The following is a 144,179-nucleotide window of genomic DNA, read 5'->3' on the forward strand; positions in this document are numbered from 1 at the left end:
CCATGCTCGGCTGGTAGAAGAGGGGCTGGAAGACTGTGTATACCTCTGGGGTTATCAAGCAGACATTTTCAAAACATGTGTTCCAATGAATTACATAGCACCTCCAGAAGTCATCCAAGAATCATGCCCTCTACACCCACACCCCAGGGCTTTTCAACCCAACGCTCACCCTTGATTAAGAGAGCATTCACATCAAGTATGTTTAGAATTTTGTATTCAGGCTCTTTTATGTAGAAAGTCTCAATGTTCTTTCAAGAAAGCTGTGTGGTGCCATGTTTTGTATAGGGAGAGAAAATAGCTGATCAAACAACTGAGAAGGGTCTAGATTGCGAGGTTTTGTATGCATGAAGAAATGGATTGCTGTCCAAGTGGTACCAACACAGGATGAGCTCAATTATGACATAGAGTAGATCATCTGTCGTGCTAAGCGAGAGTTGAACTTTGTTTTGAATCCCAACAAGATAATTATGAGTCATTTGGTTCAGTTTTCCTGCTGTTTATAACTTGTAATTATGCAGGGTGATACATTCCAAAACCAAACCCAAAAATGTGACAAAGTGTTTCAGACCCACTAAGCTGACACAGTAAGCCATCCGTCTGAACAATACACTTATGGGGTGTCAGTCCCTTCTGGCCCAAAATGACTCACTCAACAGTTCACAACTGACACAGAGATGAGAAGCCGGTTGACAATGACCTCTGATGTGCCGCCAACTCGTTTCCACATGAGGCTCTCACTGGATCTACGTATATACTGCAGACTAATCAGTACCATTCAACCCTTTGAACAGTAAGCAAATTATCTCATCATTTCATCTTCATATGACACCATATCGACATGACGCAAATGGTTCTGGTTATGAAAACCAGAAATGTAACAATGTGATAAGACCACAAAATGTATATATTTTAAGCAATGCTTTTCCAACAGCCATCCCCATGGCTCTGAGGATGGCTGTGGGTCTAGCCTGGTCTTTAAAAAAGGACATACAACAAAAATTAATTGTCACTTAGATTTTGAGAGAAATGTATTTACTTCCGGATTATATTTGTTTTTTGATGTATCACAAATACGTTTCTAATCGCAGTCCACAGAAGTTCTCTTAAAGAGGCAGCTGGGGTGGATAAACTGTGCGACTCAATCTTCACTAATTTGAATTTACATCCGTAACTTAAATTACATAGCAAACATGCTTATTTTTAAGCCAAACCATAATGTTTAACTGGACCTTGACAAGTGGTTTTGTTGCCTAAACATACCCAAGTCATTTGTTGTGGTTTGGTTTTGTTATGTTAATCACGTATTTAAAAGTGCGTCGATAATCCGGGGCAAAATATGTTTCCCATGAAACGCAATTGAGAATGCGGTTAAGTTGTATTGGAAGGTAATTTTGTAGGAGACAGGGTTGGTTGGTCAATTGTATGGATTGTCAAGAAGCAATTCTGTACAAACATACATGGTCAGAGGATGAATCCTAGTGACTTTGGTGATCCTCTGACTTTTCCTCCAACACCACAATGAGATTAACGATGTTTTTGTTTTATGTTAAGACTAAGGTCAAAGTTTTCACATGTATAGTGAAATTTCTTGACATCTCCCAGATGGATTGGCGCAAGATTTTGTGTAATCATTCCATGATTTTAGTTTTTTTCCCTCTGGAGCCAACATGAGGTTGACGTTTCAGGTTGTCCAGTACGACCAAATAGCTGCAAAACTAAAGGCATTCCTGTCAGCCTCAGCTTCTACGGCGCCCGAAGACCCTTCATCATGTTTTTAAATCTCAATTTATCCTTTTAAACTTCAGCATCTTTTCATTTTCAGCTTCTCTCTGTTGTTCATGCAGTGTTATTCTGATCTCTCCATGAACCTTGAGCCCCTATCATGTGCACTCTCTACACAGACAAGCTGGAACTCCCTGAGGCTCAGCCGCCATCAGCGTGTCTAAAATATGCTACGCTGCATAAAAAAAAAAAAGTCAAGAAGAGAAACAAGACAAAAACCAAATCTTACAGCGAATGAAAAGCTCTCACACTCAGTACTTTTGCTTTGCCTGAGGATACTAATATCTTCAAAGATCTGACAAAGATGTAAAGAAAAAAAGTGCTACCCTACCTCCTTTTCTGCTGCTTTTATTTCCAAGGATGAGGGCAGAGCTGAACGTGGGACAAAGCTACCAGGTTTGGTCATGATTATAGAAGTGAACTTCCAGCACCATCATTACAGCAACTTGACTTTAAAAGATAAGAAAAAAAAGAAAAAAGTTTACCTGGGAAATCTGCATCTGTACCAACACAAAGGCATTTCCTTCACTATCCTGTCCTTCCAGCAGCCAGAATAATTAGGATGTTGAATACATATTATTACACAAATCCATCAAAGACCTGTGTGTATTTGCATTATGCGCTGTGCGTTGTGTTTTTTTAAATTACAGGCCGGAGAGTGAATTTTAATCCCAGTGAAATGAGTGATAAATGTACAAGGAGTCCATTTGCAGGAAGCCTATACTTTCCCATAATCACAACTTTATTGAATCCACTGTGGGCCATCAACACAGTTGCTTGCAGAGCCTTAAAAGCATTTAAATATGCAAACACAGCATATTCAGAAGAAAAAAAAAAGCTTTTGCATGCTATTAAATATTTAGATCCTTTGCATAGAATAGTTACAGGCTGTGTAAACAATGGAAACGCACACATATACATGTACATCATGCTATGAATATTTGTTAGACCAACGTCATTTTGATTCCCATTCCATTTTGTACCTTGGCTCCGCATCACCCTGCCTGCCATATCTAATCTGGAGCATCATCACCATTATTAATGCAGCGAGGTCACATGGGCATCTGAAAGACTTCAAACCAGCTTCCTATTAAAAATAAACAAAAAACTACACCACTGTCATCATTATCAGAATGTAATCTTACACTTTTATAAAAATCATATCTGATTGCTGGTGCTTGTCTTATACTGCAAACATGACTCTTTCATTCTTATTTTGCTTATGTCAGACTCATATTTGTAATTTAACTTTGTTTCCCTGATTGCAGCGATATCCATTCAAATAAGGCCCGGTGTATCCTGACCTACTGAATGCTTGGCAGCAACAATATGGAAACTGAAGAAAAATATTTTAGACACTGTAGGGAATGAATCTTCTGGAAAGCTCTTTAATTCATTGATTGTCAATTAGCTTGTAAGGATCCGTAGTCGGGAGAAAGCAGAGCAGACATAGTGCTAATGAGCAGAGATTACTTATTTAAAGATGGCTCTGAAATGCCCTTACAACTTGTTTTGTACCAAATTGTTACACTTAAATTCTACCCAACATTAGGCCTCTGCACATGTTTCACTTGTATATATTTTTCAGTTTCATCATGTGCTAAGTATTACTAAAAAACAAACATATGTTTTTCTTTAGTTCTATTTTACTCTGGTCGCTCTATTCCCGACATGTTTTTTTTTTAACATGCTTCTCCCCTCCTCCTTTGATTGACCTACTTTTCAGGATGCTAATAAGTCAGCAGGGAGACGTTCAGTGTAGCCCTGTCGGATTTGCTCACCGTGGGCCTTCATCACACTCCTGTCAGCCCTTTTCCTGTTGATGGAGTCTCTTTTTATTCCCTGGGTGGTGAGGCTAGATGGGGGGAGAGGAAGTTGTGTCACACCGAAGCCGCCATCTAGTCTTTCTTTTAGGAAGCCCGAAGAATGTAGGAACAGATTGTTAAATGGTAACTTCTGTATTTTTTAACCTTGACCCTTTTTTCTCATGTTTTTGTGTCTAAGTGACTAATAGGGACAACAGTTTTTGAAATTGGTCCCGTATGGAGGCAGAACGCTGCAGACAGCAGCCGCTAAACGGGCTGCAATGTAATCGCTCGAGGCAACTCCTCACCGTCAATGTATACGTCCACTAAAAGTGCTTGTTTTTGCCACTGACAGGCTCAGGCTCTTTATTATAAGTGTCTGACAACATCATGGAAAGAACCCCACAGAGAAATGAAACCTTTGTCTTTCCAAGTCGCTTTAAGGATTTATGTTTTTAAAAAAAAGCTTTTTTTCGTAACACTGCTTTTGTCAAGGTGGTGAGTTCAGGGACGTGTGCAACATAATTCCAGTCATGTAGCAGGCTCTCAATCAAGGTTGCAATTTCAACGTTGAAAAACGGGCAGCAGTGCTTCTCAGTTGCTTAAAAAAAGTGTGTCAAAAAACTCCCCCCGCCTATCAGCAGCATCGCAGGCATAGTGAGAGCCAGCCAGTCAACATTAGAGATGTGTGGTCATCTGATTGCCCAGCCGCCCGTTGTGAGGTTCAAGTTCACCCTAATCTGATTGAGGTCCTAAACCTGCTCTGAGGTTTGCTCTCCAACTGGCACCAGGCCAAGAGCAGGGTGAGGACCTCCAGCCGACAAGCCACATTTCACATTACAGTGCGATGAATCACACCCACACTGTAAGCTTGAATTGACGGTATGGTAATGTATTAATATATTCAAATGTGAAGTAATGCGTGCTTATTCTCAAGACTCTAAATATGTCACCGTTCGAGGAGATTATGTTCTGCATCTCTGATGAGCTTATTTGAAAAGCATGTCTGAATTATTATGGAAGTAGACGTAATCTGAAACACAAGTGCTGTGTGAAAACCACATGGCAAGCACAGGCGGTATATAATCAGAGCGGGCTTCACACAGTGGCAGGTGGTACATTGTCAGCTGTGAATGTGTGAACAAAAGCACAATTATAACTTTCCCCACATCACCTGCTCCAAATTAGCTCGGCTGAGCCTCAGATTCAGCCTCAGATCTGGACACGGTGAGGAGATGACAGCTTGGAAATACATTTTTCACACACAAAAGGGAATCCTTTAAGACCAGCTGTTTATTGTTTTTGACAATAACAACAATTCCCAGTAATCTGCATTTGTATAATACTTACTATTGAATATTTAGACTTCTAGAAAATACGAATATATTATAATTTGCTTTCTTGCCGAGAGTTAAATGAGAAGATTGATACCCCTCTCACGTCTGTACGATAAACATAAAGCTTCATCCAGCAGCCGCTTAGCTTAGCTTAGCATTAAGACTGGAAACGGGGGGAAACTCTGTCCAAAGGTGAGAAAAGACACCTATCAGCACCTCTTAAACCAACTTATTCCCATCTTACACCTCACAGGTTAAATTCAGACAGGGACATAAGAGTTTCACTTAGGGTTACGTGCAGTCTTTATGCTAAGCTAAGCTGGCTATAGCATCATAAAAGGTGTTGATCTTCTCATCCACTTCTCAGCAAGAACGTGAATAAGTGCATTTCCAAAAATGTCAAACTATTCTTTTGGATGTACAAAACACTTCAAACCTTATATCCAAGAAGCCAGATTCACAGAGTTCTATTTTGATGCCTCTTCAGCTCCGAGACAGCGCAGGCCTTAAACATACCTCATAAGCCACCACTTGACTCTCCTGTGTGATTTTTTTTGTTTTTTTTTCCCACAGTATAATGAGAGTATTTTGAACCACCCGTAGTGGGTCAACAAGCAGCGGAGTGGAAGGTCGCAGCTCTCCATCCTGTCTTCCAGAAAAATAATGTCTTTCATCACCATGCAAGGAACTGATGGGGTGGCCTCCTCTGTCACCATGGTGATTGAGTCACCTCACACCCCGTGGTGGTTCCTACTCACAGAGTTGTTCTCTCTGTTCTTAACAAGTAGCGGTGAGCAATCGCAATGAGTGACCCGGAGTGTTGGCTTTTCCTCTCGCAGAAAATCAGAGTAGGAAGCAAGCCAGGAGTCTCTCATAAAGTCACAACAGAGCTGAGTCGTTTGAGCGAGACACATTTTAGTGGCTGTACATTACATAAAATGGAAATAGGTGCTAACAGGCACCTACGGATTAAAGCACTTAATATTATTTTATCTCCTCTAATCTTATCTTAGCATGCCTTAATGTGAAGGGGGTCGCTCATATTGACCAACCCACGGAGAATTATTACCCAAATCCAAAGTTCCTACTAGCTCTATGGAGTGATGCATCTTTAAGCTCATTGTTTTTGTTTTTCCTGCCCGCTCTCATCAATGTTTTTTAGCCATAGCAGGCAGTGGATTTACTGCAAAGATAAAAAAAAAAAAAAACAGACAAAAACTAAGGCTCATCCCAGTGTACACTATACTTTCCCAGCACCAAACACATGACAGGCAATTAGTAAAATATCTGACTGTCTAAATGCTCTACATTCCCCTTCTCAGGGGTTGGTGGAGACCATAACAGAGGTTAAAGGTGACCCGAAACACAACTCCAAAGGCTTATGTACCATAGCTGCAGATTTTTTTTTCCTCCTGCTTATCACATCAACTTTACAAGGTGATATGTCTGCTGTTCCCAAGTGATAGAAATGATTAATGCAGCGTTAAGGTGAAACTCTGCATGACTTGAAAATGTTTCAACCCGAGCAACTGAGGTTGAGTGGCTCCACCTCGTACAAAGACAAGATGATAAAAGGAGAGAAACCAGAGAAGTATGACGGAAAGAATTGGAGTCTCTGGTGAGTTATTAAACACTCGTGAGACCAGCCTGTGTGTATGCCGTCACAAAAACACACAGCCACACACAGTTGGTGTGTACTTTGCCAGCTGGGGACAGCTAACATCTGTACAGTTACAGCACATTGGCTGTTTTTAAGCAAATAAAATTGACTTGAAGCGTACATTATTGGAGGAATTTGACCAGTGAAACACACCTTTCCATGACTTCATCCAATATTAAAAAAAATTAAAATGGCATCAAAAAACATTCCCATTTTACAAGAGTGTGAAATATATAGTGGAAATTTAACCTTTGTGACTGCGATCGACATGGAATGTAATGGAACATATCGTATTGGCCCAGTGTTCATCAAAAGCCTTCTCTGATTTCCAAACGTTTAAATAAACATGAAGTGCATGCCACACTTTGTCAAGACACAGAGCCAAAAGCAATAGAAACATTTCATTATTTTTACTCCCACATTAAAATCTCAGAACAAGTTGGAGGCAATGACGTTCTAACTTTTCAAAAGTATTCAAAGGGAAGTACAGGAAATAGTTATGATCTATTACTGAATATATCACCATCTCTGTCGTCGAGCTGAATAAGGATCTCCAGCATCTCTACATGTTTGAGTCAGCATTAAATTTTAAACACACACTTCTGCAAGGATTTCACTTGTAAACACTGCACATCAAGAAGCAATGGGGAAGCTCGAGTCCCTGCAGTAACACTTATAGATGCATCTCACGATTACACTCTTTTAGAGGAACCATTGTTGTTCAAATATCTGCATTCTGTAGTTCAGCAGCCGAGCCCCCGTTGGACATTTCTTCAAAGTTGGTCATTCTTTAGTCACTTCAAACATAAAGCACTGTTGTATTGACAGTTAAAGCTGGGGAAGGTGCTATTGTGCAAAAAAAATCCATAATAACCTTTCAGCATATTGTAATTCAAATGTGGTCTGAGAGAAAACTAGACTTCTGCGACTCCTCTTGACTCTATTTTTAGGTTTAAGAATATCTAGCCAATCACAGGTCATTTTAGAGAGAAGGCGTTCCTATTGGCTGTTCTATAAATGCATATCCTTTGAGAAAAGTTGCTAATTTAGCATTGGCAACTACTGCTTACACTGCCAAGCAACCCAAAAAAAAGCAAGACAGACTTCTCAAAAAGAGAGTCTGAAATAGAGTCTGACAATAAGCGCAATAAAACACATGACGGCAACAGAAGGCTATAAGCAACATTTCTCTCCATCTTTGTATATGTATAATATTGTAGCTCGCTACAGCCCTGAATCACAATATGTCATATCAAATGGATTTAGAGGCCTGCAAGTTTACAAAGAAATATGATGGTAGTTCTCATAAATTTGCTGCTATACAACGGCATCACAATCACGATTGGACTAGTACTCGTACAGGTTAGGACAGAGGACGTAATCCTGCAAAATGAGGACTGTATTTTCAAATTATGGCTTTATTATTTTGCCTATGCTTGGGTACAACTTGAATCACAATATGCTAAAAGGTTACTATGAAATTTTCACCCAATGTCGCCAAAAATACACTACCTACCCTGGCTTTAAGGGCCAATAAAAGGCCCCTAAGGGAAGAAAAATGTATCCACGTCTCAGTGCATGTGTTCGAAAGCTGCAACACACCCTTGGTAAGGATCGTCCACAAACAGAACGGGATCGCTCAGCCATCAAGACATCAAATCTGCTCTTAGCGGGTCTTGATAGAACAATATCAGTACAAGCTGATGCAACTCACCGGAGAATTATGAAAGCACGCCGCTCCGCTTCATCTGCTCAAAATTGCATCAGGCTTTTCCAGGCCAGGACGGGACAAGTCTGAGCAGCACCGGTGCAGCTCTCTGGTTGCACATTGTGTCGTGGAAGCAGATTACACAGCGATCAGTACTGACAAATGGGGGAAGACTGAAATTCGATGAAAAGAGTTTGTTGTATTAGAGCTACGGCGATTAAACCCATGTGAGGGTCAGTGTGATGTAATGATGAGAACAATCAAAGCTATGAAATGATTATGAAAGTCATAAAACACCTTTCAATAAATAATGACTTGCACTGCAGATTTAATGTTGGATTCTCCCATGAAATGTTAACGGTATTAATAAAGATGTGATTTTTCAAATATTGCCTTTATCCATCAAAACATCATTGAGTCAGTATGAAAAGTTGATATTGAGCTCCAGACCCCTTGACTCGAGGTATCTTGCCGGCTGTGGGCTGCAGGTTATCACTGCTGCACGGAGAACTGGCGCCTGATAAATTATCAAATACATCTGCACGCTTTAAAGCACAGCCAGCCACTTTTCCATCTCTTACACCGCAGTAGTCCTCAAAGTAGGGTCAGAAACCCTTGGGGTCCTAGATTTCCCATTTCCTAACATTTTTATACAGCACAGCATTATGTTTTATCAAGAAGGGCAGAATTTTAGTTTCCACTCCCCAAAGTGTTATCCTGTCACTTAAAAGGGCTCATTTGTGCTCAATTAAAGCTCAACTTCTTTTTTTTTAATAGGATTCGGATTCCCACATCAGCTTCGCTGGTGCTGACTGGGCTTCTTCAATGTCCCCATTTCTGAGCATTCATTTTTACATGCGGCTGCCATCTTTTGTGGTACAATCATCATACATTTTTAAGCAGCCAAATGTGACCTCTGTCTTTCCCCCACTCTCTGAAGGTAGACCAGGCTGCTGAAATATAAATGCGGCCTTCCCTTGCCCTCTATTTGGCTCTCATTTTAGCCGTCCGGCTACTACAGCTTGGATCCTGAGACGGTCTCCTGTAGGAAGCGGTGAGCGTGGTCAACGGGGATGTTAGACACACACACACTTCCATTGTGAATCTCTCTTTCTTTGTAACAGAGCTTTGTCTTTTGCAGACATTATGTCCCACCTGTGAGGTGATAAGTCTGTTTTTAGACTTACAGACTCAAGCAGATGCTAACGGAGTAAAAAAAACAAAAAGTGTGGGAGCATGCTTATGTTAATGAGTACAGGTTAAACATAAAGACAGACATCTTTAAAGGTGGAGTTTAACGTTTGGTGCAGGAAAAAAATCCTACATTTCTGAAACAAGCATAACGTGGAGATATCTGTAACGGGCAAAGAATACCTCCCAACTACTGTGTTATAACGCACTGTTCAACACATTTGTACAATAGCACACACGTTCCTGTGCACAACCTGTACACTAAATACAGACTGGTGAAACATCAAAGGAAAAACCTGAATAAATGAGTGGAGGAATGTAATGGTAATGAATGCAGATACTTCAAGGTCAAATCAATTCAAAGTTATTCTCAGTGACCACCCTCATCCTATGATGACGCATTTGTCGAGGGCTCACTGAACGATGTAAATCATGGGCTATTACCGTTACAGTCGCCCGGTCCCAACCAAGTTGTACAGAGCACTGTTCATTGCTGTTCATTGCTGCTAGAATGGAAACACTCAAAGCGGTAAGCCTGTCGTCAAACAGAGGGGCACGACCTGATTATCTTTTAATAATAGCTGTGCACACTTTCAGGGGTTCTCTCCTGGAAGGCATTTATATATCTTTTATATATATTATATATGTATTGAATACACACAACAAAGAAATGGGTGTGTAAAGAATGAAAAGAGAGAGAGAGAGTTCAAACTCTGCATACGTTGTCACTTCGGATGGATGGACGGATCTGATAAGGGCAGTGTTTGGGATAGATTGTTTCAAAGTCCAAAAACAATAGATCCTACATTTCTCACAATGCAAGTCAATTGCATCTTTTCATTAAAAAAAAACCCAAGCCCCACGGTGCATTACATTACAGTCATTTAGCAGATGCTTTTATCCAAAGCGACTTACAATTCAGTATCTATCTCCACACTGTAGACGATGGAGCTACGGGAGCAATTTTGGGGTTAAGTGTCTTGCTCAAGGACACATTGACATGAGACTAGCAGAGCAGGAGCCGGGGATCGAACCACCGACCCTCTGATTGAAAGGAGGCCCTGCTCTCCACTTAGCAACGGTCACCTGGTTCAGACCTGGTGCAGATTGTAATGGAGGCTCATGCCCAAGCTGAGTTAGCCCTGATGATGTCATCAGGGTTGTTCTCAACACGCTCTCAGTCCCAAATCAAACACAGCAGCTTGGTCAGGTTTGCACGTGTCAATTTCCGCATGTTGCGTGCATACGCTGTCTTTTCAAAATAAACTTCTATGCTCACAGGAAACAACTTGTTTAGGTTTATGCATTAAAAACTATTCAATTAGGTTGAGGAAAAGTTCGTGGTCCGGGTTTGTGACGTAGTTCAGTAGGCTACGGTACGTAGGCGACGAACTGGCCTAATGCTATGAGATGTTACATTATATGTTATGCAAATTTAAACAAGTCAATGTCATATTTTAGCTTCACATGGGACATGAACATCAGCCTCCTGGGTGAAAGTCCTGTGTCAGCATTACTTCATCACTCTTCAAACTACACAACATGACTTTCACCTTTACTCGACTTATAACTGGGGCCACATACATTGGGCCACTGACCAAGCCGCTGTATTTGACAGGAGTTGGGAGTCAGAACATTGTCTTGCCTTGTGACGAATAAACTGAACCTCGTGTGTAAAATCGCTTCATTGCCCCTTTCATTTTCGTATGGCTCCTATGCGTTTTTATTATAATGCTATACAAACTTATCACCTGGCCACATACGTACGCAGGCCGAACACTAATACACAAACACAATATACATGTAGCAAGTAGGGATTACTGTGTTAAAGTCGGATCTGCAGCTCTGCTCAGGCTGGGGATGCGCACCTTGTCCTGATCATCTGACGGCAGACGGCTCCTCCCCGCTCCCTCCCGTCTGCTACGCAAAGCAGCGGCTTGGGCACAACTCTCTCCGCGTTTCTCTATACACAGCACAGGCTCGTCTGCGCGAGCCGGAGACGGAGTCGAGCTGCCCGCTTTGAATAAACGAGGACTCCCCCCCCCCCCTCCCCCCCCGCCCCCCAACTCATTGTGTCTGCTCTCAAATGACTCAGTGATGAGAGTGGCCGCGAGGAGAGACGGACGCTTTTCCTCTATGTGGACCGGCAGTGCGCAAAAGTGCGCTCCGTGGTACGGCAGCATCAGCACCATCATCATCATCCTCCTCTTCCTCCGCTGCTCCTGAGATCAACCCGAACCCGAGAGGCGCACCGAGACCCTCCCCGAAACACCCGTGCGAGGTAACCACATTTTTCTTTTTTTCCACTTTGTGTGAAATACACCGCTCGAGAAGGACACAGCGGCTCACACACACACACACACACACACACACGCGCGCTTTCACGCAACACTTGAATCTCCATGCGTCTTGACAAAAGAGTGTTTTATGCTTTTGAATTCACGGGCGATTCATTTATCAATTATTGAGCTAGAATAAACACAGCATCGCCTCGCAGCGAGCGGAATGTCTGACATTTTGCAACATGCTCATTCGTTCGTGTGAAATGAGTTGCCTTGTCTTTTTCCCGGCAGATCACATTTAAATCCTCCGTAATAGAATATTGATTCAACTAATTCAAAATGCTACGTCCGCTGAATTGAAGCTTTGTAAGCTCCCAAGAGAGGCATCTTTACTAGATCCTCTGCCATGCAAAAATCAACTCCACGTGCATTAAAAGTTTGGGCTGAAATCTAACAAGTTAGTGCTTTTAAATTGAATTAAAATAACAAGCAAGCTCAAACACACATAAGTTCTACCTCTAGTGCTGGAGACTTATTGGAGATAAATACAGTGAGTCACAGGGCAAATGCATCTCATGGTAATTGCCACTTCCCTGCTCTTGTTGAAATGTAAAGCCTCGGTGATACGATGCGATGCCCCCCCTCAGCATCGCAGCTCCTGTATCTGCTGTCAGACCTATGTGGTGAGATTCCAGCAGCCGTGCACCAACGTCACAGCATGCAAATTGCCCCAGGCTGTGCAATTCACCTTTAATTATGAGCATGTGGGTGTTGGCTTGTGTGAGCTGCTGCTGCTTCTAGCTGCAGCGTTTCTCAAATGCATGAGAAATGTGTCCCTATAGCCCGATGTTTGTTATTGCCAGTCACCAAATGTTACCAAAAGCTAATGTCTGTCCCTCGATATTCAGTGTTAAACTGACTCCAAAACACACCGGATGGTCACTTTGATTCGTGGTTGGTTTACCCGTCAAACAGCAAGCTGGTTGAAGAGTTAATGCAAATACAGAAGTATAATGAAGTGTTTTTATGAAACCTGCTCAGCTGTGTGTCTGTTGTGTGCGCATTAGGATACACATATATTGGATTTTGATGTGTGTAGCTTAAGGGATCTACCTAACCCTCTAAACCCTCCGCCCACATCCGACTGAAGATGTATGCCCTCGGGTGTTTGACTGGGAGAAGTTCTCTGATGAAATTCAAATGAAACACGCCGTTTCTCAGCAGCAGCCTCATCCCATGTTTCAAAGTGGACTTTAATTGGCCGGTATTTAAAATAGCATCCATTCTTTTGCAGTCGTTAGTCATCTGGGCAGCACTCAGCGGCCCTTGAGAGTGAATATGGCCGTCGTCTTCTCATTTAACTGAGAGGCGCTATACAATATGTGTATGTTATACTGTGCTTTATTCATCAGCGGTCAGTAAGCATCAGGCCACATTCACTTTAAAAATAAAAATAAAATGTATATCAAATGTCTTGAAAATGAAAGGTCTGCACTAATCATATGAATACTGTTTAAGCACGGATCCTTAGGCAAATTGCGAATGGGTTAAAAGTGGCAAAAAAAGAATACATGCAACACAATGGAAGCAAACATAATCATAACTGAAAGGCAGCTGAGAAATGAAATTGGTCAGAAAAAGTGGGAAACAGATGGATAAACAAAGGGCAAAGGGTCAACATTGAAGAGGGGTCGCCCTCATTATTTTCATACCCGACTAGTCAACATCAATTGGACAACTGTTTATTGGTAGCTAAACTGGGACAGATACTTTGTTTGCTTTAGCTTGTCCTGGAACCAAACGTGTGAGCGACGGTTGAGACGGTTGAAGCAAGAGTGTTTATGAGTGCGACTGTAAAGACGATGGTGGTCCAGGGAGACGTTGTGATTTCTAAATCCACGAAGAGAACCCAAGGTGTCTCAGTGATTGATGACCGGACAAATAAACAGGGACAGTGGATGTTACAGCGTAATGTCAGGAGAGTTTAATGTGGGAAGGATGGAAAGAGGCAGAGGAGGAGGTGGGGGAGGGACAAACTTTTTTTCTTTTGTTCAATTTCCTGTTATTATGTTTTGTTTGATGGAGTTTATCCAGTTGGCTCCACTTGAGCAAAGAGGGGGTTGGAAGAGAAGAACAACAAGTGCATTTTCTCTTCTCCGAGTTTTTTTCCCCAATCATGAGCAATATAACGAATGGGAATGTTTGGTGAGGTTGTTTTTGAATTAAAGGATGGAAACTATTAGCTGAGGCGTGCAGGTCTATTTGTTAAAATGCAAACTATTGTAGTCAAATGTACTTCTTCCCTTGGTGGTGGGTTGGTTGATTGTCCCTTAGGAGATAAAAGAGCTGTCATGAAAGAACCAGGGCTTTCTGCTGTGAAAGGTGATCGATGCCATCTCAAGGCCTTCTTTTCTTTAGCAAAGTAAAACTAAAATTAAATTTCAGTTTTGTTAACAAGAGTAGATATCCTTGGTGTTTGTTTTGACTAAAATGCTTATTTGGTCCAAATTGCATTTACTGAATAAAAGAAATGGAAATTAGTTTCGTACAGTGAAAGCCTCCATTACATTTATGTTCTCCACGGGTCGTTGGTTTTTGTTCGGTGCTGTAATTTTATTGGTGCCATATCTGTGTGGGCGGGCACTAAAAATAGTTTGTAATATCGCTGTAATTCCACACAGGCACTTAACCAACTACAGATTACTATAGAGTGTTGAAAGTCTGCTCATTTGTCATCTTCAAAATTTAGTCCATGACAGAAAAAACCCGCTAATGCTGCTTTGCATAATGTGAGACGTACACGGCATTGAGTTTTTGGGGAGCTAACAATGACTCCGCAGGTGTTGAAATAATGTAAAAAAGTGTATCTTGCTAGCTTCCACTTTGAGAGTGGAATCCAAACTCAACAGCACAATGAGTTTTACAAAATGTTGAATGTTGTAAAAGGACGAACGTTTCAAATACTTGCACTCTTCCCACTCGGTTTGGCCGATATACTGAAATTTCTGGCCACCATCAACCCAACAACCGTCAATTGCCAATATAAAAGAAAAATAAACCTTTAATCCACAGATTTAGATGTGAAAAGTTGCTGGCTCTTTGCGTTGTTTCCCCCCCGCTGTCTCTCTCTGCCGTTGCTCCCCCGCTGAGCATTTCGTGAGCAGCCATTTGCCAAAAGCCAATAAATATTTGTCCACTCGCCCAACCCTGCTTCTCTCTTTGTGTTGCAACAGCTGCACAACAAGTTGTATCTTATCTTATCTCATACGGTATGTGTGCTTGTTAAAAAAGAGGACAAACTGGCTAGTTTGGCTTGTTTTTAGCGCACCACAAAACCGACAGCGTATCCCAGAGCTCTGAAGCTTAGACACCTCTAACACAACTATGTCCAAAAAATGGTTTGAAAGAAAAATGGTAAATTGTGCACAAAAGCAGCAATATCAGTACAGTTTATATTTTCAACTTTCAGTTCAACTTTAGCAAATATTCTCCTGTTAGAACCAAGCAGGACCGCTGACTGTGGGACAGTGTGACGGACTGGTTTGTTCTAGTTACCATAGCGACCAGGTTCACCAGGACCAGGTATCATAATTTCCTGGGCACCTCGTTAAATAGAAGCTGTCAGCTGTCATGTGCGTGATGACTGACTTTGATCCGAGCGGATGATCGCTCTGTCGGTCTCAGAGCGACGGGACGTGTTCATCACGCTCTCGGTCTGAGCAGAACATGTGCGTGAGTTCGAAGCCGAGCCGTTTGACCTCGGCAATTTTCTCACCTCTGCAATTTTCTCACCTCTGCTGGCTTCTTGATTTTGGATATTTACACCGCTGTGATTAGGTTACCCTGGGCACAATCACTCATCCGGCATTATGATGGTTATGTCATACACAGGCGGATTTCTGCACGCGCCTGTGGAGTTGGCTGGATCTCCTGTCAGCCTCTCCTGTGGACTGATTACTGATCAGACTAACATTTCATATCAGCCTTGTGGGGGGAAATTGGAGGATTAGCAACAACGTCATGCTTATTCCCCTACGTATCTCCCGGGCCTCTAAATCCTGTTGAAGCCATTGTTATTTTAAGTAGCTTGGCAATCGACCATGGAGGCAAGCTCTAATTCTCCCAGGTCTTTGGAGATGCTGACGTTTTGGAGCACTCTCCCCCTCCTCCCCTCCCCCCTCCTGCGATTCATGCTTTTTCATGATGTAAAAAATGGCTGAGAGAGGGGCCGTGAAGCTGCCGGCTGCCAGGACCTCTTCACTCCCATCCTTGGTTCATACATAATAGATAAGTCACTGTAACTTACAGTACAGGGCCATAACTAGGCTAATGCCCACATTTGCATATTTGTGCCGAATTCCATAATTCATGAGCGTGCGGCAGGCAGCGATCCACGGTGCAAAGAGCCACCGAGGTCCATATGCTGCGCGTCACATTTTAGTGGGCTGATACACACCTTGCGCACCAACAGCACCGTATTAAAAAGCAGCGTCGGAGCTGTCAATGCCAGGCACTTGGGAGCTGCGTCTTCATCATCAAACGAGTCTGAACTCAGCCTTTGGGAAAGCCTTATTAAAGGCAGGCAGAATCAGATGACAGAATCCCACAACAGGCTTTTCCCCTGCTTAATTTACCGCCGTTCTGAAATAATAGGGACGGGAGTGGGTGGAGTGGGTGCAAGAGGAGACAGCGGAGGGCGGGGAGACCTTCTAGTGAACACATTTTCACGGGCCCCTTTTTCATCAAGAGGTTCAAGAAAGCCTGACGCAGCCATCATCGCCGAGCGTTAGGAAGTAGATTCATCATTGGAACTCAACGACGGGCTAAGTTATTTATTCACTACCTTTGTTCTCCTCCTGGCTCACATGAGCAGGTGGCACGTCAGCCACATCCCTCATTACCGTGTGTCATACATCCATATGTTTTTTAGATCACACCCACGTCTTGTCATGTTTGTCAGATTAATGGTATCCGTCACTTCAGAGGGATCGCGACCCCGTCAATGTGGTGTGAGATTTGTTTTGATTTGGATGCCTCTGCTCCGCCATATGTATCAATTTATTTTGTGTGGGTGCGTGTGTGTGTGTTTTTTTTTGTGAGGCTGAGGAAGGGAAAGTAACAGATTTTCACTGGTTTCTGTTTGCGAAATATTAAAATGTGTTCCTCATCTGTGTGATGGCCCGAGAGCAGAATATTTAAGTAACATTTTAATGAAATTAGTTCACTGGAACAAGACCTTTTCCCATTCGCATGGAGGCTCTGAGATAATCACGGATAAGAAAGGGCCGCTTTATGAATGTTCTGCATATCGAAAGACGTCAGATCGACCGCTGGATCCTCATTAAAAAAGATCAAGTGTTTGTCAGTCTTCTGGAAAAGAACTACAGGTAGGGCAATGTTAATTCAGCTTTGCTCCATGGAGCCATATCTCCTTTGTCTGCTTTTCTTTTTCTATACACATCACTGCTAGTAATTTTAAAGGAGCAGATGAATACTCATGAGAACAAAATGTCAAGCATTGGCCGGTCCTCCTGGCTCGCTCTCTCGCTGCTACCGGAAGCAACATTTGACATTTGTTCTAAGGGCGAAGATCTGGGTTTGTCTAAATATGAAATTTGATCTTTAGAGACATGTATTCAGGTTTGTTGTAGGAAGGTCACACACCGAACAAAAGCAGCGCAGATCATCTGCACACTGATTTATGACCTCAGTGTCCTTCAGATGACAACCGTTAGCCCCCGTTAAGCACTCAACACAAATTAGCTTTTGTTCAAGGTCTTTTACAAATAGATATGCTGTTAACAGTAAGTAAGCATTTCACGAAAGACTCTCACACTCCCAGGGATAAGTGCCAGGCACAGAGTGGTCTCCAGAGATGGCTATCTGACCAGTGTTAATGATGTCTCAGTCATGCTTCTGTCGAAGGGTTTAGCAGCCATCTCTTGAGGCTGTGTGGGGAGCTGTCCATGGTGCTGAATGAGACTGTTCATCTTGGTTTCTGGGAGGGAGATCGCCCAGATGAGGGCCTCTCTTTTTTTCCCCATCTCAGGGGAATGCCGCTTATCTGAAACTAGAAATTGAACTTTGAAATATGCTATTCCTCTGTTTTAGATTTCCTCCTCTCTTTCTTTCAGAGCGTAAAGGCACAGAGCTGACACAAAGCATTGTTACTGAGCTATATCTACATTAAAAAGTTGTAATAGACAACATTAAAACAGCACTGAAAAGGAAGGATTTCATGCTATACAAGGATTGTGTTGAATAAAATAAAACCATAACTATCTTGAGATGGGTTCACGCCAGCCGCCTTGCCAGGAGGCGTAAAGTTTGGGGGCTAATGGCCCCTTCCCCACTTCCTACCAAGCGCATTCATTATTCTTCCTTAAACGTTATATAGATAACATTGTTAGTGACCACATTTCCCATAGTATCCCCATTATAAAGAGTATATCGTACCGTATCACCCCTTCCCCACACACAGGCGTCACCTTACTGAGAGAATAAAACATGGTGAATTGTTCCACCCTCTGTCAATTTCCTCGAACTCAGTGACCCCTTTTCCTGTTGTAATATACATTTTTCTTTTCATAAAGTGATTCAGCAGCTATCCAGAGTTACACAAGTGAACAGACATAATACAGTGTAATGCAGAACTAAAATGGTACCATAAAACATCAACCAACCTTTGTAAAAGTTGTGCTGAATGTATTTGGTAAAGTGAATATTTGTATATTTAGAACTGTTGGACGAACAAAACAAGCAATTTTTTAATTTTTAATTAAATTTTAATTTAATTTCCTAAAGCCAATTAAATCTTTGGCTTTAGGAAAGTGTGAGTTTTTTTAATTGCAGCCTGACAATGATAATATATTTTCATAAATTGTAATTGTATACTTAATACCATATTAAAACGTGGTACAGGGTCAGAGAGGTGTTCATTGTATTAGCCATTTTACAAGCAAACATTTTCTCTTTCCTGCTTCTCAAATGTGATGATTTGTGCTTTTCTTCGTCGTGATTGTAAAAAAACAAAAACGAGCACTTTGATGACTTGGCCTCTGAGAAATTGTGCATTTTGTCACTATTATTTGACATTACATAGACTAAACAATGAAATTATTATCTGGTGAAATGGTCAGTAGATTCATTGACCATTTAAAGATAATCGTTACCTGCAGCCCAAATAAAATGCAATTTACTATAGCCCAGCTACTAACGACAGCTTTAAGAGTGAACATAGAGTTGATTCAACACCCCTTTGACTGAGATTACAGCGCTGCCTTTTGGTAATGTATTACAGTGCACAGGAGCTTCTTTCGGTTTGTTTTTATTTGTGTACCATATTTGTCTGTAACTGAAGTATCTGTGGCAGTGTGTAGTATTATTATCTGGGGATATAAAAATATAATCAGCTCATATCTGTTAATGAAACCATAATTTAAAGCTCTCTCAGATATCAGAAACATTCAGATTGGCTACCTTTTGATTCCTCCTTGTTTTGTTTCAGATTTGTTTATTCCAGTTGATAGCATATTTGTTTGCTCACTCTTATCTTGTAATTATATAATTTTGTTGTTTCCACAAATCTACAGAATGTGTGTAGCATCTTTAGCATTCAGTCTGTATTGTTTGGCCAGTTGATAATTATGAGTAGTGATAATTTGGGTGTAAGAGGATAATGATGACTATTTTCTGATTTGCTTTTAGTTTTTTTAAATTTATTATTATCTTGGCAAACTTGCTAAAAAAAAGCATCATTATCTCCTAATTGGGATTTATGCAAATTGAGGTAAATAATACAGCCTAAAATTATTTGGAAATGAGTTATATTTAAAAAGCTAGAAGGTTTTTCTCTATCAGTGTGTTGAAGTAAACAAGGATGATTTACTTGCATTTTGTTCAAATCTGTGCTCCAGTGTTTATGTTTTACTGTAAATTAAACCACTTATTAATCTTCATTTGTGTGTCAGGTAAATAGTCATGCATGCATGCAAAACAATAGTTCAATGTTATGTGAATATGCATAAATTATGATCTCCGTGGGGAGATAATGAAATTGGTCGTGTATGTGCGTATGTGTGCATCTCGGTGTCTGTCCACGGCTAATCACGCATACTGCTGCACATAAACTGCATTTTTATTTTTTATTGTGTGTTTGATCTACTGCCATTGGCTGACTGCTGACTCCTCACTCACTACTCATAACCGGGCCCTGGTCGGTAGGGGACGCAAGTGATCATACAGCTGAGTACATCACCGCCGCTCAGCCGCTGTTCTCCGGTCAGAGACACGGTGGGTGAAAACAGTTCGCAATCAGGTGTGTTTTTGTGTGCAGCCTAGACGGGGCGTTAGCCAATTGTGGGTTGCAGTCATTCGATCAAACATCACCGCAGCGTACGTTGCAGACACACCTGGTGGAGATCTGCACTCTCCTGAGTGTACCTAGTTGGACAAACTTTTGCCACCGAGGCGTTGCTACATATTTGCTCATATGTTGAGTATCACAAAGGGAGACGTTTTTACATCCTATCTTTATATTTGATAAGATCTTTTTGTAAGGTCTAAGAGTGAGCGTGTGATAAAAAACTGTCCCAGTTAAACGGGATGACTCAGGGAGATCTCGATCCAATAAAACTCACTCACCTTCAGAATGATTTTTCATCATACTTCCTCATTACATCATATCCCTTTAATAAACTGCAGTAGGATTACAAGCTATGGGCCGTGATGTGCTCCAGAGGTCTGGAGCGCAGCGGGGATTAGAGGGTATGGCATTTGATGGCAGATTTCATGCTTTGAAGAATAAAGAATCATAAACCATCATCCTCATTTCACCAGTATATGCAAAAGTACAGCAGGTTAGCACTGAAAGTGAGTTCAGCTTTGATAGAAAGTCGACCAGTTAGAGCAAAAGGTAATATACAAAAGCTCATATTACAGTTAGAGCTGAAACAATTAGTTGATTAATTGATAGGTTGATAAGCATACAAATTATTCAGCAAACATTTTAATAGCAGTCTATTAGTCCTAAAGTAGCATTAGACTGTATGAGGTGTTTAAGTCATTTTCAAGCAAAAATGCCAAAAGTTCACTGGTTCCAGCCTCTGAAATGTGAATGTTTTCTGCCCTGCCGAGGCAAGTTTATTTGGAAAACACATTTCAGCAACAAGGAAATCCAAAGCGCTTTACATGAAACATTAAAAGACCGAATGCAAAAGAAGCACGCCATTAAGGGACATTTAAATTCAATTAATCACAGCCATGACAAATCCAAGAGAATAGAAAATACAGACAAGCTTAAACAAAATAAGGCAGGTACAAAATACAAGAATAAAAGCTACAGTGTAAGACATGATTTAATAAAAGGTCAGCGGAAAACAGTCTTCACCCTTGATTTAAAGTAAACGAGAGTTGCAACAGACCTGCAGTTTGTTCCAGATATATGGAGCATAGAAACTGAATTCTTCACCATGTTTAGTTTTGACTCTGTGGACAGAAAGCAGACCTGTTCCCAGACGGCCCGAGAGGGTCATAAAGTAGCAGAAGATGAGAAATACCTTCTATGGCAATAAATGTAATATTATTGAGCCTTAAGCAGTTGTGATGGCCATTTTGTGATGTGATGGCCACTATTTTCCCTCAGTTGACAGTTTGAATATTGCATAAATAATCATCCTATCAAGCAAATATAGATCTTTTATGACAAGAGTGGTATTTTGAACCATCATAAAAGTGTCCACTCATTTCAAATTGAAGTGTAATATTGTATACTGTACTATGAGATGTACTTAGTTTTCGCCACCATTTCCTCTGCTGTACACTGACACTTGTCAGTGTACAGCAGATGACAAGTTGGGGATGTGTTATTGTGTTTGTGTCAAATGCAATAAATCAGTTGTTATTCCTACTTTGCTCTCTAAACCGCTGGAATTCTTTAGAGTTTTTTAGATTTTTTTTCCATGGGTGAAGTCACCAGAGAGGCACTTTGAACTGATTCCTGCTCAGAGAAGTTTGTGCAGCCGTATGTGTGTGTCGGTGATTTTTACAGAGCAGCAGATGCAGTTGCATCGGCTTGTGATTTAATGCAAGGAGCACTCCACATGGGAAAACTCATTGCCCAGCAAATTAAACCATTAACTCCCCAGTTGGAGTTAAATACGGAGAAATTACTCGTTTAATGTCTGATTACTCTCTAATACAGCCATCTAAACAATGGCAACCGCTCATTCCCACAAGTCCATTCTGCCTCTTTGCAAGATAAGGGCGGCACTTGCTTGTCAGGGTCGCGCCAAAGTTTTATTAAAAGATGCGCGCTAAGAGCGCAAAAGAATTCATCTGTTCGGATTCATTATGAGATGGCTCTCTGGTCTGAAGATTCGTCTTCATTATTTGGCCAAGCACCAGGCAGATAACAGCGCCTCATTTGTTTTTTCCGAGCTTCAATTTTCCCCGAACGATAATGCGGCTCCTCTTTTGTGTCGCTGTGGTAAAGACAAGCAAGCCATTTTCAATATGCACGCAGGATTACAAAGGTTAATCATCAATTTAAAGCTAATCTTCGTTAAATACCAATAGAAGCGCGGCGTGTGCTCCAGACAGATATAATCAGGCAAACCTCAAAACAATCCTCCATCTAAATGAAGTGAGAGATGGTTAATCTAGGCTTTACAGCAGGGGTTGATTAGCGAGGAAGGGGAGGGTGGCATCGCACTTGTTGACTAAAGCTCCGTCGTTCTTCTCTTTGCTGAATTTAGTTGTTGAAACTTTTGGGCTGGCATCAGAACCTGTGCCTCTAGCTATGTTTTTAAGTAGAACACTGTTGATTGGGGGATCAACCACATTTTTTCGTCTGTTAAAGTGTGTTCAGTCCCAACTTGCTTCAGCTTTGAGGAGCCTGCTGGAGGAAACTCAGATGTATCTACCCTCGCTTCATTGTTGCTGTGGAGTTGAGATGATTATGGAGTTTCAAAATGATGCAATCAAGGACTATCTGGGAAAAGGTAGTTATCCATTTTTACATTTTTTTTCTCAGTTAAGGCGAGAGTCTACTGGCAAAAACACTTTGTTTTCATACACTGGTTGAGTTTTTCTGGGCTATTTTGCTTCCGAAAACACGTCTTCTTTCAGACTAGTGGAAAGAAAACATCCAAAATACACATTCAGGTGTCTGAATCTATGTTTAAATATGCAAAAGCCATGTTTGCATATTTAAACATAGATTTCATTATTACGACATTTATCTTTTCTGTTATAGATAATTGTCTTAACTTGATTAACTGGGGAAGTTCCATGGTGATATCCATTCACCTGTAGTATCTTCTAAATGCGAGTGGAATTTTACTATACATTTCTTTAAAGGATGTTTTCTCAGCCAGAAATCTCAACTTCAGTAGTACTTTCCATTTTCATTCTATATTTTGAAGGTTTTTACTTGTTCATATATCATTCATAGCCTGATTTCTACAAAATTTTATTCATCAAAACATGGCAAATCTCTTTTTTTTTATGGCTGTTGACGGTATTTTCTGATGTATGTGAGTAAACTTTTTACTCTAATATGTGAACAAAATGAAACAAGAATTCTGAACCTGGCTTTATCCAATATTCAGATTTCTGTTCTGGAAATGTATGCAAATATTTGATAGGATGAGATAATTCCTCATTTGTATATTAAAACATACATTTTCAGAAAACTACAAACAATGGTTGTCTTCATGTAAGTAATCAACTGGTGAAGTTCCATGGTGGTAACTATTAGTTACATTTTTTTTCCCTATTCCCCCTGCTGTGTCCACCCTGGGGACACAGGACACCTGTCATTATCTGGTCTGGTGAAACATTTGAACTAGCTCCCTTCCATCCCACCTCGTTCATATTTGTCATGATACCAGAAGAAATTGGTTCTATTGGTTATAAAAGTATTGGCAATAAAAGTAAAGACAAATTTGTTGACTATTAAAATGATCTCAGGACAAAACACTGTGTTTCCTATTATCTTAAGCCATTTAAGTCTCTTGGGCAGGATTTTACAATAATGGGAAATAGAATCAGCTCACCTTAATGGCTGAGGCAGTAATTCCACTGACAAGGTACACTCCTTTAATAAGCCCCTGAGAAAATCAATAACCTGAACTAATTTTCCGAAGGACTCCGGCTCGTCTAGACAAACACAGCATTCACACCTCACCAAACAAGCCTCGCAAGCCCATTTTTTAAAAGGCCTCTTTTCATTGATGTTGCTGCGAGAACAAACCAAGTCTGTTTTTGTGTCATCTTTGCCACAAGACGCGGCAAAAAAAATCGGGCCAACGAGCAATCCTGCAGATGCCCTTTTGATGATTCTTTTTATTCCCCCATTAGGCCTCTGATGCTGGGTCCACAAACTTCTCTAATTAAGAATTCGTCTTCAGCAAATCCACCCATAAAATGGCCCCTTGGTGCAGAACGTGGGGTGATAAAAGGAGTTATTGGGCCTGCGACCTCCTTTGCCTCTTATCTCCCATAAACACTTCGGTTGGTTTTACAGGGCCACGGAGGCGGCAGAACGAGCAATAAGCCAAAGGGGAATGGTGGGGGGGACTGATGACTTATTCATGAAGAACGGCGCAACATGAGGGCACAGATGAAATTGACAGTGAGAAGTCCTCATAATACAAGTTGTTATGTACTTCTGATAAGACTTGTCTTTCGCTTGAAGTTGATTTATCTTCAACATGCATGATTTTTTTTAAAGGATGAAATGCAGAGTGCTTGTGCTGTTTTTTTATTTAATTTTTGTTGGGGGGGGGGGGGTCTAGAATAATACTGCATTAGCCCCACCAGAGCGCTATCATTAGCTTCTTGGGTTCACACCAGCGGAGACGAAGCTCTGCTCTGCTATGAAAGTCACCCTGCTGAAGTGACGTGCTGCTTTATTCCCTCTATCTTCTTAACCTGATTCTGTCACGTCCTCAGAACTGCACATGCACAGATATTGTCATAAAGTCGCAGACAGGTCTATTTAAATGAGCCTGAATTCTTCGCATGCATCTCACCTAACCACTCTGTTTTCTTTTTTTTTCATGTGCATTAAATTCACAAGCCAGGAGGGGCTGATTTTTTTGTTGCTGTTTTTTTTTTTTACCCACATCTCAGATTGTGCATGCTCCAGTGATTTAAATCCCACCTCCGCTATGCTGGCTGAATACAAGAAGCGCACGGCAGGATTGCACTCAAACCGCTGCTAGTTTGCCAGAAAGAACAAGAGGAGGACGTATAAAGTAGCAGAGAGTGCCAATACTTGTGGTTAGCCTTCCTTGAAAAATGTGTAAACAGAGCCTCAACCGGTAGTGGAGACTGGGCTTAAATGCAGATTCAAAGCCCAGCTGGCACAGGAGCTTTCATTTCCTCTGAAGGCAGAGTGGAAATGTTGCGCCGAGGTAAGGCCGACTAGCTGCCCGGTGCTACGTAGGCAGTGGTGTGGAGCTGCGCAAAGGCAAATGCTGTAAACAATCTGAGGACAGAGAGCTGAGATTTGCACCCCCCCCCCCCCCCCCCCCCCCCCCCTCTCTCCTTGTCAGACCTCTGAAGCTCTCCCTGCCAGAGAGGTAGAGACAGAGACTAGGCACGAAGAAATGGAGCTGGAGATTGTTATTATAGATAAACACTTCCCTCACGATCTAGTTTACCCTGTAATAGTAAATAACAAGGATGTTGCTCAAAGTTGGGCACAGAAGAATTTTATTTGCCTCCGAGGTGCCAGTCACGAACTGTGCTCAGTGTCTAAACAAATGACCCTGAGCACGCTTTTTTGTCCCGTCAGTGGTCTTTTTTTTGAAAACATATGAAACATATAGTCGCTTAATTGGTCAGTCGATTGACAGAACACTTGTTGGAAACAATTTTTATGATCGGTTAATGATTTGTAGCTGCTTAATTAAGTAAAAAAAATGTTTTTTTAATTAAGTTAAATTGAAACTGTTAGTGAAGATTATCTGTTTCTGTGTGACTAATATTAATGACCGTGGGCCCTGAGAACACAATTTTTTACATAAAATAATTGTAAGAAAATAATTGTAAGTAGCAGCCATGCAGCAACATCAAGTTCCGAAAAGTGAAGCCAATACGAAAGTGCCTTAAACCTGCATTCTTTCTCATGGCCATCAGGGGGCAACTCCTCTGGTTTCAAAAAGAAGTCTGATTGTACAGAAGTCTATGAGACAATGACTCTACTTCTCTCTTGATTTATTACCTCAGTAAACATTGTAAACACGAGTTAATGGTTTCAAGTCTTCTTTAATACAGCATGATGTTCATTTATTAAATCATGGTCCCATTTACTTATTTCCGAGGACCACCTCCCCGAATAAATGAGAAAGAAAAATTAAAAGGAGAACAAATTAACTGGGCTGTAAATATGTGTTAGGTAGTGATGGGTGAATTTTACAGCTGACAGTAGCATACCGGTATAAATCCAAATTTAATGTATTCAGGGTCATAGTTCCTCACCACACGCTATGGAGCTTTTGCTGGTGCGGGTTTGTCTCCCACATCAATTTTTAGCTTCAAAAAACAATAATTTTTTTGTCACTGCATCTGAGGGAACGTTAGCAAAACGCGTCTGTCTTCTCCTGAAGATGTGTCGTGATTAGCGTGGTGATTTACAAACTGAACTGCTCATTGAAATTAAGCTGTGTGGATAATTTTTGATGATTTTTATTTAATCTAACCATTTTGTCTGTACCTCTGCGGCCCACTGGATGGCTTTCTGAGGCCAACCAGTAGGTTCACAATTATTCAAGTCAATTTCAACAGTCAGGTGCGCATATGAAACAGGTTTTACTTACTAAAATAATTGGACATTAAGATCCCTTCCTAATGCGCTTTTCCAGTGTAACTGTCTAGTGTCAGTTACAGTCTTTACTGTGTCTTCATGTCTTCTTCATGTGTTTCCCTTTCGAGTTGCAGTGGGAAATTAGCAGCAAAAACAATTGCACTAAAATGCTAACTTTGGTCGTAATGATTTCTGTTTCTGTGTATACATGTGGGCTCATTGTTTTCAGACAGACGTACTTAACACAGTTCATTAATAGAACTTTCAAACTTGCGGGCTGATAGATGACCTGCTCAGCCCGATCCCTCCAATCATGTTGCAATCGATGGCCGGCGCGTGACGCGACAACTTGAATTACTTATGCAGATGAGGTAGCTCGATACTGTGAAAGTCCCAGCTCAAGGTCATCTGCAGTGAGCTAAATGACCTTCCAGAGGAGTGTGTGTGCTTTTCAGTCGTTCCATTCCTGTTCTGCATTTCTCACCGTCACGCTTTGCCATTCGCACGCGGTGCAGAAACAAACGAAGCCAATCCGTTGATGAACAAGCCCTGAACACCGGGGGTCAGTTCACATCTGCTCCCCGACTTCCTCTGAGATCTCACTTCTCTGATTGTCGGTAAAAAAAAAAGCCTCTCCAATGCTTCGACCTCCTATTGCGAGCACACACAGCACACACGCTCCCCTGTGGGAGACGGCTTTAAGTTGAGTGCATTATTATCAGCTCGCGAGCCGCAGCCTGCTGTTGAATCGCTTCAGCGCTTGGCAGCCAACAGCACATCACAGAAGGTCCAGACACTAAAGCTCGAGTTCTGCCGTGCTGAATACATATTTGCGATGGCAGGAAAAACACTGGCAGATCTGTGGCGAGCGCCTTCCAATACAGCGAGCTGCTGTGCTCCAAGTTGTGTGAAACTGCACACACCAGCTGAAGTTTGGGGGAAATAAACATGAGATATCTTAGTTGACCTCCTTGAAGGAAAAAAAACACACCATACGCCGCTAGTGTACATACACCTTAGTTAATATGTGTTACACGCTTCGCCCCGGAGTACAGTTTAAACAGTGCATAATTCAAGACTCGGCTAAGGTGGGATTACACTCTATGTATTTACTTAATGCTGTTTATGAGCTTCAAGATTGATGCCGTTTAATAATCGACACTACAAGATCGTAAAACTCCCGAATCATCACGCATTTTCCTGCGCGTTGCTCATCGGAGCTGTGATGTGTTTGTCAGCACCCAGCAGGCCTTCCCATAGTTTTTTTCCCCCATTAAACTATTCATCAGATAGGCCTCATCAAAGATTAAGAGCATCCTCACAGTTCATTACAAGATGCCCTGCTTTTTATTTGATGAAGTAATTCATCCATAATGCATGTGCATATTGCAGTTTTCGCAAGATGCCTGCGAGACTGGAGAGCACCATCGGCTTTCCAAAGGCTTACACCCAAGAAGAGCGGATGAAGTTGGCGCGCTTGTTTTGATTAAGTCTGCGTTTCAGGGTGGGAGGGGGGGTGCTCCCTTTGCGATGAACCGCGGAGCAATTACATTACATGGAGGGGATCGGGCTCATCGTGAGAACTAGGGAGAGGCTCGATGGGGAGGGCATGATACGAATTACAGTAGCATTAAATTGGCGGGGCAGAAATTTGCTTTATCTCACCGACGGTGATGAGGAGCCTGCTGCAGCGGGGAGATCTGGACGCCGCGAAAAGCACAGGTGCTTTATCAGAAGTGGCGGGCTGAATGAGGATCACGCGGCGCCGCTCTCTGATTGAATTGCTTTCTCATAGACCGTTGTTGTTTCTGACCGACCACTTCCCCGAGTGAGTCAGCGGCCCAGGGATTGGCTGCCTCCGTTCATCCAAGGGTGATGAGCGAGTCAGACTATTTTATCTGAGAAAAGGCCTCCTGGGAATCCAGACAATGTCAGCTGATGCTTGAAATAAATCTCAGGGCATTGACAAATATCAAAGCTAGGCTGGAGGGAGACCGGACCAGGGCATGAGGCAGCAGTAGTGGGGGGGGGGGGGGGGGGAGATTGCCAAACCCATCCGGTGTCAGTGGAACAATTGTTTTGTTTTTGGGCTTGGTAACTGGAGGGCCAGCACCATTGGTGATATGATTCTGCCCACATCAGGAAAAAACAACAACAACGTCACCACTGCTGGTACAGGTCTTTATGCAGATTTTGACATTGTAAGCATAAACACATATTTGTCCGTGAGGCAGAGGCCTTCAACAAGTTGGGTGGCTCATGTTCTACTTGTGCACAGATGGCAGTGGGCAGAAGGATTGGTAATTGAAAGAGACTGTGTTGCACATTGAACCACTCTGCTGCAGGGGGTGGAAAAAAACTAGTTGAAAAGAGCGCTATGCTGTGAAAGTTTAACTCCACGTATAGAAGATCACAGATAAAACACTGTAATTAGTGCCGTGGGCTACATGCGTCTGGGTGCACTAGTAAATGATAGATTACGGAATCTGTAATGAATGCCTCTGTTGACAAGTGGGACTGGATTAGGTCATTGCGCTACTCATGCGCCCCCGAAATAGCCAACTATACTAGCTGCAGTGTAGTTTCTTCTCAAATCAAGGAAATGTTGCGTCTCCATCCGTGCCACATAGAAGAGTCTACAGCACTGTTAGATTGTAGTATTATAACATTGTATTATAACATTGAACCTAATATGAAAGGCTAGTGTATATTCTGTTTGATTTACTGTTTTCAATAACACATGCATTAAACAAAATTGTGCTCTATTAAACATACATATCTTTGAAATGGCTGGTTTACTTAATCCAGATAATATGAGGTGATGTGGAAATGGTAGTTAAAAAAGTCAGGAACACAGAAATTCACTCTTTTCACAAACAAATAAGGCCTTAGGGAATTGGGAATTGGGTCGCGATGGTTTTTTGTATTTTTAAAAAAGGTGGGTCCCCCCCAAAAAAGTTTGGAAAACACTGATCTACACCGCGCAACTGTTTAGGGAACTCAAATTCACTCAGCATTTCACCAAAATGTATCTTAATATAATAGCTCACAGAGGCCTAGGCTATACAACAAGCATCGAGAACTCGGGGAGTGAGACTTCCTGTCTTAAGAGAGAGAGGGGTGAGAGGAGGTTGCAGAGAGAACTGAGATCAACAAGAGAGAAAGGGGTTAATCGCACCCGTTTGATCCTGAATCGGAGAAAAAAATTTGAACCAAAAATTGCAGAGCTGGAGGTATTGTGGCTCAGGTGTTAGAGCGGGTCGTCCACTAATCGTGAGATTGGCGGTTCGATCCACAGCTCTTCCAGTCCACATGTCAAGTGTTCTTGGACAAGATACTGAACGGCTGTGCAATCGCTGTGTGTAAGTGTGAATGAGCAGTTTGGAGCTTCTGCCATCAGTCTATGAATGTGTGTGTGTGTGTGTGTGTGTGTGTGTGTGTGTGTGTGTGTGTGTGTGTGTGTGTGTGTGAATGCGTGAATGTTATTTAAATGCAGTCAGTTTACTTAGTAATCTTTTTACATCACGATGATACATTGATTGGAAATAGATGATGATGCTAACATTGATGCTGTGAATACAGGAAGTGCTAAAATGATATGAAAGTAGTTTGAGATACTTCTCCACCAGGTGGTCCCAGAGGAGAGTGTTAATGTGCCACAGAGATGTGCAGAGACTTAACCTCAGTTAATGCAGTCTTAGACAACAGTCTTGCAATGTATCTGTTCTTCATTAACCTTCATGAAGATTGTATTGTTCAGTTTTTATGCCTGGCATTATGTTTTTAGGTTGTTCGTCCGTCCCATTCTCGTGAACGCAATATCTCAGGAACGCCTGGAGGGAATTTCTTTAAATTTGGCACAAACGTCTACATGGACACAAGGATGGACTGATTAGATGTAGGCGGTCAAACGTCACTGGACCTCACGTCCATCCCATTGTCATGATATATCGGGAGTGCCTTGAGCCAATTTTCTTTAAAAAAAATGGCACAAGTGTGCACTTGGACTTACGGTTGAACTGATTAGTATTTAAAGTTCAGAGGTCACAACGTATCCTCATACAACGGTTCGTGTGATATCCTACGAAAAGTTATTTTTTGTGCTTTTTCCTACGAAAGCCTGCAACACGTGTCAATTTCCGCTCGTTCCATGCCACTGAAGTAGGCAAGTTACGTGACAAAAACCTCAACATTGACTTCTTGTTTCAGACGGGGAACACACTGCGGGCTCCTAGTTCAAGACTACGTAGATAACGTCCGAAAGAATTTCGTGGGATATCCACGAATTGCGCCGCATTATTTTTCGTAGGTATTGCAACGAATGCTGGATGAGATCAGTAATGTAACCAATTAATACGCTTATGATTACAATTTCACACCAATGTGATAAAATACTGAAGTGATGACAGTTTGGACAAACATGGACGTAAACCGTAACATGACTGGTTGGCTGCGGTATACAACCGTGAGACGGGAATTCTAGATGTTGAAATTGTTTTGGAGAAGTGTTGATTGAACTTTATGATTATTTTCTTGGATGTACTTGTGGTTTGGTACTAACATGGTCTTTAAAAAAAAGCCAGGAGTTGTAGTCGTCATGCTTGCAGCTTCCATAGATAGCCTTTTTCTATCCAGAGAAAGTTGACACATGATCTTGGGAGCCGCCGATCTTTTATCATGGTCCACCGAATGCTTGGCGGGGTTAAACAGGCAACCAAGGGCACCTCTGTTGCAGTTTTCTAGGGAGGGGAGAGTATTACTCACTCTCAAATGGCATTTTACTGACCAGCCTGGTGATTGAAAGTGGCAACTCTCTGTTCTATAGCTATTTACTAGTAATGTAAAAACATTGAGACAACTTGGTCATTATTTCTTCACATCATGGTCAAGCAAGCTTTGTGGGAGGATTTAAATGCTCAGCAGTGCTCAAGGTGTCCTTTTAAAACCCCTTGCATGCTGATTTCCTCAGTGTTTTGAATACTTAACACGGTTGGGAATTCAAGTTTTTGCTGGTTTGGTTGCGGAGCATGGCCCAGAAACGAAACATGTGATTAGAGTGTCCGTTTGCATGAAACGTATCATTGAATCTGAGGTAAAGGTTAAGAGGGGAAGAAAAGATCGCCTCCATCTTATCCGAGTAGCTGAAGTCTTTCGCTGCTGTAACAAAAATTAATAAACCAAGCCAGGAATCCCACTGTGAACCAAAATGCATCCATAATTTAAAACCCCTCCTGCATGTGGGAGTGCAGCTTCAGAGTAACAGTTGGATGTGTGTGGGTGGGTAATATATTGTACTGTATTTTTTTTTTTGAGAGCCTGTTGGAGAGAACAGCTGAGGAAGAGAAGAAGGAGCAAAGGGGAAAGTGCAGAAAAAAAAGAAAATAGAGTGATGGTGAGTGCGCTTCTGTGTCCCAAGTGATAATGTTTTTTTTGGGAGGGGGGGAGGTCGCTGTATCTTACAAGGGATCATCTAACAATACTGTGAGCTAGTGAAACAGAGATACGAGAGGCTGAGATGCGAAGAAGAAAGGGAAAAAGGAGGTTTGCTCTGCACTCAATTCTATTTCAAATGATGTATTTTGTCGTTGGCCGTGCTGAAAACCAACTTGCTGCATTTGTGTTTTAATGATATGAAAAATAACACTGATCAACACTTTTAACTTCTTCACTTGAAATCAACCCATTCGATTGCACAAAAAGCCAACCTTTGTAATCAAGCTTCATTTGCAGTAGTAATGATTTTGTATTAACGTCTCTAATGAGCGCCTCATTAGGAAAAACAAAGCTGCCCTGTGCAATACCTGCAGCCCGCCACAGTTAATGGCAGGGGGGCCCTGCTGAATATGAATGAGGGGTTCGTTCTGTAGACGGACAGGTTTGGGTCGATTGGTGAGAGCCTGGTGAAGCCCTCCTCTTGGCCCGGTGCGATGTAATGAACAGCGCGGAGCTGTCGGCCGTGCCGTCTGCTCAGGCGGCAGGCAGCGCTTTTTGCTCTGCTGAAGGACAAGTCGTGAAACCCAGATAATGGTCAGCAAGTGTGGCCCTCGTGTTTGGGGAGGCTCTGTGTCACGGGGTTGAAGCGGAAATGTGGCGTCGGTCTGATTTTGTGATGTAAGCGATGGCGCTTTTGTGTTCCATTTTCATACCCACTTACTCTTCATCATGCGTCAAGCAGCAGATCCCAGCGTGTAAGGCAGGGAGACATCTTGAGCGTAACACATGAAAACTCATTCAGCGAAAGCGCAATCTAAATTGAATTCACTAACCGTTGATTTAATTGACGACAAGGGCAATACCTCTTTGCTTCCTGTCTCAAATTGTCTCAAATTGATCCACTTCTAAACTTGAACTGCAAAATACTTAAACTTACCAAAGCCATTTTGAGAGAGAGGGTGGGAATCAACTGTAATTCAGGAGGTGTTAAATGATCATGTAAAGGGTAAAGTGATCCAACTATTGGCCTCAGGGTACCAGCTACAATACCGAGGTGGTCTGTGTTTGTTGCTAAAAAAATCATCCGACACTGCTGTCTTTTCCTGAAATGTAAAATCTGTACACATCACTGTGTAGGGATCATTTTTATTTGCGCTGACGTGAGGCCAGAGGTTGACTGAACGGATGCAAGTGATTGAAAAAATGCTTTACTGACACTGATACCTGATCTGCTTAATAAGCTCAGTAGCGGCACCGATCCAGATCCAGCGGATGAGGTAATAACAGACAAAGATTTTTTGATAAAACGGTGGAAAACTCATCAACTTAATCACAGGCCTGCCCGCATTTCAACACTGCTAGATTTCCCCTTGCCAACTCCGGTTGGCTGCACCTCCGTGCTCACACCTGTAGGGGATTAAGATTGTGCACCTCCAGAGTCCCTGAAGGAAATGCAGTGAAGCAAATGCAAAAAATTACCCGGCAACATTTGTACCCAGACTGTTTTGCTGTGAGGCAGCAGTGCTCACACTCTATCCTTCTCATGGGTCTCAGTGAGGCCATAGTTCCTGGAGTGTGTAACCTTCCACCTCACAGTGTTCAGAGGAAATAGTCCTGGTTAAGTGGTCCGCTAGGTAGTGTGGCTGCCGTGCGCCTGAGTGAAAAGCTGGAAAGATATGCATCAAGTGCTGTATAAAGCAATGAGGCCCAGTGGAATATGAAACAATGGCTCCTTCCAGGTGGCGGTGAGCTGTGGGAGGAGTTGGGTGGGGGGCGAATTGGATGAGACAGAAAGCTCGTCTGGCTGCCTGGCTGTTAGCATTGGACTTGGCAGCTCTCTGCCAGGGAAACGCTGACAGGCAGGCGCGCCTGTCACAGCGCATAAGTGCCTCCTTGCTCAACCCCGAGCCCTGTAAGGCAGGTCAGCTCTCCTGCGCTCGGCTCACACGCCCAGTCCCACACTCAAGCCACGGGATGGTAGTGTGCAGCGGGGGCGTGTGTCAAAGCCTTTATGTGGTTGAGAGACTCTGAAAGGTGAGACAAAAGCCAAAAGTGACATTGTAGAAATGAGTTAAACTTAATAATAAGAGGGACTTCTGTGATTAAATTGTACTTCTGCATGGAGAGACATAATTAACTCGAGTACAGTTATTTTTACACATGACACCCAAATCAATGATCCTCTTCAAATTTCCTGACAGTTTCTTAACAAAGATGTTTTTGTATCAGTTTCTAAAGAGTGGGACTCACAAACCAGCTCATTAAAAATGATGTCTTTCTTTTACAATGGTGGACCATTTTGGAAATGAACTGTTATTTTTGAACTGTTACCTTGGTATTTCACTGTACCACCTCTCTGCAGATTGACAAGAAGATATTTCCAAAACAGAACAGAACAGACTTTTTTTTCTGATCGGCAAATTTTTTTTACAGAAAAAGCTGCAAAGACAAAAAGTCAAGCCTCCTGCTGCAATAAAAGTCATGGAATGCCACATTTCCTTGACAATTTACCCTTTTCCGTTTTAAACACCATTAGCTACCATAAGTACAGCAAATGCCATCAACAGTAAGCGATGCAGGAATGCACAATCTCACTGGTTGGTAAGATCACTACTCTGCGGTGTTAAGATTCCATCACAGTGTGTTAAAGGGACTTCCATAGAAGAAGACCGGATTTGAAAATGCATTGAAATTATTCTGTAACTCATTTTTAGCCAACATTATAAGTGACGAGAGATATGTGCTGCCTTATTCATCCAGAATAGCACTCTATACTGTGTGTGTGTGTGTGTGTGTGTGTGTGTGTGTGTGTGTGTGTGTGTGTGTGTGTGTGTGTGTGTGTGTTTGTTCCCAGGCAGAGAACATCTTTGTATGTTGAGATTACCTTACTGTGGCCTTTGCTGTGGAAGCTGGATGTTTGCATAGCCCGGCCCTGTTGTTTTGACTAGCACAGTGTAAGCAACAGCTCTCCCAGCTTGTTATCCTCGTGAAGTTATCTAAAGACTTTTGTTGTTTTAATTAATTCTGTGACATTTATAAAAAATACAAAAAAGCTCTGCTATATTATTATATTCTGCCATCTCATGCTGCAGAGATGGAGAACATTTTTACATATGTTATTTCTTGGTTAAAATGAAGGCGAACCATTTGACAAGAACATATTGGAGGCAAGAAAACAGCAAGTATTACAATATTCAACACGCCTTGTGATAAAAGATGAAAAGTTAAGAAGCCGAGAGAGGTTTGAATTTTCCCATGGCTGTGAAGGGCTCTTCAGCAACATTATACGTCTAATTTAATGCTCTAAATCCTTCTCTCTGCGCTGGCTGCATTTCACTGCCCCTCGTATTGATCTTTCTTGGCATGTATCGGAAATCAAAGTCACCTAGCAGTGAGAACTCATCTGATTTCCTGCAATAAATTTGTCTTTATAAGTCTCCAAATGCCTTGATTTCGATGCTCCGGTGGATATCGATTTGAGTGTGGATTTTGACCCGATAAAGGAAGACAGAGCGCCGGCCTTGTCTCCTGGCCTACAGCCATGCTTGCATATCTCAGACACATTTTCTAACGAGCTGCCTGGCTAAATGTTTTTCAGCCGGAGAAATTACACTTCCAATTGAAAGTGACTTTATAGAGTTAGAGGAGAAAGCAGATGGGAAGAGGGAAGATGAAAAGAGATTCAAAAAAAGATGAATTGAGATTGATACACTTATAACAGACATGGATTGTATTTATGGCTGGATTGCTTTTTCAGGGAATGAGGAAAGTGTCATTTCAGTATAATACAGACATTCATTCTGAATTATATACCTGAAATCTGAAAGCCTTTTCTTCTTTCTTGTGTCTTTGTTCGTCCCTACAGATGTGCTGTGGAGTGCTGATGATTTCTCCTCCTCCTCCGGCTCAAATTCAATGGCAGACAAAGACTGCACTTCTCACTGCTCTTGTTATCACTGAGCTCAGGAAGAAGGATCTGGTCCACAGCTAAACCATTGTCTCCTTTACTTGCTTCTGTCTTCTGTCCACTCTTTGTACCATCACCATGGCTTGTTTCCTGGCATCCGCCTTTCTTCTGGTTCTCCAGACAAACGCTGCCCCGTCTGAGCTCGTCCAAGAAGGATTTGGCATAACACTGGACCCCATGGACCTTGATGCTGGACTACCAGTCAACATCTCTGGAGATGTACCCTCATCTCCTCCCCCGGGGACCAGTAAAAGAGCCCCACACAGCATCATTATTGGGGTGCGCAAAGGCGGCACAAGAGCGCTGTTGGAGATGCTGGACATTCATCCGGAGGTTGCCGCTGCTGCCACCGAGGTGCACTTCTTTGACTGGGATGAGAACTACGCCAAGGGCTTTGAGTGGTACCGTGACCTGATGCCGTACTCGTACCCACACCAGATCACAGTGGAGAAAACGCCAGGCTACTTCACGTCACCCCTCGCACCAGAACGCATCTGTGCCATGAACTCGTCCATAAAGCTGCTGCTGATTTTGCGAGACCCGGCCGAGCGTGTCATCTCCGACTACACCCAGGTGTACTTCAACCGGCTGGAGAACCACAAGCCGGTGCAAGCCATCGAGAACCTGCTGGTGCGCAATGGGGCCCTGAATATCCGGTACAAGGCAATTCAGAGGAGCCTGTACGACGTCCACATGCGCAACTGGCTGCGCCACTTCCCCCTGGAACAGGTACACATCGTAGATGGGGACGCTCTGATCCGAGACCCCTTGCCAGAGCTTCAGAAGGTGGAGCGGTTCCTTAACTTGCCACCAAGGATAGTATCCTCCAACTTCTACTTCAACCAGACCAAGGGGTTTTACTGTATCCGAAGTGATGGCAGAGAGCGATGTCTGCATGAGTCTAAGGGGCGTCCGCACCCGGCTGTCAACAGCACCGTCCTCCAGCAGCTCCGCTCCTTCCTACAGGAACACAACCGAACCTTCTTCAGGCTGGTGAAGCGCACCTTCGACTGGCAATAAGGAACCCAGATCGTACACAAGGGAGCCCCTTCCTTGTCTTGGATGAGGACAGACAGAGAGGGGGCATAAAGCACTTTACAGAACTGACATCTAAAAAGCCCTTTGAATAGCCTCTTAATAACTACTGCTGTGATCTCTGGTTTCAGCAGAGCAGTTATATATTTACACGATAAGGCAAAAAAAACAAACATGAAAAACTGTAACTAGAGGCGTAAGAATCTCTGAGCTTAATAAGTCATTCTGTCTGTGCTGGAAGCGTTTAAGTGATCAAAATTGAAGTGAAAACACATTCATGGAACTTTTTTCCCTCTCGCTCTCTCTTGTTTGATATTCTTGTTCTTGATAATAAATTGTTCTGCTTTCAAATGTACCAGAAAAGTGGCATCTCCATTTCATTCAGGCAATCAAAAGCCCCGGAGCCCTCTCACCTGTGTTATTTAGGGAGTATACTTATATAGGCAGTGGCATTAGAATAAGCCTTTGATTTGCTGTGGTGGAAGGTAGACATTAATGCAAGGAAATGGGTACCCTGGAGCGGCGCTTTAGTAGTACAGGAATCACTAATGGCTTTGGACATTGAAGGTAGCCTGTGCCTGCAGCTAAATCAGTCAAATCTCCATAGTCAGCAAGCTCAGATCCAGGGAGCTGCTGATGCATTTTTCTCTGTTCAACAATTTACTCAGGTGTTAAATGTAGTCATTAAATCATATGCCGTAAAACATTTACAAATCTTATAGCTTCTGTGCAAATGTGTTTTTTTACCCACGTATTATCTCTTTCCTGAATTGTACTTCGCATGCAGTTTTCCCAGAAACATCTTGTCATCCCATACACAACAGATAGACGCGGGTCATGTTTCTTTCATTGATTAGGCTTTAAACAGCAGCCAAAGCTACAGCTCCACTGGGATCTGATTTTCATGCGATCTCCCCACTCCGTCAGCTGGAATAAGCACTATAACTCTCCCGAGGCAAGTAGTCGCTGATGCTACGCTGGATCTATATCCAGAACAGAACATGGGAGGGGGCATATAGCTGAGAGCTATATGGAAATATGTTGAATATTTATATGAATAGTGTAGTACATTGGCAACTTGAGATTTAAAATTGTAATTAGACTGTAAAATTGCATGTGTGTACTCAAGTTCTTTGTGATGACAAAGGCAGTGCTAAATCCCCCATAACTCATCTCGCTCAGGGACTTTTCTCGCTTCTGCTCACCAGGGGGCACTTGGACTCCAGAGTTACTCTTGAGGGAACAGCGTGAAGAAACGTGTCTAGACGTGCTCTTTCTAGGATCCCCTCTTGTCGGTGCACACAGGTGAGGGGGCCTGCGACAGTTACCTCCCGACCCTGGCAGACGCCTGTCGGCTCCGGCATGTATCACCCAGCCATTCATCTGGAAGAGAGCGGCACAAGCGGCCTCGCTCCACCTGCCACAACACACACACACACACACACATATACGCACACAAGCGTTACCGATCATTCCCACGGTGTTACATTGGCGCGGCACAGTGTTTCCATTAAGCAAGTGGGCAGGAAGGACAGAAGGGCATGTTTTGCTTATAATATGAGAGTACACACTGAACAAATTCCCTTTACTCATTTGAGGCAAAGTTGACTGTTTGCTGTTTTGCAGAAACACTAGCAGCTGCATAGAGCATCTGTGGCTGTCTAATGTTGCACTCAGCAATGAGTTGTTTAAGGCGAAGGATACCTTTTAAACAGCAAATCCCCTGAAGCCCATTGCAACAATACGACTCTTTCATGGAGTTCTTCAGGCCTTTATACATTATTCAAGTTGTGACGATAGACCGTCTTTTTTTGTAGGATAATCCAATGTTCGTCTGTTCATGGGATTTGTTGCTGATAATAAAATGCTAAAATAATACTACCACCACAAATGTATCCTATTCTTACTGTTTATTTATCAAGACCACAATGGAGATTCTGGTCATTTGGGGTTATCCTTGAACATGAGTCTACTGTGAGGCTGTACTTAAAGCACAGACGTGCTGCCAGAGCTAAATGCTAACGTCAGCATGCTAACATGCTCACGAGGCTAACGTGCTAACACGTTGACCTTTTTACCCTTTTACCATGTTCACAGTTTTAGTTTGAGTTAGTTTAGCCTGTTAACATATCCTAGTTTAGTTCAGTTTAGCAGTTTAGGCTGGAGGCTGATCGAAATGCCATTTGTTTGGCAGGTATTACCAAAGTATAAGACCAATTCAAATGTTTGCCTGATGGTGGTGCTATATGGAAAATAAAGGGATTGCCAAAGCTGTCACAAGTCAGGGGAATTCAATTTCTGCACAAAATTTTATGGTAAGGATCCAACCGAAAATTTCACACAATACCGCAAATGTCAACCTTAGGGGAGCGCGAGAGGAAAAGTCAGGGGATTGCCAAACTTACTAAAATATTTCAATCTAAAACAAAGTGGTGGACCAATCAAAAACAAGCTGAGCTGTAAATCTTTGTTTTTACTAAACTAAACCAAACTGAAGTCAGCAATCCCGTCATCCTATTTTTTTTAAAGGGACAGTGTGTTTGGCGGCATTTAGTGGTTTGGTTGCCAATTGCAATCAAATAAATTCCACTCCGCTCACTCCTCTGTGAGGAGTGGTAACGTAGGTAGCCGAGTGCAAAACTCTGGTAAAGCAGTTCGCCTCATTCAGAGGCTATCCTTATGATAATAACACTTCTTTAGGAGCAACAGACGGTGGCTGGCATTACCATGGTTTTACTACTGCTCAGGTTACAGCAGTTCTACAAGCGTGTCGGAGAACTACGGTGGCCTTCAGGTAACTTAAAAACATAAAAAGGCTTTCTGATTATACAGTATTAAAAGCATGTTATGTATATTGTATTCCATTTCTTCTAAAAGATCCACCGAAATTCTACACACTGGCTCTTAAAGTTCATTGCTTATGTTGACAGGGGATTCAATCCAGCAACCATCTGGTTACACAGTCTGTCACTTAAATCTGAGGCCCAAAACAGAGCTCTCTTTAAAAAACTGCAATGTAATGTGCAGCACAGTTTGCTCAAGGGCCCACAGTATTTTTGATACATTTTATTTTCGTTAAACAGAAAAAGCACATGTTGCTTTGGTTCTGACATACTATAAAGCAAGGCAAGTCATTTAAAACCCGCGACACTAACAAGTTGCTTTAACTAATGGCTACAGTGAGTCACTTATCACTGCATGTCTTTGATAACTGCCAACCTCGGGTGTAATTAAAGGTTTGAGGGGTGGTCTGGAGCAATCTGCTGTAGATGTTTTGGCTGCTCTTGTCATCCTAGAAGCCTCTAATGATCTGTCTGGGATTGTGATTGATGAAGCACTTAGCATCGAATCAAAGCACAAGGAACGCTTGCTGCTTGCTAAGCTGTTTGCAAACTAACAGCCACTGTGTTTGCACGATACGAGTCTATTACGGCAGTGTCCTTGATGTGAATTAACGACCTCGGTGTCAACATTGGAAGCCGAACCAAATGCACATTACGAGTTGACTGACATGGCTCAGCAGGAATACATAAGCTATAAACAGCATGGGTCAGTGAATCGGGCAGCGTTTCAATAACATGAAGAAGTTGGCTTCTTCTTTTTTTTTCTGCATTTTTTTAACGCTTTACAGTTTTAATAATGACACAGTCCTTTTCTAGGATTTCTAAGATAACCTCAATGCCAACTGAATCACTATCTTTGTGTTCTCCATTGACTACACAGCCATTCCACACAGCTGTGCACACAGGTGTGACCATCTGGATGAAGCCTCATCACTAAGAAGCTATTCCTAAAAACATCAAGGTGGCTCCTTTGCAGGATAAAAAAAAGAAAAATGCTTTAATTCAATGCTTGCAGCCAAGACATCATCCAGCAGCAACGGAGTGGTTATAGCTCAAATGCAAGAAGCCTGCGGGGAGTGATGCATACAATACAGCCAACAATGTTGTACACTAATCCAACCCACTGAAGCCTTTTTACATCTGGCTCGATCAGAAAAAGAACAATGAACATAAATCTAATGAGATCAGGGACCCGGAAACCGGCGTGTTTCCCAAAATACACATTGGATTATCACAAACACAAAAGGCTCAGAAACAGATAAATGTGTTTTCACACGTATTTTACAGGCTCCTTGTTTCTTTTTTTCCCTTTGTGATTACTTATTCATTTGTTTGTTGATTTATTTTTCATTGCCTCGGGTGCAAGAGGGCATGTGTTTGATGTGCTCTCACGGCAGTCTTTACAAAAGGGGAAGGAGGGCTTCTGCTGCTGCATTCAGGTCAAAGGGAGGAGAAAGAGACGCGTCTGATTATTCGCGGCTGCATTTTAAAAGCCTCTGATTAATCCTTTGAGGCGATGGAGAAAAAAAAAAGGTGAGATCATGGCTAGGAATGCAGAGCTCATAGTAAAAACTGTCTGTGTCGGCATGCGTGAGTAGTGCCGAGAGGACGCACATCTTCCACATGCTAGCTGACCTCTTGCTGTTCTGTTGGAGAACGAATGGTAATAGAGAGGCACTGGTGCAACGTTTCAGAGCTCCTTTTGCACTGCAAAAATGGCTTATCATGTGAAAACATTATAGATATAAGCTTTGTAATGCATGAAACAAGAAAATCCACTTTTCACTTGATGATATTTTTTTAAATAAGGCTGGATCATAGACTGAATATATGAATGGACAACCTGCCTCCACTTCCTCCCGCTATGCAAAAATGATTCCAAAATATCCTGGATAGGGGGGCGGCCATCTTCAGATTTTGACCTCATTTGGGGCCAGAGCTGCGGCATCAAGGTCCCACCCATACACCTGCCCAAGCCAATCACGAGACTAGCAGGGCCACAGCTTATAGTGTGAGAGCCACCTAGCTGCTGTGTTACTATGCATCATGGTCGCTGTTTGGCTAGAAAGAAACAACAACTATCCAAGATATATCTATGAATATATCTATGATCAAATGACCCCATAAAATATATAAGAAGTGGACAAAGTCACCGTTGATGTCACCAATTGGTTTGTGGACTGCTGTTTTGAAGCCTCACGTTCGTTAAGGTAGCCACGCCCTAAAGCATACCCTAGCTTTATGGTCTATTTTAATGGGACCATAATTTACCAAATGAACATCATGCTGAATTGAAGAAGACTTGAGATTGAGACCATAAACTCATGTTTCAATGTTTATGGTAAATACTGAGGTAATAAATCAAGTGAGAAGTAGAGTCATTTTATCATAGACTATATATATATATATATATATATATATATATATATATATATATATATATATATATTATATATATATATGTATATATAACCCATCAGTAGAAAAAGATGTGTTGGAAAATATCTGATTCTTTAACACAAAATCAAAAGGTACTAGCCTGTGTGCATGACATTAACTACTCCAAACATCCAATCACCAAAATTCTGTCCCATGTGACACTAATGGAAGGTGGAAGCACAAGATGACTGTGTTGAGATAACTGAAAAATACAATCTGCAGCTTAAATCAATACATTTTGGGATTCTGGGTTGATTTTGGGAGGTTGAGAAACTATGACGGCGTTTAGTTCTCAACTGCAACAACAAAGTGTTTTGCTCCGGCTCTGATTTGGGCCTCTGACTAGCAACAGCAGCCAGTGGCCATAATGTACACATTGTTACATTATCCAGGACAGTCCAATGTTTCTAATGAAAGTAACATGGACGATGTCATTAAAAGAACATTTTGGGGGAAAAACACTACAAGAACCAGCACTCCCACTCTGAACTCCACAAACATTATGTTTGCTACGACCTAACAAGACACCAATCCTCTCTTTTTTTAGCGCCACTTCAGACTCAGCGCTCGCTTTTTTTCCCCATATGTCTGAGTGCTGATACAGCATATAGACTTTGTGAGGCTCCAGTCACTTCTGTCCCTCAGCCTCTTTTATCCCTCAATCCTCCCCAGCAGCTCTTGTCTATTCAAATCAAGGGCTGGCGGAACAGTGCCAGAAGGCATTTCACTCTGGAATATGAAATCTACTCTCCTTTGGGTGTACAGTAGAGCCCCGAGTCCCCCGCTCTGATCCCTCCACAGCCCAACAACAACAACAGTCAGAGTGCACGTGGCAGAAAGCGTCTCATTTCACTGCTGACTTATAGCATCCCGGGCCCCCAGGAGCCAAGTGTCACACAATTGCTATTTCCAGCCATCGCAGAGATGGGGCAAGAGGGACCAGACAAAAGCAAGAAGGTCTCTCTGAGCTCCCTTGAAGTCTGTCAGTCTTTTTGCCCCCTTCATCCCCTCAGCTGGGAATCCCAGCAAGCGTTTAATGCTTTGCGCCTATTTTGTTCATTCATCTTCTTTTTTCTTCTCCTTTTTTTCCAGGGTTTCATAGCTGCGGCACTTCATAGGGGGAAGGTGACATTTTGACTCCACTAATTTTTCAATGTCATCCCCCGTCACTGTCTGGACTCCATTGTTTCAAGCGCTCTCCGTGAGCCCACTGAAAAGATGGATGAGGTTCTTATTTTTAGAACATTAATTTACGTTACACAAATGAAGCATGCTTCACAAGTGACTCGGGCACCTTCCTATTGCTAATTCATTTCAAAGCAGCCCCTGTGTGCTGCTCCATTTGCAGGCGAGTACAGAGATGTGCAGATAAAGCGTGTTCAAAGGGATAGCACAGACTTCAGACGGAGACGATAACATCGGCTCAGTCCCCCCTGAAGTCTTCTGTAAAGTGAACAACTTAGCCCTTGGGGTGGTTGCTAATCCGCCCGGCCTTGTGGCGGCTGTAACAGGTAAATAAGCCAAACGGAAGGCCGGGAAGGAAAGGAGAAAAATGAAATAAACGACCTCTCAGCATCGCTTCTTGAAATCTATTCCCAAACTTTGTGCTTTTACTTTGAACACTGGAATCTGGTTCAGACCTCATAAAAATGTGAGTCTTGTACAATTAGCACTTTCTGAGCAGTGTGTGTCTACAGCACATAGAAGAGGCCAGCTAATTTTACGTTGATGTGTCAGATACCTGCTTAGTCGGAATGCGGCAAGAGAAAATATTATTCAAGAGTTTTGTGTGAAAGCAGATGCAAACATCTGAATTTAGTACATTTGCTGCTTACCTGCATGAACAAAGATACTTGCCCCCTGTCTTATCAGACTACGTCACAAAGTGAAGCTGCAACATAGAAGAAGCTCCCGTCATCACTCCTCTGTGGGTGGTTTCACATTTATGGCATTTGCCAAAACAAAATTCCGGTGTTAGGTGTGATGACCGGTGTGAAATCTTCTCTGCCTCCTGGAAATGAAGTATTAAGACTTCACAGTAAAAAAAAAAAAACAGAGAGCTGGACTCACCGATGTTAGACCATATGGCTCCCAGTCCCTTTGGTGTCATTTGGTATCGTAAAGTGTCACAGACCCTCCAGGCTGTGCTGCGCGCAGTTTACTGATGTTGCACTGCAGGGTTTTGGGGTTATTGAAGTTCAAACCGTGCTCATACTTTTATCTGCTGAAACTTTAAGGACTCGATTACAGACAAAAAAGTGCAACCCTCAGCGTGAGTCATTTGCTGTGTGCTTGGTTGCCCAAATCTGCTGAAATCACCAACTTTATACTAATAATCTGAAGTATTCACATGTGAAATGTTAATGTTTATTTTAGTATTTTCTATCGTCCATGTGATGTAATAAAGCAGTCCACACCCAGTCAGTTTCAACCACCCAGTGTTTGGTAGATTACCGTTGCAAATTGTGCTCCTGGTGCAGGTTCTCACTAAAACTTTATTACAATGGCTTGAAATAATTTGCCCCAAATCCACCCAGGGGGGTGTTTTCTTCTCAGTAGGACCGCATTATGCAATTTGACCTCGCCCGACAGAAACCGAAGGGGTTGGCATTATCATGCATATAAACGTGTTGTTCACTTATGCTCCTCTGCACATCGCTCATTGATTCAGAAATTGGGAGCAGTTTACATACACACACAATTTTAATGAGTTTCCCGCCTCAGCCAATAGCAGAGGACGTGCATATGTGTGTGAGTGGTGGCCGGTAATGAAGGGGTGTAGCTGGTCAACTTGAACACAGCCTTGTTAAAAAGTCAATTAAAAAGAAACAAAGAGGGAAAAGGGAAGGGAAAGAGCGGTTTCTCCTCGAAGCTGTTTTTTCGATTGCAAGGCAGCCGGGCAGCCTCTGCGAATGAGTGCAAGGATTATTTATAGGCAAAGCCCGGCTCTCTGAAGGGCAAGACGTCTGAGTCCGAGATTATGACTTTCTTTTCTGTGGAATTCAACATCAAACCCAACTGTCGCAATGTACAATTTCACACTTGCTCCCCAATCTTCTCCAGTCCTCACAAGGAAAGAGTTTAGAAGTGAACCAGAATTGCTAAGCTGTGTGTCAGGGTTTTTTGTTGTTTTTTTAAACTGTATGAACATATTTTAAAACAAACAGACACTTTAATTGTTGAAGCTGTGTGTGCTGCATTTTCAATTCAATCAACCAGTGGCATCAGCTGACATTTACAGGGGCAGCGGAGAGGATAGAGCGAACGGATCTGTCAAAAGTCTTCCTCAGTCCGAATTGATGTGTTTTGGCTTTATGTGTTATTTTCAAACATATATTCAACGCTGCAGCAATAATTCTCCATCATTTGCCATTGAGCTGCTCTTTTTTTTTCCCTTCCAAGAAAATCAATGTGTAACTTTGCAGAGAATCCATGTCCCCTGTGACAGAAACAAAAGTGAATTCATCCAAACTCTGATGCTGTTTCCTGCCGCCTGCTGTCCACTGCCTGTCCGTTCATCCTCAGTCCGCTCAGACTTCTGCACCGACATGTCGAAAGAAGGACAGAAGCTGCCAACAGTCAGGCTCAGCTGGACTGTGGATGCGCAAAGGGAGGCTGCTCCTCTTTAAGGGCATGGAGGTTTTGTTTATCACACCACTGCTCAGTGGCCTGTCCTCAGTGAGGCTCTCTTTAGTTATTCTGCTTTGATGTGCTGACTAGATGGGACAGTCTGAGGCTTCTGACCCAATTTTAATTTAGCAGACCATAAACAATTGCCGCCGAGGACACGGTCAAACTTTTTAAAGCAAAGTTTTATTTCCTCTGAACTTTTTGAGAGAAGGAGGGAGGTTATCTCAGGACGCCTTCTTTGCAAACCCCAAAGAATGGAAGGTTTTTAAAACCTTGTCCATCATCCTTGCCCTTACTGAAGGGTACATAAATGTAGCTTTTTGTAGCATTGTTATGTACCTTTTGAAGCGCGTGTATAAGCTGTTTTAAAGGGCCAGTGTTCAGTATTTAGGGGGATTTATTGGCAGATATAGAACAGTTTTAATAATCATGTTTTCATTAGTGTGTAATCAGCTGAGACTACAGCCTGGTCTCACTCCCAGGGTGTCAAACACCGGCACAAGGCACGCTTTAGCATCTTTATGGTACACACCAGGCTTTCGACTAACGATGTAAACCCCTCCGCGTCAGTATTAGACTGTCAGAGCAGTGGACTGTCATGTCTCGCCCTGTCGCCCAAGTTATGTTCTTCTTATTTTAGCAGTTATCTTTATTTCTTGTTTATGTGTCACTTACCTCTCCCCTCGTTTCAGATAACTTCACTTCCTGCCTTTGTGTGCGTTTTCCCAGCACTGTGATTGTCTGCCCCGCCTCTGATTGAATCCACCTGTATCTAATCACCTACACCCCCCCAGTGGATTTAAACCCTGTGATTCCCTGTCTCTGTGCCAGTTCGTCTTAGTCCTCTGTGTCAAGCGTTCCAGCGATTATAGTGTTATGTTCCTGCTTTCTCTGATCTCCGCCTGTTTTTCATCGACCACGCTTTTGCCTGATCCCCGCCTGATTTGTAAGCCTGTTCTGACTGCCTACCAGTGTACCGAACCCCTGCTGTTGAGTAAAGAGTATTTTACTTACAGCTAATCCTGTGTCCTGGTCTTACAATTGAGTCCTGTTTAGTTTTTTCCTGTGGTTTACTTATTGAGAGTGAGAAATTCCTCCAAGGGTGGGAAGAAATGGTGGTAGATGGGACCAACAACACAGGACATGTACTCAGGAGACCGGTGCTCATGTCCTGTGTGTATGATGTTCTGTCGCTGCGAATCACAAGACCGTATGTCCTTAGCTTACATTATGTTACAAGCATACTGATTTTAAGCCAAACTATGATGCATTTCTAACCCCAACCCATTAGTTTGTTGCCTATACCTAAACCATTTCACCATTTCACAACGAAACTTTTGTTTTAGGATACTACACGAAAGGCTACAGTCATATTTTGCAAATTGTGCTTTGTTATAGTGCCCAAGTGGCAAAATATGACAAGAAAAACAAAGAAAGGAAACAAAGAATCGTTGCGTTATTTATGGCTAAGAATGAGCCCTTCATATCTACATACAGATATGGTCCACTTCACAGAGTCCGCCATGTTGCACCACCCTGTTCCTACAGTAGAACGGACAAACCACACTAAAGCAAAACATGACTGTTTTTGGTGTGTTTTAATGCCTTTGAGGAAAGATCTTGACCTGATGGCACCAGATGAAAGTAAGGGGATCCCCAATGTTGTCGGTATTAAAATCCATGCTACGGTTTTCAAGACATTTAACTCAAAGCCGCAGCGCTCACCCTGTTGTTGTTTTGTGTTTGTTCTGGTGAATTTCGCAAGATGTGCTTACAGAGTAACTTAACACCATGGATGAAAAGCAGGGATTTACGGTGACACACCCTGGAGTACTTTTGTCATTTTATAATTTTTCATCATACTTTTTATTTTTAGCATTCAATATAGCCACATTTTGTTTCCACATGTACATTTTTTGATGATTCTATCATGTAACAGCCATCACATAAAAGGAGATTATTTGTAATGTTGCTTGCTTGAATGTTACCTTCAAAGAGCACTTTATATTTCTAAACTCTTTTATGCCTTTTTCAATAAATGGAGGGTTGTGAAGTAAATAATACAACTTTGAATGTCAAGTCTTTTTGGAATGAGGAAGCTGTACTATGCAATCGATTAATGAATAAGAGATAATTACTATATCACTACAATTCCAAACTCAGATTTTGGCCCGCGTTTTGAATGAATTGAATAGATTAAGAGTTAACCCTAACCTTGGTGGGAGATGTCTTGAAAAGAAAAGTTAATGAAGAGGGATGAAATAAAGAGCAAGGAATAGATTCAGTATCAGTGCTGAAGATGTGTCAAGGCACATTTTAATTGAAATACAGATGATGATACAGAGAAGTACTTCAATAGGAAGAGTGTGGCACTGCATCTTCTAGTGTAAGCCGTTTACTCTCCACTGGGACCTCGGCAGATGTTTGAACTCATCCTCCTGTGAAGAGGTTAGATGAAATAGCACAAGAACCTTCACTTTTGCAGGCTGGTTATTATGATAAAAAAATATCTTCCCCAGTGCTGCTTTACACTATTTATAAATCCTAGAAATTCATCCACAATGCCTTCGCAGTGAAAAGCATCCCAGAGGGTCAGGGTTATGCAACACATTCTTCCTGAATTTTACTGAAATATGACTCCACTTAAAAACCTCCTTTTCCTATATTTGCATATCCTAAATGCACATCTTTGTCTTCCATTTCGTATCCTGTTTAATCTTTTGATGCACAAATTGCATGTCAAGTTGCTATCCTTAAGACTTCCACCCTGGTTGATTTGGCAGCCCCCGTGGTTACCGTGGTAACAGCAAGTGCAGTTTAATACTTTGGTGAACACTGGCTTTTGAAGATAAGTCTGTCAGAGACACAACAGAAGACCAGCTGGTGTGTTATGGCGCAGCCAAGCAAATTCACATTGTTTAAATAAAGATGTCGGTCAATGATAATTGCAACAGTGATCTGATTTCATGCAGTGGTTTTCCACACAAAACCAGGGCAATGTAGAGTGAGTTGCCTTGCTGAGAATTTGGAAGTGCTCCTTCTTGTTCCACTACTCCCTTTCCAAAATGAAGATGCACGGTAACAGATTCTGATTGATGAATGCAGTTAGTGGTAACCGCAGTGATTTCCTGAAGCTGCTTCAAAAGAAATGCCACCTCATGTTTCACCACTTGGATGCTTTTAACGTCAAGCAGCGGCTGTGGGAAAAATTTGGGTGAGCATCAGCGGTGACCGTAACAGCTCTGATACAATGTAATGAAAGTAATTTGTAACCAGTGAGACTGAGATATGAGATAAAATGATGCTGGATTATTTAATGTGTGGGCATCGTTTTTCTGTGGATCTCCTATTCCCCCCAAAACTACTATACAAAATGTAAATACATTGGATGGCTATTGCAGAAAAGATGCTGATCATATTATGTAAAATATTATTCTAAAATATTAATATTAAATATTATAAGCATTATCTTATCAAATATGGGCTAATTTGCATACAGTAATCTGAACATCGGATAAAGCCAGGTTCAAAATTCTAGTTTAATTTTGTTGACGTATTAGAGTCAACGGTTTTTACAGAGGGGATATTTCTTTGTATCCCTCCAGAAATCAGAAAATAATGTCAATCGGCCATACAAAAAAAAACTATTTTCGCCATGTTTTTATGAACAAAATGTTGTTTAAATCAGGCTATGAATGATATTTGACCATCCCTCCTTTTAAAACATTTAGAATACAGATAGGGATGAAACTGGAAAGTTTGATGATTGTAAGTGAGATTTCTGGCTCAGAGTCTGAGAAAAAATCTATTTCAGAGAAAACAGAGAATACATTTTGAAGACACTAAAAGTGAATAGGGTCCAAAGCTGATCTATCACCATGACAGTTCCCCAGTTAATTACTTACATGAAGACAATTATTTTTTTGTATTAAAAGTTTTATGAAATTCTATATTTCAATATGCAAATGAGGCCTTATCTAATTTCGGAGAAATCTACAGACACAAATAAACAAAGTAGTAAAATAAACAACTAAATGATGTTTGCTTTCCACCAGTCTGAAGTCTGGAGTGCCTGAAAACCAATGTTTTTGCCTGGAGTGTCTCACGTGAATGAATTCAGTTTTCGTTTCTTTTGTCCCTGAGGTCTGGAACATTTGTTTTGGTAAAGACAGGAGTGTTACGATGCAACGCCAAGAGGATCATCTCTAAGCTGGAACCATTCTCAACTGTTGTCACAGCAACACTTTATGCAGGACTGAACATACTGAACATACTGTTAAACGGTAAAACGTTTCCCTCTTATCTCACAGGAATAAGTCAATTATGTGACGTTGATGGAACTATATCTTGCATGCTCCTTGCATTTACATTTAACAATGATCCATACAACACTGTGGACCAAAGAGGGACTTTTATAGGTCAAGTTGGAGCTTATTTAAGGGGTAAGGTGACACACTATTATGAAATTTTACTTTAGCTAATAATCTGTTCTTTCATTTTATTTCTGTGTAATTAATGCGGCCATTTAGTGTTTGGTTTCACTTTGGGGTTTATATATTTTATTTTCAATAAATGTTCCATTTCATGTAACATTTTCGAACCATATTGGAATAAAGTTAGCCCTCAGGTTTGTGGGTTGAAAAACCAAATCGATCCTCTTTTAATCTTTTGGTAGCTAAAGTGCATTTAAGGTAATTTAATTTGAATCTGCATCCAACTGTTTCTTTAATCCCTGAGGTCAAGATCCCATTTCGGTAAAGGCGGGGATATGAAATTGTATTGCCAATTTTTCCTATGATGGAGCCCTCTTTACAGCGCTGATCTTGGACCCACACCCTCATCTTGATATTTCACACAGACTCGACAGCTATTAGCTAGAAAAGTGGGTCCTGAGGTTTAGGCTACACCTCTCCAGGCCACAATCTAACACCTCCTCTGTGTAGCAGTGATGGGCTGATAAATAAATCACATCTGTCCTCTCCCAGAACCACTTTCGCGCATGTGTGTGTGTGTGTGTGTGTGTCTGTGTGTGTGTGTGTGTGTGTGTGTGTGTGTGTGTGTGTGTGTGTGTGTGTGTATATATACACTGTATAGGTGTGTGTGTGTGTGTGTGTGTGTGTGTGTGTGTGTGTGTGTGAGGCATCTTGATTGGGTGTGTATGTATGACAGCCCCAGCAACACCTGGCCTCCCCAGCAGGGAGCCGTGTATCTAATAATGAGAGAAAGTGTCAGGGACACAGAAGGTGCATCCAGCAGAGAGGAGGCGTACAAAGACGACCACAGACTCCCTCCTCAAGCCGCTACCTAACCCCACACATCTTGTCCCCCTTTTTCCCACCACACAGGGGAGGGAAGAGAGATAATCACATTTTCTGTCAAACTGAATAGGCGATGGCAGCTCCGGGAAAAAAACAAAACTAGAGCGATGCAAATGTGCCTGTTTATTTTAGTTTTTTTCTGCAAGCATCAGCCGTCATAGCAGCTCAGGTTTCACTGGAGCAGTGACTCCTTGCTCCCTGGAAGCTACCCATGACACAAACCCTGGTCATTTGATTGACAGCTCGTTACCCTCCCCTTAACACAGACAACAACCTTGGGAAAATAGAGGTAAAGCTGGCGGAATCAAGCTCTGTTTCGTGAGTGTTCTCGCCGAGCTGAGATGAGGAGAGGCTCGGGCACAGAGGTGGAAAATGTCTTTCATTTCTGATAGCCGAGCCGAATTTATGTTCTGTGACTTTAATCTTCATAAGACAAGAGATAAGATTAATGAGTAGCCTCCCATGAGATTCTACATTTTTGTTAATAAAACCATAAAAGGAACCACAGCCAACTTTTTAGCTTCTGATGGCTTCTCAGTTATTCAAGGGCAAGGTTGTTGTTTTTTTAATCTTGATGATTTATCACTCTCTCTGACTTGAGTAATTACATTGACTGCTGCTATTACTTGAGAAAAATGTATATGAATAGTCTTCCACAATACATTTTAGCGCTGTTCCCAGAAAGAGAGTCAGCGAGTCAAGGCCGTGGCGAGTTGATCTGCGCTGGGTCAGCACGACCTGTGTTTTGGGTTAACCTTCATCAGATATTTGCTGTTGTTGTTGTGCCGCCGCGAGATTCTCAAGGATGCGGCAGACAGTTTCAGGCTTACAGTATAGTATTTTGGGAGCACGCGTTTGTTTGAGGACAACTTGAGCGAAGCCGTGATAGCGTTGTCTGAGAAAAGAACGCCGCGTGCATTCAGGGGCGGAAGCTAAGACGAGTGCGAGGCCTCAAAAAACAGCCGTGCACACGCACATGCGCACACCCTGCAACCTTCATCCCCACGGTACAGCGGTATCAGAGGAGTCTGAGAACTCCCTGTTCCCTGGAGAAGGCCCAGCAGACGCCCCACCGCCCACCTTATCTCCGGGTTCCCACCACCGGCGGAAAGGAAGGTCTTTCATACGACTGTTATCGCCAGACTAGAAGGGAGAGAGGGAGGCGAGGGAAGGGGGAGGTGAGAGCCCCCGTCGCGCAAGGCCGCCTGAGAGAGAGAGAGAGAGAGAGAGAGAGAGAGAGAGAGAGAGAGAGATCTCACCTCACTCGGGCTGAGATTCACAGAAAGGAAGAGAGAGACGAGACAGGAGAAATGTCAAAAAACTAGAAACAGCCTGCCGAAACCTCACATCTCCCCACTGCAACCCCAGCACAGCACGGGCACCACTTGAGGTTAGATATAGAAAGGCTCCACATTTCCATTTCTGTCGACAAGCTCTGATGTGTCACTATTTACGTCTGAGCCGGCTCATACCTCGACACACACCTAGACCGAGCAGATGCTGTTCATTTATCTGCGCTAGGAAGAATACTATTTGTGTAAGAGTGTGTGTGCATGTCGCATGTGTTAGCATAAAACCCCAGTTATACTTTCTGCAAAGAGAAAACACAGGTTTCTCCCTGCAGCGAAACCCACATTCTCAAAGCCCCTCAAAGTTCCCCTTTTTTGGAATATGTTTGATGGGCACAGAAGTGTCATGTCTGATGGTGCGACGTCACTTCGCCCGTCCTGACACTCGAGACGCTCGCAAATGCGTTAAGCACAAATCAAGCAGGGAACTCACCCCAGGTACATAGGGTCACAAATGTAACTAATACATTTCATTACTTATGTTGAGACAAAAACAAAAGTTTTTTGAAATTGTATATTCAAACATGTAAATGAGGCATTATCTAATGCTAACTTTTGGTGAATTTAGGATAAAAACAACATATGGAAATAGAGCGAGTAGTAAAATATACACCTAAATGTGTATAATGGATGTTTCTTTCCACTAGTCTGAAAGAAGACAAAATCTTGAAATTGACCTGTACATAAAAAAAGAATAATGTGTTTGCCTCTTGTCACAAGAGGACATGAAACTGTGTTTGAATAAAGGTGTTGGTTAATATTCCAAAGCAAATACAACATACATATATTGTACATATATATAATGGACAAAGACAACTGCCCATGAAACAGTTGTCTTTGTCACAAACACAAAAACAAACTAACAAAATATGAACTATCATATCCATCCTATTTTGACGTTGACATACAATAAAACAAATGTTTGTTGCATGATGGAGACTGTCACCTGTCACCATGTCAGACATGTGATAAATCAGACTTGGATGCCATTTGAATGACAGCTATTGAGTCACAAGGTACTCACAGGGATCACCAATTCGGCAAAGTGGGCAGCCGCCCAGGGGTCTCGGACTCTTTGGGGCCCTGAGGGCCCCACGTTGTTTGTTTGGCAATTACTCTGCGCTAATTTGATCAATGAAAACCTTTGTGCAGCAGAGGAGTCAAAGGCACAGAGATGCAACCCGGGGAGACTGAGCGATGTGCGAGCACTAAATATTTCATTAAATGGCTTTTGATCTTTAATTGGCATATTAGTGCACCATTAGCCATGATCAAACCAAACAGAGCCATTCAATGGCATCAACGCCACATTAAAGCGGCGTTGATGCATGGTTACTCCGTAAGAGTCAGTCAACTCAATACAATAGCGCACCTTCACTCACTGTCAGCTCTCTGCTCTCAGCTCTGTATTGTCAGTTTTACTCGCTGCACGGCTTATTACAGCTCCCTCCAGAGATACAAGAGAAGATGCACGTGTGCGGAAAGATACAGTACATTGTCATCGTTCACTTACCCAACAAAACAAAAACTTACCGAGCGGAACAACAGAACCCTTATTCAAATCTCTGTTAACACAAGCCGATCCTCTCAAAGCATTAAGGAAGCTAGTTCTACGATTCATGTCTTTGCTCTGCAGTTAACAGCTCGACTCATTTATATTTTATCTCACATTTAAGGGTCTTAGGTAACGTCTTTATTCTTGGTGACTTACAATGACGAAGCAGATAGGGTTCTGGGTGTCTTATGCCGCTGTCACACATGTGGCCCGGGAATAGTATGGCCCCAGGAGGCCTCATCCACAAAAAATGTCTCACTGGAGGGTTATTTGAACGGTTCATATTCATGATAGAGGACAGTGTGATGGCATAAACAGAAATAAATATTGTGGAATAGCCGTGTATGGCACTCTCAAAAACAACAAGAGAATTACATAACTGACACTGTTTGAAGGGTGTCAAATGTCTCTTAGCCACTAAATATGCCACACAAAGTAAACACTTCATGAACAAAAAGGGGCTTTCACTCCACGGTGTGAGTGGATAACTGCCAAAGTGAACTTGATCCGATGTGGGTGTTATCAGATGGAATGCCTGTTAATGGCTTTTGTCAGCTGTGAAAGAGGTTTGACGATCGGCATTTTGGTATGTGAGTTTTCAAAGCGGCATGAGACATAATGGTCAGCATCCAAATTATTGGTGCATTACTGTAGTTAAAGGAATTTCAAAATTGTTAGATATGACATGATGATTAGTCTGGAACATAACAACATACACTGACAAAGAGATCAATAGCACAGATTTAGACTGAAAGAGGTGTGTGACAGATGGATACAGTGCATCAAGGGCACTAAAAAGTTTTCGAATTAGCTTGCAATTTAATTCAGCTTTTTAATAGCGTTTGCAATTGTGATGTCTTCATATGTAAGTGCTTGTTTTGCCTCAATTTGCTACTCCGCTTTGTTTGAAATAAGTGAGTATTAACAATGCTGCAAGGATGAAGTCCAACCCCGGAAGTTAGCATTGCACTGGTTCCCTCGGCCAAAACATGAGATTGTTCCAATGTATTTTGCATTATTGCAGAAAATAAGCTCTGTGGCAAACACATTTTTATAATATTTACACATGTTATTAAGTAAAATACTCTTCACAAATGAAAACCACTTTCAAGATGCATGACTGCAATCACCAGAAGTAAAAAGCTAACGGTAGACTATTAACAAACTGCACCAAGGTCGCATGACTTCTCATCACCACCACTAAGCTATACGTTTTGTAGTCTCACTTAGCTACTTGTTAGCAACCGCCTTATTTAAGACGCATAAAAGCTTCAGAATTCAAAAGTGAGGTATTTACTGATGCTGAAGCTTGTGTTAATCACAGACTTTATTTCAGGCATCTAACCGAAAACCCTGTAAAGAAAAAACATTGACTTCAAGACGAGGGAACCGAAAGTGCTAAAATGCTTTCCAGGTATTTGTACTTCTCCCTGCAGCACTCTATTACAAAAATACCATGCTTAATAAGTTAAAGAAATAGTTAATTTGGGAAAAAGTATAATTCACATTTTTGAAAACCACTAGACTGCCTATGAAGCTAGTTAGCTTAGCTTTAGCATAAAGGCTGCCTGGGGAAATAGCTAGTCTGACTCTGACCAAAAGTAAAACAGTGAAATAAATTAGAAGTAGTCATCCTACCAATACCTGTAAAGCTAACAAAATAGGTCTTGTTCATTAATCTACACAAAGTCCCCGTCTGTATGCTATGCTAAGCTAACCACAAGTTTTTAGCATATGGACATGAAGGCTGTATCATTTCCTCTTATCAAAATCTCGACAAATACGCAAATTTCCCAAGAAGTCAAATTATACCTTTATTTAAAAAACAAATAATGGCCTGGGTCATGTTTGGTGAGGAGTTGGTTTTAAACCTGTAAAGTATTTTGGGTCGCCTAGTAATTTGTAGTAGCTGCACAATGAAATTACTTCATGAAAAGGATATATCATTTACACAAAAACTAAGATTTAGCCTCAATGTTCCTGAGTCTTCCATCACTCCTTCTTATAAGACATTGTAACATTTCTTTTTCCCCATTCACTTATATCCAGTGGTTGAAAAGCTACTCACTCTTTCAACCTCACTCGAATGAACGACATTACGCTCTTCATGCAGAATAATGAAGCGTGCTCCTGTTTCTCGTGGAGAGAGTTTTGTTTAGTATGGAGGAACAAGCATGCTCGAGGGGGCCTGGGCCCTCATCAGCATTGCTGAGCAGCCGGTTGAGATAGAGAGAGGGAGAGAGCGTATACTGGGCCGACCCCACTGGGAGCAACCTGGGGACTGGCAGCCTTTTGAAGTGGTAATTTGTCCGAACTCGAGGGAGGGTCGCCAAATTGAAATGTCTTTTGACAACGTCACACAGCCACCGTTGTCGTCTGATTGAGCCACCTTCAGGGAGAGAGGAAGAGAGTGAGACAGAGAGGACGAGATTGAGACATAGACAGAGAGAGAGAGAGAGAGCGAGAGCGAGAGAGAGAGAGAGAGAGAGAGAGAGTAACAAGGACAGAAGGAGTCATTTTGCTGGATTTATTTTTATTTATCATTTCATCTCACTGTTACTGTTAAGAGGAGGCACTACAGGTGAATAGGGTAAACATTTTAAATAATAGGTTTCACCATGAAGCGTCTCCAGTTGACATCTTACATTAAGACAATTCTGTTTTGAAATGCAAGTTTTCTGAAATTGTTTAAATATTCAAATGAACCATTATCTTACCAAATATGTGCAAAATTGAATACATTTCAGGATGCAAATCTGAACATTGGATAAAGCCTTTCATTTTGTTGACATATTGTATTAAAAGGCTTTTACAGAGGGAATTTGAGATTTTTCTTTGTATCACTCCATAAATAGAGAAAGAAAATACCATTAACAAATGTATATTTTTGCCATGTTTTTTGGATGAAATTATTGTATAAATTATGCTATGAATGAAATTTGAACAAACCCTTCTGTAAAAACCATCAGAATATAGATAGAATAGGTGAATAGGGTACAAAACACGACTAGATCTCACCATGAAACTTTTCCATGTTGCTTACTTACATTAAGACAATTATTTTTTCCAAGATTTTACAAGATTTCTGAAATGTTATGTTTTAACATGCAAATGAGGCATCATCTAATACTAACTTCTGTATGTATCGTGGATGTTTTCCTTCCTCTACTCTGAAAGAAGACAAGTTATGGAAGCAAAATAGCCCCAAATCTCTAAATTCACCATTGCATCAACACAATGTGAATCTAAAATGGCAGGGTGTGTGGTGACACAAGCTCTTATCCGTTGTCTTTAGGTTTTCATGAATTTTACCCCACCCCCACCCTCCGAGTCATTTTTTGGTGTAATTTTCTTATCTTATCTATTGCTATTGGAAAAAAAAGAGAAAAATCTAGTGGCATAACATGTTTTGCCTGCAATCAGCTTCTGCTGCTGTCGCTCTCTTTGCCAGTGACTCTGTGCCAGATACAGTAAACGCCTGGAGTCAAAGGGGAAAAAGAAGAAGAAGAGGTGGTTGCAGGCAGTGTGCTCCACAGCCCTGAATGATATGAGCACATGAATTAGAGTCATGAGAACGCTTGAGGTCAAACCCTGCCTGGTTTCCATTACAGCTGGCTGTGAACCACAAATAGATTCCTGCGCAATGCAGAGATCAGAGACGGACAGTTTACAAACATACATGCAGTAAAACGAAGCCGGAGACATTCATTTAAATGTAAAACGAGGTTATGCACTTGCAATGGTCACGCCACACAAATGTGGTAGAGAAGTACTGTCTTCTGTGTGGTTTAAATCTGCTCAGTTTTATGCATCTCGTTTCAGAAGCAGGGGCTCCTGTAATCATTGTTTTATTCAACTGCTCCTTGTAGTGCTCTTCGTCATCCTCCTCTCTCAAACACACCTATGCAGAACAGATGAAAAGAGCCTCAATTGCTCAGGGGTGAGGAGAGCTTTTAGCCTCGGCATGCCTGAACTCATGGGCCTCCTATTGGGAGCCAGGTGGCAGCGTGGTGGCCCGACTCCCCAGAGGACATGGTTGAGGTGCTTGTCTCACCTCCCCATGGCCTTATTCTGTCAGCCCCCCTGCCTGATGGAGATTGGGCCCTACATGAGGGGCTCAGGGAAGCCATCTGTTTTAACATCCCCAGCATCCTGCACCAAAGCACAACGCAACGCGGAAAATGGAGGGAGGGGGAGGTTAAGATTCGCTAACTGCTGGGAGAAGGAAAGGAAGAGGGAGACACAGGGATCCATGCTCACAGCCTCATGGAGGTGTGCAACAAAGTAGCATTTTCACATTGAAAGGAATGTTAGAATAACAGCAAGCACTGACTAAGCAACTGAACGCATTATTTCTATCTAAATGACTTTGGGCTAGTGTTGTTCACATAGGAGATAAAGGCAGTTATCTTTCATTGTTCACTGTAGTAAATGCAATACTTTGTTTCCCTAAAGTTAATACGTCTTGAACATTCAATATTTCATACTCGGACTTTTCAAAGCATGGTCCCAGGGCAACTTTAACTAAAAAAGTCACACATAAATAATTTGCAAATGATGGCAAATGCTTTACTGCCAAAGGAAATTGTTCAGCCGATGTGCTGCTTCTCGTCAATGTTACCTCAAAATACTGCCCTTGGTTTGACCGTTCCAGTTATTAGAGATGAGAAATTCAGTTGTATGTGTTGTTTATTATTTGCCATTCAATTTTATATTTCAGTTAATATTTGAGATATTTGGCCTTGAATCAAAATATTGGACACAAACTTCACATTTCAGACTGGTCTGTGTTGTTAGACCCTTGGATTAGTTTGATACAAGTCAGACAGTTTCTCATAAAACTGACTCAGAACTATGTTTCCATGGTAACAATCATGCCACTGGTGAGTGGCACCAAACGACAAAGAAAGAGGAAACATGGCTCATTATTTGTCGTTTTACGATGATATTTTAGAGTGAGCAATGAGAAGGAAAAGAGCTTTTAGACAGCTCAGCAAGACAGCAGCAAGCTGGGACATGTGAAGTCTGCTTATTAGTTTGCTCAAAGGCAAAGTCAACGTCTATCTTGGTGATGACACTAGATGGAAAGGTCATTAAGGTTCATCACCTTAATGACACATGTACATGTCTGTACAAAAAAATGTGAGCTAATCCATCTTGTAGCTGTTGAGATATTTCACCAGATAAATGCATCTTTTTTAACTTCTGGTGCCACGAGATGAAAAGTCAGGCAATCCCAAAGTCATGAGGGTTCATCCTCTGGAGACCACGGACATCTGAACCAGATTGTATGGCAATACATCCAATAGTTGCGGAGACATTTGACTACAAGCAAAAAATGCCAATCCCATGGTGGCATTAGAGGAAAAATAGGGCATCACCAAAAGCAGTAGGCTTTCTGCTCTGGGGACCATGACAACTACTAACATCTATTAAATATAACTAGAGATATTTGACCAAAGTGGTGGACAGACTGCTAAGCTGCTACAGCATGGCTCATAATACCCTCCTCACACACTGACTTACATGATGTATCTTGAAAGTGATTTGCACATCATTCTTTTGTACAAATAAACAAATGGCTCAGCAAGTATTTTTTTAGCCAAACTCAAACTCTGTTTGTAGCTAATGAGCATAACAGATCCCCCAAATTGCCAATTGGAGCCAAAATGACAACTACAGGTGTTTGTTATGTCGCAATTCAGAAAATATCACATCCTCATCCTGTCAAAACTGTCAAATCCTTAAACCGCGTCTCGCCTGTGCAGTTGTGTTGAGTGAACTCGCTCCTGCTCCGTGGCAGATGCGTTTAGAGGAACAAGCAGCTTTTGTTGCCTTTTTTTTCTGCTTAACTCTGCAAAAATTGCTCCGCTCAAAAGAAACACTCTGCAAAAAAAAACAGAAGACTGGATTTAAAAAGCCACATGTTAAAGTGTACCCAATTAAAAGCAGCCCCTCGTGAGACACGGAGGAAATGAGTCCGACGTTTTGATGAGGGGGAGGATGTGCTGCATTAGAGTACACTTGTTTGCCATTGTCTTGTTGTCTTGTAGCCGTTTGTTTTGCAGAGTAGAGGAGGATGCTGTATCTTGGATTCAATGCATAAGTGCAGTACATATTGCAGGTCTCTCCATGACTACTGCACACTCCTTCCATCAGAGCACAAATATGCCCTTGCTCATCGGACCATGATCAAATAGTTTGTGTTTATCTCACCAGAAGGGCACGGCTCGCAGCACCGCTCTGATACTGTCAGCGCGGGTACTACACTTCACTGCAGGCACTGGTTGTGCCACTCATCATACAGTCATACACTGTAAACCTTACAGACACGTTATCCTGAGTATGCTAACATTACAATTACATTATACTGTATACAAATAGTGTTTGACCTCAGTCTGCTGCCAGTCAAGGCTGGAAACTGCTACCACCAAGTGGTGGTTTGGAGGATTGATATTTATACCTGGCTTGGGGAAAAAAAAGGTCAGAGCTTCTGTGTCACAATAATGTGTTCTTATAATAATCTTGTCTGCATACCACGAGTAAAGCCACTGTCTTAACACTCCAAAAAAGAGCGCATTTCATTACTAATACAGGCATAAATGAATGACATTTCTATTCTTGCATGCTCTGTCCAGCAAGCAAGACCCCACAAATTATTAAAAAACAAATCTAGAATCAAACATAAATATTGACAAAGAGGCCAAAGCTAAAGAAAACCAGTTCAAATATTTCTTCACAGCACAATGCATAAATCCGGAACAACTCATGCAATGCATAAAACCAAAGCTGGAGAAATTTGAATAAATTCATGAAATAGTCTTCCCTCCTTTTTCAGGCCTTAGGGACAAAGTCAAACACTTCCAAATTCAACCATTTGAGGGGTTTTGTTTAATCCTGTGTGCACCAGAATATTCCAATATATTTCGTAAAACATTTACACTGAGAAGTCAAAAAGGTATGGACAACAGAAAAGAAAATTGAACTCACTTCTTCCCAAAACAGACATCTCACATAATTCCTCCTGAATCTGAATCTAAACTGTGTAACTGAAGATCTTTGGCTTTTATAAAAGTGAAACGTAAGCTATGATTCAGGGCCATACTTTTGTTTCATATGCATATGCCTTTCATTTTGGTTTGAATTGAATAAAAGCTTGCTTTTGATGGTGTTGACACTAAAACATCAGCCTCCTACATGATTGAGTTGGGGCAGCACACATTTTTGTAATGTCAATATATATATTTTAACATATGCAGTCATAGAAACAGCTTGTAAAGAATTTAATACTATGCAACTCTCTTTGTGGTGCTCATCATCGGCGTCTTTAGCCCAGACACACAGAGACTCTTACTGGTTTGGTGCAGTGTGAGATGACCTCAACATGGGCCAACACGATCATCGAAGATAGATCTCCCTCTACTAAACTCTGTGATGTATGACTGCTGCCCTTACCGGTGCGAACTCAGAGGCTCAGAGAGAAGAACACAGTTTCATCTTTGCCTGGCTGCACACGGCCTTGACATGCCATAGCACTCCCAGAACACACAGAGTGTGTGTGTGTGTGTGTGTGTGTGTGTGTGTGTGTGTGTGTGTGTGTGTGTGTGTGTGTGTGTCAGTGTCTCACTTCAGCACACCCTGAGAGTCCTTGTCTAGAGACCTTGAGTGCCAAAAAGCATGGGGGCCCCTCTTCTGGGAGAGGGGGGGGGGCAAAAACAAAAACAAAAACCCTGAACAGATAAGAAACTTCTCCACCGGCGGGAACGAGCCGTCCTGAACGTTTCCCTTCTTCCCCGCTCTGCCTCTGACGTCTAAGGCGTGTGTAGATAATAACACTGTCAACCAGCGTAACCAGACAATGAACTTTGCACAGTTCTTTCGAGCTATGTGTTTTTCAAATGATTGTTTTTCCCCCCTCGGGAGGCATCTGTGGTGTCCACAGGTGTGTCGCCATGGCTCGAAACCAAGGAGGGAGGAAAAGTGCTGAGTGAGCACAGACAATAGCTACACTGTCTTCCTCAAACATCTTCAAGGTCCCTGTGCAGGGATAAATGGCCAAGAGGAGGTGCCTTCCCGGGAGAGACTCATCTGGAGCGTTACGGGGTAAGTCCTCTTCACGCCTCATTCATTTCATGTACCTTTTTCTTTCATTTCTTTTCTTATTATTGGAAACTAGAGAAAAATCATCTGAACTTAATGGAACAGTTTACCTCAAAATCAAAAATATGTGTTTTTCCTCTTAACTGTAGTGCGATTTGTCCATCTAGATTGAATTGGTGTGAGTTGCCTAGTTTTGTAGATATCATCCGTAGAGATGTCTGCCTTCTCTATAGAATGGGACTTTATGACACTCGGCTTGCGGTGCTCAAAGGTCATGATCTCTCTCCAGACATCACGACCCGGTTCCTCAAGATAATCCACAGACCTTGCTGGGAGCAGTTTCATGTAGGAACTATTTTCTTTCAACCATTCTTCCGACATGAAACTGCTCACAGTGAGGTCTGCGGGTTATCTTGAGTCACCGGGTCATGATTTCTGGAAAGAAACATTGCTATCGAGTTTCTCAAATGTATTTTTTTTTTTTACGCTTTGAGCGCCACAAACCGAGTGCCATATAGTCCCATTATATTCTGGAGATGGAAGACATATCCAAGGCTGATATCTCAATACTCGGCAGGTCACGCCAGAACAATCTAGGTTGACAAATAGCACTACAGGAAAGAGGAGAAATATCTATTATGTTGTATGTATACACCTGTTGTATGTGCAGTCATGTATCTGACCAGCTTTTTCCCTCCCTGCCCTCCAGGCTCCGGCGTGCAGCGACAGGGCAACAGGGCAACAGGGCAACAGGGCAACAGGGCAACAGGGCGACAGGGCTCTTTGCACTCGCTGTTCCTTTTTCCTATGCATATACCTTTTTCAGACGTAACTTTAAAGAGGTATAGGGCATGGGAAAATGGGGCTGCAGAGGTTTTCCACCGAGCAGACAACCATTTCATCATCCTCTCCACAAGACAGTTGTCCTCGAAGCGCACACACACACACACACACACACACACACTGGGCTCCATGGACTTACTCTATAGAGGCGTGTATTCTGACACACTGACCGCAGGTGATTTTTGTGTCTCTGTGATTTGTTTTTGTGTAATATCATACTCAAATTTTGTCATATTCACTCATGATGTGTCAAGTGTGTGTGTGTGTGTGTGTGTGTGTGTGTGTGTGTGTGTGTGTGTGTGTGTGTGTGTGTGTGTGTGTGTGTGTGTGTGTGTGTGGAGTGAGGTGATATTGCATTTTTGCTACATTCTTGTTAATTTAAAAGTGTTTTGGAATCTGTTTGCTTCTGAATAATTTGTTTGCTGTTGTTAGTTAATAAAGAAATCTTGCCATTAAATACTGGATTTGACATTTATGCATTCTGACTTTTTAGACAATATGTAACATGATCTTTCGGTTGAGACAATACAGACATATTAACAGTTTTTACATTTTAATTTTTACTCGCACAGAAATGACTTAGGGTGGTGATACACTAGGCAATTTTTTGGGCAACTCTGATGGGCAACAGTACCCAAGAAATTGCCTCAGTATTGCTGCTTTAACCCCATAAAAACAAGAAGTTTTGAACAGATTATGCCATTTTTCTTCTTCACTTTGTTGTTTGTGGTTGTCTGCTCATTGTGTTACCAACAAATAGCTTAGGATCTACTAAAGCCCCCATTTGTTCTTATATGTTTTCAAGCCTAAGACAGTCAGTATATAGTATATCATAAAAGCATCGATTTCACTCTTAATGAAAATTAAAACAAAAGGCAGTGGTGGAAGAAGTACTCAGATCCTTACATGAAACACAACAACAATATATACATACTCCATTGCAAGTTTTGCAAAAATTAAAATCAAAATCAGTAAAAGTATCAGCAACAGTATCAGCAGCAAAATGTACTTAAAGTAGCATGTCTGCATGACATATTGATACAGATTGTTAATGCATAAGTATTATTTTACTGTTGCAGCAGCTAAAGGTGGACTTGAAAAGGAGCCCAACTAGACACTGCTTTTGATGGTGGTAAGCCAATAGGTTGGGGGCCACTGGTTTAGTGTTGAGCAATGCAATACAATACAAACACACATGTACATACGTGCATACGTGTGTGTTTATATTGTGTTACATATATATATATATGTAACATAATACAAACACACACGTACATACGTGTGTGTTTGTAGTTGGAATAGAAGTACATCAAATGGAAATTCTCAGTACAGGGACCTCAGAATTGCACATTACCTTCCACCACAAAGTGTGGAAATGTGACTTCTGTGAGTTTTCAGACTAAAACAATAAAAAAAAAAAAAAAATTGTGACTGACTCACACATTTCTCTATTTTTATCCAGATTCAAATGGCATTTCAACACTGTGGGCTTGATTCCATCACTGTAATCATCAGTTGGTGTTGCAGATCTCATTAGCGGCTCTCTCTCTCGCTGAACTCCTGGACAACCTTTGGCCTCTCCCGGTCATCCAGCCTTGGCTGTGCTCCGTCTGCTGCCATCCAGCTGCAGCTGTTAGCTCCGCTTCACCCGGCCACTCACCTGGTTCCAAAGGATCAGTGAAACACTCATTGTCATTCAAGTCACCAAATGCTCTGCCCTCCCTTTACAATGGATCATTTATTGATGCTCATGTTGCCATTAGTGCCGGGAAACTGTCTCAGTTAATGCTGCAGACTGAGGCCTTGCACTGTCTGGTGCTCTGTGTGGAGGCGCTGCACAAATGAATATATGGTCCAGTAAGCCTTTTAATGAATAACGTCCTTCTCATTATAGCAGTTACTGATGCATGGAATCCTAAACGTCTCCTTTGATAGTTGTGCCTCCTGGTGGGAGGTGTCAGTATGTACTTTTTCCTTTTAAATCTACTCCTGTATGCAGGGAGTATACAGGCTCCTTTGAATCAGGTATGTGGCTGCACATGATACAACTAAAGGAGCGCAGAACGCTGCATATCAGTGTCTGATCATCTGCAGCCAGCACGCCTTTCCTTTTCTGATCCCAACTGCAAATCATTGAACAAGGCATGACACAGTGACTCGATCAGTTAACCGTTTAGCTGGAGCCACACTAATGACTTTTTGACGTGAGGAAATATACACCTCGGGCAGACTCTCAGGCGCCGTCCCTCCGCTCTCCCGAGTAGGTGCGAATTGTTCAATCGGGAGACAATAGAGCTCAATGGATCTCAATGATCTGGCAGTTACCTCCGCTTTGATGTTCCTTTGAAGATGCACGTCTACAATGAGCCGAGAGCGAGCACAGCTCGGAGCCCTGCCACCGGACGCCTAAGGAAAAGAGTTCGCCTCCAGCAGCCGGAGGCGGCATCTCTTTTTAGCCGCTCCACGGGACTGAGGGACAGGCTGACGGAGGCCTGTGATACCTTAAACCCATCCTGGGCTCTTTTTTTTATACCTGTTGCTGTATAATATTCGAACAAATAAAAAACAACCTGAGTGTGGTGATAAAACTGGTCACTTGCTGGTCGTGGCCACTGGGTCTTGAAAGAAATAGATAGAGAGAGAGAGAGAGAGAGAGAGAGAGAGAGAGAGAGAGAGAGAGAGAGAGAGAGAGAGAGAGGGGAGAGAGAGAGAGAGAGAGAGAGAGCGGGAGAGAGAGAGGGGGGGGGGAGAGAGAGCGGGAGAGGGGGAGAGAAAGAGAGAGAGAGAGAGAGAGAGAGACAGAGAGAGAGAGAGAGAGACAGAGAGAGAGGGAGAGAGAGAGAGAATAAGGCACAACGTGGTGTAAAACAGGAACCAAGCCGTTTGTTCCTTTTTGTTAAAGTTAACATCGACGTTGCAACAAATGGCCAAACTCTGATCCACCTGGTTCAATAATATCTCCATGTGGCCAAGAGTTCATGTTTTTTTCTCTTTCACTTTACTGAAGGATACAAATCATATCAGACCTCTTTTAAAATCTATGAAGGGCTGAAAAAAAGATATGCACTATATTTGTCAGAACTCGAAATCATATTGTAGATATTGTGAAATATGCATATTTTATATTAATATGATACTGTAAGTATAACAACAGAAGGAAATACTGTCAATATTTCAAGCACTTTTGAATGAAAGACAATGAAGCGAAATAGGCAGTTTGTAGTCTTTAATTATGTTTTTTGTGTGACATAGAACATAGAACTATTTGCAGGAAATACATTTACATTGTTTTATACACGCATCAATATACACAGTAGTACTTCAGATAAATTAAAAGTAATTATATTTACAACTTTAAAACCCCTCTTTTAGAGAGAGCAATGGAAAAACATCTAGATTCTAGACAGCAGGCTTGGTAGAAGTGTGGAGGCATGATGACTGGGTGGGAGCGGTGCTGGGGCGGAGGAGCGGCTGCAGCTGCGGGGAGCTGTCCACTCAGGGCGGGGTGCTGAAACAACAGAGGCGGCATTAGAGCAACGGGGACGGAGAGGAACTTGGGATGCAGGTCTTGGACCTCCCTTTTCAGCTTCATCCTCCTGTTTTGAAACCACGTTGTCACCTGGGAAATACAAGGCAGCCATTAACGGATGATCTATATTCTCAGTTATGAATCATGGTGACTCCAGGAGCCCTACACTTTGAATCAGGGCTCCCAAACTAGTGAATATTCCCCTGGAGAGCTCCGCAATGTCACCGGTGGCCTCCACAGTCCTCATCGTAACCAGTGTAAACCTCACCCACCTGAGTTTCGGAGAGGTTAAGCCTCTCAGCGATCCTCCTCCTCTGCACAGCACCCAGGTATTTGTGCCTACCGAAGGCCTTCTCCAGTTTGCTGATTTGCTCGGAGGTGAACTCCGACTCCGGCAAACCCCCACCTCGCTCTCGGACCCCGAAGTGTAACCGCAACTATCTAAAAAAGGAAGAACAGAGCAGTTTAATTAATTCAGCCTAAAATCAATATCCACAGAAAGACCTGTCTGCAGCCCTTAAGGCGAAGTCCACCAGTGAAGTTATACTGTTTGGCGAGGTCGGAGAGTATTTGCTCCTTGATCCATTTGTAAATTCCTCCATTTCGCTATGGACTTTTGAATGAAGCGCGTCATCCTCATAATAACTTTTGGAAAGCCATTCCACAGAGAAGTTTGCCATGTCGCATCCAAGCAGTGGTCTCAGGGTATGTGTGTGTGTGTGTGTGTGTGTGTGTGTGTGTGTGTGTGTGTGTGTGTGTGTGTGTGTGTGTGTGTGTGTGTGTGTGTGTGTGTTTTGCTGCCCCTTGGGTGACTCTTGGCCGCTACATGGAGGAGGGGCACACGTCTTTATTTGCATATGCAAAGGAGTCTCGACGGAATGATAGAACCGTGATGGTCGTTGTGATTGAGGTTAATAGAGGCTGGGTTGTGGTTTTTCTCACGTTCATGGCTGGCTGAGACGCTCTGGCGCCAGTAAGCCTGAGTGTCAGTCACCTGGCATCTCAGACTTTAAATGAACCCTGCATAAAGTGATCCAGGGCCGTATCCCCTATGAATACAATGCTGTTAACTAAAGTATCAGATATGAAGCCCAATTTAAAAAAATCGATTGCTAGTAGACTTTCGACAGAGTCCTACTGTGCCACTGGCAGAATAAATTCAGATTTGAAAGTATTTGATGTTCCATAAAATGTCACAGTTTATCAAATCATATTCATATGTCAATGTTTTAAGAAGCTGAAATCTATGGAGCTAGAACTATAATAAAATATAGAATTGCAAAAGAAAACATTGGCATTGAAAATGTTACTGATAAATAAGGCATTCAAATATATTTTATTTTGATATCTGTTGCATACTGATGTGTTTTTCCAATCTTCTCTTCTCCGTAAACAGTTTTATCCCAATGGGACATCTTTAGTAGTGCTGTCACATATTCAACAAGTTGTATTTAATGTATGATTATTAATATAATTTCGATTTATTTGGTAAACAAAATGTGAGAATGTCTTCATCCTTAATGGCGTTCAAGGCACCGGTAACGTAACTGCGGGAATAGACGCGCATCAAAATATAAACAGCGGCTGGCTTGACAGCAGTATTTATCCATGGCAGTGAGCTTCTGTCTGTTCCATACATCTAACAGGCACATGCTTCATGTATATCAAGAAGTTTTTAATCGCTCTTTCAACTTTTTTAATCCCGACTGGAACAAGGCGAGAATAATCACACACACGCGCACACTCATACGTCTGTATGAGGCGCTAGTCTCTCTGAGTCTGACACGATGAAGAGGAGAACCTTTGCAGATCTTCACATACACACACAGCAACAACCCGAACCAGAGAGACGACGCATGTGAGAAGATGGAAAGACCTTTAGATCTGGCAACTGTTGAACTTTGTGTGTTTGCGTGTTCTCTGTGTGTGTCTGAGTGTTCTGTGTGTGTGTTCTGTGTGTTCTGTGTTCCGTTCCGTGTTCCGTGTTGTGTGTGTTCTGCATTATATTCTGTGTTAAGTGAACTGCTTTAGTTTTTACATCTGCAGTAGCGTTACTACTGTGTTAATGTGTCTATCGTGTCGTTTTTATGATATGGTTAATATTGTTCCCTCTGATGTGAATAATAAGGCTGCTCTTCAGTGTGTGGTGGAATGCGTGTTTTAGCGCCGCAGTTTTGCAGGAATGTGCAGAGGCCTGTTGAATCGTGTTATTCGGGTTTTATGTTATTCTACCTGCTTTGTTATCATATACATATATGTGACTGGTTCTTGTGAGTTTGTTCTTGTCATTGTGTTAATTACATTGATTTTGACTATATGCATTGCCCGTTAATGAAGAAGCATCCCGTCATGCTGACGTCATAAAGACGTCATAATGAAGGTCCAGGTATAAAATACACGGTCCGCCACTGATCTACAGCAACCGCTTTCACGAGTTCACAGGGACTAAACCGGAAGTAGTTAAGTCTGTTTTGCTCTGCCGTTGTTTTATTTATAACCAAACATTAGCTAGGATAGCCTTGTTCCAGCTGACTTCTCTATATTTTAGTTGTAGCTATACTTCTGTCAGCCACTAGAGGCCACTGCAGTCTGTGAGCAGCGTTACAAGTTAGCAGGGACTTCTGGGTAACGTCAGGAGTGTGTTTTTGAGACCTGTGTCACCACTTTCCCTGTGTCTCCAAAATGTTCGAATGCATGGGTCACACTTTCCGTACAGGTGCGCACATTCTCCCGTCAACTTTGTTTTTATAGTTAATAATAATAATAATAATACATTTTATTTATCGAGCGCTTTTCATTGTACTCAAAGACACTTTACATTAAAATCATCATATATAAAAGCTATACACTAGTTCACAACGTTTCCCTATTTCAGACCCCGTTTTGTGCGTAGGCACCGGTTATAAATAAGACCCCAGGGCTTTCGCAAAGGCAACAAAATATAAACGTGACAGTCAATGGTGGCGAGATCGTACGTGGGTAGTTACTACCAGATTGATGAGATGATTGATCCAATTTATTGATCCCAGCATGCCCTTGTGTAACATAGCACTTACTGCCTAAACATTGTGGCCACTTAAGTATTGTGACATACGCACCTTCATTCCATAGTGCGTCTCTACCTTTAGCTTTTTTTGGACGATAATCTTGTATATCGTTTTTTTTTCAAGCCATATTTGTCAGTCTGGGATTTTCTATATTGCCCAACCCTAACCCTACACATACTTTAAATTTAGTATGACTTTGCAACTTGGGAGACTTTACTTTAAAAATATCTGCTGTCATCTCGTATTCAGGCTGGAAAAATGAGGTGGGATGAGTTCACTTTTAGCATCCTGTTGATTCAGATGCAGCATCCCAAGCAGGAGGCTGACATCTCATCCTACACCCAACGCTCTCTTCTGGATTCAGCTGCATTTGGAAACGAGGTCAAACATGGTTCAAATGAATGCACTGCAGAGTATTGCTATTACTTATGTGCAGTAGAAGAAGGGCCACCTATGACCAGGTCACTCAGACAGTTTAACCCGGTTAAGCTGCCTCTGTGTTTTTGTGGCGGGAAGCCAGTCGCAGCCTTGTACTCCTCAGTCGTCTAAAACAGAAGAGAATACATTTGAGATTTTTTTAACACTTGCATGAGTTGCAGCCAAATTTAGAAGAAATATATCAGTAAGACTTTCTATAAAAAATGTCTATAATGGATATCAACATATTTGCATCATAATGCATATAGCACTGTAGAATTATAGTTATATGCACTCTTAAATAATCATAATGCTATATTTCAATAATCATGATACATTATTGTTTTTTTTAAAGATCATAGTCTATTATAATTCTTATGGTTGAAATACATTATAAACTTATGAACCTTATAATCACTGTTAAAATGAATTATAATGTGATTTTACTTCACTTAAAGCAACCAATGACCATTTAGTGTAACTTATAATCACAGAGCGTCACCAAAATATAAAGATAGTGTAACATACCTTGAGCCTCCATGCTGGCTTTGTGGAGTCCTGGTTAGGGCTGAACTAGAGCTGGGTGTGGGCGCCGTCACTTGACCACCATAGTTTTCACCTGGATGAAGAATATGTACATGGAATTACATCCAAATTTCCATTTGGATGGGGTTTGACATGAAGCTGCATGAAATCCAAGCGTAGTAGATGACGTAGCAGGTGATACTGACACCTCTAAGGAAATGGCAGGCTGCCAAAGGTACATGGGCCCCAGAACACCACCCAGAGACCACACGTCTACCGCTTCTGAGACGGGAAGGCCCAGAATAACATCCGGAGATCTGAGGGCGGGAGACAAGCGTCTATTATTGGCACTATAGGTCAGAAAACCAAATTGGCACAAATTTATTTGAGCAGATGAATCAGTACTTAGTGCTTCATTGAGTACTGCAGACTCCTCCTTTTCTAGGTTACAGTTCACTGCCTGCTGGCTCAACTAACCTGAACCAAAAACAGCGTGAACTTCATCACAAAAAAGTAGCTGAAGAGTAGATGTGACAGGAGTCAACATTTACAGTAGGATCTTGACTTTTCTCACACCATGTTAGTCTCTCTCACCCGTTTGACTCGAGGTTCCTGTCGACTGCAGCTTTATCTCTCTCACAGATGAAAGTGACATGTTGTTGTGTCAAGTTACTGTCAGTTGTTAAGACAGGTGCTTTTATTTGACACACAGTTGTAGATATAAGGCCTCAATTGATGACATCTGGGAAGAAGAGGAACGTTATACAGAACAACTGAGACAACACCTTCACTGTGCTGAAGCTCTGGGGTATGATATTTTTTTTCTCATTGCCAGCTGCATTATGTTTGATGCTGAATGTTGAAAGCGTGCAAAATATTTTAAAAGCAATGGTCTCTTCCATGAAATCATAGGATATGGTCTGTAACAGACATGAACATTCAGATAGCACAGTGTGATGACACTTGATGTCCAGAACTTAAGAATACCTGAAGCTGACATTACAGCCCATTTAAGCAGCTCATGTGTCTTCTAATTGTCTTGTATGCTTTAAAAATATGGTAGATAAAAGAGTATAAATATGTCATTAAAATATTGGAGTATGGTATTTTATAACAAAAATAATCAAACAGTCAAGTATAGTATGCCAAAAAGATGTCATAATGTATTTTAGGTTGAAATGCATCAATCTGGTGTACTTTGAGAGTAACATTAAGAGGCTAGATCTATGGAGAACTTTGTGCTCTTGTAAGCAATGTTGTGCTCTTTATCTAGCAGTGTTTAACTATAACTAAGTACATTCAGCGTACTCAAGTACTGTACTTAAGTTCAATTTTGAGGAACATGTACTTTACGTGAGTATTTCCATTTTATGTAACTTTATACTTGCAGTCCAATACAACTTAAAGGCAAATATTGTACTTTTAACTTCACTACATGTATTTTACAATATTAGGTATTAGACATAAAAGTCATAAAAAAGTCATAGTATAGCGTGTCGAAAAAAGTCATTGTATAGTGTTAACATGCTGAGCTCCTTATACTCTATACACCTGCTCCCTCTAATTAGCCCAGACATACCATCTACAAGTCAACACTATATGTACAATAAATATTTCCATGATTTCACCAACCCAAAGATATCAATAATAATTTACAAATACTACAATCAACAAGAAAATTTATAAAAAAGCATGTCAAAAAAATCATAAAAAGTCATAGTATACAATGACGAAAAAAATCATTAAAAAGTCATATAATAGTATGTCGAAGAAAGTCATAAAAAAAAGTCATAGTAGGTCTACACTTTGGTCTGCTGTTTTATTCAACATTTCTGAGTGATGGTGCTTCATGATTTAGATGTCCATCTTCTCTGTTTGCACAATCAGCTGATATCAGTAGCCTACTTTCCCTGCACGTTAGTTTTGACCTCTTTACCTCTATAAATCCATTGCTGCTCTGTGTGGACAAGAGGACACCACAGGCCAAACAGAGAGAACAAAGATCGCAGTCGAGTGTCCCCTGCCAAACGCTCTTCTGGTAATTTCGTGGCGCAATTGAGCACAGGCTCAGAAAGAATGCCATAAAGATCTCCACGTTTCTCCATTCAGCTATAACAGCATTACTCATCTCATCGCATTAATTCAAAAATACATTGGCAAATAGAAATAATGCAAAAGCATCATAGACCACAGAATTCAATGAGTTAGTATACAAACATTTGACTGAAAGCGTTGCTGATTGACAGTCGGATGCCCGTTTAGCAGGATTAAGGAAGTTTCTACACATTACATTACATTACAGTCATTTAACAGACGCTTTTATCCAACACCACTTACAATTCAGATGCTATCCCATTTCTTCACCGTAGGCACAGCTACGGGAGCAATGTTGGGTTTAAGTGTCTTGCACAAGGACACATTAACATGCAACTACCCTGATTGAAGGATGGCCCTGCTATCCACTTAGCCACAGTCACCCATTACACTTTGGAAGTGAACTCAGGGTGGTTAATTGGCATCAATTATGCCAAGAAAAAATCTGAACTTTGACAGTGAAAACCACACCAGCAAAGAATGTCAAGATAAGATCAGTGGGACTTTTTTCAGTGCCAACTATATATTTTCGATGCCCAAACCTACTGTCACTGTTCTAGCTCCACAGAAATAAAAAAAGATATATTTTATATTCCAATTAAAATATCGCATACCTGGCTGTCAAATATGTGACTAGCTTTTCTTCTCTTTTTTTTTTACAGTTGCAGACAGGAGCGCCCGGCTGTCTGAGCACCAAGAAACCCGCTGATGAAGCCTTTGTTATGGTGTGTGTGGGTGTGTCCGCATGTGAGACAGTGAAAAAACTTCCGTTTGATCTCTGTTGACTCCACTTGAATGAGACATTGGCTGAGGAGCCTCTGGGCACCTATAGAACCCCAGACTCTCTGGAGCCGGACCGGAGGGCTCCTGCTGTAAGTGTGAACTCATCAACGAGAGGCTTAATTAGGACTAATTGTTGACCGTGATCTACCTGTTAGCTGGCGTTTGAAGAGCAGAGATGTGTGTGTGTGTGTGTGTGTGTGTGTGTGTGTGTGTGTGTGTGTGTGTGTGTGTGTGTGTGTGTGTGTGTGTGTGTGGGAAGGGGAGCGGGGGGGAGCATATGGTCGGTCTTTGTTGACAGGTAAAAAAAACACACGCAATGTCTGTACAAGAGGCTCAATCAGAATGTGTTGTGTTTTTTTTCTTTCAACAGTATTCACAATCCTCGGTGATTTCGTTTTTTTATGACTTCTTTATTTGGATTGGTCTGGCCGGGTTTTTGGCCTCTTATCTTGATATTAGGAGAGATCCATACAATGAGTTGAGATAATGGTCAACTCCCATATCTAACAGTTCTTTCGGCCAACCTCCCCGTCTTAAGATGAAAGACGTGTTGAACTAATCCTGCAATAGAGATAATATCATCACCATTATCTTGAAGATACCCAGTTCTGTTGTGGCTGTTTAGGGGCCTGGAGCTTGTGTAAGCACAGATGAAAGGCAAAGTCCAGTGCTGCAGTATAGACGATAGACTTTATTCAATTATAAATAGACTTTTTTTGTAAATTATATATACAACTTATATATATATCCAATAAAATAAAAACAATAAAAACAAATCAAACATCAAATTAAACACAAATCTGGATTGCACGTGTTTGGATTCTAAGTGTTTCGGTCGGAAAAGTCTGTGGTTGACAGTTCTTCAGTAGAAATGCGGGTTGCGGATCATGCGATGAGGAGGGGGAGGGTGATGAGGGCGCATCTGCTGCTGGAGGACCAGCTGCGGGTAAAAGGCCGGGCCGGTCGCGGGGTAGTGCACGGGTCGCTGTCCGGCCACGCTGTGGTACTGGTGAACCGGGGGCAGAGGCTGGAACAACACCTGCGGGATCTGGGGCGCGAGGTAATCCTGAAATTCCCGTTTCAGCTTCATCCTCCTGTTCTGGAACCAGGTCCTAACCTGAGAGCAAGCAAAAAAACAACAACGAAATAAAGTTAGTATCCAGAGTAATGCAGAATCAGGGGAATCCGTCAGTATTTAAACGGGTTTGTTTACACTGAATGTCTCTTACCTGAGTTTCTGTGAGGTTCAGCTTCTGCGCCGTCTTCACTCTCTCTCCGGCATCCAGGTATTTGTGCTTGTTGAAGATCTTTTCCAGTTTGCTGATCTGCTCGATACTGAACTTTGTGCGCACGCGGCGCTGCGGCGCGTCTTTCTCCGCGTCGCTTCCATCGTCCACAGAAAGGCACTCGGAGGAGGCCGCCTCGCTCTCGTACCCGGAGGAATAACCGTTAATTTCTGAAACTGGAGAGATAAAAAAAAAAAAAAAGAACTCTGGTTACCAACTGTACTTGCGCGTAAAAGACCTATGGTTTAAAAGTTAGGAGTTGTAGGCTGCTATTAAGTACTGTACTTACTCGGAGAGGCGCAGCTTGTCGGATGAAAAGGTGAGCACGGACTGGAGTCCTGCCCGCTGCTCTCCACTCGCTCCGCGTGCTCGACTGGCTTTAATGCTTTGGGTTTCGGCTGCAGGTAACCCTTGCCAAAAGTCGGCGGGCGCGGCTGCACCATGCAGGGCATGTGGGGCCTGCAGGTCGTCGCGGTATCCACGCCAGCTCCGTGGTCCTCGGTCGGTGCGCTGTGGAGATGGCTCTGGGCCAGCCAGTCCACGGAAAAGTATTTCACCATGTTCGCAGTGCTGCTCAGTGACCTGCACAGTCACCAGATGTCAGAGGGAGTGTGTGCGGTTGCCAACCCACACTCGGCCGGGGGCCAGCTTTTATAGCGCCATGGCCCCTTGGTTGGCAATTTGCATATGTAGAGGCCCTTGTTAACGCCCGATCGATCCCGATGATTAGGGGTTAATGGCTCGTTATTGAAGTCTTTACATATCCTGTGAGTGTGTGAAGACCTGGCGCCGCCGAGTCTGTGAGAACCCTCCTGAGCTCATACATTTGTCCGCCCCGACTGAAACCGGGGGGCTCTGCAGAAACAGCTGTATCTGCTGCAGAGGTGGAGACCCGCTTTCATGTTTTTCATACAGTAGCACCGGAGCAAAGGTGTCAGAACAACCAGTCTTCTTAGTGTTCTCCCTTCAGACAATGCAGGTTAACTTGTCCATGACTGATCTAATGTCTCTGGTAATCTCCATGTGAGTGGACGGAAAGCATCCAGAGACGTCGGGTGGGAAGAAACTAAGTACAGGCCAGGCGATTTCATTTTGAGGTGCAGTAGTATAGTGCTCAAATACTTCTATTTTACCACATTTCAGGAGCTGATTTTGTACTCCACTAAATTTATTTCACATGCATAATTACAAAATTATTTTTTTTAGATTAAGATTTTACACACAAACGCGAAATATTGGGCTAGGCTACACGAGGCACAGCTTAATATTACAATTGTAGTACAATTTTGAATGGAGGTTATTTCTTTAACAGAAATAATGAATACTTCTTCCACAGCTGACTCATATGTCACCCGTCTTTTTTTTGATGGGGGGGGGGGGGGGGGGTATTTAAGGAGTGGCTCCAGATTGGAGCACTTAATCCTAATAATAGTGATCCCTGCATTACACAAGGGGACTTGATCTGTGGTAAATGATGCTCAGCTCTTCTGTTGTACTTCTGCACTATATCAAAATGGGGGGAAAAGGGGGGGGGGATCCCTCTGGATGGTTTTCGTATTGACATGCCTTTGATACCCCGGTGAGCGCTGGCGCCGGCTACCCGCGAGCCAGCGTTTGGCACAGGCGCTTCAAACATTACGAATCAAAGGCATTACAGTAGCAACACAATTACGGCTGATTGTCGGGCCGTTCACATGTAAATATGCCAAAACAAGCTGCGAGGAAGCTGGGGAGGTGGGGTGGGAGTCTGTGAGGGAGTCGAGCCCGCAATAGGACGCGGTAATCCCTAAATTGGCTCACATACCAATGGCCGCACACATTGAGAGATATTAATAATGCATTAGATGATATACTTTTTTCATCGGCTTTGGATGTGATCTCTAAAGTCACCACGCTTGACATGCGGGATCACATCGCCACACGAACCGGTGGGACGGCCCGTCCGATTTTGTGAGATCTCCGCGTGCGGCAGCTTCTGGGGACAATGGCGCTAAACTGATCGTTTAGTCGTGCGCAAAAGCAGATAAGAGACAGAGGCCTGGTCGTCTCCTCTATCGGCGATCTGTCGCAGCGGAGGCCGGAGTCCCCTCGGTCCTCTGGAGCTCTTCATCTCTGACGCTTTGAAGATGAGCCCCGATGCCGTTAGATAACAATACCAAAAACAACACAAAAAAAGCTGCCCGGGACGTCGCCTTCACACTGCGCCGATTTCCTCAGCTCTACCTGCATGGGCTCTCTCTCTCTTTCTGTCCCCTCAGGAGAAAGGCCCGGGAGAAGAGACTGTATTCTAATTTCGACAGGGTCACTACAGCCTGGATTAAAATAGATAATTAAATAAATGAATTAGTTGTATTTGATCTAACTCACATAATAAAATCAATACATTTGAGAAGTTTTGGTGTTTTGACAGGAGCATTTTCAGGTTATTCATGAACATTTCCTAGAGACCCCAGTGGTTAAGTCAGTCCTTTATTTAAAGTAAAAATACCGCCCTCCAGAAATATCCATTATAAGTAAAATTCCTGCATTATTTTGATTTGCTTATACTTTTTAAATCACTCATTGGTCCCTGTCAGCTTTGTGTTCTTGTTTACTATAATATTGCATCACAATTACAATGTATAGAGGTGTAAGCAGCCTTTTCATGTTGTAGAGAAATATTCAAGTAAAGTGCAAACAGCTCAAAGTTGTACCTAAGTACGGCTGAGTAAATGTGCACATATACATTCCACCACTGCCACTTCATGACTGTTATGAGAACTGCATGTAAATATGATTTTGAGTTGATCATGTTTCAGAAGTCTACTTTACATACAGGAAACGATTGTGTTTGGGGCCTCAGAGACCTCAGCTGTTAATTTCCGTCTGCTCGATATCCGTGTTGGAGTTTAAGCAGCACCACCCCTCTCAAATCACAAATAAGCCCATTTTGATTTGTGTTATTGGAGTTTTATAACAGTGTGTTCCCAAGAGATCTAACTAATTGACCCCAAACACACGCAATATCACTATAGGACAAAATACTGTACATTTATTGACTATTTGAAAAAAAATATACATATATATATACATATACATATATACATACATATATATATACATACGTATATATACATATATACATATATATATATACATATATATACGTATATATATATATATATATACATATATATACGTATATATATATATATACATATATATACGTATATATACGTACATATACATATATATATATACATACATATATATATATATATATACATATATATATACGTATATATATATATATACATATATATATATACATATATATATATATATGTACGTATATATATATACATATATATATATATATATACATACATACATACATATACATACATACATATATATATATATGTATATATGTGTATATATGTATGTATATATATATATATGTATATATATACATATATATATATATATATATATATATATGTATATATGTACATATATATATACATATATATATATATATACATATATATATATATATATACATATATATATATATATATACATATATATATATATATATATATATATATATGTGTTCACACACAGCCCGTGTAACGTTCGTACTCCCCTTCATCAGATGTGCAAGCCCAAACATTAAGGAAGTAAAAGCCGAGGTCAGCACAATAAGGATAATGATGCAAAGGTGATAAATTGTCCTTCTGGTCAGGTTTGGTATACTGGCTCCAAATAAAATGTAACCATTACACCACAGCAAATCCTCCAGTGATAATTAAGAGGAGAAAAATGCCAGAAAGCACATTGAAAGTTGACTATGCAGCACTTTAACTGCTTAGCTTAGCTGCTCGCACCACATCTCACATCCCCAGACAGCTGTAACGGCACTGTAACCGGCCACGCTTTATCACGGATATTCTCTGACAATAACGCGCTTTGGCAAGAGGTGGCTTACAAAATCTTCATTTATTTGGCTGAATTAGGCAAATCTTCATGGCACGTCACATTCCATCTCCACGGTGTGCTTCATGGCAGAAGGTCGTAGAGAGAGAGAGAGAGAGAGAGAGAGAGAGAAAGAGAGAGAGAGAGAAAGAGAGACTGAACATCATAATAAATGCAATCACGTCACATTGTGCTGTTTGAATGGGATTCATATTCAGATATTAATTTACCAATCTAGTCGTATAAATCTCATTTTTGTGAGAGAAACTACACTTTGTATGTTACCAAAATATATGATCAATAAACACTTTGAATCGAATACATTCTGAATTGTTTTGTCTTGTTTCCTACAAATCATGCACATGTTTCAGCAACATCAAATATTTGATAGTTTGACATGGCTGGGTTCTCCTGCTGGGGGGGCCTCGGGTAAAAATTAGCTGCTGGGCCCCTCTTTACCCCCAAATGTGTCACCTTTCTGTGAAATGTGCACAATATTTCCCTGCTGGAATGACACACTTTCCCAGGTTTGCTGTGTCATATGATTAAATATAATTTGATCTAGAAATATCCACCTCCTTAAGTACAGTATTATCTTGAAATAATGAACGTCCGGAAACTATATCTTGACACAAGATCATTGTCCAGGACAGGGCCTCAGGATTAGCTTACACGGCTGCTGTAATCTCTGTCAGAACTGGATGGTTGAACAGCTTTGAGATTTTTTTTGGGGGTGCTGCTGATTTCCATAACTTTCTGAAACATGCAAATCCGACATTCACTCCTCACTTCACAAAGTAATTGGCCAGGTGTGCAGAGTTGAGAAAAGGAACCAGGGTTTGAACTCCTCTTTCTATATCTCTGTTTTTCATTATTTACACAACTGTCAAATCACACTTTCTGTGGGTATAAACGATTGCAACGCTTGCTATCCTCGTATTTTAACAATCATCATGCCTTGCACATTTCTGTGATGGCAGGCTGTTCAATCTGCGTTCCAGTGTGGCAGCTTTAATGTTTTTTGCCCTCCAATGTGGTCAGACAAAGTGTCGTAGGAACCAATTCTTCTGTAGCATTACCCGGCCCTAAGAGTCTACAGCCGAGCTAGCCAAATGCTAGCGTCAGCATGCTACCAGGCTCACAATGACAATGCAAACTCATACAAACATAATGTTCACAATCTTAGTTTAGCCTGTTAGCACGCTAATATTTGCTAGCTAGCATTAAAAAGTAAGTATTGGCCAAAGTCAAAATCAATAGTGGCCGAAAAGATAACCGGGGATGCTACAATTCATCCTGTGTGAGACACCATTCACATCTCATGGCAATCCATCCGATAGTTCTCGAGACATCTGACTGAAAACCACAAATGTGAACCTCACTGTCACGCGAGAGGAGGAGTCCGGGGACCATCGGAGTAGTTGGGACTCAACCTCTTGGGGGGGTCCAATGAATATTCATACAAACCTTCATGGCAACCCATGCAATGGTTGTTGAGATATTTCCGTCCGGGCCAAAGTGAAGACATTACCAGCCCTAGAGCGATGGCTAGAGAAGCAGGATTCTGTGCTTCATTGGTGCTGCACATTCCCAAACAACAGTTACGATTGATATCATTACCTGCACAGTGGCCCTGTGAATATTGGGGGCCTTGGTCTTGGGCCTTGGTGCAGTTGCTCACTTTGCCATGTTGGTAATCCAGCCTTGATGTAGGACATGCAGTCTGCATTGGTGCCATGTTCGATCCACGTATGAGGCTTTAACAGTTAAATTACAGAATCAATCGCGAATAGTGATTAAAAATGTCAGTATATGAGCCGAGAAAGAATCATTGCAAATCATAAACTTCACCCATTAATGCGCTGGGGTGGAAAGAAATTGCTAATATTAACCTAGGCAAACTATCTGTGTAATCTTAAGGGTGCGAGTTATAAATTAAGCTAATTAAACTGATTCACTGACTTTAGTTAAGAGGCCTTTGACAGATAGTCAACATGAGACAAAGTTTTCCAGTTCACAAGGCCCTGCTGCCAGGACAACAGAGGCGTCAGCGGGTCGTGGCTTGGTTCTTGGCACCTCAGTCTGTGCTTGGACATGAGGTGTTGACCCGGTGGTGGTGACTCGCTCTGGGCTCTGAGATGTCGCTGGGTCGGGGCTCATTGGAAAGTGGCCTTAACCCTCCTCAGCTTGTCCTGGATCCTCCGCGTTTGACGCTCGCTGGTCTGCTGGAAGCTGGCGTCTTTGTCGGCGGCCAAGAGGTGGATGTCAGAGGAGGCGAGCCGGGCGATGCGGCGCCGAAGGTAGTCCTGCAGCTCCCGGTCCGGGCTGTAGGGGTACACGGCCTCCTGGAAGGCGTGGACCTGACTCACAACCTTTGCTATGCTCCTTGGATTGGGCGAGAGCACGGGGTGGCACAAAATGGGAATAAAGAACAGAAGGAAAAGTGAAAACATTTCTATCAAGGTGCATATCATACCTAAGTTTCCTTCCTGGCAGCAGCATCGTTTTTTTGTCTGTGACCTGATTTGGAGAGAGCGGGGATAACCCCGGGTCCACAGCAACCAGCTGTGTCTCTGCCTCCACCTGCTAGATCTCCTGACCCCAGCATCTGGCTACAGCCAGTCGCCTCTCAGCATCTGGCCCGAAACCTCTTTTCCAATCAAACCGCATCCCACGGGCGCCATCTGGTGCAACACCGGCACCCCAACCAGCAACCCAAATCCAACAGCTGTGCCATTACCATCCAACCGCCACTTGTTGTGACCTCAGCATCTGGTCGGCCATATTGGACTGGAGGAGAAGGACACGGGGAAAATGTGTCCTCGTAGCGAGTTGGCCGACTTTGTCAGAGACGGATTCTCGGGATGTGGTGGGAGAGCTGATTTTCAGTTAATGACACTAACTGTTAATATATTGTGTCACTGGATGGGACAGGCAGCAGGCTAATTTCACTGGCTGTATGTCAATTTCACCAATGTCACACCTCTAACCAAAACAAATTGGTGTTGAGTGCAAATTGCAGCATGCGGGTTGTAATGTAAAGAGGACTGGGCTTTTTAGAAACATATCGATTACTACAAGCAGTGGCAGCGGCGCTACCGCGAGTCATTTTATTAGTTATTAGATTTGTCTTAGTCCCCCGACTCTACAGTCTGTTCACATACGACTGTGTTGCCAAATATAATAACAGCAGAGGGAAATTCGCTGATGACACCACAGGGATTGGAGCGCTACATGATAGGGAGGACACCCGTCATAGGAAGGAGGTGAGGGACACACTGTATGTACAGTATGTGGCGTCAAGACAACAACCTCTCCCGAAATGTTGAGAAAGCAAAAGGAGATCATTGTTGTTTTTAGGGGAGTCCAAAAAGCACCATCAGAACGTGAATAAGTCACTTCACAAGTAGGCCTGTGTTTTCAAACATTTTGTAATGCTCACAATTTATTCAACAGAGATTTTCATCACATAAAACAGAATTCATAATTACGCCTGTTGATTACCTAGCAAAGGGGTGAAATTAACTTGAAGCGTAAATCAACAATTAGCTGTCTGCATGTGGAGCTGACACATTTTATTCTCTCAGTATTAGGAAAGGAGTGATGTACAGTGAGCCAGTTATCTGGTCTTTAATCACTTTGAACGGGGTTCATTTCGTAATAATGTCCCGCTCGCTGTACGTCATCCCTCTTATTGCACGGCTCCTTACTAAATCAACCAATAATTCGGCACACGTCAACCAGCCATGTTGCAGTTTACCTCCACGTCCGTCTTAAATGTAATCACTTCATAATTTTATCCTATTAGACATTTGTGTGAAATTGTCATAGGTGCCATATCAAATGATGGTCAACTACAATCTAATCAGTTAATCCTTGAGTCCACGTTTGTGCCAAATTTGAAGAAATTCCCGCAAGATATTTCTGAGACATTGCGTTCACGAGAATGGACCAGACGGATGACAGACATAACGCCTCAGGTCACAGCTATTAGGAAAATGATCTTATTGCTTCCTCTAAATAAAATAGTCCTCTCGCTGCTGCTTGCATAGCAACGGTCTGTTATTCATACAAATAGAGCGTAGACTGCAGTAATAGACCAATCAGAATCAAGTATTCAACAAATCTGTGTTATAAATTAAGTTGTTTACTGTAACCACGTGTCTCGTTAGAAGCCAGATCAGAGAGACTACAGTAAAAATACATCATCACAGTGCCAAGTTAAGGATCAGTGCTCCAGAAATTCAAAAGATGGACTTTTATCATCATTATTTTATTATTATTTGCGCTCGATGCGGCGGCATAAGGCCATATGACCACCTCATAAATGTGGATGCGTGTTCCCAACAATAAGACTTTGCAGCAGGCTGCAATGAAACTTTTTCAGTTAAAGGGCAACAGCAGCTTGTTACAGATCTAGCAATGATTCCCCCTCACCTGAGCTTGGTCCACTTGTAAGCTCCGGTAGCGAGGGTGAAGGCTCCGATCTCCAGCTGCTGGACGTGCATGGCCAGGATGTGCGCCGACGGCAGGGTGGGCCTCCTCCTCGCGTGTTCTCCCCCCATCAGACACAGGTCGTCACTCTTTAAAAACACCTGAGGAGAGAGCAATTCATCCGCACAGTAGACAAATGAGTTCTTACTGGGACGGAGCGTTTCAAACAAATGTCCAATTAAGCCAAACGTCTCAGGCGTTTGACGCGGTAACAAGTGTGGCCGACGTAGCGGTGCAATGCCATTGAAAGACTCAAGAGGATTTTTGTGACAAATTGAACCGCTTTACATTTCAAAGCTGAGAGCGCATACACGATTCTCTTTATTGCAGCTTAGCAGGAGAGTTGCCAAGAGAGTGATGCGTGTTGTTCGATGCATCAGGTTCTTTTGGGGGCAACTTTCAGATGCAGAGCCAGCTGTGAGCTCTCAGCACACAGGCGAGTAGCTCAAAGCTGTTTTTCTATTGATTTGTTTGCCCTGCAGCCCAGTTTCACAATATGTGACCAGCCTGGCATTCAGTTACAAACAACATGCGTGTGTGCTTGCTCAAACGCACTTACACACACACACACACACACACACACACACACACACACACACACACACACACACACACACACACACCTGCACAGCTCGTAGCTCCTCCAGGATCTCGCACACCTTGGAAGACAGATGTTTCCAAGCCTGTTGGCAAGAAGGGAAGACGTTTTATTTAGTACTGTAGCTCCAAAAGGAAGACTAATTATACCCTGGCTACAAGGCAACACAAGAGTCAATGAACATAACCCGGGGAAATATGAAAAAAATATGAAAACGAATAATATATTCTCGACACTGGTGTCTCTTAATTGTGGGTTTTTTAAATTGCTCATATTGACGGGCAACACTCCTCACTGCGCTCGCACTCTCCATGTCTTATTTGAATGTGTTAATGCAGCTTTCTCATTTGTGAAACTAATTAAATACCACCCAATTCTATCACGGCTGAAGAAAACATTGAGCTGCAGGGCATGTGACTTATTACAGAAAACTCACAAGCTTGTGTGAGGAGGAATTCATGAGACGCAGCCTTACTGGTAATTGCCTGACAATCACGTTCTCCAGACCTCCGAGGACCTGCATGGCGGTGGCAAAGTTCCTGGATTCGTAGCAGTGTTTTCCTATCCACAGATACTTGGTCAGCAAAGCAACTTGTGTCTGCAAGGGAGGAGAGCTTGCAATGAGGAAAACAAAAATGCAGAATGAGGCAAAACGCAAAAATCTAGTCTTCACAGCGGTATGCTTTTTTTGGGGGACTGCGGGAGGCTGCATAATGAAGCATGTCCACAGGGGAAAAAAAGAAAAATATTACACGTAGTCAGTGTTCAATGCAAGTGTGCACAAAACATCGCAAACTGGTCTTAAAATGTCAATTGCATCTGAGATGTTAAATGGCAGATGCAGTTTAAGTTAAAACCCTGAAAGCATTCAACGCGTCTTCTGAAGTAACACGAGTATCATCGCTAAAAGCATTTGAGCTTTTCATTTCAAGTGTAAGCCCTGTAAGCAGTTGACATTGTCAGCTTGTGTGTGAGCGATTGAGAGTAGCTGAACGGTCAGTCGAAGTGTGAAAGATGAAAGCAGCTGAACTGTCATTCAAGGGGTGAAGGCCTTTGCTTAACACTGTATTTTTCCTCCTAAAATCGCCGCATGTTTAAAGAAATATACGCGACTCATGTTGCGTCAATCAGTTTACACACAAACCTTCGTCCAACATTAACATTTTTGGAACAGATTGGATTTTTGCACCTTTTTTTTTTGCATCCGTCAAAAGCTTTCAGAGAGTTGTTTGACCACTCAAAGCCACCGTGTATGCAAATCATCCGAAATGGCATCTGATAAGCAGATTCACTTTGTCTGTCACTTTACATACAGGCGATCGAAGAACAGCCTGGAATTAGGGATGACAGCAAAACAAAGATGTGCGAAAGTTGAGACAGTAGTGGTTGTCCTCCAGGCAGCTAAACAATAGCTCCTTGCTAATCTCATTCACTCATTAGCCCCATTTAGGACTGGCGCTTTCCGTTCTGGCTCATATTGCAAATTTTCGAAACACAAGACAATAATAAAACACACCGGACTCAGCGTGCAAGGTTTCTAAGCGTAACGATGGTTATCGGATGACGGATTAAGAAACCATACCAAAAATACGGGCTCGGTGTGCAAAGGCCTTCAGAGGTGAAAGCAGTTGAATTATCAGCTTGTAAATCACGTAGTTAAACTGTCAGTTGAAGTGTGAAAGATGAAAGCAGTTGAGATTTAAGGGAAGCTGAAGCTCCAGAGATAAAAGTTGAAGAACAATGTAAATAGTGTTTGAGCCGTCACATCAGCATGGAAGATATCACAAACTGAATGGTATGCACAGATGTCCAAAATGAGCTGATTATTAAAAAAAATAATGGAATGGAATGTCTCCGTGAAAGAATGAGGAAGTAGCTAAGGGACAAAAAAAAGTGACCATAATAATAAAAATACATTTATTTCCATTGAGTTTATCAGATCTATGACATCCTACGTTTGATGAAGAACTGCTTCAGGTTTTCTATGTTTGTGTTCTTAACTGTCTATGAACCATCCAACCATGAGACTGGAGAAGCAACAGAGTCTGTTGCTGCCTTTAATTAATTTTTTTTTTTTTAAACCCTGTTGCTTTCATGAGTTATATCTCCTCTCACCTTGACGGAGTCACAGATGACTATTTCAGCAGAGATCCAGTTAGCAACACTGTCAGCATATGTGAGCAGCTGCTGGAGGCAGCTGTCTGATGGCTTCTCCTCACATTCAAGTGGACTGCTGCCCTCTGCTGGCGGGATATGCTGAGACACATTCCTGGTGGAGAGGGATGGGGGGGCAGAAATGATTACTGAAACAATAATATATTGATTAGTTCATTAACTACCAGGAACTTTTATAATTGATTAGTTGTTTTAGTCATGCAAAAATGCCAAATATTAGCTGGATAAAGATTCTAAAATGTGAGGTATGCTTCTTTTCTCTTTTTTATGTCTTTGGGTTTTAAACTGAGGGCTGAAAAAAACAAACCTACGAAGATGTCACCTTAGGATCTAAAAAACAGTAATATTTGTTTTTGTCACATTCCTTTTTTAACCTCTTAAAGTCACCTAGGACGCCGGCATCTTTGGCCGACAGTACTGAACTTTCAGAGGCCGTAGTGTGTTAAATGGCAGAATAAAAAAACATCAACAACAATATTACTCACAAATTATTCTATGAGACTAACTACAAAGTGAAATACATTTGACCAAATGTATTTATTTTGATTGATTTAAGAATAAAATAGATTTTTAACTGTTTAATCTGTATATTTTAAGATTGCATCTGAGGGCAGATGTATTTTATAAGATAAAGATTATTTTGTCAGCTCCTGGCAACAGAACGAAGCAGAGCAGCCTCCGTTTGAATGTCTCTATATTCACGTGGGGCATCTTGTTAAATGTTAAAAACTAATATTTATTACCAAGAGCCTTGTCTTTACATTGCTATCTACAGTAGATTCATTAAAAAGTGGGGTCATTTGCCCGGCAGCTATTTGCCTACCAGTGTCTCCCATTCTTTATACTGTGTATGCTTAGCAGACGCTGCCGCAGATACATGAGAACAGTTCACTGTCACACACTCACACACACACGCTACCAAGTCAGGACCTCATATATTGTGCAGAATGGGAGAAAAAAAAAGGAATAAATCAGAGAAACATAAAGAATGTGAATGCTTCCGTACAGGACACAAGGGCTCGGTGAATAGAAAGGATGTGAATCCAATGCTGTGGTCTTCACAGTTTACTCTACTAAGTCTGTAAAGCTGGAACATTGCACTCACTTGTTCGGGGTCGAGACCTTGTCCCCGACTCCTTGTATTCTGGAGTTGAGAAAATGAACCGGATGACATCCTTGAAACATCCCCTGCAAAACAAGATGTATAACTCTTGTAGGAATAATGTAGTAATTGGATCAGGAGTTGACTGTATTCATCAAGGTCTCACTACGCATTCATAAAGGCATGCCTCCCTCTAGTGGTAAAAGAGAGACAACAACGAACAGAGTGCCGGGTGTGGGGGTCGAACCCGTGCACCCACCTGCTGCAGCAGGGTGAGCTGCTGGGTTAGGTGCTGGGCGCCGTTTTCATTCCGGCAGAAGGGGAGTCGCTCCTCACTTTGCAGGCAGACGCCGGGGAGGTCGTCCACCAGGGAGCCGTAGCAAGGCACGGGCAGGGCGGCGGCGATGGAGAAGCCTCTGTCTTTGGGCAGGGACGCAGAGGACTCCACCACTCTGGAGAACCTCCACTGCAGAGTTGAGAAAGAGATTTGACAAGACCGGACACATGCTCTGACTCATGTAAACACACTAATACATGAATACGGCTTTCATGCAGGGTGCTCTTGTTCAACAGTAGAAATTCGTACTTAAAATACAGTTCAAAAAGTCAAGATTTTCTCTAAATTAAAGCCTAAAGATGTGTGTCTTTTATTTTGGTGGGACAGTGTTGCATGTGTGTTGTCCCCAACAGAAGAATAACGCTCAATACAGAGAAAAAAAAAAAAAGGATTGGGGAAGAACAGAGTTTTTAGATTATGACAGGTGATTATTAACAAAATCCGCAAACAAAGCACAGCGTAACCCGTCACCGTGTAAGACTGACCTTTCTCCCAAGATCCTCAGTAGACGAATGCACACACATAGAATCCTCATCTTCCTCAAAGCTGACCAGGCTTCCTCGTCCTTGGATCCAAGTCGTACAAGGGAGGCTGTGGAGAGCGGCAAGTAGGGCCTCCCCTCGGCTGTCTACAGGAATCACCTGTGGGGGGGGGGGGACACACAGTTTGTCACGGAACAAGTCATCTCCGTAGAGTGCAGAGCAAATAGTATGCTTATGTGTTTACCTCAGCATTAAGGAAGTTTTCTAACGTATCCACAAGGCTGGACTTTGGTGTGAAGTCCACCTGTTTACAGTCTGTTATCCAGAACTGGAGCAGGTCCAAACTGCGATGGAGGATCTTTACACAGTCTCCCGACATGTCTGGACCTTGTCTGCCAGGAAAAACAAACATTATGCTCATGCAAGCAGTGCAAGACATTTCATACTGTGTGCAATTGGGCATTGCCGTTTGTAGTTTACAGGAGAGGCTGGACTGGAGATGCTCCTGTTTTCTAGTTTGTTTTCTTGGCATGCTGTACCGTGCAAAGTTGTTTCTATGTGTTCATGTGTTACTGGGTGTGCAGTACCTGGCGGCACAGATGAATTTTTCCATTATGAACTGCAGCAACTCCTCGGGAGTGCAGAGGAAACGATAGGTATACAGGAACTGCTGGATGAAGCCCTCCACGGCAGCGTTTCTGTGACGTGGAAAGAGCACAGCGACAGTGAATTAAGCTCAGAGAGCAACACGTTTCAAAAGATTCAAAAAATGAACGAACATTTTCAACAGAATGTGAAAAGGTTACAGTGTTGACGTTCTGTCAAAGACGTCTATGTGTTGCGTTGCAGAGATTCTACTGGAATGAGCATGCTAAACAACTAGCCCAGCTAGCACAAGTCCTAGATTTCACTCTTTAATCCAATAAACAAACTATCAAAGTGTGCACAAACTGTACAGTCCCCGGCTAGGGGCAGAGTAAACACACGGATGAATGCAAAAATAGCTTTTAATAATTATTTTTTACACTGATGGCTGTAGCTCTTTTCTACATCGTTCCTCATCCCAGTCAACCTAAATGTGTTTAGCACATTCCCTCAACTCCTTCCAGAGGGACCCTTCCAGCGCTCTCAGACCATGTGGGGAGACGTAACGCCTCCCCGGGGCTTCCTCACCAGGTGCCCTGATGCGCCCTTTCAGTTGCGTCATACCAAAGCCCCCAACAATCACAACGTTAGTGTCACGTGGGCTGCCAGACAAATGGGTATTCATTCAAGATCAAAAAAAGTCAGAGGTTCCTCAACCACACACCCAAGTATTCACATAATATAACTTATTATTATTTTCTACTCATATATCATCTTGCCAAACAAACTATGATTCCATTGGTTATCATGCTTTTAATAATAACTACAATAAAAAAAAGCCACATAAATTGCTGTATCATAATGCACCAACCCAATACTCATCAAATATGTTGGACAGGCACTTTTAAATGTTCAATGTTAACCTGAAACTAAATACATATTGTGTTGTATTTCTGTCTTTACTATAAAGACCACTGTCCTTTTCTACATTATCTTTGATTGATGACCCGTTCTGTCCTATTTTTAGGAGAACTATCTGTTAATAAAAAAAGATACATCATTTTTTTAAATCAAAATACAGATGAGTTGGGGGGCTTTAATCAGCCCTGAGTAGTATGTGAAGTATTCCCCACAAGCTGCATACCCAGACGGAGGTTGTACGTTGACTTGGCCGCAAGTCTGGTGCAAAACATTCGTAAATTCCTACTGCTTGTAAAGGTTACATACTGCGAGGGCCCGGAGATAATGAAGGCGTCTCCGGTGAGCATTTGAACATTCTGTAAAAAGAATAAAAGTAGGATTTTGAAAAGTGAGGGGGACATGTTCCTCCCATCCCCAGAGGAAATGATCCCCTTGTTTAGTTCTTCGTGTGATTGGTGCTGTAATTTGACTGAAATGCTAACACATTCACTCATTTATTAAATAAGCCACCGTTTGCAGACATAAGCCGAAAACAAGCCTCGTCAACGCCTTTAGAAGTAAAACAAAACAGCTTCAGCTTGAAGCAGTTGGTGGCTACAAAAATGATGGAATGTGTCCCTGTTGATGCGGTTTCCCATGACAACAGACACAAACCAGATGTTCGGGAGCAGCAGCGATATTGTCATTGTTTACGAATCAGCTTTAGGGTTGGAACAAAGTGTATGCATCCACCTACACGACTAGTCCGAACAGAGAGAGTATTACTGGAAGAGGAAAATGAAAACCTAAATATTATTGGAGGAATAATATAGTTCATTTAAGACAACCTATTCGCTGTATATGTATTGCTAAGCTCATTAGAAGCGGTATATTAACCACAGTAAATGCTCAGCTTTGAGTATTTTACTACACTCAGGTGCACATATTTATATATTAAAGAATAATTATGCCGACATTCTCTATTTTGCTATACTTCAGGCCATAGAGCAGCATCCAGTTCCCACAACAACAACAAAAAAAGTGTTGATGCGTTTTGTAGGCCTCGTTTGTTTTTGTAGAAACTTTGTATAAAGTCTGGGGATAGACGAGCCTGTTAGTTTCTTCCCACAGAAATTGAACTCCTGTCAATGAAATGATTTGGTTATTGAAACAGAAGCGCTTGTGCTAATCCTGGCCTTAAAACATTTTGATGTGTGTGTTGGTGGCAGTGGTACACCTGTGGTTGTTTGCACTGACCACAACTCACTGACCTTCCTGAACTCGTTGCAGTGTTGTAACCAGAGGCCAATCAGGTGGTCACTCTTTTCTGCAGTCTTACCGTCTAGATATTCCTTATGTAAAGGGGACCGACATCGTGGTGCCGGACGTGTTGTCCAGGGCTCCCCAGTGATAAGTGTTCCTCTCCTTGGTTCGCCTCTTCCTAACCTCTTAAACTGCTTCTAAGATGCTGGGATGGGAGTCTGGTGCAAGGAATGTTGGACCGCTGGAGAAGGTCACTGGCTCACCCCAGGAAACAGAACTTTGGTACCTGGAGGGTGTCGATCGCCCCGGTCGGAGGCACCTGGTCCCGGCGCTCTGCTGCTTATAAAGCTCGGCCTTTCTGGCCGTGAGTCTTTCATCGCCTCCGTGCGTTACTGCTTTGTTTCCATTCGTGCAACATCTTTTTCTCACGCCACACTCACTCAACACTCATGCAGACACACACCTACGCCACCGATTTCACCGATAATCACGTCCCAGCTTTTTTCTCGTTGCTTTTGGGTTTATTACCGTCGTCTTTATTTAAATAAATGACTTATTAGTCGCCTTCAGCCTGCGTCTCCCTCCCTTTTGTCTCCAGAGCAAAGTCGTGACAACGAACCCTAACGTCAAAGATCTTCTTCAGTTTGTTGTTGTTAATTCGGCATTTGTCTGACCCAAGTCTTTGTGAAATCCCTTTGTTGGACAAATCAAAAGCAGTAGGGAAGATAGAAAATGGAACATGGAAAAACGCTTTGAGAGACCCTAATGGCAGCTAGAGAAAAGCAACGGCTGGCACATTTCAAATTAAAACCCTCATCATCATCATCATCATCATCATCATCATCATCGTGGAAGCCTCACAGGTTTCCATAAATCGCGGTTCCACCTGGACCGTGGTCGTGCCTCCTGCCATGGCCCTGATGATACCCACCGCTACTATCATTATTATTATTATCATTAGTCACATTACTATTACCGATACCATTACAGCCTTTCTTATCATTATTATTCTATTATATCCACTGCTGCTGTTATTGTTAGGAGTCATCATTTTTCCATCATTAATCTGCTTACTACTCTCATTATATGAGTCATTATATCATATGCATTGAATGTGTTGTAACTCTGTTATGTTGTTCATTCTGTACACATGACATCTGCTGTCCTTCTATCCATCCTGGGAGAGACATCCCTCCTCTGTTGCTCTCCCTAAGCTTTATTCCTTTTTTTAATCCCCGTTAAAGGATTTCTTTGGTAGTCTTTTAGTAGTTTAAGGAGTTTTTTCTGTACCGATGTGAGGGTCCCGGGACAGAGGATGTCGCATGTGTACAGATCGTAAAGCCCTCTGAGGCAAATTTGTGATTTTGGGCGATACAGAATTGAATTGAATTGAATTCATCAATGATACCTGGCATAGAGGTAAGCCATGAGGCCCAGAGCAGACCCAGCTTGCAGAATGCTCTTCCCTTTGCTGGTACCAAAGCTCAGGACAGACGAGTCCTCAGAGGACTGGAAGTCCAAAGATCCAGGTCCACAGACAGCCAAAGCAGGCAGTAATGAAACCTCCAAACCCCACTGGTCCACACTCAGAATCTGCAGAAATGCAAGAAATTATATCAAAGGATAGGAGAACCAAGTTGTTGTTGAAGTGAATGAGAAAGAGCAGTGTTGGGAACGGTAGTACTTTGTAAGTACCTCAAGGTATTTCTTCACACAATCTAAGAAGACCACCTTGGATCGGAGCTCCTCAAGCTGGGACTTGAGTTTGGACAGCATCAGTTTGTTGTCACCTTTGGGTGACACATACACTGTTTTAGAGATCACACTGGAAGCCACGCGGGCCATTTATCCTAATGCTAGCAGTGTCATGAAATGGGTACCCAACCTTTGTTTTTCCTCTCTTGTTGAATCAGCTTCTGGAAGAAATTTCTCGTCTTCTTCAGATTCCTTGTTTCGATCACCAGCTGCTGCTGCAGTTCCTGCAGAAAATCACGTAGAAATCACACAAAAAAAAGCCTTAAAATAACACCACAAGCCTTTCACTGGAAAAAGCCTTTCAGCTGTTTCCAGCGCAGCATTTCTACTTTCCCTTTTTTTTTTCCTTCTCTCTTGACCGTGGCAACAGCTCTTTTGAAGTGAAATGAGTGAAAAGTCGCAGCAGCATGATTCTTAATGCTGTGTTATTATCCGTTACACAAACCCTCTGAAGCGCTGCCATCAAAGTGTGCACAACATTAATATTCTTATTCAACATTAATATACTACGGCAAGCGCCTTTGCCAAGGGCTAAGTTCAACACATTCATATTCAGATCCAGTATGGAGAGAACAATATGCCAATTATCTTTAGGTCCCCCACGTGTTCCAGTCCCATTTACCCCGAAGCCTTGACCATGCCCCACTTCATTACAGATAGGAACATAATTCCTGCACTTATTCATAAAAGCCGACCATGTGAAAGGGCTGAAGGAGACTGGCGAGTGAAGTGAGTTAGCACTAGGATGAAACATGACGGACAAAATGCACGGAAATGAAAACACTGAATCGCAGCGTAGCATTTTCAATCTGCAGTTCAGAGGATAACTTGATGGGAATATACCAAAAACTTTCTCTTTTTTGTTGCTGTTGACAACCTGTTTTGTCTGTCCTTTTTAAAAAGCATCCACTCCTTGATAGAATATCAGCTTTTGCATTAATATAAACTTGCATTAATATAAACAACTCTCTCACCTATTACTGCATCATGCTTTACATTTTAAAACACACTTAATGATATGCATTTCACTGTGTTGATGTAATAGAATCTGATGAATAAATAATGCAGGCGGCTGTTTGTTCAAACACACAGGGTTAAGGTCAGACATGACTCACTGGCAGTGAGCTCCACAGGTCTACCCACCTGTGATTTCACATCCAGACACGGCGCTCCCATGTGCTGCCCCAGAGTCACTGCGTACTGGATCACCTCAGGTCCAAAGCACTCTTCCCCAAAGAAGGCCAAGGCCCAGGCCGGGCCCAAGCTGAGGCCCGGCCCCTCCGCTCTGGATCCGGGCGAGACGAGTCGCTCCGACACCAGAGAGTCGCTGTCCTCCATGTCCTCCGAGCAGTCGGGGCTCATCTGCTCATCGCGGGCCCCCGTCAGCCCTTCCTCTCTCCCCGACAGGAACTCCGCTTCAGAGGGGCTTTCATCGCTGCCCCCCGCTGATTCGTGCTCTCCTCCCTCCATGGCCACCGCTTCCGAACTGTCGGTGCTCATGCCTCGACCCGTAAACAAGGCCAGTGGAGAGAGAGAGAGAGAGAGAGAGAGAGAGAGAGGGAGGTAGGGAGGGAGGATGGAAGAGAAAGAGACTGAATCACATGCATATTAAAAAAAACAACAACAAATAAACTGGATGTGTTAAGAAAAAAAAAACATGTCACAGATCCAGAGGTGGTGCTGGGGGTATTTGCTGCTAACCCTGTCATGGGTGCACAAAGCGCCGCCTGTTTAAATGTTGAACTATCACCATCTCTTTATCTGGAGTATCGTGTAAGAGCCCGATTGTGATCAAGACCACATGTCTAGCAGTTCAATAGCCCAACAAAAGCAGATGTGAGGGTGTGTTTGCTGAATGTTGCTGGCCACGAATGAGTCCCCGAAGAGGAAAAAGGAATCTGAAGAGTTAGCTAGCCTGCCTTGGACTCTCATGAATGCGCTTCAATCTTAAGAACAGCATCCAACAGCCCAGTCACAGCTCTCATTCAGTCTGCAGCCAAAATTAAGTGGAATGTAACAAAACATCACAGATGGTCTGGGGTTCAATTGTATTTATTCAAATCTGAAACCAGTTTTCAATCTACTTATCACATGCAAACTCTCAGAAATCCTTTAATGAATCTATTTAGGTAGTTTGCTTCACGAAGAGACACTTTCTTAGTAAAAAGTCACTCAATACAGCAGTAATCAAGTATGCTAACCGTAATCTGTAATTTGAGGGACTTGACAAAGGAGAATGAAATGCAAATACTCCACTACAATTCAGAGGACAATATTGTAGTTGTTTACTATCTGACAGCTTTAGTTACCAAACATTTTACAGATAAAGAACAGTAGAACACTCACACAATTTTTATGCACTTTAAACACTTTTAATTTAAGTACATCTTACTAATAATACAAACAGTTTTACTTCTGTGAAAACATCAGTGGAGGATTTTTACTTGTGGGGTCTTTTTGTATAGAATACTGCAGTGCAGATAAAAACCTGCCTGTTTTACAAAGAATATAAATAAAGTAATCTTTAAGTGTTAAACTCAAGTTTTTCCACATAGATCTCATATTTTGTATTGAGTGGACTACTATTCCCTGCTAGATGAACTAATCTGTGTATTTCATAAACTTGAAACTGGAACAGATCCCAACAGATGTCATTTGAAATTCATTATTACACACACTTAAATAGACTTAAAACAACAACATATATATTGAGTATTTAAGTCTATATCCATACCTTGATAGATGCAGCGGTGCCTCTCCTCTGATCTTAAATCAAAATCTCCCTCTCCTCCATGACGGGGCAGGGCGTCGGTTCCTTCGAGCCAACAACCCACAGCAGCAGGACTGGACGCGTGAACGTTCCCGTTCAGGTCGAGATGACCGTGCAGGCAGACCTCTCTCTCCCCTCCCCAGGCGGTGGCTGCCAAGGGTGGAGTGAGGGCTGCCCTTTTCACAGCCTTTGATGGAGGCTGCTCATTAGAGCCGCTGCAGGAGAGAGACAACACACACACACACACACACACACACACACACACACAGCGAGTTCAAAGAAAGCCACGATTAGCACTTATGTAAAGAACCATGGCAATCACATGCAATAGAGTGTGTGATTAAAAAAGTTCACAGGTCAATCTGGAAGATGGCGTGCCAGCAGCGGTTCCTGATTTAATGTGAAAAGACAACAGAACACATCGCAACAACCACCACACAGGAAGGCCAACCAAAGACTCCTTTCAAACATCTCGTGGATCACACGCACTTTGCAACAACAGCACCAATCGATCAACGAAATGTAATTGCACCGGGACAGGACGCCGTCCTCTCCGTCTCTCGACAAGAGAGGCTACAGTCCTCCCTCTGTCCCCTCAGCGCTGGAAAGAATAACCGTCCACGGCAGAGCCCTGCGAGCGAGAACATCTATTTCTATGCGAGGCTGTGATGTCTCCTGACCGCGGCTGATTAAAGGGTCACTCCGCATATTGCCCCGAGCGTAAGAGCCCGGGCGACGGCTGGATGAAAAGACGTCTGTGTGAACTGACACACATCCACATCCTCCCCAGGACTAACCAACACACTTCATATCAGTTACCATAGGGACCGTTTAAGCTGCTGGCTTAAGTTCATGTATGAAGTGCTTATTGTATAAACACTAATTTGAATGCAGTGTATGGGTGTGCAGAGGAGGAGGAGGAGGACAGGTCACGGTGAGCTAGGGCTAGATCACTCTATTCTTCAGAAGCTACATAGGAATACATTTAAAAAATAAATAAATCTGACCACAAGCAGACACATTTGGGCATTTCACTGTTTGGATGGAAGCCAAATGCTAATTTATTGTTAACAAGATATCCTTTTTTAAAGTAGGGTGATTATTCTGACACCAAAGATAACTGTGCTGATTGGATTCATTAGCCAGCCCACCACCTGAAGAACAGCCCTTAATTTTAAAGATTAAAAAACTGGTTAATGACAAAAATAAATAATAGTAAAAAATTAAATATGATAATACAATATATATATATTCCAGAATCTAAACTGCACTGTGGATGATTGAGTCATTAAACTGAATGGAACTTTTCACATGTTGTAATAGGTCGAGTGATGATACTGGAACTACAGCAGAACTTAATCAGTCTGTGCAAAACTGAACGGCCACAGTGCTGGTTAATATTGACGCTTGAAAATATAGAGTGACATATGTTAATTACAGTGCACCGGCGCTGAAAATACCTCATTGGTAAAATCAGGTACAGGTAGCCTTGATAATTCATTCTTATTTGCCTCTCTATGGGCAGTGATTTATGCCTGAAAAAAACCAACTAATTATCAGGTGCTACAATATGTGAATCAGGGCTAACTGTCAGCATTCAATCTGTTTTTACGATTCAAGGAGTAACGGTGTAGTCTTTAAAATGCCTAAATGTCAAATAAGTGTCTGAAGTCCTACTCACGGTGCGGACGGGCTGTAGTTAACCAGGCAGTGCAGCACACCCAGCAGGTCGTCTTCCCAGTACAGATCGCTGAACCTCTCCTTCACAACACTGGCAAACGTGTGGTACTGGAAGTCCTTCAGAGAGAAGATGCACTCGCCTCGGAAAAAAAGAGAAAAAAGCGGATCTTCTAAATGAATACGTCCTCATAAACTAAAGGCAAGGATGATGAAGTGGGTCATTGTTTTGTCCTTTCATTAAAGAATGGCTCGAGCGAAGGATTGTGCAGACTTTTAAAGTGCATTTAAAGATACATACCCATGGCTATGTCCTCATGTCCATTGTCCAAATGCCCATCAAGTGAAAACTCTCCGCTGAGCAGCTCGATCACCTCCCGCAGGGCAGGGTGGACTTTCGGGGAGATGGACTCTGAAGGAGGCTGGTTTTCACCTTGTGTAACTGAATTTGTTTGTCCATGGCAAGCTCTGGGCACACCGCTTTCCAGGGGGCTGTCAGAAATGATGGAACTGCCATTGAAATAGGATGATGGTGGGCCACACTCCCGGGGTCCGGGTCCCACGGGCGCATTCAGACAGTTGATGAATGGGCCGTCAGCGCTCTCTGGACCTGTGATTAGTCCCTGCAAAGGCTGCGGCACGAGGGAGAGATTTATATCCAACCCGAGGAGCGACTCGGGAGCCCTGACCTGCACAGGCACTAAGGAAAGACGTCCCGTTGTGGGATCCTGACGGAAAAGGTAATTGTTGAAAACACCACGGCCACCGAGGTCAGCGGATAACGGCGGAGGAAGAGAGACTTCAAGACAGGAAATGTCGGGGAGAGTGGAAGGAGAGTTGACCCGTAACTTGTCGCCGGAAGTTGTAGTTATGACCGTCTGATGAACAGGCAACTCCTGTGTATGTAGATCAGGTTCGGTCTGTGCAGGACATGGGTAGTCAGAGTGAACGTGTGGAGGGATATCAAGGCCCCTTTCCTCCATGTGTTCACTGCTTTTTGTCCTGTAAAATGAACAATCCCTAATAAGCTTGATCCTTTTAAAGCAGTGCAGTACTTTTTGAAGGTGTAAGCGTTACTGCTCTTTTTAAGTTTAATTTCTTCTTTTTACAAAAATTTTTTTTTTATATATATATATTATATATATATATATTCCCTTTTTTTGCTGAGGTTTATGAGGAGACTGATACCACTCTCAGAAGTTAGTCAGTAGCCAAATAGCTTAGCTTAGCATGAAGACGCCAACAATTATGGGGGATAATGTGCTGTCGATTATTTCTCGACACAGTGGCTTGCTGGAGTCATGTCGTCACTGTGAGATTGTCAGGAAATAGCAAAGGCTTAAGGACGTCACAGCACAGAGCTGAAGCTCCAAGGACCGAGTTTTGCGTAGTGGCAAATCTTGGTATTGCAGGATCACGTGACACACACTGACCCAAAAAGACTTTTCCCCCCCAAGACAATAATTACTGTACATACGGAGCAGCTATACATCAATAAAGCATTATTGAGCATTACAAGCAGCACAAAAGGGGTCTTTGTATAATCAGAATATAATACATTCAGTCCAAAAATATTGGAAATTTTACAGGAGTCGTATAATAAATCATGCTATTCATGAGCGTGTGGAGGCAGCAGGAAGTCAGATGGCTCAGATATAGTCCAGCAAATATGTCCTTGAAAAGACACAAGTTGTCTCTTTTACATTAATGTTTTTTTTAAAAACCTTTGTACAGAGCCAGGCTAGCTGTTTCCTCCTGTTTCCAGTCTTTGTGCTAAGCTAAGCTAACAGTCTTCTTGTTTACCTCTCAACAAGAAAGCAAAAGCATATAGCCAAAATGTCAAACTATTGCACTGAATTTTATTAAATTCATTTTAACTAGAAAATTGCTTTTTAAAACAGATACATCACTAATATAAAAACTAATTTTAATAGCGATAATATATATAATTTTCTTGAACATCCTACCCTTCAGTGGCAGCTCCAAGGTCCTGGCTCTCCTCCTCCTCCGAGTCCCCCTCATTTGTCAGGATGATGGGGGTGAAGTGAGTGGCGGTGGAAGTGAAGGCCTCTGGGAGTTGGAGTTCCTTGCTGACTGGATAGCTGTGGGGAACAGGGCCAGGCACAGGAGCCAGTCGGCTCTCAGTGGCCATGGGCACAAAGCCTACACACAGTTACAACAACGCCAGATACAATATCAGTGATATTGTCTCATGCAGTGAGAATTACACAGAATGTGGAAATTATTAGTAAAGAGCTGCTGGTTTGGCATGATTCCAGTTGAACCCATGCTCACTCATTTCCTGCATCTTCTTTTCTCTTCTACGTTTTTAAAGACAGAAACTAATTGGCGGTGCTTCTTGACAGTAAGATTCAAAGAGTCTTCCTAATGTTTGGCACATTTAGTGTATGATATACTGCACATTTCATGGTAAACTACATTGCATGAGGGTCATCCATACCAAAGTAAAGATGTCCTACCGCTGTTTCGTGCAGACTCTTCACATGAGCTTTGTTGAGTGTCAGTTGCACTCAAGTCATCTGCATCGCTGGATTTTGAGGCTGGCTGAAAGAAAATAAGACTTGGTTTCGTTACAATGAAGAGAGATCCTATTTTTCCATGAGAAATAAACGGGACGGTCATCAAGAGGATGATCAAAAAGAAACGAACTGACCCTGGCGTTGAGATTTGAATACAATAAATAAACACAAAGGGTGTAAATTCATCTGTGGAGAAAAACAAAGGGACGTTTACCGGATGAACTCTGCTGATGAGGTTGTTCCACACAGTCTCAGCATTTGTCCCTCGACATGATAAGTAGTCACGACAGCTCTGGAACCGCAGGAAAACACATGTGATATCAGTACGGGACACTTCCGCTCACTTTCACACAATTACTGACAGCATATAAATAAAAGATAAATTAGTTGTTTTTTTAAGGAGTCCTTTGTTGACAAAATGGCAGAGCACTTTTACAAATTGGGTTCTCTATATTTAAATCACTCGTGAGTTTCTTTCAAACAGAATGCGTCCATTTAGAAAGGTGCTCCTCTCTGAAGTCAATCAGGCTTTATTTAGAGATAACTGTTCCTTCAATGAAATGCAGTTCAAAGTGCTCTTCACGGCGAGACATAAAAGGCAGAAGGGCAAAATAAAAATAAGGCAGCATTACTCAATCAACCCAATGTAAAAGCAGAAAATAAATCGATACAAAATGAAAAGAAAAGTAAAAATGATTAAGAATCCAAATCAGTTTATTCTAAAATGTACTTTTACTGGGTGCTAAAGCCCAATCACAGGAAATGATGAATAAACATGACGTTCTCCGCACAGTTAACACAAGACTAAGTAAGGGTCTATAGCCATGCTAGCATGTACAGTGTGAGCATGTCAACGTGCTGACATCTATGTATGAAGTCCTGTAATGGGCATCAACTAGTAATAGTAAATCTGACTCAGACAAGCGGTGCTATACATAGGAGAACTGTAAAATGTAACTGTGGTAAGTGGAGTATTTCCAGAGAGTCAATATCCCTCTGCTTCAGCTTCCCTCTACAAATGTCAGCGGTTCCACCCACCTCTACCTCAAACACTGTCTGAGTATGAGGCACAACTGGGAGGAGATGCTTCTGTTCAAACTGTCAGCCTGTTTGTTCTCAACCAGGTTTTTGCATGTTTTGTACTAAAACCACGAATAAACAAGGCAGAAATATTCATCGCAGCCAGAACTTAAACTAATAAAGTAACATAAAATAAAAATACTCCAAGTACAAGTTCAACATTGTAGCCTACTTAAGTACAGTACTTGAGTACCACTGTTAACATGAATACATTCAATAACTGTTCCAGGCAGTAAATGTCAGTGTCAAGTATTCTGTTTCTACTCAATATGTATCAAATATTTGTCAATGATTAAGACACTATTAATGTAAATAAAGGGCCGGAATGCATAAAAAAACCATCACAATAGAAACCATAATCACAGAGCCACCATGCTTAAAAATGCTTTTTCTTGTTTTAATAAGAAAAGGTGAAAATAAAAATAATACTTTTTTAGCCATGACGATGGTAGGTCTCTCAATGGGCGTCCTCTTTGCCATCTCCAGCAGCAGTCTCTTCAGTTTGCGAGGCATCGCCAGTTTTTGATGAGGCGATAAACTGAACTTGGCTGCAGCCCAGAGAATAGCAGCGACCCCATAGACACAAACCTGAGCCAAGACACAGAAGAATAGAGGAGGGTAAAACCTAAAAGCAAGGCACATGATTGGTGACAGTTAGTTTTAAAGATAAATTGAGGCACACAAACCTTCTCAGTCACAATTCCATGCTCTTGATATTCTGGAGCAAGATAAAATGCATCTCGGGATCCTGCAGAGAACACAGAGCGTCAGTAACTGATGTTACATCAATGCTATAATTGATGTTGGGTCAAGAGTGCATTTTCTTACAAGATCTATTTTCCATGTAAACGGCTAAATACAAAAATAAAGATGGAACAACATGAACATACCCATGTTTTTAGGTTTCAGGAAAAGCACTTCTCCCTCGCAGCCCACATGCAGTGTGTCCAGGCATAGATAGGCTAATAATACAGAGAGAAATCAGCTGCACAGTACAATTGCGGGCCACAAAATTCAAGCCACGCCACATATCATTTACATAATTCTCCTTTGGCCAGCCCAAGGTTTAACGAACAAAGTGGTTTAAATCACCTGGAAAGTCGATGTAGGTCTGCAGTGAGGACAGGCAGGTGTAACACAGAGCCCAGAGCTCATTGACCGTCAGCCTCCGTCCACACCGAGTCAGTAACTCTCTCAGAGAGATCCACTGGAGAGAAAACAAAGAACAAGTCTGAGTTTAAAAGAGGAATATGTTACACTTAGGAGCTTCAGCTGATCCTCAGGTAGACCTAAGTAACTGAAACTGCAGTAATCCCAAACTCGACTTCCTTAAAATCTATTTTTGAGGGTTCCAACCTACATCCCCTTTTGAAGATTGTTTTGGTCTGTTACTGTGGTTTACCCACATGATTACTCTGACTCTATGAGACTGAACACTTTCCTTTGAAATTGTTACATAATACTTTGTGTTACACACATACTGTACATATATATATATACATACATACATACACATACATAATTCATTACTATATAGATCACAATTTTTGTAAATTTAGAAGAGCTAAGCAGACCTCAGCGTAATGTCTCATGGCAAACCTATTTTTGCTCTAAGACGGCGTGTTGGGCTAATCTTAGCTAATTAGCAAAAAAAAGGTGTTGTGTTTGAAAAGTTAAAGTTCATTCCTGACTTTGGAAATAGGTAGACAAATAAAAGTAGAAATAGTAGACAAAACATCATGTTAAAAGGTGCCAACTTCCAAATTCAGAGCATATCTATGATCGAGGGACTGCCTCCACACAGCTCTAAACATGGCGACAGCTGAGCCAGTGGCTAGCAGCTAAGGGCGCTAACAAGGCAACAGTGCTGACAGAGCTAACAGTGTTTACCTGAGGGCGGGCGGTACGCTAATTTAGCTTCTCCTCAAGCTACTTCTCATAGCGACACTTTAGAGGAGACACCATGTTAAAAAAGATTGGACCAACACGCCCACAACAACAACCTGTTCATGTTTTTAGCTACTCCTTTTTACACCCTACTCTTTAGTGGGCCTCCTTAACCGCACCAAACATGACTGCGAGAAACAATCGCTGTCTAACCTCATCCTGAGATTCTTCGTTGAGGCACAGCATGCTTTTGGTCATGTAGTTATTGGAAATATAGAGGATGTGGTTCAATGAGCCCTGGTCCTCAGACGGGTCCTGTTCCATTTCCAGCTCCTGACAGGAAGCGCAGGAAGATGCTGAATCCATTGTGCCATCCTTAGATTCGCACTCATGGCCCCCTTGGATCTGTGCTTCCCCGCTGCACAACGTCTCTGCAGCGTCCTGGTTTCCTCGTGACATTTGGTTCCCACAATCCTCAGTGCTGCTGTGTGGGTAAGACTCACAGGACCGGCCCCGGTCGAGTCTTTGAAGCCTGTTACTCCACACAGAAGTGCAGCCCAAGTCCTCGTCCGCTCCTATCTCCGTGAGGTCGGACACAGGTATGCTGATATCTCCGTGGGTCGGCGGGGACAGACAAGGAGGGTTGTTGGAGTCTGGGACGGAGCAGGAGCGGTTCAGAGCCCCCCTCACCCTGTTCGGCCTCTGCTGGGCTCTCCTCCTCACTGGGGAGCTGTTGTGGGACCTGCAGTCCAAGTCGTCGGCCAAGATCATGCCGTCTCCTTCACCGCTGTCCATGTCCTCCGCCCAGAGAGAGGAATCCCAGCCGCCGCACACCTGCAGATTGAGTTGGTATAATAAAGTCATTTGTTTGGGCTGATAATCCTGATTATACTGCAAAGAAAAGCAGAGACATAGGAACTGTAGTCAATTTGCATATACTTGGGGCTTTATTAAAACACTGTTAATAAAGTTAACTTGAGGGAAGAAAAAGAAGCGGAGCACCACAAGATCATAGTGCAGCACACACACAGTTATCTCGTAGTTCATCTTACTAATTAACTTTGCAGATGCTTCACAAAATACTTCAATAAAGTGAAGTATTTTGTGGATACTTTGTACCCCATGACCCGAAGACTAGATACCGTTAGTGGAGTAGTGGAGCATCGCACTCCAGCGCTAACAAACGAGACCAAGTCGACCAGCTCACACTGCAGCACTTTTACGAATACCCAGTCAAACGTGACCGGTTAGCTTGACTGCCAGTTATGTTTCACATTGCATTACAGTGAAGTAAGAGCCTGAAAATAGAGCAATCTGAGAATCAACTTTTGAATCGAGTATCGATCCCGAATCGATTCGTGAAACTAAGAATCGGAAAGCGAATCGTGGGATTCCAAAAGATTCCAAACGTCTAGTGGCCCGGATGGCTTCGAATGGCAGATGTTGTAGTGCTTTTTAAATTTATTTTACAATTTTTCAGAGAAAATGAAATATCACAAACAGGTGTGCGCTCTTGACAAATTCTCTCTGCTGCTGGCATACTTAAATGATGTCTTCTTTGACAGCAGCAGTTTCCCTAAAGCCAGCGACTGTAACATACCTGCTGCCTGGACAGACCATTTGCTTTAACAGAACTGCCAGCACACAGGTCTTTGGCATTATCATCCGAGCTCAGTCTTTTAAGCAGACATCTGGGTTTGGAATGCTGCCATCTTGCCTCCCAGGAGCCTTCTTGTCCATCTGTGGATGATACAAAGACGGCAATTAGCACCGGGGTAAATCACAGCGGAGGCCAAACGGCGACGCGTAGGTTGAGATGACAAAAAAATTGAAAATCAAAAATTAAAAAAAGGACCTTGAAAGGTTGATACTGATTCGATGGAGAGCACCCGTCGTCCAACAGAAGACAGTTTCCGGCACACAGCTGGAGGGGAGGTATGAGACAGCCTTGCTTCAGCCAGACAGAGGACGTCCTGTGGGAGTATTACACATGTCGGTTTGGACTATAGAAATTATTATGTTCCACATGCAGACAAATTGGTCTTGCTTCAAGAAAATAATTGTATTGTATTGTGGATGTCCACTGGATTATTCACCTATTTATTGCCATTTTGAGTTATTATTTTCTATAGATATTGTGTGGGTTACAGTGCATTATTTCACCGTTTTTGCATTTGTTACAGGATAATATTTCCTCGATATGCATGCAATTTTATTTATTTTTTCTGCATATTGCATGAAGACTTCATTCAGAATTCAACCCCTTAAACTTGTATGAGGTGTCTTTTGCTGATTCTGCGTGTGCGTATGAATATACCGCATATCCAGGTTTGTATTTCATTACACAGATTTGTTGAATAGCTATTCAACAAATCTATCACAAGTGTAAACAGTGTGCAAGAGCTGTCACGTATTCTCCAACACACATCTATGCACACAAACTTGTAACACGCTTCCAAAATGCACCGTTCTGCAGAGGTAAATTATGTCAGACGTTATGAGCCACAATCATAATTTCCTTTTAAGTCACATCATTTCAAGTCACGTAACATTCTAGTGCTCTTTGCTTTTGCATTTTGTGAGGCACATTGAGCTGCACTTTGTTGATGACAAAGGTGTTAATCTATAGAAATAGAAATCTGTTCATTTCTCACTGACACTTGATGCTGCTCAAGAGCTCTGACTCAACATATGCAGTGCAAATTAGTTCATCTAATAGTCATACAATAAAAATAGACTTAAATCAATGCTGCAGCCATAATTACAGTAAACACACGTGTGATACTTGCCGTGCTGTACTGTGATATATTCGATGGTCTTGTTGTGTAAGAACATTACCATTAATCTCTTTGGGTCCTGAATCGGACTGTAAACGTAAATAAATTCATTATATTTGCCAGACGTAAGCATTTGGGGAGTTCATGCGTTCTGTCTTGTGTGTCTGTCTTGTCTGTGTGTCTGTCTGTCTGTGTGTCTGTCTGTCCAAGGCCAAGAGGGACAACTGACTGTGATTCAACAGTTCTTTGTTTGGGAGGGGAGAGGGAGACACCTAGTGGAGATCTGTTGTTTTTGTGTTCCACTAAATGTAAAAAATCCCACTTGACATTAATATAATTTAAAGCTTAAATACACACTTGCAACTGTTTTAACTGGATACCATGACAACATGACTGCTGGAGTGAGATCTCTGACTATCCAACCCTTTTCACACCTTTCTATGAATCATTTTGGCAGTTTAACAACAGTCATCAGGGTGCCGGTACCTGCAGGAGAGGCCTGTCCTCGGGCTTCTCCTCCTGCATCTGTTCCAGCAGCTTCTGGATTTCTTCCCCCAGCTCGGCCTCCAGCTCTGGCTCGATGACAAAGTTCAGTGCGGCAGAGAGCGTAGAACCCAGAGAGTAAACATGGCCCTGCAGCCGGGTATAAAAGAAGGAGAAAACACCATCATCATCATCATCATCATAATCATCATCATCAGGAAGCAGCTGCAGCTGTGATCTTACAGTAAATACAGAGATCGGTCTGTGAATGACTATAGAAACGGCTGAGAGAATACAGGATGTTGTTGCCATGTTGGGCAGGAATGGTCATGTGTTTGTTCATACTCGTGACAGAGCGTTTGTTTTGCTTTGCTACACTGACGGTGGATATTATGGTCAGCTCTAAGGCGGCAGCGGATTTCAACCAGGTGCTTCTGAGTTTACGTCTCGGACGAAGCCGTCACTCCCAACAATTGAAGCGGACTGCACCCGTACTTATGTGGTAAACACATGTGCAAGGCGGATCCCAGTCACCAAAAATAGAAGAGCAAATACTCAGCCGAAGGCCTGAGCTCCTGTTTTGCTTACATCGTTGCTTTCGTTGAAGGGAGTAATATCTCCCTTCAGAAAAACACATTTGAGAAAAACGTGTGAAAGAAGAGGAGACATTTTTCTGTGTTTCGACAGATGGCAAAATTAGAATGCACGATTTATTTTTAAAATGTTGTTACATAAGTCAGCTGTGAATTTATTCATGTTACGGTGAGAACGGTGACACCGCTTACTGATGCTGCATTTCAAGACTGCTCCTTTCATCCAGCATACATACCATGTCTGTCCAAAATGTCAACCCTTCATCATTTTATAGACATTTGTGTGAAATTGTCATAATTATCATAACATTTCTTGAGACATGTGTTTTGGATGTGAATGTTTGTGCCAAATTTCAAGATATATTCCCTCAGGTTGTCCCTGAGAGATCACTAAAATAGGATTCATATGCATTGTACTACACAGGCACACTCTTACACGGAGCTGCCGGTATATTCCACCTCATGATGTATGTCAATACACAGATCCACTAGAGGAATTCAGGTTTCAGTACCTCGCTCACAAAAGTTACAACAAGGTCCTTCTAGTCTCTCACAAGATACAAATGAGTGACCACGAAGAATAATTCTGTTTGTTTCAGCTGAGGTCTTATTATTGTATTGTGGCCTAACGTTGGTATGTTCAGATACGTTGAACTGAAAACTCATCCGTTCAGACTGCTTCTTGGCCCATAAAATAACATAACATATATAAATATATATATATATATATATATATATATATATATATATATATATATCTTATAACCTCTAGATGTAGCACTTGAAGCAGTTCAGCACATTTGCTGAGGTTGAAAAGTTGTGTGTGCACAACTACAGTAGGTCAATTATTTTGTATTCATCCCTGAAAAAAAAAAACTTTACAAACCTGACAAGCATTAATTAAAGAAAGAGAAAAAGAGAGAGAGTAATTAGACCTGATCCAAAATCAGAGGTGGAAGAAGTACTGTTTTAAGTGGCGATACCACCGTGCATGATTGAGTGCTGCCTCCACTTTATTCCACATTACCAGACAGAGGTTCGCTGGCTTATGTGGGGGATTTTCTCTCTCAGCAAACATCGCCAAGGTGCCTGTGACTGCGTGGTGCATACCGTCTCAGGGGTGACTGTGTGCAACTGTGACCAGGTTCAAATCTATGAGCAGATCCGGCCTCTCTCACCTCGAACGTGCTGCCCGTGTGGTCGAATTCAGGAGGCACAAAGGAGCCTTCTGGATCATCTGCAAGGATCAAAACATGGCAATTAACAGCGCCATTAAAGACGTCAGACAAGCATGCAGCATGTCATCGAAAGGGAACGAGCGGCGGGCTGGCCGTTTGATGCGTAGCCATGTCGGTTCTGTACCGTGACCCGTCTCGCTAAGCCTCCACCGCAATGAGATGCAAATCAGAGGGATGCGGCGAACCACAACAGTCCAGTGAGCTGGTGCCGTCGTTTCCCCCTCATTTGCCTAATTCACGTGTCAGAGATAATCCCTGACGAACAAGATCCGCCGATCAGAAGACGGAGCGGCCTCCTCCTTCTCCTCCGCTCAGACCGGCCACAGGAAGGACACACAGACGCCTGAAAACACCACCACGAACATGCACCCCGTCGGCTGGTCTTATAGGAGGAGAGAGGAGGAGAGGAGGAAGGGGAGTAAAGTGGGTCATGACAGATCTGGGTTTGTCTGCTGGAGTTATGATGTCCCCTCCCAGGTGTTGTGAGGCCGATCTCCTTTTCTCCTCTCCTCCGTAGCCCTTACTTCTCATCTCTTTGTCTATTTCTTTCCTCTCCAATCCTTACAATTCTTCTCCTCGTCTTTTTTCTTCCCTTCTTCCCTCTACTCTCCTCTTTTCCTTACTTGCTTGTTTTATTTCCTCTCTCCTTCCCTTTCTTTCCCTTCATGCTCTCTCACCTCCTATTCTTCTTTCCTTTTCATTTCCTTTCTTCTCCCCTCATCTAAAACTTCCTCCCTTCCTTTGCCTTTTCATTTCGTCCATTTCCTTTCCTGCCTATCTCCTCTTCCCTTTCATTCCCCTTGTCTCTTTTCCTCTTCTCTTTTTTGTTTCCTTTCACTACCTGTCCCTACATTTCCTTTCCTCTCGCCACCACCTTGGCACCTTCCTTCCATTCATTTTCTTTCCGTTGTCCTTCCCTTTCTCTTACTTTCTATTCCATTCTCTTTCCTTTCCTCACCTCTTTCCTTTCTTCCCAACTTTTGATTTTTTTTCCCTTTCCTTTCCTTTCCTTTCCTTTCCCCTCCTTATCCATAACCTCTCCTCCGTCCATGCTCTTTACATCTCCTCTCCTCTCCAAAGGTCAACAGTTCAAACAAACAAGAAGGAGAAAAGGACAGACAAGAGTAGAAAAGGAGGACAAGATACTTGAGTAGGGAGGAAGAACAGTGACACGGTGAAATGAGCAGTGAATAAGCGAAAAAAGACAGCCATTATCAGTGACTCAGCCGTTATCAGTGACTCAGTTGCCTCCGGGGTGATGGAGAGAGCTCTGTGAGTCATGTTTGCCTACTAGCACAACAGGTAGCATGAGCTGAGCAGTATTACTGATTCAACACACTTTCCCTAATGGGCTGATTGTATCAAAAAAAGTGGAGCTGCTCGCGATGCTAAACTTCCGCAGTTTTTCTCGGTCATCATTGTGCGAAACTCATCGGAGGACATTTTGTTACCTTGCTGCTATGACTGTAGTTTTAATTAGCTGAAATGAACCCTATTGATGAGTCGTTGTGGCAACGGCCCCACTCACTGAGATTCATCACCACAGTCCCTCAAGGTCACTCTATTGTGCCCGTTTGTGTATGAACACCACGCGCGTTGGCTTGAAATGTCACGACTGATGCACAAAGAACTCAATAAAACAAAATGAATGGTGGAAAACTGTGCTGGGCACGGAAGGCGGAGAACGTAGTGTTTATGATTAATGATATAGAGATGCACCGTGTAACGTGGGCACTGCATGTGGTTTCTATTCACAGGATGACTCACAGCCCGATCTGATAAAGCATGAACACAAATGAAGCTGCGAAGGGTTTTAGCCGACAGAGTCCCCGAAGTACCTTTTCAAAGTGTCTCTAACACTAATGGAGATTTGTGTGGATGCAACATTTTAAAGGGAAGTGTGTGTGAGCGCAGGTTGACTGCTGATAGGCTAACCAAGCCGTTACCACAACAACGATCGCCCTGGCAACTCTGACACTGTGGATTTGATCAATGCTCATCAATTATTATTTGCCATCGGGGCATCGAATAAGCGTGTGCCACAGTACTGGTGTTGGTGATGAGACAGAGCGAATGAGAGGAAACGTGGAGAAAGGAAGGAGAAACAGAGAGGAGAGGAGAGGAGGTGAGGGATAATAATTCATTGGATGTCGCGGGGCCTCACAGCACTGTGAAGGAGAACGACGTTGTCTGCGCAAATCAGAGCGGACCTCAGCAAAGCCCCCAGAGATCCAGTGAGACACTGATGTATTTTCAAGCAGGAATTTGCTCCTTGAAAGTGATACAGATCAGGCCATCAGATCACTGGAAAAAAGAAAAAAAAAAGAAAAAGAGGCCTCCTCTCTGGGCTAAACAGAGCTGAAGCTGCAGTTACGGCCAACTTCGCATTAAAACTCTGCAATGCAGTTCTGATCTAATCTGTTCTGTCTTCTGGTTTCTAAATGTTCCAGCATGAGGAGATATCCCTGCCATAAAAATATGAATAATTAAAAAAAAAGGGTAACTGGTGATGTCTTACCAGTCAGCTTGATCAGTAACATGACAGAAGACATATATCTAAAGCTAAATATCACGCAAAAAAAAGGTGCAAAATCAAGGGGTATACAATGTCCGGAAAGTGGTTTAATTGTTGCACAAACACATAAAATACAGCGTGTCCGTGCTGAAGACTCACCGCTGAGCTGCTCCATGAAGCACACATTCCCGTGGGCGTTGAAGGCCAGCGTGTCTGGTGTGATGCACAGGGTGTGGAAGAGGTGGGAGGGTCGGATGCTCTGCAGCGCCAGGACGCACTCTGCACACACCGCCCACACCTCCTCCTCAGACAGACAGCTGTCTCGCAGGGACAGGATGTCTGCCAGAGACACGTTCTCCTGGGGACGAAATACACACACAAGAATGTCCAGGTAAGCTCACACAAGCACGTGGTTCAATCATAGACTGTATACAAGAAGTGGATGTAGTAGCCGGGACGTTGCCCATTGGTTTGTGGACGGCAGTTTTGAAGCATTGAGTTTGGAATTTCGGCCGTCACCATCTTGGTTTTTTACAACCAGTAAACGTGATGCCGTGGCAGAGACCTGTCAATCACAAGTTAGCCACTTCCTAAAGCATACCCTGCTCTAAATGGACCATCATTTACAAAATGAACATCATGCTATATTGAAGACTTAAAACTAGAGATTGAGACCATAAACTCATGTTTACAATGTTTAATGAGGTAATAAAACAACTGAGAAGTAGAGTCATTTTCTCATAGACTTCTATACAACCAGACTTTTTGCAAACAGAGGAGTCGCCCCCTGATGGACATTAGAAAGAATGCAGGTTTAAGGCACTTCCGCATTGACTTCATTTTTCAGAAGCAGAAGTTGCCTTCTGGGTCAATCCTTATGTGAGGGCAAATGTTAATGAGCATTTCTTTTCTATTAGCTTGTAGCTATTTAGCTAGGTCGACCAATTGCTGTTGTCTTAACAAAATAGAGGACAGAAGGAGACAGACGGCACCACCTAATTAGGGCATAGCCATAAAAACTACAAACTTCCAAGTCAAGTCTGGCCACCCCCTTAAATATTGTAATACTTTAGAAGGGCTTTTAATGTGGCGAGGTTTCTCTGCGGAGCATTTCATACTTTTTAATGCCCAGCAACAGAGAAGAGAGGGCAAGCGGTTCCCGTTTTCCTCCACTCCATGAGCGCCTCAAACGCACCATCAGACAACGGATTCATTAAAATGTAAATACAGCGTGTGCAGAGTTAAAATTTGCCGTTAAAGCTATGGCCTCATCACTCACTGCAGCACAGAGGGGCGTTGGAGACAGATAACGGAGTCCAACCTAAAGCCCGGAGAAACTAGACCCTACATGTAGATGCTGGGGCGGATATGGGTACTGCAGTTATAACGCAATGTTATCAGTAGCAGCAGCAGCGTGCCGGCTTATACGGAGTGCCGTCTTGCATAGATACAAATAGGGAGATAAGCAAGCCAAATGGGAATGTCTGTATTGGGCTAATCCTGTGAATTAAAGATGCCCTGTGGAGACTTCTTATAAACAAACAAAAGTTGTATTTACATTCAGTATTACTCGTCACAAAAGCAGTGTGCGTATCCCTGAGGTCTAACAAATGTGCTCCATGCATTTCCTCCGTCATAAAACATTTGCAAAGCTAATTTTTATTTATTTTATTATATTTTACCATGACACCCACTGGTTTGTGGACTGCCGTTTTGAATCCTCAAGGTCAGCATTTTGGCCGTCGCCATCTGGAGCCATGTACAACCTGAACACTGACTAAGACGTTTTCAGGCATTTCATAGCGACCTGTCAATCACTAAGGTAGCCACGCCCCAAAGCATACCCTGCTTTATGGTCTATTTGACTCTAAATCAGACCATCATTTACTAAATAAACATCATGCTGTATTGAAGATGACTGAGACCATAAACTCATGTTTACCTATGCAGGTAAACAGTCTGTGTGGAGAGCAAGGGAGGTGGAGGACCTCGGCAACCATTGGCTGTCATCTGACAACAATTTAGCTCTTCATTAGCTTTTGTTATGTATTTGTCTGCAGTCATATGTAGATAACTGTTTATAGAGATTGGCCAAAATGTCATCTGGATGTAAAACACATAGCCTACAAAAAGCAATTATGTTTCTCTCAAGTTGCTAATCAATTGCTAACAATTCTGTTGAATTCACATTCACACGGAACATACAGAAGAAAGAGGAATCCCTGAAATATTGGTCGTTGTCCCCAGAGGCTAAAACACCGTCAGATGGATAGCTGGTGTGTTTTGAGATTGCGGGCCGGTAGTTTGAGATTCCTCAGCAGAGATATTAAAGACACAGCTTGTTCTGTGTGAACTGCATGTCAACGTCTCTGCAGGTTAACACATTTCTATCGTCTCACAAAATAAATCGTAACATCCCGCACACTGGTAATGTGCTGCAGAAAGCACAGCTTTCTTACTTTATTTCTTTCCTTTTTTACTAAATTAAAACTGACATGCTGTTCACTGTAATACATATATCAATCAAGTTTAAAATGTTAGCAGATTGATTTTCAATAGGAGACAAAGGGCTAGGAAAGCTAGGACGGTAGGAAACCCATTTAAAAAGTCTTAACAACTACGGTCTGTTTTGAAGAAGTGAAGCTGAAACTTGAACCCATTTTCAAAACAACATTTGTCGACTAAAACGTCATATTATAAAGCCAACAGCACAGGATCACTGGAAATGACCTCACCACTGGAAGATGACAGCTTGAAGCACTGACAGCAACGCTATTTTTTGGGAGTCATCTTCTGTGAATACCCCTGTCACATCAAGGGTGGGCCCAACATACCCGCCCCAGCAACAACCTGCTCACCCTGCCGCCGTCTGGCAAGCGATACGGTGAATATCTGCTGCTGCACCGCCAGACTTCAGAGCAGCTTCTGTCCTCAAGCTCAAGGAGACGCCTCATCTCATCCTGCACAAAAAATACTTTCTCCTCCTGTGGCATAAAGGGACTTCAACTGCATTTCAATATGCAACCCTGTGTTGTACAATGACAATAAATGAACCTTGAAAAGGTCTCAACAATAGTCCTGAAACAGAGCCCTACTTTTGATACTGAATTGCTACTTCAGTATCACGACATCCTGCTAACACACACACACACACACTTTTTAAGCCATGGAGTGACTCCACACACCCGCATGCCATGAACACACTGCATCGTCTGTGATCCACTATTACCAAGTGGCTCCATTTATCCTGGCAGACGCGGTGATCTCAGAGATTCCACGCGGCATCCGGCATAATGCGGCGGTCTGATCACGACAGGATCCTCTGTTCGGTATTAGCGAGTGAACACAAAAGCTGGCCTTGACGCAGACAGATGGCTGGAAGAGGGGCGTGTCGGGGGCATCACAAAGACGCAACTGTCAAACACTATAATCATAACCATGAACTTCTTTCTTCTTCCATGGCATTATTTATGTCTATCTCTCAACGGGAACTTATATCTGTACTCTTAACTGTGTCTATATGTTTTTCGCTCTCTGGCTCTGGTTGGTGCAGCAGATTGGGAACAAAGCATATCGAGGTGATCCAGTGGGGGTAAAGCACGATTACAGGGCAGAAAAGTGCCACTAGAAGCAGCAGCAGCAGCAGCAGCAGCAGCCCATAAATAGAAGTTTCCCTTGAGAACCGGGCAGAGGAAAGCTGGAAGTCTCTCTCATCCCCCCCCCCAAGTTAAATATGCTGTCCTATATAAGTTTGCGCCTGAGCTCCGAGGTTCTGATGAGCCTGGTGGAGTTAGTAGATGTGTGGTGGTTTGACTGAAGTTCCTTACACTTTCATTTACTCCAGCACAGTTTTGCGGTACGTATAATTCGCTTGAGTAAACCCATTTTTTGTTACTTAATTAATGCTCAATGGGGTTGAGTGGTACGTGGTTCAATTTCAATAGCTGTTCATGGCTAAAATGGCTACAACTATCCAACATTTCACTAAAAAGCCAAGATTCAGTTCAAAGCCCAAAGAATGAATGCAATTGTAGGTAGCAGAACTTTGTTTTTTTCTACTCCAATAATCATCTCAGGGGCCCCCTTGATTAATCTGGAGACCCTCGGGAGGGGCCTGACCCCTATAGGGAACAATAACAACACTAAATCACTTAACTGTAGACAGTATAGTTACTAAAGTACTTTTATTAAATACATTTTTGCTTATACTTCTGTACTTTGACTCAGGTAGACTTTCAAAAGCAGGACTTTTCCTTAATGTATTGGTGCTTTTGCTTCATTTCAGGGTGTGAACACTTCTTCAGCCACATAGGAAGAAGTTACAGTGACACATAAAATATGAAGATGAATGTAGCATCGGTGTCGTTGTCATCTGGTGAAGACATGGGACATGGACTCACAACTTTTAAGTCTTCATACAGCTGAGGTGCTAATTATATGAAATCATGTAAAGCCTGCAACTGATTTAAAGCCTCTGCAGTTTGAATAAGTAGGCTGTCATGGTTTATGAAGGAGGAGGGGGGACTCCTCGGTGGGTCATTTATTAAAAATCATGTAATCTAACCAACCAATAAATCCCAAAATGTGTTAAAACATTCATGTGAAAACCTCACCTCATCCTCCAGCAGTGGGGGCAGATGCTCCAGGTCATAACACCCGTCGCTTTCCTCAGCTTTCCCCAAGTATGTGAGCGCCGCATCTCCCCCCGACGTCTCCATTGCGGCCACTTTGGCTTCCCTCAAGCAGCGAAGCGAACGTCGGCCCAGACAACGTTGTTTCCAGTCGACCCAGATAGCATTGTCTGAGCTCTCTGGGTACCGCGAGCACACAGCAAACCGGGGTCCCAGTAGTCTGGAACGTCCACCTGCTTGCTGCAGTCCCGGCTGTCAGTCGACGGTCAAACTGCGGGGACACTCAGGGTCCAAAAAGCGACGCCGGAGAAAACGGGGGAAGCACGGCAATGCGCCTGAGTCGACCGGGAGAAAGGCGGTGGTGGTGGTGGTGGGTGCTGGTCGGTGTTTTGAGGCTCTCATGACTACTACACCTCAAACAGACGTCAACACCGAAGGGGGGATCACGAGCTGCAGCTCCGTGGATCCTCCCCTCCCCAGTGGAGGAGCCCGGTGCTGGCAGAGCGGAGAGTGTTGCTGCCTGCATGCTACAGTTGGCTCCACGCCTCCGCGCACAGTGCAGTTTGAGTGACTCATAATCAACACTTGAGTCTTCATTTTTTTATTTTATGTATTGGTTTATTTGGTTAGGCACAGTACACATTAGTAAAACAGTCCTGTAAATGCGCCAGAGTTAGCCAAGAGGCTATTTTTCATCTGTAGTCCCAAAGCCAACCTAAAAACAGAATATAAGAGTAAGTTTACAAAGTTATGCATTGTTTACACTTTACAAAGCATGCAGAAACAATAAAACAGAGATAATATTAATATTAGTAGGAACATCATTGAGGACACTCTATTGTCAAGTAAGACATTCAACACAGAGACTCATACAACATATACAAAGCCAATACATGAGAGATAATCATGTACAAAACATAATGTCAGAAGCACAACACATTAAAGCATGCAGAGTATGTGAAATATATAAGTCAGTCAGACACAGCTAAACAACAATAAAAGACATGCATGCAGGTAGATGAAGGTCCACTGGCAATTTCAAGACAGACAGACAGACAGACAGACCGATTGAGGACAGCAGGGACGTGCTAGTGCTGACAGAGCTGGGCACTAACTAATTGAGCTTTAACTGAACTGGATGTGTCTAGTGCTCTAATGGTCACTGGGATGGAGCTCCATTCTAGTGCAGCTTTGACAGAAAATGGAGACTGACTGAAAGCACTTATCCTGAGTGGGTTATTGCAATCCCCTCTTGCTGCACCTCTTGTGAGCCAATATGCTTGTTCTTGGATAGCAAACTGTTTGAGTGGAGGAGAGGTGAAGCCATATAATATCTTGTACATGAGACAGACATTCACATATTTAATCATGTTTTCCCAGCTAAACGAGTCCTATTTTTCTTAATATTGGGCAATGATGAGAACGATTTTTTTGTCAAGGATATTGAGTGTTCTTTATACAATGACTGTAACGGTTTTAGAGTAGTGCTGCTAGCCTGTGACCAGGTTGATAAACAGTATTATCTCGTATCTTCTCTGTGATCTGGCTATGACTGGATATTTTTGCATTAACACATGTATGTGTTTTGCCATTAACACATGTATGTGTTTTTCCATTAACACATGTATGTGTTTTTGCATTAACACATGTACGTGTGCTGTCAGTTTCATTAGGCTAGGGTCAGTCTGTAGTAGCATGTTTGGTATCGCTGGAAACTATGAATTCCAAGCTTTCTAAAGCCTATGTTATGGTCGCCGCAGTGAAGAAAGATGACCAATTCATTTTGAAACGCTTTAGAAACCAAAAGTGTTAAAAATCTTAATTTGATTAAATATGTTGCAGTCAAATTGTATCTTTATCTTTATAGGGCTCATATAAAGGCAATAAAGTAGATATAAGTTTATAGTTAATGTAGATAAATACAAATCCTCCTTGGTATTGTGGAGGTCGGTTTATGGCGTTTTGCCAGTTTCAGTCTTCTTGCGTCTTCACAGTTCCTTTTGTTAGTCCACCCTCTGGCGTTTCGGAGAATAATGCAACAGCGCGTTGGGCATAAACGTCTTTGGGCGTGATCGTAGCTTTCACGCCACAGTGACGTGACAAAGTATTAAGCTAAAGTTCACTCCACTAAGCAGCCGGAAAAATGAATGGGAACATCATCCAAAGATAATTTATTGTTTGGACATTCACTCACTAACTGTGTTCGACAACAATATTCAAATATATATATATATATATTTGAATATTGTTGTCGAATATATATATATATATATATATATATATATATATATATATATATATATATATATATATATATATAGAGAGAGAGAGAGAGAGAGAGAGAGAGAGAGGGGGGGGGGGGGAGACGGTGGACGGAAGGTTTCTGTAAGTTAATAAGCTTCATTCATAATGTCAACGTACGGAATGAGGCTTTGAAATATACATTGCTGACCTACGAGCCACACAACACTATTTTGATATAGACGTGCGCGGAATTCGGACCAATTAGCTTATTATATTTTTAGACCACTTCTTCATTGAATTAATTTTCTTATTTTCATTCAATTTGACGAGCTTGGCATGTAAAGAGATACAGCCCTGGGAACATGTTTCAAGCAAAGATTCAGTCAAAAAGTCCAAAGAATAAATACAAATGCACAGAATTTTTCTTTTCTGCTCCAATAATAATCTCAGGGGCCCCTATTAATCAAATCTTCGGAGGGGCCCGACCCCTAAATAAATAAACAGGCATATCTTTGTTACCAAGCATAAAATAGGCCAAGTTAATAGGTTTTCAAATGAAGAAGACATCTATACATAAATGCCCATTGTGACATATATGTAACATTTCAGATCTTTGACCCAAGGGGGTAGTATTTAGAAAATATTTTCAGAAATGTGTTCCATGTGGTCCATTTAGTCTGTTTTATATGGGGGGGGGGGGGGGCGTCAAGTATCTGGAGTAATGCCAGCTCCTCGGCCATGCAACCCCTTCTTGTTTTTATATCACTAATACAGTTACGCTCCTGCACACGCTTGTTCTGGATCAATGCTATTTGTACACACTTTGATCCACCATAATTGCCCACTCGATTTTGAATATCATCTTTGCCAGTGATGATGGAAAGCCTGTCTGGGTGCCAGCTGAGCCCAGGGTGGCAGGGAATGAGATTGCTATTATACCGGCAGTGCCCTGTGGCTGCCGAGCAGTGATAGAGAGGCCTCTCTGGCCAGGAAGAGGGGAACCACTATTAGATTTGTTGACGGCCCAGCGCTCTGTCATGTTGAGATAATAGACGAAAATACTTTTACTTCAGCAGCCAGGCAATTAATGAGATTGTGCATATCCTGGCATGTGTCCCCTCAATGACTTATTACTCAAGAACAAGGAAGTCTATTTGATCCTTGTTGGCATTGTACAGTAGCCAACTGAGAGATGCATTCAGAAAGTATTTCATCTTCAAAAGGATTAACTGTGGAAATATTGCACAGCTCCTCGCTGCTGGGAACAGCTGAATCATTAATGTGAGGAAGCGCTTGGCGGGGACGAGCTTGACATTGGAAACCTGAAGTTGTCTGATTCTCTTATGACTGCTCAGTTTCGTCTGTTGTCATATATATATTAGACAGACTCTTGTTCTTTATTTGTACTTTTCACTTTCTTTCATTCTGAATCAGTGAGTTAACACTGAATGACAAATGGTCGATTTGCTTTTTTGGGTTAACACATTCAAGCAATTATGCCACGCCCCTATCAATGATGTCACAACAGGCCTGTTACAGCAGGTTTATCATGAAGTGGAGCGCAGCAGGTCCTTTGAGATCATTCCCAGAGTCTCCTGTTATATCATTCATTGCTTTCTCTTTCATTTTTTATTTGCCAGGCAGTCACTAACTCACCTGTCGCCCCCAGTCAAACTTGCAGTTGACCTCAGCTTTTTCCCGCCAGTTCCAGTTACCTGATCCCAGGCGGCAACCTCCGGTTCTACTGAGTGAAGTCGATGCGGAAGTGTCTTAAAACTTGCATTCTCTCTACTGACCAGCAGGGGGCGACTGCTCCGGTTGCAAAAAGAAGTCTCTTCTCGTTCCTCAGCTACAACACGCAATGACCACGCCCACTTTGGAGACAGGACGTTTATAACATTTCAAACCATTGGCAGAGCCTGTAATGCGTCATCGTTGTTATTAAAGCATTTTTAGTTTATTAACGAGAATAACGAGCAAGTCCTCTCAGAGTGGACGTATCGGTGGATGGCTCTAACAAACACAGGACTTTCACCCAGGACACCACTGTCTGTGTCCTATGTGAAACCAAAATAAACCAAATGTGAGCTTATTTGTTACATAACATTGTTACGGTTTACTTAAGAAAGTCCACAACGGGTGATGTTTTTTTTATTTATGCCAGTTTCATTGTTACGGTTGTTACTGTTACGTTAGGTTGATACATTATTATTTGAACACAAAACTCTTTTTTTCAAACCTCATCCAATTTGCTTTGTTACCTAAACCCAACCAATCATTTCACAAACCACGGGGCATTGTGTGTTTCTGCAAGCGTGATACAAGGCTATTATGAAAGGGATTTCTGAAACCTACTTAGTTCAGAAACATCGACATCCAAAGTATCCCGTGGTTTTCAAAAATGTACATTGCCAACATTTTTTCTGGCGACCGGGTTGCATTTCCACCTACACTTTTTCAGATCGTCCAAACCATTGCGATCCAGCCTTTCTGACAGCTAGTCTATGCCCCTTTGGAAAGGGTTTGCCTGTCACATCAAACAAGAACACTTTTTTTAACTCCATCTGCCGTCTGTGAGTCAAACCTTGTTTGAAAGTCACAACAGAACTGTGGGGAAAGTATGTGAAAACACAATGTGATAGTGATAGAACAGAATTTTTAGTTTGGGTATGATTGAGGATAACATGCTTATCACGACAGTTCATCTCTGAGTCAAGGAATAATCGAGGTGCATGTTATGAAATGCTACAAATTCTACTTCACTGTACAAAAAATGTAGGATACAATATTTTTACACATTTTTTTTAACTCTTTTAGGAAAAATGGCTTATTCATGTGACTCAAATTAATGCAAAATAAGTTGTAAAAAGACCAATTTCAATTACATATTTACTTCAAACTAGTTGATTCAACCAGAGTTGGTGATGTAAGTGAGACATGATGCAGCAGAAACTTCCTCTAGGTAGTCAACAGTGGCCTTATTACTGTACTTATGCAAAATCTATTGATGAAATACCTCCTAGGAGACTGTATAGTATACAGTGATCCAATTTCAGTTTCAAAAACTGGTTCAAAGCTGGTGTAAGTGCTGATAGCTGGAGCTAATTATGAACCTGTCTAAACCACCAGCATTTTGGCCAAAATCATGAAATACATGGATAAGAGCCAGCTCACATTTCATCTGATGTTTCCAGAAAACAGATGGTTGTGTGCGACACTGAGTCTTCATTATCCATAGAGGCACAAACCTTTTAAAGAATAATTGCTCAGTAAAACTTTTATGGAACCAGACCATTTCACTTTTTCTTAAAGGAGCTGGATTTAACATTCTGAACATTAATACAGCAGCAAAAAAAATATTCTCTTTGTAAAGATGTAGTGAAGTAATGTCTACCTGAGCAGAGAATGAAGTCATTATCCCTCTGTGTGTTGTTATCAGTGCTTCTCCTTGCTTTGTTAAAATAAGCAGGGCCATGCATGCTTTTAGTGAATGTTTGTGCATTAGCTCACGGCGCCACGCTGCGCTGCTTTAATACGGCAATTACGGCTGATAAAGCCGTCCCAACCAACAGCGTCGTAATGGAAGCGTAGCACCCACCCTCCGGTTCCCCCTCAGGTAAACACTATTAGCTCTGCCAGCACTTTTACCGTAGTTTGCACTGTTAGAACCGTTAGCACTGTTAACACCATTAGTGCTGTTAGCACCATCAGCGCTGTTTGCAACGTAAGCTATGAGCCGACGGCTCGCCATCGACATATGAGAGCCGTTCAGAGGCAATCAAAATGCTCCCCATCTCTGATCTTGCACCTTTAATACATTTTGGATGTCAGGAACAGAAACTTAAAATATATATCTGACAATACATGTCCAGAATAAAGGAGCAAAACAAACATTGTGTAAAATATACCGTTTGCTAGACTTGTAAAAGTGTTATTCCTCCTTTAAATATTCATATAAAACAAAATGTAGAATATAAAATAACCTAATGACAGACACAAAAACACACAGAAATGGAATAAAAGGGCTGCGACCCATAATTGGGATCCTGTGTGTATCCCGGGATGGCTGACCTATGCAGTCTGGACAGTATTGTTACAGAGCTGAACCGTGACGAAGCTGGAAGGTCAAGCGTGTGAACAGTCGTAAAACCCTTTGGGAATAGTGAATACTGGCAGATGTGCCCCAGAAAAATAAACCTGAGGTGTCAAAAGTTCCTAGAGTCGACAGTTCCGGTATGATGCTTTAAAAGTGAAGCTCGGGGTTGTGTCTCAGCGGGGAAGCTCCTGTGAGAATATCTGACTTAGCAAAGCAGCCAAAAAAGATTTGGGATGCCGAGGTACGCAGCCATTGAGGCGTTTTCTTTAAATGAGCAAGAGCAGTGTGTGGAACCACATTTAGCAGCATATTGCATTGATTTTATGCCAGGAATATGCAAATGTTGAATCCCCTATGGTGCTTTTTTACATCACATTTCAGATTTATACCATGTAAACTCATAGAAAGTCAAAGAGCTGGACTGCCATCGGACCTCACCTGCTGAAATCCAAAGAGCAGCTGGGGAAATGTGTGAGGTTGATATACATTTGTAATGTTTGCTGGTTCACCCAAGTTACAAAAAAGATGTCACCTTCCTCTGGCGTCACTCAGGATTCCACTGAAGAGACGAAAACATCAGATCTGTGGAGACAAAGGAGGAGACTGTAACTACACGGGTCACCAACTAATAAGATTTCATATATTAGCAGTTTCACAAAAATAGATATTATTACTATTATTGATAAGAATAATTATTATCATTATTACGGTTCTAATAAATAAATAATCTAATAAATACCAAAAATAGAAAAATGTGAATATGTAAAATAAGAAAACCAATACTTATTATTATTAAAACTGTGTCTAATGTGTCTTCATGTTTTGTTTGTAAAAATCTGGAGAGGCAGTCTAGCGGGTGAGAGGAGAGCCAGGGCCAGCAGAGCATGTTGGAGGCTGCACGTCCAGGGCTGTGTATTGGAGGACAGCCGATAGCGGGCACGGACCCTGCAGACCTCCCACCTCCCTCTGGTTCTCCAACATGCTCTGCCTTCCCTTTACTCTCAGGCACTTGGCTTTATCCCACAGTCTCTAAACAGCCTCCAGCAAGCCACACTGTGCTCTGCTCCCCCGCCAGAGACTAGAGGGAGATCTGCCTGCAGTCTGTCTGCAGTCTTTGTGTAGCGTCTCTTGAGAGACGTCTCTGAGACTGATTGGCCGGCTGGCTAGCTAGCGATCTCCGCAGCTGCTAGCTTCCTGTCACACCAGTTTGTGGAGCTTTCTCAACTCCAAAAACATTGAGGCAAATAAAACTGCCAATATTCCAGGTTCATCAAAAAACTATCTGAAGTTCAAAGACCTGGTTAGCATCATCGCTAGGCTAACGTTAGCGTTTAGCAGCTCATTAGTAGCTAATGAGAGGCAAGTGCCCGCCCGTTTCCACAGTTAGACGGCCTCTTAGATGTGTCTATGCAACAAAACAACCGACGGGTCAGGTTATCAAAAGAAAATGATTTCAGTATAACAGTATTATCAGGGAAAATCAAGCCTGTATAGCTTTAGAGCAGGCACATCAACATTTGAAGCACGGTATGACTGCATCATAGTTGTGGCGAGCAGCAGTGTGTTTAAGTTGTAGCTTCACCACAACCTCCTTTAGCGCTCCTAAAGGCCTGTCCTGCTCTCACCTCCACTCTCACGTCCTCTCCTTGAAAATACTTTGTGTTCAGCGTGTCGACGCCCACAAAGAGAGATGTAGCTGACAAAAAACAAGGGTGACATCTTTTTTTCCCAGGACCTTGTTATAACAAGTAGGGGGAGAGTAACCTTTTTGGCCCCTTTGGCCACAGGGGGAACCATATAAACCTTGTGAACAGGACACACACACACACACACACACACACACACACACACACTTAGAGTAAAACCCTTGCGACAAGGCAACTCTTCCAATTTCATTTGGCATGACAAGCTTTCGGCTTGATCTGAATCAGATCACAATGAATCAATTTAACCCTTTAATGCTTGGGAGCTTGGCCAGACGTACACCTGCTCTTTAGAGACTTGTTAGTGTGAGCAACTGTGGTTTAAAAATATTTTTACCATATTGCAATATTTTTGCAATATGAATTAGTTTCCAATCACTTATTCATGCCTAAACTTGTCATTTTCAGAACTTATGGATATCTTAAAACCCTAAGCTTGTATTATTGACATTTAGGCAAGACCAATGCATACAAGCTAATACAATTATTGAAGGCTACTGTTGCTATTCATTGACTGGAAAGACAGTATTCTAGTATTCAGTATTCAGTATTCTGGCCTGCAGTGTGCCTCAAACATGCCATTCCTTCTCAGAGTCACCAGTCAGATCTGAACACGCAGATAAGCTACGATACAAATATTTTTAGATGCAGTGTGAGTTAAGTTGTTGACGTCAACGCTATACTTCCTGTATAGGCCACAAGGGGGTAGGGAGTGTAAACAAGGATAAAGTACTGTCGTAACTTTATTTCTACCCTATTATGTAGCTTCCTTTGCTTTATTTCACCTCCTTTGCTTGTTTAAACAGTTTGCAGTCTTCAGTATTATGCTAAAGTTAGTTCAAGAGTATTCACTGTTACAATAATAACTACAATATATTCATCATTATCAAAAATCTAGTCATGAGAAACTTGTTAAATTAATTAGCTCATCAGCCATAACGACATTACTGCGATGCATAGCAATGAATGTAATGAACAACATGTTTGCAGTGAAGTGGATTACAGAATGCACAACAATTGTGACATATGGCTGTTTGTAAACCGTGGGTTGGTGTTTTGGTGCCCAAATGTGTCCCTGTGCACGTGTGTGTGTGTGTGTGTGTGTGTGTGTGTGTGTGTGTGTGTGTGTGAGGGTGAGGGTGAGGAAGCACTTGGGCATAAACGTAGTGGAGTGGGGAAAAAGAATGCATATTCATCAGGCCTTACAGACAAAGTAACGTAGAGGCATAATCTTAAATAGCTGCAGGAAGACTTGATATGTTACAGCAAGACAAACATTTATGAACTCAGCCCGAGGACTTGCCACCCGATAATGATTCACAGGGAGAGAGAGGGAGGAGTTGGAGTGTATCCCTGCCCACATTTGCATTTAGCTGGAGGAGGAGAGGTGGGGGTGGGGGGGGGGGTTTGAGTTCAGCAGGGCCCTCCATTTCTCACCTCCATCCGAACACTTAATTACTTCAGCTGGTTAATCTTTCACTTAATAGAAATCTATTAAATAGGCATGTCTGGGTGAAAGCAGGCCATGATTTAGAGATAACCCCAGTGCTTCTGCTACACTTGGCCAAGACAATATTTTGTGCTGAGCAGATCAGAATCGCTAATTACCCTACAGCACATGTGGAAATTCCTAATTGACTTATGTTTTGTCCTACATCATTTGCATAACCTTTTGTTTTGTTCTTTCTGTAGCTCCGCAGCTATCATGTTTAATCTGGTTTAATACGAGTTGCTCTATCCGTCTCGCTCTGTAGAAAATCCTTCTCCAAGCCAAAAAAAAAAGAAGGAACCCAGCTCCTGCATTGACCTGCCTGCTGACCTCTGTCTCAAACTCTCACACAGGCTGTAAATAAAGGCTGTTCACCGACACCCACTTGTGTCCCTCCACACCCGGAGTTACCAACTGTGACCACGAGATGGCACTCCTGTATAGCGAACGGAACAGAGCACAACTCTGAAACCAAAGGCGGGCCTTGCAGTCAGATGTTTCTATGGGTTTGCCTTGTTGACGAGTGCTACATTACATCCTGCATTAACATCCCCGTCTGTCTTGACATGGTGGGTGAACGGCAGTAGCTCTTATTTAAGTGAGGACTAGACTCCTGCCTCACTGAGAGGGGAAACCCAGAGGAGCTCGTCTGACCCGCATGTTCCAAGCCTTTCAGAGTCCAGTGCACATCTGCAATCTGAGATTCCCAGAGCTCATGAAAACAAATGAAAACTGAAGACGGATTGCCTTTCTGGAGCACACAGTCGGTGCCATGAATCCTTAATGAGGGAACGTGGAGTCTAAAATGAAAAATTGCACCCAGGGTCGTAGCCAGGAATTTGGAAATGCAGAGGACCACTCAAAGAAAATCAAGACTCTAAACTGTTTTTTTGGGTGGGTGGGTGGGTGGGGGGGGGGAGTGTTCAATTCCTTTATTAGAGAATAACAGTGGAGAGAATGAGATGAGAGAGAGATGAAGGCCCCGGCTGGAGGTTGGGCTTCATGGCTGGTGAATTAACCCCTTCAGTGTTCAATGATACTGTCTGTAAATTTGATTTCCCAAAATAAGGGTCTTAGTGGTTTTTCTATATGGAGCCCTGAAAGCGACAAAAGGCAGTAAAAGCTTTCAAACTGGCTATAATCTTTGCATTGTCTGGTGTGGTTGTGTGAGGAAAGCTAGCCACAGCTGGGTGAAAAGAATACTGGCGTTTAATGCATTAACGGAGGCGGAGTTAACGTTCTTTTCAATTCCTCCCATCAGTGAAACACAATGCACTAACAGATTTAATGTTATGAGTAGACTACAATACCAACTTTCAGGCTCTTTCTTGCGGCCCAACTGTGTACTGCATATTTAAATGGACAATGGAAGAAATTCTGCGAAATTGTTCAGCAACCCAGCCCTTGTGCTGGATGGACATGCCCATCTATAGAATATGGGAAATTGGAAATGTGGGGAGGCAAATTAGAAGTGGGGAAAATATGAAATGGAAAATGATTAAATGTGTGCTAAGACAAGAAACAAAATGTTAAGCCCTGCGATGAGCTGACCGAGGTGTACCCCGCCTTATTCGTGACCCTGAATAAGACAAGCATTCACAGATCGATGGATGGATGGACAAAATGTTAAAATCTCTAAGCTTGTTTTAACAACAGATCTCATTTCAGGCACCGAACCAAAACACACACATTCAAGAATCCATTGACTTTGAGACATGGGAAACGGGAAGAGCAAAGATGCTGACTCATTTCCTGCTGCGCTCTATTTAAATAATATATACATTTTTTAAAACTTTTTTAAAATAAAAAGTCTTGCCAGGCTTGCCAAAACACCCAAACTTAAAAAAAGTGAAGCAGTATATGTCATGTTAAAAAAACAAAATGTTCTGGTTATAGAGGAGGTGAACACTGGTTATTGGCAGCTGTGTAGGATTCAACACACTGGTAACAAACAGCTACTGTAGCCTCACTCCTCCCTCTCCATCCTCTCAACTCCCCTCCTTTGCTCCCTGGTCTCTTGCCCACCATGCTGTCCCCAGCTGTCTCTCCTCTGAAGGAGAGAGGACGAGAAGGGGGGGGGGCTTCTTGCCTGTTGTGTTTGCCCCCCTTGATGTTACAGACCGTGGTGGCAGCCTCTTAGGCCTCCATAATCCAGCGGATTGTTGCATTAAAACCGTCACATGATTCTTTGCTCCCTTCCAGTGGTAGCCGTGTTGCGTCACCATTTGAGGAAGCTATAAATAACGGGGAGAGAGAGACAGAGAGAGAGAGAGAGAGAGAGAGAGACAGAGAGAGAGAGAGACAGAGAGAGGTCGCGGGGGAAGGAGGGGAGACACAGGACCGTCTCACACACACACACACACACACACACACACACACACACACACACACACAGATGGAACAACACAGATTGGCAGCTACTGGCTCCCTCCGCACCCAACACACAGCTTTGAGGTTTAGAGAGCGCAGTAATAATCACACTTACCTGACTCAGTCTTTGGCTTGCATGACAATGCTCTCACAGAAGGATTTGATGCATTAAAAAAAAGGTGGCAGCGCAGCGGGGGCCACCGGCTGTGACAAGAAAACAAGCTAACGGAAATATTCAGACGTGTCACTCAGACGTCAAATTCTTTCTTTTTTTTCTCCTCCAGAATGAGAAGCTACCTCGGATTGTCACATCATAGACGGAAAATCAGGTGCGGCTGTGTTGACAGTAAGCCACTGTGAAATAGCAGAATGGGGTTGAGCTTGGGAAAATAGGTTGGGGTTTTTGTTCATCACTTTCATGTGCTTTGACAGGCGATGTACGTCTTCAGAGGTCTTCTTGAGGGAAGCTGAGAGACTGCAACTGGCTGCAAGGCAAACCACTGCAGAGGGAGAGACACATACTGAGGCGAAAGTATGACAAACCCAAGAAAACCAATGGAGCTGTTTTTGTTTCCCCCCATGGCTGGAGCCCCTGTGTGCCGCATTAGCATCCGGCCCATCCTTTTCCCGCCAGGCAAACAGCTACAGCACCAGCGTGTTTTAAGGAAGAGCAGGCTGCGTCTTCCAAGTGAATGTGGAGGGAGACAGAGCAGCAGGCGTCGTAGGCGTAGTATACGTCACTGTCCATTACTGCGTCACTGTGACTGCGTCATCGCTAATCTCCAAAAAACTGATTCTGCATTCACCAGGCAGAAAAAGTGCAATATTTCCCTTGGAAATGTAATGAGGTGAAAGTATAAATTAGCATGACATAGAAAATAGTATCTAAAAATCATCCCGGGAGTTAGCATGGTAATTTAGCTACATTTAAAGGGGCTGAATTCCATATTCAGATCATTGACATAGCAGTAAAGACCTAGTGGAGTACCTGAGCAGAGAATGAAGTCACTCTCCCTCTGTGTGTGTTGTAATCCGAGCATCTCTTTGCTTTGTTTACAAAGCCGGACCTGAAGCACGTGCACGTTAACGCACGACCCTGTGAGCGTGCCCCAGCCGCCGCTCTGCACCGCACCTATACGGCGGTTACAGCTGACAATGCCGTCCCGACTGACGCCGCGGAAGAGTAGCGCCCAACCTTCCCAGAGCTAACAGTAAACACTGTTAGCGCTGTTACCGCTGTTAGCACCGTTAGCTGCTATCCCCCGGCTCAGCCGTTGCCATGTTGGGAGTTGTGTGGATCCAAATCCCTCAATTCTCTGAATTTAGCACCTACTTCCCATAATGCAACAGTGTTTTTCACTAGACCCTCCCTGCCATGTAAATGCCCATGTCTCTAAAACGGGGCTTGAAATTAAAAACACGTGAGCCCCAAAGTCCAAGCCGAGATAACCCTGATCATCATCATTATCACGTCTATTTCCTCAGAAGACATTTTTACAATCATTCTTACAGGCTAAGTACTCCCAAAGATCAGCAAATTCACGTGTAAAATATGTGTTTTATGTACGCGAGTTAACTGAGTTACTTTCCACCACTGCAGTAGCCTTTCAGTCATAAACACACACACACACACACACACACACACACACACACACACACACACACACACAGCCCCCATTAGAAACGTAGCTTCTAAGAACCCAAGTGATGATATCTAATAAGAAGTTTTGCCCACCTCTTTCTCTCTCCTCTTCCTCTTTGATCTCTCCACCTCAACCCTTCTGTTCCCTCTCTTCCCGTAAGCCTCAAACTATCCACCCAAATCCCCCCCTCTCAGTCTCCCTCCGTTCACCCGGCAGCTCTGCCTCTCTCTCTCTCTCTCTCTCTCTCTCTCTCTCTCTCTCTCTCTCTCTCTCTCTCTCCCCCCCGCCCCTGCGAGTCTACCAGCAGCATGTTATTTAAGTCAAGGACGGCATTAGCATGACGATCACAGCCTTCCATCAAAAGTCTTGTCTGCCAAGGCTGGAGCTGGAGGAGAGAGGCTTCGTTATCGGGGTGGAGGGAGAACGACTAAACATGCCAAATGTAAGGAGAGAGAAAAAGAGAGCGATGGGGAGCCGAAGGCATATAGAGACAGGATAACACGGCCTATAAGGAATTGAAGATGATTCCTGGCTACGCAAGACAAAGCATACATGTGTCTGCATTAAAGAAAAACATAATCCGTCGGGTTGATCTACACACTCGAAGAAGCCCCTCTCCTCTCTGTCGATGAGAGACAAAAGCGTTTTTGTTTTTTTTGCAAGTGTCAAGAGATGGGTCTACAAAGAGACTCTGGAAACGCAGCCCCCAGATCACATGCACAGCTCCGACGTCACGACACGTAAATCAGATCAGACTGTATGCATGAATCCCTGCTTGTTATTCCACATCCTGTTATTCATGTTTCACCCCACAGGTAAAAGAAACACATGCAACTCGTTGTCTCCTCATGGAGCACACTCTCACTTACTCTGTCTGTCTCTCTCCACATGCTCTCTATTTACAAACCTATTTATTACAAGAGGAAATTAAAATACAGTTAATTGTATCATAAACACACATCTGTGTTACTAAAACCAGATTAATTCTTAATGAAACAGATGCCATCATGGGCCAATTTCTCCCTTCGCCAACCTACCGCGGCCTGCAGTCTTACAGCCACATGGTGAGGCATCCTTTATTTTATTCTTTTTTGCATTACTGTCTGTGGTTTAGCTGAAAGCGACAGCACTTTCTGCAAGAACAATAACATACTTGGTTCAAAGATATCCTTGGTAATTAAACCCTTTTACTCCACTGCAGCTCATTTGGCATTGCAGCACATGAATTTTTTTTTTGGCGGGGGGGGGGCACTGGGTTCAGACGTCCATGACTCACCTCTAATGGACGCCATGCAGTACTCATGTTTGGTCTGCGTCTACACAGCAGACAGAGGAGAGATGGGGTCTGACATTTCACATGGCTTTCAGTCAGACGAATAATCTGATGGGAGGGAGGGAGGAGACGCGTGGCCTCGGAAAAGAAAGGAGAAAAAATCAAGAATCCAGCTGCATTTGAAATGTGCTCGGGCGTTTCATGGCCCGTCAAACCTGGCTGTGATTTGCGATGCACGGGAGACACACTGTCTCATTTCCTGGGCGATGCGTGCACATGAGGACACCTGTGCATGTATGTGTACAAGGTCTGGGCATGCATCAAACGCGCGAGCACACACACACACACACACACACACACACACACACACACACACACACACACACACACACAGAGCGGCAGTCAAGCCTGCTATCATTTGAATTCCTCCCCTGTGGTGGCTCCGTCAGGCATCTCAATCTCCATCACGCTGTCAGAAGAAATAAACACGTTACGGCGAGAATAAATATAATAATAAATAAATAAAAATAAAACAACCTCGTATTCATCGTGGTGTACGTTAAATGCACTCTCTCCGCTCAAGCACACAAACACGAGGCCAAAGATGCTCTCATCCGTTGCATGGTGAAAAAATACATTTATTGGAATCTGTGTCAATGTAGAAAAAAGTGAAAATTGGCTTTCGGTTTCTGTCACAGTACCACAGGTGAATATTCCAGCAGCCGTCTGGTGAGTCAGCAAGCTCGTTTTTAGGGCAGTACATCTGCGACTGATGACAACACAGGAGTCGGCCGACGGTGGCCTCATGACACCAAACACATCGTCTCAGGCTGCTACTGAGACACCACCACCAGCAGATACGCACGTTGTACAGCGATTAACCTAGCCCACTGTTCTCTCAGTCTAATGTGGGTTTAGCGGGGGAGGCTGATTTCAAAATGTTTTGTTGTGATACTGTTACAAATCCCTTTCCAGCGACTATAAAGCCGGGGCCACTGACTGCCAGCATCTACGGCGGCTCAAAGGAGCCCGTATCCTGTGATCAAGTGCGGGCCGCTGTTTAATAACTCACAAGTTGGCCCCGTTAATTTTGTCCCGGACCCTGGAGATAACTGTGCAAAGCTATGAGGTTCATGCATCATCTCTGATGTGGGGCCTCCTTTCACTATTCAAAGCCTGCCATCCAAATAAAGGGAGTATCACATTAATATTTCTCTTTTCTCCTGTCACTTTTTTTTAATTCAAACATTTCTGTCTGAGCAAACGTTTCCATAATAAACATACTGTAAGTGACAGATTCTATCCTGGCAGGCCAAGCGTTGTTATGGGTAGTGCATTTTCTATTTTTGATATGACAGGATAAACTCACAACACATGGCGAGTCTGCATACTTTATGAAGTCAACTAAAATTGCAACAGAAAAAAAAGGCATTAGAAAACAACAGAAAAAAGGACATTTCTAAACTCAGATACTGAGTATTAACATTGAGAGGTCAGTTTTTTTCCCCATACAACTTTCTTTACATATAGACTTATTTTATTCTTAAATATCTTAAATCTCATATAAAATAATTCATCAGAAACTGATTCTATATACATAGACAAGAGTGCACAAGATGGATAAAGAGATGGTGTGCATGCCGAGGTGGTTTCGCGAGAGCAGGGTTTGCTGTGAGACTATATGCGCTGCTTGTTTTTTTTTTTTTTTTTTTAAAGCTTGGCTTTTCTGAAGAGATGTATGAGTGGTTTTGTCTGGAGTATCATACTCAATAACATCATTCATAAAACAAACAAGTGCTTCTAAATCAATACAAAGTCTCTTTCACCTTCTCTTTTGAGTGGCAATTCTTCAAAGAGAATGTGACCTTCATGGTAACAAAAGAAATAAATAAAAGGATCTATACTTCAACCTTGGCCTCTCCTGACACAAGTCTTCCAAAGCAGAACCAAGAGCATTGGGATTTTCTGGACTGGGTTCTAGGATAAACTTAAAGGGCGAGTTCACACCGGTCTTGTTTAGCCCGGCAGCGTTAACGGTGTAGTCTCGGACCGCCGTCAAGTGAACTCTGGAGCGGTTCACAGGAAGCGTACCATTTATATTCACGTTGTTTCATTGGTTAAAAAAAGTGTTTGCTTGGTGATCTAGTGCTATTTGCTACTAGTGAATTTTAGGAATTTAGTGTTTATCACACTTCAAATAAGATAATAATTAGCTAGCTAGCACTTTTGTCCCCCCCCCCCCCCCCCCCCCGTTAGGAGACTAGTTTATTGTTAGGAGACTAGTTTATCATTAGGAGACTAGTTTGCTGTTAGGAGAGGGTTCGCCAGCTCCCTGGTCTCCTAGCAGCGGGGAGTGACGGACGGATTAGACCCAGCGCCGCCCAGGTTTTCTGTTAACAGTGCTGCTTGAAAGCATGGCGGAATTAGTAAGCTAGCTAACTAACTAGCCAGCCCCTAAATGAATAACATTTATTGTTTCATCCCCACATTCTTGTCACAGCGTAGGAAAGCACTTTACAAGCGCCGAGGCGACTATTGAGGCGTACGAGGAACCAGCGCTATGTCCACCACATGACTTTTGTTTACAATTTCTGGAACGTTTGAGTTTTGCGTTGGCGAACACAAACCGGACCAGTTGGAAAATTGAGACAACGTATCATCCTGGCATTGGTTTGATTCAGGCCCTGGACCTTAAGGTGTGAACCCGCCCTTAGTTGTGTTAAATGAAGATCTCTACAGGGAAACAATACAATATTTTGGAGGAACTAGGCTTAATTCAAGATTGTGACAAAAAAACTATATACGGCAAGCTGCAGCACTCGAGGCAAATATGTTCATGGATGGGCATTCATTTACACTTTAAAAAAACATTGCTACATACAACAAGGCATGCATGCTTCGGGGCCGTAGTAAGAAAAAAAAAACAAAAAACAAAAAAAAAACTTAAAGGGACTGCATTTGCACTTATTTCTGCCATGTGTCCTTTTGTGGCTTTAGCTAATAGTGGGTGAGATCGGCCTACATGTTTAATTAGTTTTTAGTATAATAATAGGACTAGGGCTGGGTATCGTTTAAAAATTGACCTATAACAATACTAATACCAGCAGTACCCTTAAAGTGATAGCGGTGCCAATACGGTACTTCATTTGACACCCATCATCTGAATGGAAGCCCTGCGTGTGTCCCACTGGCTGGCTAATCGCCGGCGCACTGCACAGCGCATCATACCGCCGCTAACGCCGTCCCCCGACCGACGGTGACGGGACGGCGTTGTCGTGGAAGCGTAACGACCCCCCCAGGTTAACACTGTTAGCTCTGTCAGCACTGTTGCTGCTGTTAGCAGTGTACGCGCTGTTAGCACCGCTAACTAGCTGCTAACTGTCGGCTCCCTTGTGCAGGCAGGAAATGGATTGGCTGTGAGCAAACCATACAAATTTCTTTTGGTGCAAAAAGGATCAAATGCATGTAGCGTTTGACTGGAGAAGTTTCAATACCACCGGTTACTGGGTTATTTTGAGTTTTAGGTATCGACTACTGATACCCAGCCCTATGTTGGTCACAGGCAGGTTTCCCAGAGCGACTTGTTGTTTCTTCTATAATCACATTCACTCTTTTTTCCTAAAACGTTTTGAGTGTTGATTTTACTAAGAACCGTATGCTGGTGCCTGATAGTATGTGCGAGCTGAGCTGAAAGGAATAAAAAACCTGCACACTAGCAGTGAACTGGCTGTGGGGGCCGGGCTCTATGTGGCCCAGTGTTAACAAAAACCGCACTGGATCCAATGACTCAATGACACCAACTCTCTATTCACAATGGCCAAAGCTGTTGCTGTTGAAGCTGCCGTTATTTACTTCCCTCCAGAAAAAAAGAAACACAACAGTGAAGACATCATACAGACAGCACGATCAATACCAACCTGGAAGAGGATGCTTAATTTCACTTCTCTTTTTCTGTTGCGTTGAATTTCCACAACTTAACTGGCATCCACACGGGAAAGCGACAGTATCTTTCTATATATTGTTTAGAAAATCTCTAATAGATGTTCACAGTTGCTTGACTGGATGGCAAAAATACCCATGAAGTCTAAAATTGCTGGTTTAGTCGTCTAAAACATGGATGCCAAGAGTTCTTTAAAGTACTGGAGGTTCACTGTCATCGTGGGCTAATTGATGGGTTCAGATTCAAAGAGTAAAAAAATCTTGCAGCGTGTGGCCTTTGAGCACTAACACACATATTCATACATACAACCATTCATGTTCTTGTATATATATATATATATATAGATCGAGAGAGAGAGATCTGTAGTAATATGGAACAGTGGAAATACCTTCAATTACATCTGATGGTTTGGTGCGACATACGTTTCATAAATTCTTCTTGTGGAGGAGATTCTGTTCTGTGTATGGACGCTCTGCAGGGAGCGTTTACGTGAGATCGGATTTCTGTACAGTAAAACAGCACACATAAAAACATGAGGACATTAAAATAAAAACATCCCACGCTGATTATGATGTTCAATTCATTTTTTTTTTTCATTCTAGAAAGGGAGGCAAGGGTTTCATTTTTTTTTGGCGGGATGATGAACAGGGGTGCTGCCCATCTCCCCCGTTTCCGACACTACACAGTAGTTTCGTTCTTCCAGGGTCCAGTGCGTATATTCCCCGTGCTGTCCGAAGTGTACAGTAGTCCTTCGTGCAGGCCCCCTTTAAGAATCCCATTCTGATTGGGCGGGTTCTGGGGGTAGGATTGTCTGCGCGGGGCGTGCATCTCCAGGTGGTGATGTGTCGCCAGCGGGTCCTGCTCGGCCACTTTGCCGCAGCCACACAGGAAGACGCCCGTGTCGCCGGCCTCTGCCGGGCACAGGGAAGGGAAAAGGTCTGCCTTGGCGCAGCAGATGTGCCTGTGGCAGGGGTTATGGCACGCCAGGGCCTCGTGCGTGGTGGCTGCAGCGGCGTGGCATGTGTGATGCCCATCATGGTGGCCTTCGTGGGCCAGATGTGGACAGATGTGGGCGTGGCGCTCGTGCGTGCTGTGGGGGCTGTCAGTGTGTGAGCTGTGCACGCTGCCCCCGTCCACGCTGGAGGGGATGTGATAGGCGTACTCCCTCTCGCTCCCTGCCCCGCAAGCACCGGCCCCGGCCCGCCGGCTGAAGTGACGGCCTTTAGTCCTGGTGCTGCTCTTTAGGCAGGGGTGCAACTGGATCCCCGGCCGGTAACCCTCTGGGTCGGCATGTAGCAGCACGTGCGTGGCCGACGGCTCCTCTTCCATCAGCTGCTGGCTATGCAGGGCGGCGCAGCACGGCGTCACCGGTGCCAGACACGTGACGTGATTCTGTGAGGACGGAAGGGCGGCGTGCTTGCAGTGACTTAAGCTGCAATGGCTGCAGCTCGTCAGTGCTTTGCCCTGACATGGCGAGTCGTGGTGGCAGTGGCTGTGACCGTGGCCGTGCCCGGTGGTGTCTCCATTCACGTTGACCTTGGGCCGCGTTTGGGCGGGCCCGTGGGCGCCGGAGCAGGCGTCGGCGCGTCGCCCGGGGCAACAGGAGCACCAGCAGTGCCAGACATCGTCGCGCTTGGCGCAGTGGTGGATGAGGATGAAGAGGCCGAGGGTGACGGAGAAGGCACCGTAAAGGCAGCTGAAGATCATGTCCAGGAAGTGGCCCTGTGACACGGCCAGCGCCCCGAAGGTCCAGGTGGCCAGGAACAGGAAGAGGGTGAAGGCCGCCGTCCGGAGCTGAGCCTTGAAGGAGTGCTCATTGGCTAGCAGCGCGGGGTTGATGGGGACGCCCGGGCAGCCAGCGGGGCAGTGGCCCCCACCCGACGGGGCAGCCAGGGACCCAGGCTCGGCTCCCTGGTGGCAGTGCGTCGGCACGTCGACGGCGGCCAGCCTCTGGTGCTCCTCCGTCAGCTGCTTGAGCTCGTACTTCTTTTCGGGGTGTCGCCGCAGCTGGATGAAGGTGCAGATGAAGTAGATGCATGTCACCAGGATGATGAAGGCCACGGGGCCAAAAAAGGCTCCCAGGCTGGGCTCCCACGCCATCCAGCAGCTGCAACACACACACACACACACACACACACACACACACACACACACACAAACGTATTACTTATTACTTTGATTTATGAATAACAGACTGTAGACTGCATGCAGCAGAGTGTGCAATTTAACCTTGAGAGCACAAAGCAAATGTAGGACTTACTACGGCGCTTGCTCCCCACTGCCATAGTTGTCTATATTGACGGCTGCCGTGACCCCGCAGATGATGAGGGGCACTCCACCACTGACTAAATAAAACCTGTGAGGTGAGAGAGGGACAAACAGAGGCAGAGGCAATAAGATCGTCTAGGAATCCTGTATCTCACATCTGGATTACAACAGCACACTGTCAAAATGTGACTGGGAAATTGTTTTAGGTACAAGAGAAAGATAATAAAAGGAAGATCCAAACAGACAAATAAGATCGGTGCAGCGAGTGGAGCTCACAACAAACAAGCAGTGACGCTGAGGAGAAGGCATGAGAACGTCTTTGCCAGCTGTCCTTCCCCCACTTTCCTCAAATATGACTTTTGAGCTTGTCAGTGTGTTTTGTGATCACACCTACTGTTTGTTTTCTTTGCTGCAAACCAAAGTGTGAAACAAATCTGTTTCCTATCGACGTGGGCATGATTGACATGTCAAGCCGCAATATATGGCATCTGCTGTTTGTAACAGCTCAGCAGACGTGAAGAGAAACCTGGATTCGAGCAGAAGGAGACGCTGAATTTTAATTCAGTTTTGCTTACAGAGCACCAGAAGTCGGTGCGATTAACTTACGCCGGTGGAAACTTTCATTTTAGAAGATGAACCTTTAAGTTAGTTTTGGAATATTTTGCAACTATCTTGAGTGACCAACATTTTCAAGTGAGTAGTTGTAGTTTCAATGGCAATGTTCTCCTCTTCACATACAAACCACACTAAAGACTTCATAAACTGTGAAAAAGTGCCTTAAACTTGCATTCTTTCTAATGGCCATCAGGGGGCGACTCCTCTGCTTACAATAGGAAGTCAGATTGTATAGAAGTCTATGAAAAAATGACTCACTTGATTTATTACCTCAGTAAACATTGTAAACATGAGTTTATGGTCTCAATCTTCTTCAATACAGCATGATGATCATTTAGTAAATTATGGTCCCATTTAGTTGTATGTTTGCTGTGTAGTAATACATCCAAAGGCCTTTATTGGCTAAAGACTGGAAAAATGTTTTTACAAGATAGGACAAGAGTTGCACTGAGCGTCTGCCCTCCACTAGGCTGGAGTTACATAACCAGTTACCACATCTCTGGGATTCAGTGTGGATTGTTACATTTGATAAATTGGAAGCTTATCTGTTCTGTAGAGCAAGCGAGTGGCCGACATCTAAAGTGATTCAAGAAACGCAGTGGACTGCCTTTACACGCTTTTAACTACACATTTGGATCATTGCTGCTCAGCATTAGGGTTTTGTATGGTACAATAATCGTCACGGCATACACAATCATCATTATTGTTATTACTATCATTATTAGGTAATAGGTTTTTCTTCGGTTGAACAAAGCGTTGCCCATTATTCTGACTAAGCCATAGTTACATGTACTGTATCTCTGACAATAGTTTTATTGTTTTTCTACAGGTACATGAAGCGTAAACGGATCAGTGAGCACACAAATAAACATGATTCAACAATCAGTCGACGATAGGCGAGTCTTGACCAATCCGATTTGACTATGTAATTCTTAGAAGGGGACATCCCTGCCGTAGATACCCGAAAGTGCATGGCATGGCAACCGTCAATCTTCGTACCATAGTACGCTGTGAAACCAGTTCATACCTCTACTCTACTCGGTTCATCACGCTTCAGAGTGTTGGTTTTGAGCCTCCTCAGACAACAATGCTCGACTACGAGATGCAATTAAACACATGAAGGGCAAGGGCAGCGCATCTGAATGTGAAGTAAAAGTCAGCAGCAGACTGTGAACAAACGAGAAAATAACAATGGAAAGAAGAAGAAAATGTATATGTTTGCTATTTTTCTACCATGCTCTTAAAATTGACTCTATTGTACTGCAACCGCCTCGAGTACCGCCATGATTAGTTCTACCTCCGTAGTGCTAAATCACAAGGTGTTCTCATCAGCTTGGTATGATCAGGCCCTCATCTGCCTCCCACTGAATACACTTGTGTCATTCTTCAGGAACACGGGCGATGCTCTGAACAATGCACTTGCGTCACAATATCGCACATGTCACGAGCTTTAAGAATTCAGGCAGGAAAAAAGCTGATCCCCAGCAGCCCATTTTCTCTGCACTGTCCTTGTCCCCCCCCCCCTCTCTCTCTGCACTGTCATCCACTTTCCTATACAACACTATGCTATTTCCTCTTCCTTCCAGTTCAATCTCAACCTCTGTCACCGCTCTAACCTTTCCACCACTCCGTCTTCCTCCATCCTCGTCCCTCGGTTTCCGTCCCTCAGTCTCTCTCTCCCAATCTGTCCTCCGTCACAGAGCACCCGTCCCCCCCAAAAAATTCAATTACAATCAAGATGTTTGTCTGGGCTGGTTTGGCGAGGGGTGTTTTGGGTGGATGGATGAAGAAGGGGGGGGGGCATTACCGGCCTGTCAGTGGAACGGTTCCCCCGGGGGACTCTCCTCTCCAACAGAAAGCCATTTACACAGCCGTCAGCCAGAAAAGCATAAATGAGAAGAACTAGGATGTTAAAGCGCCCTGTGTTTTATAAGCCTCATTACCCTTTATCCAATCTAGGAAAGCCTGCTTGTGATACATGGAGCATACATGCAAAAAACACATACATACATGTGTGATCAAATGACTGTCTAAATGCTGCTCTGCTTTTATTCAAAAAAGGTGCTCTTTCATGTTGACATTCTTTCCCATGCACAAACATTTTGACGGATGCATTTTTGTTGGCCATTCTATTAAAAAGAGAAAAAGAAACGGCTGTGTATGCAGAGTTGTTCTTTTGAGTGAGTTTAGGAACAGCAATCATTTGATATAAATAGACCCTGAAGTGCCTTTTAGCCGGCAGCTACAGTGACTCTGCAGCCATCGTGGCTCCTCTGCTCATGCACCGTCCTCTGTCTTGTGACTGCGAGCTGTCCTCACACACTCACACAGCTGGGGACCACGGACAGGCATTTTACTTTACCTATATATATATATATATATATATATATATATATATATATATATATATATATATATAGCTTCAGTAATTGCTGCTGAATGTATGTACCGTAGTTTATGTTGTTGTTCAACATTTTGGGAAATGCGCTCATTCCCTTACTTGCCGAGAGTTAAATGAGAAGACAGATATTTACAGTAGATAGCACCAGCAGCTGGTTAGCTTAGCTTAGCTTAGCATAAAGACTGGAAACAGGGGAAACAGCTAGCCCAGCTCTGTCCAAAGGTAATAGCACTTCTAAAGCTCACTAATTAACACATTATAATGTATAACATAGTTAACGTGTGTAAATGTTTTCAATAACAAAGTTGTGCTTTATCAAACGTATATCTCTTCAAAATGGCTAGATTATCTATTTCAGGTAATATAAGGTGATGTGGAAATGGCAGTAAAAATTGTCAGGAACTTTCATTTACGCACAAATTTGATGTGTTATAATAATTTATAGATAAGTTCCGTAGTGAATTGGTTCGCAATGGTTTTTCATTATTAGAAATTGGATCCCCAGAAACACTGATCTATAACATCTCGACCAATTCATTATCTATGGAGAATTTCCACACCTTAAACATGATGAATATAGTTTGAGTTGTTCATGTTTACTAGTATTTCTGCACTGTCTTAGACCATAGGAATATAAATGTATGAATTTTGAAATAGGGCGCAGTTCCCCGACAGATACAGTATCTCAAGGTGTCTCATGGTGTCTCATGGTGTCTCATGGTGTCTCGAGAGTCTTCTCATCTGACTCGGAAAGATAGTGATTAAGCCTGTTTCTGAAAATGCAGAACTATTGCTTTAAAACAGCATTGTGCAACAGTCCAGTATATTCATTTCATATTCTTCTTTCCATCGGTGTTAAGTCGCTTTGTGATTTTAGAGCGATACTCTACCTCACTAGACCATTTCATTTTTTAATACACATATCTCATAGTTAATGCATCACCACTCACTGATACCAGCCATTTCCCTCTCAAAAGCTAAGAGTAGCTTTTCTAAAGCGCCCCCCCCAACCAGGGAAAAGAAGTCCTGTGTAATATAACTTTACTCTGTGTCTTTGAAGAAGCGCATTAGCCTGTTTGGAATCCTTAATAATATTGACAGCTGGGGAAAAAATGCTGCTGGTGACATTGAACAGATGTTGGAGATTCTATACTAGGAGGCAAGTCTTGCTTTAGAGGAATGATCTGCGCCCATCACGCCAGATGACTGTCAGTTAACAGCACGAGCAGGGACGTTTAATGTGTGTGTGGTCCAACGCCGTGCAGCAGGCTTTCTGACAAAGGTCAGTGCGACGGTGTGCTGGATACGCTGTCAGACGCTGTCAGGAGCGGAGGGACAGCGAGCGGCAGATGAGGAGGAAGAGGCCGGTTGCTGCGAGGGGGGAGGGAGGAGGAGAAATTGATTTGTCTCCAGCTGCTAAGTCTCATTGCCTGAGCCTGTCTGACGGGGAGCATTACAGTCAATCACTGTGGATCAACTCGACTGCCGCGCCACACGACCTGCTCCCCCCTCCCACCGCCCCCTCACCGACGCCTGGCCCCAGACAAATTATCTCATTCACAAGCGGTGCATGATGGGAGAGCGTCGAGAACGTTCCGCACTAAAACCCCCAATCACGCAGGTGTCTGAGGATCTGCTTTGCGAGCAAAGTGCTGCCGGTGGCGTTGAGGGGGATTCTTATCTGGTGGGGTCCTTATCCTAAGTGACTTTCAGCGAGTCTTTAAGAATACATTATTGAGCAGATTCCACTTTTTAATAATGTCAGACATAAGATGTTGCTCATTTATAAATTTTTTTTTATAGATATCAGTTCCAGGTGTATGGGTGATAAAGGTCCATGTGAGTGCTACGTGTGTCCCAAAACCCCTCTAAAACACCCCATAGAAAGCAAACAATAAGTTATTCCACCAGGGTTCACATCCAGTGCAGCTCCACATGTTTAAATCATTTTCTTGTGTGGGGGTCAGTCGCTGTATCGTCTGGAAAATATTTCGCGAAATTCATGGAAATTCAAGCGACTGAAACGGCACTTGATATTTTCCAACGGCTTTAAGGAGACGATTCCGTAAAAAACCTGAATACGATTAGATGACAAACAGGCATTTGTTACAGCGCGCCCTCTGTTTGCCTCCGTGCCTCCTCTGCGCTCTCGAAACCTTCCCTTAAAAGGATTTCTCATCGAAACGCCTTGGAGTTCAGCTCCAGCTGCAATGTGCAGAAGAGCTCACGCAGCACCTTCTCACCGTGGAGGAAGAGCGCCGCATGTGTCCACAAGCTGATCCTCTTAAACACGGCAAACGTTGCGAGTAAGCAGAAAGGGAATGAAGTGGAGAATGAGTGAAAAAAAGTAAAATCATAATCATAAAAAGAAGAAATTCAATCTTATGTGTGTCTCTAAGGGAATAGGAATTTAATGGGTCAAAGGGCTAAATGCATTTAGATTAGTGATAACGCTCCTGGCTCAGCAGCCTCCTGGGTGATTGAGGTAATTAGTTACAGCACGGGGGTGATGCCATAGTAACAGCTTGTTTAAAGTCGTTCACTTCTTCGTCCTTCCTCCTCCTCCTCCTGACATTCATCTGCCCTCCATTCTTTTTGCCTTACAGGGTAGTAGGAAGCCTCAAACAGAATAACTGAGCCAAAACATTTACAGAACACCCAGTTCAGCTATTCCAGACATTTTCCTCTAACAAATGCCTGCCAGAACGTGTATCTATACCTATGGGAAAACTGCAGAATCTGAGGCTTCAAAATGTTTTAATACTACAAAAAAAACACATCATTGTCAGGCTAGAGCAGTGGTTCCTAACATTTTTTGTCTTGATGTAACATTACCCCCACATCCCTGTCAGATGAGCAACTCAACACCGTCTGTCATGTTCCAAAGCTGGTCTTTTCAGTTGATTTCATAGTAGATGAAGAATTGTAGATCAATTTACAATATTTTTTTTTCCATGCAAGTGAATTATGAATATTTAGGTGGTCAATTTTGCATGCTTACTACTCGCAGCATGATCTCATGGAAAGGCATATTAATAGCAAGCCTTTTTAAAGGACATTTCACATGCCATGTCATGCAATTTAAGCGTTTTGCGCTTCATTTAACGCCTCGTTCTCATTGCTTTGTAAACTTTCCACATGTCATTTAATGGCCCCTTGTTATTCCCAACACAATGTGGTAGCAATTTTAAACATGTCTTTATGTTTAGGAAACAGAACTTCCTGGTTAGGTTTAGTAACAGATCATGGATTGGTTTGGATTGAAACATGTTTGTTACGTAAAGTTGTACATAAGTTAAATAGTCAACGTCAATAAGTCAAAGGTTGACTTTTGGACAGGAATACTGGTCTGCTGGGTGAAAGTCATGCGTTTGTTTCACCAATCCATCAACCTAAACCTCGTCCTTAAGCAGACTTTCTTGCTCTTAATACTACATCACCTGACTTATGGAGCTCTTGCTAGAAAGGGTCCATAACCAAGGTGTGAAATGAAACATGAAAAGCAAAAAAGCATTATTACAGCTGTGTTTATCCCTAACTTTTAGCTAACAGTGTTTATCTATTACTTTAAGCTAACCGTGTTTATCTATCACTTTTAGCTAACAATGTTTATCTATTACTTTAAGCTAACCTTGTTTATCTATCACTTTTAGCTAACCGTGTTTATCGGTTACTTTTAGCTAACAGTTTTTACCTATTGCTTTTAGCTAATAGTGTTTATATATTAATCTATTACTTTAAACCAACAGTGTTTGTCGATTACTTTTAGCTACCAGTTGTTATCCATGACTTTTAGGTAATTATGATGACTTCTCTGCTTGCTTGCTAACTAGTTTTCATGCAATAGCAATCTGAGTCAGCATGTTCTAGCTGACTCAGATTTGTGAGAGGTGTGTAAGTGCAGCTGGCCTATCATAGCTGGTTTCTTACCATAACATTACATTTACTGTACTAATTCTTACTAAATGTGTACTCTTATTAGGATATACATTTTCTTCTCAAACACAAATATGTGGATTTGTTTTTTTTAAATTACAGTACAGGTACACCTGGTTGGGACTTTGGGCAGGAGCATAGAAAGCCACAGATAATGATGATGATGATCCTTAGGGTAATGAGATTAAAACAGCTGCATGGCAATCTTCTATAGTTCCCTCTGACCCAACTGTTGCTCTATTTAAATGGATTCAGGTAGACTGTTTTTGACTTTAATGATAATCACTAAATAGTTGAATGACCAGACAAGCCCAGTGAGGAAAGAAAGGAAAATACTTAAAGACATTCATTCTTATTCATATGAAGTTAACTGACTGCTGCTTGTCAGTCTTATGCAACTCCCTTTGTCAGAGTTATTGTTGCTTAGCAGCAGTTAACAGCTTGAATATCACCTGTAACAGGTGAGTCTGAGCTAAATAGGCCTCAGAACACAAGTTTGACTAATTAAGAGGAATTCACTTGGCTTCATAATCTCTGGCATTTCACAATAAGTGAATTATTATCATTATCATTGAAAACCTAAGCTTCGTTCCTCGTGGCTGACAGTGACTCAGGTTAAAAATGCAATTTCTTAACATGAGCAAATGTGGGAAAGAATCCAAACGGAGAGCCACAACGGTATAAATAGGAAGACCTGACAGCTTTGTGACTACAGAGTGAACAAAGCCAGAGGCTTGAAAGAATGCAAACGTGGATGTCTCTGCAGATAAACGATGCAATAACTCATCTGTGTAAAGCTATTGTTGCCGTCTAAAAGGAAACATGAGCCAGCAAACACCTGAAAAAATACATAAACTAGCATAAATCAATATACATACACACGAATACTCAACACACACTTCTGCACACTTGGACGGGAGAAGGACAAATCGACCTTACAAACACACATATGATTAAATACTCAATACTTAAGCCACATCCATTTGGACATTTGCAATTATAAATAAAGAACGTCAAAGGCCTTAAAGTTGTACAGGTAGGACCACATTCAAATTAGTAGAAACACTTAATAAGCAGGGCTTAAACTTCTCAAACTGTGGAAATATGATTCAATTTGTTTACTTGTGTATAACATTTGTCATGGTGTGGCCCTTCCTCCGCTCAATGAATTCAAAAATACCACACAGACAAAGTACCTTTGGACGGTCAACCTTTTCCTGTTGGCCACCATATACCTGGAACACTGAACCCACAGAACCAAGGATCTAAAGACCGCTGGTTATTGGACTCAATCATGCGGCCGTGATCGTGTCATGGTTATGCCATTGTTCTACTAATTGTCAGTGTGCTTTTATCTGTGCTTATGGGCTCTTGTATGTTTTTTTTGAATGCCATCAACCTGCCAGCACCTGAAGATGAAAAGTAAATGTGACAGAAAAGTCTGTCACATTTACAACAAAATATTTGATTTTTTACTCCAATACATTAGCTTTCAGGTTAAGATTTTACATTAAAAATACACATCAAATATAGATTAAGCGAGTGGATCCTGCTGCTTTTTCTTCTCCCCCCCCCACTGATCATTGTGCCCC

At 42.6% G+C, this 144,179-nt stretch overlaps 4 protein-coding genes and 1 long non-coding RNA gene across 8 annotated transcripts in view; 2 read left to right on the forward strand and 3 right to left on the reverse strand.

The window, feature by feature from the left end:
• Positions 1-11,473: 11,473 nt before the first annotated feature.
• hs3st1l1 (heparan sulfate (glucosamine) 3-O-sulfotransferase 1-like1) lies at positions 11,474-38,885 on the forward strand. Of its 2 annotated transcripts, none has more exons than XM_068726662.1 (2): positions 11,474-11,764; positions 35,876-38,885. In XM_068726662.1, exon 2 carries the CDS (start codon positions 36,056-36,058, stop codon positions 36,995-36,997), a length of 942 nt encoding a protein of 313 aa, XP_068582763.1. In that variant the 5' UTR covers positions 11,474-11,764; positions 35,876-36,055; the 3' UTR covers positions 36,998-38,885. The 2 variants fall into 2 exon arrangements, with proteins under 2 accessions (XP_068582763.1, XP_068582773.1); XM_068726672.1 differs by lacking the exon at positions 11,474-11,764 and adding an exon at positions 31,908-31,969.
• A 23,055-nt stretch (positions 38,886-61,940) lies between these two features.
• LOC137877990 (uncharacterized) lies at positions 61,941-63,546 on the forward strand. Its single transcript, XR_011103584.1, has 2 exons — positions 61,941-62,249; positions 62,956-63,546. It is a non-coding gene; the product is annotated as an uncharacterized lncRNA (long non-coding RNA).
• Positions 63,547-74,300: 10,754 nt separating this feature from the next.
• LOC137878001 (homeobox protein vent1-like) lies at positions 74,301-76,080 on the reverse strand. Its single transcript, XM_068718165.1, has 3 exons — positions 75,060-76,080; positions 74,714-74,946; positions 74,301-74,601 (listed from the first exon to the last, which is right to left on the reverse strand). Exons 1-3 carry the CDS (start codon positions 75,328-75,330, stop codon positions 74,347-74,349), a joined length of 759 nt encoding a protein of 252 aa, XP_068574266.1. The 5' UTR covers positions 75,331-76,080; the 3' UTR covers positions 74,301-74,346.
• A 2,652-nt stretch (positions 76,081-78,732) lies between these two features.
• LOC137884718 (kinase non-catalytic C-lobe domain-containing protein 1) lies at positions 78,733-115,062 on the reverse strand. 3 transcript variants are annotated; one of them, XR_011104758.1, is made up of 32 exons: positions 114,592-115,062; positions 110,138-110,336; positions 107,404-107,462; positions 105,636-105,782; positions 104,228-104,345; positions 103,973-104,112; positions 102,586-103,206; positions 101,578-101,692; positions 101,376-101,447; positions 101,172-101,233; positions 100,915-101,073; positions 99,620-99,697; positions 99,346-99,430; positions 98,833-99,028; positions 97,167-97,867; positions 96,870-97,008; positions 95,153-95,403; positions 93,562-93,920; positions 92,549-92,642; positions 92,359-92,453; positions 92,072-92,256; positions 88,503-88,613; positions 88,160-88,307; positions 87,919-88,074; positions 87,356-87,562; positions 87,100-87,182; positions 85,935-86,088; positions 84,295-84,417; positions 83,845-83,904; positions 83,165-83,322; positions 80,348-81,112; positions 78,733-78,809 (listed from the first exon to the last, which is right to left on the reverse strand). XR_011104758.1 is itself a non-coding variant. In XM_068726685.1 (31 exons), the coding sequence occupies exons 1-31, from the start codon at positions 114,694-114,696 to the stop codon at positions 80,884-80,886; spliced, it is 5,409 nt and encodes a 1,802-aa protein (XP_068582786.1). In that variant the 5' UTR covers positions 114,697-115,062; the 3' UTR covers positions 78,733-80,883. The 3 variants fall into 3 exon arrangements, 2 of the variants coding, with proteins under 2 accessions (XP_068582786.1, XP_068582800.1); XM_068726685.1 differs by having other exon boundaries at positions 78,733-81,112; XM_068726699.1 differs by lacking the exons at positions 78,733-78,809; positions 80,348-81,112; positions 83,165-83,322; positions 83,845-83,904; positions 84,295-84,417 and adding an exon at positions 84,434-85,695.
• Positions 115,063-131,665: 16,603 nt separating this feature from the next.
• Positions 131,666-144,179, reverse strand: part of adgra1a (adhesion G protein-coupled receptor A1a) — a 31,849-nt gene continuing 19,335 nt past the window's right edge. The window contains exons 4-5 of the mRNA XM_068726711.1: positions 135,628-135,723; positions 131,666-135,474 (exon numbers count right to left, since the gene is read on the reverse strand). Of these exons, the coding sequence (XP_068582812.1) occupies positions 134,046-135,474; positions 135,628-135,723 (1,525 nt within the window). The 3' untranslated portion in view covers positions 131,666-134,045. The remainder of the gene's footprint in view (positions 135,475-135,627; positions 135,724-144,179) is intronic.

The sequence above is a fragment of the Cebidichthys violaceus genome, unplaced genomic scaffold (assembly GCF_023349555.1).
Source record: "Cebidichthys violaceus isolate CVI_PGR_0920_01 unplaced genomic scaffold, fCebVio1.0.p SCAF_10, whole genome shotgun sequence".
In the NCBI taxonomy this organism is placed as follows: Eukaryota; Metazoa; Chordata; class Actinopteri; order Perciformes; family Stichaeidae; genus Cebidichthys; species Cebidichthys violaceus.

What these genes read in the sequence shown, in the direction of transcription:
- LOC137878001 (XM_068718165.1), bottom strand. Translation starts at nt 75,330, where the DNA reads ATGGTGAAATACTTTTCCGTGGACTGGCTGGCCCAGAGCCATCTCCAC. An exon ending in GACAAGCTGCGCCTCTCCGA is followed by an intron (nt 74,947 to 75,059) that starts GTAAGTACAGTA and finishes TTATCTCTCCAG; the next exon opens with TTTCAGAAATTAACGGTTAT. An exon ending in TGAACCTCACAGAAACTCAG is followed by an intron (nt 74,602 to 74,713) that starts GTAAGAGACATT and finishes GCTTGCTCTCAG; the next exon opens with GTTAGGACCTGGTTCCAGAA.
- LOC137884718 (XM_068726685.1), bottom strand. Translation starts at nt 114,696, where the DNA reads ATGGAGACGTCGGGGGGAGATGCGGCGCTCACATACTTGGGGAAAGCT. An exon ending in CCATCGTCATGGCTAAAAAA is followed by an intron (nt 99,698 to 100,914) that starts GTATTATTTTTA and finishes CTGCGGTTCCAG; the next exon opens with AGCTGTCGTGACTACTTATC. An exon ending in TCATCAGCAGAGTTCATCCG is followed by an intron (nt 99,431 to 99,619) that starts GTAAACGTCCCT and finishes ATTTTCTTTCAG; the next exon opens with CCAGCCTCAAAATCCAGCGA.
- hs3st1l1 (XM_068726662.1), top strand. Translation starts at nt 36,056, where the DNA reads ATGGCTTGTTTCCTGGCATCCGCCTTTCTTCTGGTTCTCCAGACAAAC.